We start from the raw sequence: 121,001 nt of genomic DNA, 5'->3' as shown, positions 1-121,001 counted from the left end.
TATCTCAGGGGGTGGGACCAAAGGAAGCAGAGGAAGCTACCGCAGGGGACAGGGCTAAACCAGCATCAGAACCTGGGACCACCTACAACCCAGAGGCCTATGGCGCCAGACACTTAAGGATCAGGAGTTAGATTTTTACCTCTCTGTCCTATGAAGCCTCTGAGAAAGTAAAACATTCAATCTGCACCACTTAAAAAAAAAAAAACAAAAAACGAATTAAATATGTCCATGCACTACAAACTTCAGGCAGCCACGAGGAGGGGAGGGGTGGAGAGGCAGACAAAGCTGTCAGTAAGTGTTCTTGGGGGTGCTCTGGCTTCCTCCCACTGACCACAAGGTCCTGCAGACCCTTCCTTAGAACGTGAGTCCAACTGCCTACACCAGCTTAGTGTCCCTGGTCACCATAGACCAGGCTCTTCCACAGTGTCACAGAAACATCAAACAATAGTTCAACTGGGAGGGAGAGGCAGGAAGGGTCCCAGGCAGCACGAGATCTGTCTGTCCACTCCTGGTCAGAGTGTAATGTCATTGTCCTGTAGGATCTGCTTAATTTTTTCACACAGCGATTCTCAGTGGAGATCCGTCTAGCCCTCCTGCTCTTCCTTTGTGGGATACTCCAGGGGCTGGACTAGCAGATCTCACTGCCCAGGTCTGCCTTCTCCCCAAGCCAGCCCTTCCAGCTTCCCCATGGGACATCTTCCTTTACACCTGGGCGTGTTTGCCAATTTGGCGGATGATAGGATGATAAGTGACCACTTGTGACTATTTAAATTTTCTTTCTTTCTTTAGGGGCCATTATGAAAAAATCTTTGACGATCTTTGCTTGTTTTCTGCTAAGTGCTCCTGTTTTCCTTACTGAGGAAGGATTCTCCAGAATATTTGTTTCTACTTAGTTCATTTTGAGATAGAGTCTGACTGTGGAGCCCTGAGTGGCCACAAACTCACAAACAGATCTGGCTGTCACTGCCTCCTGTGTGCTGGAATTAAAGGCATGCGCCCCCACCCATGTTTCTCGGTTTGCTTTGGTCTGCAGTTGGAAAGAAGCTAGGTGTGGCTTGAAAAAGGCTTCACATTCAAGCTGATTTTCGAGTGTCAAATGTATGTATGTGAGGGTGGACCCGTCATTCAGGCACACACAGAGCCCAGAGGTTAATGTGGGCTCTGTTCCTAAAGTGCTTTGCCATGTTTTTTTTTTTTTTTTTTTAATTTGGTATGTGTGTGCATGCATGTGTGTGCATGCATGTGCATTGTTTTGTTTCTTTCATCTATTTGGTACGTGTGCGTGCATGCATGTGTGTGTGCATGTGTATTTAGGTTAGAGAGTAACTTGCAGGAATCAGTTTCTCCTTCCAACATGCTAGTTCCAGGGATTGAACTCGGGCCATCAAGCTTGGTAGCAAGAGCCTTTTTCTCACCAGTGTTCTTTTTCTTTTTCTTTCTTTCTTTCTTTCTTTTTTTTTTTTTTTTCTGAAATGGGGTTTTTCTGTGTAACAGCCATGGGTGGCCTGGAGCTCTCTTTATAGAGATCTTGAACTGGTTTTGAACTCTCCATCCTGGCTCTCCATCTTACTTTTAAAGATTTATTTATTTATTATATGTGAATACACTGTAGCTGTCTTCAGACACACCAGAAGCGGGCATCGGATCCCATTACAGATGGTTGTGAGCCACCATGTGGTTGCTGGGATTTGAACTCAGGACCTTTGGAATAGCAGTCAGTCTCTCCTGCCAGTTTCCACACTTAGCCTTTATGTGGGTGCTGGGGATTTACTTAGTCCCTGTGCCTGCTGCCGGCACAGCAGGCCTTTACCCCACCAGTTCAGAGGCTGCAGTATTTTAATTGTTCTCATTTCACACTGTAGACGCTTTGAAACAATTCAGAGATGCTGTTTATGGCCAGGTGTGGTGGTGATTGCCCTTAATACTCCCCAACCCCCTCGTCCTCCTCATCCCCACCCTCACCCCCCACCCTGGCACTCCTGATACAGAGGCAGGCAGATTTCTGTGACTTATTGGCCAGCCTGGTCTACAAAGCAAAGTCTAGGACAACCAGGGCTACACGGAGAAACTCTGTCTCAAAAAACCAAAACAAATAAACAAAAAAACCCAACCAAACAAAAAATGATGTAGTTCATTAAAATGAGATTAAAAAACAAAACAAAACAAAACAGCTTTAGGCGTTTATCTATAGATCAGGCTGACCTCAGACTTGGGGTGATTTTCCTGTTTCAGCCTTTCAGCTTTTAGGTGCTGGGGTTATTGGGGTGTGCCCCCGGCAGTGAGCTCAGAACTAAATCCATAGTGAAGGTATGTCAGTTGGCTTCGTTGTCAGCTTGAGGTAGGCTAGGAAGACAGAAGACAGAAGTATGTGTAGAGGAACAGAGCCCCCTTTCACTAGTCTGTTGAAGTCTTTTGCTGAAAGTCAGGAATTCAGCATGAATCATGAAATACATTGCGAAGGTTGTCTTTGTAGAGACACTATCCCTTTTATACAGAGATAGCTCAAAAAAGAATAAACCAGGCTTGAGACCTAAAGTACATGACCTCTGAGTTTGGCCTCATTCCTTTCCCAGATATAAACCTGCAATTTTCTAGGAATCTCACAGGCAAGATTATAAACCCCATTATGGTAACAGACATGGCTTAACCTGTGTGTAACCTTCCCAACCCACGGTTTCACCACGTTAGATTTTCCTACCCAAACCATGTCAGGAATTGCTGGCTCTATGGTCTAATTTACTGAAGGCAGGAGGGTGTCGCTTCAAAACGCCTTGAGCAGTATAAACCTCAGGAGTCACAAAAAAAGTGCATATATGGTTACTGCTAGTCGCTCAAACCAGGAAACTCGAGAAAGGCCACGCTCACACCTGGATGTACAGGAGCCTTTCCCTGATCACCTTTAATACTTAAAGCTGTTAGCAATCTAATCTTAATAAACTGTCTCTGAATCCTGGCTTCATCTGAGTAGAACTGCTCTGAAGGAATGTCTCAAACTCCTCCAGGCACCAAGGTGGAGCTGTCTTTTGCTCCGATTACTGCAGACAGATGAACAGACTTCCCTTGCCCCAAGCCAGATAAGCCAGACCCAGATCCTAGCTGAGGGACCGGGTTATAAAGAAGTCATTTGTGTAGGGAGGAGCCAACACTGCAGTAGAGATTTCCCCACGGAAGGAGGGAGGGCAAGTGTCCCCAAGTGAACAGTCTTGGGTCTTGGAACCACTTGGAAGTCAGTGGAGCCAGACAGGTGCACAGCACAGGGATCGAGTCCCCACGTGCCCTCTTAGGGTTCTGAGTAAGAAGGGCTCCTGTGCAATGCAATGCAATGCGGCTAGGTGACATAGCGCAGGTCTGCAGAAAGCTCAGGGGCCTACAAAGCTTCATGGGCGAACCTGCCAGGCAAGGGTCCACAGGCCCCACCCACCCCATGATCCGCCAGCCTTTGTTTCCTCCCTCTATGGTTTGGGGCTCCGGATCCAACAAGCTGGTCCTTGGTGGGCAAGGTCCAGGTCAGGGAGGGCGTAACATGGCCGCTTGAAGCGCCACACCACATAAGGCAGGAAGGACAGCCAGGTGGTGAGGTTCTCTTTGGATCTGGGAGGATCCGGGTTTCCTGTTGTTCTCTGGCCTGGTGAACTCAAGTGCAACCTGCTTCCTTGTGACCTATATCCTCTCCTTCATCTGGGCGGCAGGAGTCCAGGGCGACGCGGGTGGTCAGCCCAGTTCCCTAGGCACTCCCGGGGCGGGGATGCTCGCCCAGGCTTCCCCGCACCAGAGAGCGCGGCCCCGGCGCTTTGTCCTAAGGAGAAACCGGCTCCCCAAGCCCAGAGTGGGGGGCGCCGGATCACGTGGGGACCGCAGGATCCAACAGTCTGTTCAGCTTAAGTCTCGAAACCCCCACCCCCACTCCCATCCCCCCCATCCCGGCTGCAGAGCCTAGCGCGCACGCGCTCGCGCACTGACCCCCGCCCACCGCATTCCAAGTAAGCGCTCGGATGCTGTGCATTGATTGGCTCGGGCTGCCGTTCTCTCAACCAATAGGCGCGCGGCTGCTGGCTATAGTTTAGCTGTGTGTGCATCTCTGCGTCTCTCGGCGAGGTGCTGCGGACAAGGGATGGGAAATTCTGGAATGCGAGCCGGTCTGGACGCACCCGCATCCTGGACCGCGGTCTGCAGGCGTGGACGCCCTGACCTTGGAAGGACTCTGATTCCTGGCCTTGTTTAGCCTTGGGTGTTCGTCGGCGTTGCCCTGATCCCTGTTGCCCCTCACCCGAACACCTCCACCATGAACCTCTCCAGCCCTAAAGGCAAGCCAGCCTATGCTTGATGACACACACCTATAATTCCAGCCCTAAGGAAGGCAGAGACTATTCTGGGTTACATGTCAGGGTTGGCTGAGGTTGTAGCCAAGAGTGTTTGCCTAAATGTACAAAGCCTCTTAATACTGGGTATGGTGGCTCACATCTGCAATCCCCACACTTGAGAGACGGAGACAGGAAAATTAGAAATGCAAGGCTATTTTGGGCTACATACGGAGTTCAAGGTTAGTCAGAACTCCATGAGACCGGGTCTCAAAAAAAAAAAAAAAAAAAAAACCTAAACAAACTCAGTAAGTCTCAATGAAAATTAGCAGTAATCAGCAGCCGGGCAGCGGTGGTGCACGCTTTTAATGCTAGCACTCGGGAGACAGAGGGAGGCAGACATCTGAGTTTGAGGCCAACCTGATGAGTTCCAGGACAGCCAGGGCTACATAGGGAAACTCTCTCTTAAAAAAGAAAGAAAGTAAGAAAAGAAAGAAAGAAAGAAAGAAAGAAAGAAAGAAAGAAAGAAGGAAAGAAAATAGGGCTGGAGAGATGGCTCATCGGTTAAGAGCATTGACTGCTCTTCCAGAGTTCAAAGGTCCCAGCAACCACAGGGTGGCTCTCAACCATCTGTAATGGGATCCAGTGCCCTCTCCTGGTGTGTCTGAAGACAGCTGTAGTGTATTCACAACAGTATACTCATATAAAACAAGTGAGTACATAACTAAATCTTAAAGAAAAGTTAACACTGTAGTATGTGTAGGCCTCAGAAACCTGTGGGTTTTATGTTATGTATAGATTGCGTTTCAATAAAACTATTACAAACTTCACTGCTTATCCTGGAAGCAGTGGGTTCCAGCCCTGCTCTCCAGCCAGGCGTGGCAGGATTTTGTTCCAGGAAGCAATGACTGTCTGTGGGTGAGCCAGAGTGCTCTTCCCTCCAAGAGGAAAGGCATGGATGCCCACTGGGCATGTGCTCCACAGCTGGGGCGAGCGTCGGGGCAGACTGCTCCCTTGGAAATTACCTATTTGAGGTCTTTGGGGAAGTCAGAGGTTGGTGAAAGCCTTACTTTTCTTAGAATACAGCCTCAGGCAATGATGATGAATGAGGCTGGGCTTCTGACTCTCGAGCTCCCTGAGGAGTGCTCCCAGGCTGTCTCTGGGTTCTACCCATGTGTTCCCACCATCTTCTAATGTGATGATTCTAGCTCCTTACTTGGCTGGTTCCATTCTGGTTAGGTGATCTCTGACCCCATCCCTTCAGGACCCTCGTCTAGGAAAGTCATTGTGTGCTTGTGTGAGGTGTATGCATACGAAAGTGTACGTGTGCTTGTGCCTGTGCACACATGGGGGCCAGAGCAGATGCCAGGCGTCTCCCCTACCTTGTTCTTGCTCTGACTCTGCCTTGAGGTAGAACCTCTCATGGGATCAGAAGCTTGTTGTCAGTGTCAGGCTGGTTGAAATGTGGGCTCTCAGGATTCACCTGTCTTCTGCCCCCCAGTGCTTTTACAAATGCGTGCTGGGGATTCAGACTCAGCCTTTCTGTTTGCAGGTCACTGCACTTAACCACGGAGCCATCTCCTTAGCCCTTTGGAGTGTGTGTGTGTGCACACGCACGTGTGCGCACACCTGGAGAAGTCAGAAGAAGGCATCAGATCCCTTGGAGCTAGAGTTGCATACAGTTGTGAGCTGCCTGACATGGGTGCTCAGAAACAAACTCAGGCTCTTTGGAAGAGCAGCAAGCACTTTTAACTGCTGAGCCACCCTTCCAACCCCTTTGATTTATTTTTTATGTAGCCTAGGCTGCTCTCAAACTCAAGATCCTCCTGCCTCAACCATCTGAGTCAGGGTCACAAGAGAGCATCAGCGCACCCAGCATAAGAGGCATCTTACTATTCCCTCTCTGATAAACAGTTCGTTTCTTTAGTCCCCTGCCTTCTCGTCCCCCGTCAGCTGCCATGCTGAATATGAGCGCTGGAGGGCGCTCCCGCACCGCTCCTACTGGCCAACTGGTTCCTATGGGAGGGCCCCTGTTGTGTGAATGCCAGATTTCCAGATTCATACTCGAATTGTAAACTGAAAGCCAGAGCGAAGCGAGAGACTGCAGAAGTGAGCTTAGACTAAAGTTCTCCAACCCACTTGGTGGCAACTTCTTAAACCAGGCTGTAAGGTCGATTCCCCAGGTCAGGGAGGCTGCTTAGGTGCCCTTTGTAAACGGGGCCATGTCGGACACAGATGGAATAATGCTGCCCGATGCTTACAGGCGGAATATGTGCAGACCCGCCAGTGTTGTCTGTCACCGGGCCTCCAACATCGAACACAAAGGCAGAGACGGGTTCCCCAGTGACGGTGACTTCCACTGTTACCCTGTCCCTTGCCCTTCCAGCGTCTATGTATTTACCTCCTTTGATGTGTCCTTCCTGTCGCTTGGTCTGGTGGCCAGGAGTCAGTTCACAGACACCCACAGCTGGATACCCACAGAGACCTACTCCAGGTGGCCCCATCTCAAGTTATTTCCTACACTCTTGACCGACTCCTGATCTCAAGTTGGCCAACGCTCTCTCAAAAGCCTGGGGCTCCTGCCTTCTTCAGATCCCTGCTAATTACTGGCCCCCCCCCTGGGGTTCTCAGGGAGCCCAGGATTTGTTGCCTGACTTCAGATTAATAGTGAAGACACCCTAGCACGGCCACGGAGGACAGGCAGTTTGGTAGGTGCTTAAGAGTGTTTGTGTGGGGGTTGGAGATTTAGCTCAGTGGTAGAGCGCTTGCCTAGCAAGCACAAGGCCCTGGGTTCGGTCCCCAGCTCCGGAAAAAAAAAAAAAAAAAGAAAAAAAAAAAAGAGTGTTTGTGTGGCCAGCAGTGACTGTAGGTGACCAATGGTTCTGCCCGACTCATAAAACGCACCCCTCCTCCATCAGCCCCAGTCCTGATCTTTGGAGAGAGGCATTTGAGGCTGTCTGAGAGCAGCCTGCACAGGAGGGATATGGGAACAGCTTAGTCAGGCTCCCAGGCAAGGTCTGTCCTGGCCATCTGGGTCTACTCCTGGTGGGAGACCCCACACCCTTCCTAATAAATACTTCTACAATGGGATTCCCCCTATACACCTGGGGAGTCTCATCTCTTGATGAATACTTCCAGTTGGGGAGGCTGGATTGACTTGGGAACTATAGAGCTCCAAAGGGCTAAATGCTGGAGGCAGAGGAGCCCAGATGCCTGGGAGCCTTGAGGGTTCAGGACCAGTACCAGACCCCACTTGATTTCTTCCCACCCCAACCAGTCCAGTAACTTTCACTCTCTCTTACCAGCACAGAGGCTTTTTGGCCTCAAAACAGCAGGGAGAGGAGTGTGTTTAAAACTTCATGGGATGGGGATGCCCCCACCCCCACATTCACCTTTTCTCAGCCACCCAGGGAAAGAGCCCACAGGTGTAGCCTCCAGCACACAGTCCTTAGGACAGACACCTGACAGAGGCCACTAGTGTCAGACTGTTAGAAGGTTGCAGGTGTCGATGTCCTGCTTGCTAGAAATGCACTTTAATTGTGATAGGGTCTTTTAGACTTCCAGTTCTAGGAGAGGACCTTGGAAATGCACCCCCACCCCAACTACTCTCTCTCTTCCACCAACCTGGGCTTGAGCAGGGACTTTTCCAAGTTCACTCATGTTATGGGGATACTGAGGGTTCCCTGATCCCGCCCCCCCCCCCCCCCCCCCGCACAGGCTGTGTGGAGACTGGGTGTCTGTGTCCACAGCCCGCAGCACTGTGGCCTCTCTGCGGCCACAGCTTTGCTGTGGAAAATGCTGAAGCAGTTTCTAGACGGAAGATGTTGGGACCAGAGGTCAGAAGAACCAGACCTGACCCCTGACACACACACACACCCAGTTCCGCCTGGAGAGCTCTCTCCTTTTGCTGGCTCTGGGCTTCTGAGGCACCACTTTCCACTCCCGACGGAGTCCACTACCACTGACTGACTGACTGAAGAAAGATTTAGGGAAGGTTAGCATAGATGGGCAGTCAGGGCGGCGGAAGTTCTGTCCCCCACCGTGCCTGTGTGAGACTTGGATAGGAAAAGAGCTCATTCTGCAAACAGGCTCAGGATGGGAAAGATTCTCTCTAAGCAGTTTCCCACGTGGCCTCACTCTTAAGAAGGATCCAGAGCCCTTCTATCACTGAATGTTAGGTTTTTAGAAACATTCGGAGCTTGCTGCCAGGTTGGTTCTGTTCTTCGCCACAATTCCTAGGAGACAAGGAGAAAACGAGGCTAAGAAACCCGGGAACGGAGAATAAAAGAGCTCGTCCAAGGTCAGACCCTAAGAGGGCTGCGTTGCAGGCGGCTGCTCTTAGTTCGCGTGTGCGAACAAGCGGGGGGTTCCGGGAGGCGCGCAGGGCCGGAGTGGGCGCGCAGGTGGCGGGACCGGAGCGGGCGAGCGGCGCGGGCGCAAAGAACAAAAGGGCGCCCCACTCCCGTCCCACCCGCCTTCTCTTGGCCAATCGGCGTAGCCTGAACAGCAGAGGCCCTCTAATTGGTTACACATCGACCAATCACAAGCCAAGACTGAGAGCCCCAGCGGCCCCACGTGGGGTGATGTTCCTTGCTAGAGAAGGGCGGGGCACAGAGCTGGGCCGCGATTCGCGCGCCTCGGGGACCTGACGGCGACCCGTTCAGCCCTGGGGGATCCCCTGCGGTCGCCAGTGGACCTCGTAGCCTCTGGTCCCCATGGGGGCGTCGTCAGGCTCCTGCAGCGCCTTGGGAGTGCAGAGCCTCCGGGATGGGAGGTGGTAGGGCAAACATTGGGCTGTCCCCCGCTCCCACGGGAGGTGATGGGGGAGGCAGAAGAGCGCCACCTGGGTTTGGCTCGGAGGATGGAGCTGGTGGGGTGGAGGAAAGGAAGACATGGTCCTGCTGTTTAGTGGCGGAGGCATCAATTCATTCTTGGATGGAGTCCGGTTTTGACACTTCCTCTCATGCCCTGGGGACACAAAGAGAGGTGGCCTCTGTGGAAGCTTGGGGGCTAGTCCCCCCCTGGCCGTTTCCATTAGTTTCCCCTCCAAACTACTCCAAGTGGAACATACTAGAATGTTTTTTTGATACGGGCAATTGACACGGTCTTACATTTTTATGGCACCCTCAGACGGGACATTTGAGGAGAGTTGAGTAAATGGAAAATACATGACTTAGAGGAGAGATGTCTAGTACCCAAGCCAGCAACGAAGGGGAGCTGCCGCCGCCACCCCAGACCTGGAGGGCAGTTACAGTGGAGAAAGAGGCTCCGTTCAGGAGCTGTGACCTTGGAAAGGAGACTCGGTGACCTGGCAGGGAGGTGCTGGGTGGTGTATACTTTCCTCAGACTTGCCCGTGCTTCCCGCTGGCTGAATAGAGGCCCAAGTTGGAGCAAAGGAATCGAGTGAGGCCAACACTGCCTACAGTCAGTTACTGCTCTGGGTAGGAAGGTGGGGTAATGGTGGTCATAGCTATGGCCGTGTGTCAGGGTGCATTGGCCCAGCAAGAGGATTGTGTCCTGCACTTGCACTCAAGTGTGAATAGAGGTGTCTTAAAACACTGGGTTTTGGGGCTGGGGATTTAGCTCAGTGGTAGAGCGCTTACCTAGGAAGCGCAAGGCCCTGGGTTCGGTCCCCAGCTCCGAAAAAAAAGAACCAAAAAAAAAAAAAAAAAAAAAAACCACTGGGTTTTGTTTGCGAGCAGTAGGCGGATGTCACATAGGTGAGGCCCGGTAGCTGTCCGCCTGTGCAGCCTTGGGATGGATGGGTGGCGCTGGGTCGAACCTCTGTCCCCACAGAAGACATCCTGCAAGTCGCAAAGTGGAAGACGCTGTTTGGGTCCCTCAGCTGCCCTGCTGGATGTGCTTTTTCTTTAGGTGCTTGCGCGGCTCCGCAAGCCGCAGGTCTCAGGGCATAGCAGGGACCTAAGCTCCGTCTCTGGGACTTGGATCCAATTTACTGGTGTCCTTTCAAGGGCCTGCTTCGTCATTCGGCACACACTGGAGTTTGCCCGGATGACTGAGGCAGGAAGCATTTAGTCATTCAACAAGTCTGTGAGACTTCTGTAAGGATGGGCTCAGCCCTGGAGGTGCCTGAGGGGGACGGGGGTGGGGGTAGGGGGAAAGCGCGGTTCAGGCTTGGAAAAGTTTATGGTTCACTTTGTGGCCACACTCAAGTCCAGGTGAAGCTCGGGAACCACAAGAAGTCTAGAAAGGCTCCTCACAAAAATGGAGACCAAGGAAAGCTTGAGGCAGCTTTTAAAGGCAGGTAGGAATTGGGTGGTGGACAAAGCAGAGAAAGGGCAAGGGACAAGGAGGCGATACCAGGTGTTCTGAGAATGTGGCATCTGGCAGGTGTGGTTGTGGGCAGCAGGGACACTGACAACACCCCCGTCTCATCATAAGGTGATAACAACAGGATGACTTGGGTAACTGCAAGGAGGATGTGCTGTGTGCAGTCCAGTGTCTTTTTTTTTTTTTTTTTTTAAGATTTATTTACTTATGTATTTGAGTAGCTGTCTTCAGACACACCAGAGGAGGGCATCAGATCCCATTACAGATGGTTGTGAGTCACCATGTGGTTGCTGGGAATTGAACTCAGGCCCTCTGGAAGAGCAGTCAGTGCTCTTAACTGCTGAGTCATCTCTCCAACCCAAGTCTAGTGTCTTGCAATTGGCAATTATAGGCTCAGCGCATGCACACACACACACACACACACACACACACACACACACACACACACACACACGCACAGGCTCTGGTTGTGGTCAAGGAGAAGTGGGCTGCGGGCTTGTGAGCTGAGTTGCCTGTGTGGGGACCGTGGGTGATTTCAAGTAAGGACAGCTCTCCTGTTCTGTCTGAAGTTGCTGTCCTGTAGTTCACAGGTCTGGCCCCAGCGTCCTCAGCCTCTTGCCTGCTCCAGGCAGCCTTCTGGTGAGCAGAGGCAGCAGATAAAGTGGGGCTGTGCGTGCCAAGCCCAATTCTGCTGTTAAAACTGGTGTTTATGGGCCTGGGAACAGTAGTGTTAAGTCCAGATCCAGCTGCTTTGAGCCCTAGAGAATGGCACTTTGGAGGGAGTCAGGCAGTGTCCTCAGAGAAGTCCTGGCTATGGTGCTGGGGTATGGGTGCCCTGGGGAGTTGGAGCAGACATCATCTCCTGATGAGACCCTACAGAAGATGGCCAGAAATCAATAGCTCAACCTGGGCATGGTGGTATAGAGTTCCCGAGTCTCCAGAGGAAGCCAAATGCTCTGAACAGGGACGGAAACAGAAAACACAGAGACTGGCCTGATGGTTATAGTGGCAATTCCTTCAGATACACATGTGGCAATGTGACATCAGACAGATCCATGGTATGTATGCATGCATGCATGCATGCATGTGTGTATGTATGCATGTATATATGTGTATATATGTGTGTATGCATGCATGTGTGTATATATGTATGTGTATCTGTATGCATGCATATATGTATGTATATGTGTCTATGTATGCATTTATGTATGTGTATATGTATATTATATGTGTATATGCTTGCATGCATGTATGTCTGTGTATATATGTATGTATGTATGTATCTGTATGCATGCATATATGTATGTGTATACATATATGTGTTTATGTATGTATATATGTATATATATGTGTGCTTGTATGTGTGTGTATCTGCATGCATGCACATATATGCATGCATGTGTATATATGTATGTGTGTATATGTGTATATGTGTATATATATGTATGCATGCATATGTGTATATATGTATGTTTGAATGTGTATCATGCATGCATATATATGTGGGTGTATATGTGTGTATATGTATGCATGTATGTATGCATGTGTACATATGTCTTTATGTCTGTCTGTATGCATGCATGCATACATTTTGTAGTGCTGGGAATTCAATGGCCTCGTATCTTCTCGGAAATGGAAATGTCTCTACTACTGAACTACGCTGTAGCTCTGCCTCTTTTTACCTTAAACATTTGGGATAAATGCACTACTCCTAAAATGCAGGAGGCAGAACTTCTGCCCTGCAGGGGTTCTTGGTGCCCTTCCCCCTCCAACCCCAAGGCAGAAGTTGCTTTTCTCCCTCCCTGCTGACTGGCTTTGCCTGGCTAAGCTGGGGATGGTTGTGCTGTCGGTCGGTTGTTACTGTAGCTCCCCGGGGCTTTCTCCACAGTGCCGAGCTCATGTTCTCCATGTTGTGGGGCCACGGGGTGTTCACTGACTTCTCTGCACATCCACTGTCACTCAGAGCAGGGCAATAGCTCTTCAGGAGGAGGTTCTAGTGGCCCCATAGCTTTTCAAGCATTTTGTATTTCCATCTCTTTCTGTCAGTCGTGAGGGAAATCTAAGGGCACGCATGCCACTCCTTAATCTCTCAAAGCTCAAAGGAACCTCAGCCACACAGTCAGAGTTCAGAAGACCAGACTGTCTGGGCTTGAGTCTGCTGCAGGAAGGCATTGGTATCAGCAAGAACAGGCCAGAGAAGAGGAGGGCTGGGGTTGGGGTGGGGTGGGCAGAACTCTGGGTCTGGGAAGCGGGTGTGGCCTGGGAGCTGAGGACAAAATGGGGATGCCTTCTCGTGCACAGACCCCCGGGTGCTGAGGACACTGTGGTAAACACGGAGGCAGGAGCCTTGCCATCATGCTAATGACAGACCAGGGAAGGCAGCAGTCAAATAAACCCACAATAAATACATGATTGCAGACGGTGATGAGTGTTCCGTGCTGTTAGAAGGCCTGACCTGGCAGTGACATCAAACTACAGAAGACTGTGCCCTCAGGGACGAGAGTGCTGGAGGGACTCTTAAAGGGTGTCCTAGCCAAATGCAAGTGGGGGCTTGCTCAGTGCACAGTGCAAGCCATGGATGAGGAAATTGGGGGTGGGGATCTAGTAACCGAAAGTCATGAGATGGTGTGGTGTGGTGTGGTGTGTGTGTGTGTGTGTGTGTGCATGTGTCTGTGTGTTCATGTGTGTTCATGTGTCTGTGTGTATGTGTTCATGTGTGTGCATGTGTGTATGCGTGTGTATATATGTGTGCATGTGTATATGCATGTGTATGTGTGTGTATGTATGTGTGCATGTGTGTATGTGTGTATATGTGTATGTCTGAATATGTGTGTGCTCGCATGTGTGACGTGTGTGTGTGTGTGTGTGTGTGTGTGTGTGTGTTTCCATCATCAGAAGCACAAGTTCCTGTCTTGTCCCTCAACCGTTTCCAAATGTGGTTTCCTTCTCATAATAAAGAGGATAGTTAATGCTCCAACTATCTAGTCTACATTCCAACCAGTCAGAAGAGAAAAAAGGCACAGCGCTGTGTTGAGGGACTCTTCCTATTACATGTTCAGCTGCACATAGCTGCAAGGGAAGCTGGGAGATGATGCAATTTTTCACTCTGAAGGAAATGGGAAGGGTTGGTGTTAGAGATCTTCTTAGTAGCTTTTTTTTTTTCTTTTTTTCCGGAGCTGAGGACCGAACCCAGGGCCTTGCGCTTGCTAAGCAAGCGCTCTTCCACTGAGCTAAATCCCCAAACCCCTCCTGATAGCTTTAAAGGAAAAGAAAGCTAATGCTGAGAGTGGGAGACTCTCTGTAGCCACATGCAGGACTCAGCCAATCTTTATTGAAGCCGCAGGCCAATGCCTGCTTTATCACCCGTTCACACACAGAGGAACCAACTCCCAGGGAGCTGATTAGTCTGCCCAATCCAGTTGGAGACAGCCTAAGAAGAGGCAGGTTAGGAAGCTCCAGAACTTTGACTCATGAGGTGTTCTCTTTTCTCTCTCCTTCCTTTCCCCTGTTTGTCTATCTGTTTGACTGTCAGACTGTCACTCTCTCTTACTCTAAATTTTGAAAGCCTCGTGAATTTGTGTGTCACCCCTGTACAGGGGCCATGCTAAACGCCATATCATCCCAGACTTAACCTAAGCGCACAAGCTTTTCTTTTTCCTCACAGTCTCCTCTTTGGGTTCCTTGGGAATGAGACAGTCACCATGTAGACCAGGTTCTCCTATGTAATGCTGATTGGCCTGGGGAACTCACTCTGTAGACCAGGCTGGCCTCAGGTCACAGAGATCCTCCTGCCTCTTTTCCTCCTAAATGCTGGGACTAAAGGCGTGTGCCACCACCGCCCGGCTAAAGTAGACATTTTGACGGCTGTTTTCATTTTAGTGGTACTGGGGATTGAACCCAGGGCCTTGGACATGATAGGCAGCACTCTGCCCCTGAGCTATTCTCAGCCCTGGGTCATGTGTTGTCATCTTTTTATGTGAGCCCTGAAGGGCTTGCACACTGGCAGTTCTTGCTTTAGGTTTTTTTGTTTGTTTGTTTGTTTTGTTCTGTTTTGTTTGTTTTCCTCTTTCTTCTTTCCCCTCTCCATCCTCCTTTAGTTTTCATAGACAGGGACTTACCTTGGCCTGGAATTTGCTTTATAAATCAGGCTGGTATAACTTATGGAGATCCTCTGAAGTGCTGAGGTTGAAGGTGCATACCACCATGCCCGGCCTGAGCCTTAATCTTTGCCATGGTTATGACAGTTGACACTGCCAGGCCCTGGTCCAAAGCAAGGAGGGCTCTGCTCCCTCCTGGTACTGAGATCTCACAGGGAGGAAGCCAGGCCTTCCTGAGGGCTGGGGAATAAAGTGCAGGTTACTTTGTTTAACTGGAAGCTGGTTCAGGACATGAGAGAAAGAAAATATGCATGGCTCCAGAAAAGGCGCCCTCCTCTCTGTTGTTCCTGAGCAGAGGTGCAGATGGGAAGACCGCTCCCTGGTTGGGCAGATCAATACTTATCCTCGGGGTCAGCCCTTGCATCCCTGCCCAGTCAGAGTTGCAAAGGTCCTTCTTCGTTAGTTATCTCATCAGCACACCGCAGAGGATGTTTCTGAGGTTCCCTGTCCACACACAGGCAAGCCCAGTCAGCCCACATCCCATCTCCCATTTCCCCAGGGCTGTGCTTGAGGATCCTTGTCCATGAGTCACCTGGTGTCTTATTGTAGGTTCCATACCACAGATGGCAAGGCTCTGACACAAGATGGGAGGCTAAACCCTGGTCACCGGTATGGCCAGAAAACCCCAACTTGTCCTCTGCTCTTGGTTCTGGCCAGAACTTGCCCCAGTCCAGGTAGGGGTGAGGGTCAGCTGCTGCTGCTGCTGCTGCTGCTGCTGCTGCTGCTGCTGCTGCTGCTGCTGCTGCTGCTCCTGCTCCTGCTCCTGCTCCTGCTCCTGCTCCTCCTCCTCCTCCTCCTCCTCCTCCTCCTCCTCCTCCTCCTCCTCCTCCTCTTCTTCATTCTCCTTTTCTAAAAGGAGGTATTTATTTATTTCATGTATGTGAGTACATGGTTTCTGTCCTCAGACACACCAGAAGAGGGCATCAGATCCCATTACAGATGGTTGTGAGCCACCACGTTGTTGCTGGGAATTGAACTCAGGACCTCTGGAAAGCAGTCAGTGCTCTTTTTTTTTTTTTTTTTTTGGTTCTTTTTTTCGGAGCTGGGGACTGAACCCAGAGCCTTGCGCTTCCTAGGCAAGCGCTCTACCACTGAGCTAAATCCCCAACCCTGCAGTCAGTGCTCTTAACCGCTGAACCATCTCTCCAGCCCCAGCTCCAAGCTTTTTAAAAGTTAACCCTTGGAGTGGTTTTTCATCTTTTTTTTTGTTTTGTTTTGTTCTGTTTTCTGCAGGGAAGTGCTGTAAAGTCTCGCTCATCTACTTGAGGCTGGGCGGGCACCCTCATGGGAGCTGTTTGGGAAGCTGGGCTGCCATACTTTTGGCTAGCCGGCACTTCTCAGGGCCATGAACTTGGCGTGAGGGAGGGCCAGAACAATTTCTCTAGTGTACTCCTTTCTAAGCCACGAAGGACAGCTGGGTGCACCTGTTTATGGCCAAGGGGGCTGGACAGCTGGATTTCACACTTGCTAGACTTAGCCAGTAAAATACAAAATGTTAGGTTAAATTCAAACTTCAGATAAAGGAGTCATTTTTAGTGTAACTATGTCCCAAACATTTCATGCAACCTTTATATTTTACAACTATTTTCTCCTTCTCTGAATTCAAATTAAATCCTATGTTCCGAAATTTATCAGAGTCTGGTTCCTGCCGGCATCCTGGTACCAAGCATGCTGGAGGAAACCACAAAGAGGACAGTGTATCCCTCGTGACCATGCCCAGGAAGGACTACTACGCCTGTCGTTCTCCCAGGAGAAAGCTCTGACTGATTGGCTCATCCTGGGTCAGGTGCCCACCTCACTACCAATTGCCATGGCTAGGGGGAAGTATAAGTGCTGTGATTGGCCTACCCTGAGTCATGTGATTAGAGGAGCACATGGGAGTCTATAGACCCAAATGAGGACTTTGCAGGAGGAGGTAGACGCGGAATAGGCTCCTCACTGTAGTAGCCTGGGCACCGAGGTTGTGGTCTTTTGATGGCTTCTTGGTACTTAACTTCTTTAAAATTCTGTGGGCTAGCTAGAAGCTTGAAGTGTCGTTGCAGAAGCCTCAAATTGCGCATTCTGCCTCCAAGAGTGTATGGGCCTAACCTAGGGCTCCTGGTACCCTTGGACCCCTGTGAGGGTCTTTCCATACTCATCTCCAGCCCTCCACGTTGCTCCTCTTGCTTGGAGGCACACCAAAACGGGAGACATGTTAGGGGCCTCGGGGTACCCTAGACCTGATTGCTTCACGTTGGGCCAGAGAGGGCAGCTGAGGACCTGGAGGGGAAAGTTTAATTATCCAGCAGTGCGCATCTCCTCACTTGCCTGCTCACCGCAGCCCCGAGCCTGTTTCTCCTAAGTGGAAACAGATTTCCTGAAGAGGGGCAAGATCATAAACTTCTTTGGAGCCTTGCAAATAAAAATTGGCTGTTTTAACTTTCCCTCCTCAGCAAACTCAACTGTGAGCAGGCCTCTAGACCGTTCCACAGCTGTTGGGAGGGCTGCTTTTCTAAGGTGAGACCTCAGGTGAGTTCCAGATTAGCCTAGGGAGGACAGGAAGACAGACAGCTCAGAAGGAAATAGGCTGTGCTATGCAGGTCTAGGTCACAGCCCATGGGCAGAAGATCCATGTGCTTAGAGCCCTTCTCTGATGATCTAGGATATCATCACAGGCCTCTTCCCAAAGTATGGCTAGTCCTGAAATCTTGGACCAGGCTAGAGGCATAAGCCACTTCTGGCTACCATCGGGGTTGTGGGTCTGCTGCTGAGGGAAATAGGAGAGCAGAAGGTGGTGGCCTGGTGGCCTAGGCCTGTTTTGTTGGTCTCTCACATTTACCTTCTGAGGATGGCTGCTACCTGCCTTGGGTGCCCCAGTGAGCAGCCAGGGGCACACTGCAGAGGGGGACTGCAGACTCTGAGATGGCACATGTGGAATACCCCTGTACACCTGTAGGAGGCCAGAGACACAGTGGAAGCGCATGGAACTCACAGAGCTGCTTACCCTGCAGCCATCCTCTGAACTCAGCAGCCGCTTTCTGTGCTACTGGGGTCTGCAGCTCCTCTGGCTTCAGGAAGGCCCTTCCCCCGGGGCCCTCAGGACTCCAGTGGGTTGTATGGAGGTCAAACGTGTCTAGACTGCAGAAGTTAAACAAGCACCCAGAGAACTCTCCTTTAATATTGCTCCAAACTGGTAGGGATGGGGTCCATTCCTCTGTCTGCATGGACTTGGGGTGATTCTCAGGATTCCTTTGGGTGGGGGTGGGGCTGGGGGGCCAGAGACTCCACAGAGGGAGTGAGTGAAGTCTGCAGAAAGCCTTCTGAGCAGCTACCAGGCAGAGCCCCTCCTCCACAGCCGTGTCTATAGCAGGGATGGCTTTTAGCACCTGCATCACCGCTCTCCTAGGGCCAGGCTCTATCTGGGTCCCAATCTGGCTTTTGTTGCCACCAGAGTTGGTCCGGGTTCCTGGTAAAGAGAGTGTATGTGGGATCCTCAGAGCTGTCCCTGGGGCCATAGCAACCCTCCATTCCTTCAGAGGTATGATGTTCAGGTAAGTCTGACAGACCCTCTTTCTGAGATTAGGCTTGTGGGGCAAAGGAGACTTGCAGGTTGAATGACCCGCTTGGGGTCCTCCTCACTCCTGGGAGCCTCTCCCTGCAAACAGCCCTCTTGTACTGCATGCCTCTGTATTTCTTTGCCTCAGCCTGCCCAGTTTTGGGGCTCTCCATGCTCCTGCCAAGTTTTTCTATGGGGTCCCCCACAAATGTGGAGAAAGGGTTCCATCTCTGATCTATCAGATGGGCATGGCAGGTAGACAGCAAGTTCACATTTAGTGCAGATCGCTGCACAGGGAATGGGCAAATGCAGGCCCCAACCGTGTGCCCCATAGAAACGGGTGTCTCAGGAAGAACCCAGTCAATATAGGGCCACACTCCAAGGGAACCTGTTGCCACCGGGTCCCCAAGGAGCTGCTGCAGAGAGAGAAGCTGGGACCCCCTGCCTCCTGACAGCAAGTGGAAACCTACGTTCCCTGTGTCCAGTTGTCTAACTGAGGTCTTGTTATATGCACCATGTTCGAATCCCACCAGGAGGTGTTGAAACAGTAAACCTGGGGAGCTGAGTCCTTACAATGGGACCCCTGGTAGGGACTGGGTTAGCCCTGCCTGTGTGCTGGTTCTCAGGCTGGTTACCAGAACCCTCACTCTAGTCTCACAACAGGTTGGGGCCAAAGACTGATGTAAGAGTGAAATCAGAGAGCAGATACTGCAGGGCCTGGGCTTCCCATGTCACTTGCCAGACTTTGCCCTGTCTACCTGTCCCCAGAGTAGGCTGGAGGGCTGGGTTGTATAAGACTCATGGTTCCCTGTCAGCTACAGTCTGGTGCCTGGGGGGACAGAGAGAGGGCTGGATGTGTCACCAAGGGAGAGGCTTCTCACTGCTTGTGGCCTGTGGAGATGCCAGAGTGTGCGGTGCACAGGAGTGGCTCAAAAAGCAGGAGGCTGGATCTCTGGTTGTTGGGGTAGGAAAGTGGGGGGCTCCACAGGGCCTGTGTGAGTAGCAGGTGGGGGTGGGGTGGGCTGAGAGGGACAGGATTGGCCTCAGGATGGCAGAGGTGAGGGTAGGGAACCACAGGCTCATTCTCCTGGCCTGGCTGGCTACTCCAGGAGATTTCTTAGGCTACCTGTGAGCTGAGGCAGCCCCTCTTTACCTGCTTCTGCACCTGGATGCTTCAGACAGGATGCTCATGGAGGGCTGTGACCCTGAGTCTCTGAGCACCTCTCAGAGTTGGTCACCAGTGAGGGCTCCCCTACGCCTGGCCTAAGTAGTTTCAATGCACCACCAGCCCCTGGCAACCTTGCCAGGGCTGGGGCCCAGCAATTAAAGCCCCCTCGTCTCCGATTCGTTTGTAGTATTAAAAACGAATTGCGATCAGCCGGGTTGTCATTTCTACCTGATAAAACATCACTTTTATTGATCTCGGCTCACCCAGTGCCGTCATTTATCTTGCTCCAGCGTTTCACATAATGGCTCGTTTGTCTTGATCAAAGTGGAGTCTTGCATGTTTAACCCTCGGGGCACCACAACCCGTGTCCTCTCCATGTCCCCCTGCCCTTGGACCAGCCCCTGTTCTGAGGGTAGCAGTGGGTGCTGGAAAGCCAGGACCACAATGTCTGAGGGAACCTGGAGACAGAGTCAGATTGGGAGTCTGCTCCAGGTGAACTGTGTCCTGCCTGTGTCCCTTGGAGCTCCTATCGGGAGGTCCTGAACTTGGGGACTGACTCAAGTACAGCATATTTGTAGCCTGCCTTGACATGTTCCTAGGCCCGTGAGCAGCACCCTCCTGGTCTTGCCTAGTACTCTTCCATACCAGTGTCTTTTTATGAGGAAATCTCTCCTGAGGTCTGGACCAGCCTGGCCCCTTTAACTCTGACCCAAGGTCGTCAAGGGAGCCATCTGTCTGTGGACTCTCAGTGTTTAGTGGCAATCTGCCTGCCAGCAAGTAGTCAAGGGGCTTACCCCTCCCCACTTCTAGCCACCATCTTCCTCTTCTCTCTACTTGCTCCTTCCTACTGGGGATTCCTTTCTCCAGGAAACTGCCTGGATCAACTCAGGGACAATCAGGGCTGCTTGCTTCACCGACCATAATTGTCACCATTAGTCTGAGAACCCGGCGAAAGTCTTTTTTTTTTTTTTTTTTTCCGGAGCTGGGGACCGAACCCAGGGCCTTGCGCTTGCTAGGCAAGCGCTCTACCACTGAGCTAAATAGTGGTGTTCTGGGCTGGAAACGGCAGGACGCACCTCCTGGTGCTGTGAGGTGTTATCTTGGCTACCTGGCCCCAGTGTAGTGTAGCTGACCTCTCCTGCCTCTCCTGCCTGCCTGTCTGTCTGGGATCCTGAAGCCATAGTGCCTTGGAGGCTGTTCAGCTGTTCCCTGCCATGTCTACTGCTCAGCTCGGAGACTTGGTAGGATAGAGGAGGAGAGAAGCTCACGGTCTGCTGGAAGCCTTGCCAGGCTTCAAGGCAGATGTCACCAACACCCTCCAGGCCCTGGCCCTGCCCACTTCCTTTCATCAGAACCTCCTTTTGTATGACCCCCAGCTAGCTTTTGTGTCTCGTCTGCGTCCCCCTCCCTGCCGTGTGTGTGTGTGTGTGTGTGTGTGTGTGTGTGTGTGTGTGTGTGTGTGTCTGTGCCTATGCGTGCGCATGTGTGTATGTGTGTGTGTGTGTGTGTCTGTGCCTATGTGTGTGCGCATGTGTGTGTGTGTGTGTGTGTCTGTGTATCTGTGTGTGTGTGTCTGTGTATCTGTGTGTGTGTGTCTGTGTATCTGTGTGTGTGTGTCTGTGTGTGTGTGTGTCTGTGTGTGTGTGTGTCTGTGTGTGTGTGTGTGTCTGTGTGTCTGTATATCTGTGTGTGTGTGTGTGTGTTGTGTGTTACTGGGATAAAACCTGGAACCTTGCATAGCCTAGGTGCACACTCTTCTATCAAGTTACAGTCCTGGCAAAACAGGCAGGAGTGGCAGAGGACACTCGACGCTTCTGTCTCAGGGGCTCAGGAGCCGTGCAGAGACTCAGACTCCCTCTGTGCCCAGCTGAGAACTCAAATTCCTGAAGTTGGATGTGTCAGGTGCACAGAGGGACCCTGGGCCAGAATCCCTGTGCAGTGCACGAGACAGTAGCCACTGGGCAGCTAGGAATGGCAGGACGCCTCTCCCAAAGGTCACGGTCTCAGATAATGCCAGGACTGAGTGTTCAGTCCCCCCATAGCTGACTCCTTTGCCAGCATCCTGCACACCTGGCCTTACGTCCCTTACCTATCAGCTTTTGGTAGGACTTGGAATGGGGTGAAGGAAGAATTTGGTGGCAGTGTATGTCGCAGATACCTGCTGGGCCACATAAGCACTCAGAGCTTTTCCTGCTTCCATGAGAGGAGCATCTCTTACCAAAGTAGTTCAGGGAAGGGCAGGAAGGTAACACTGGAGGGAAAGACATACCAGCCAGTCAGGGCTGGGGTAAGTGTCTATGCAGCACGGTCCTTACACATGAAGGTAGAAAGCTAAGACCCCACCCTGCTCCCAGAGCCAACCTTCCGGTTGCATATGCCCTGCTGGGGTTTCATCTCGGAGTATCACTAGTAAATTACAAGTCCTGGTTGTCTTGCCTGGTCAGTGTTGGGCTTTCTTTGGGTCTGCAGCCTTCTGACCAGGCCACATATGGTCCAGGTCCCTCCCTCTGAGTCTTCTTGGTCGCTTGACTTGCTGTCAATCCTCTGCTTACCCAAAAGAGATATAGTCTCACCGTGTAATCCTTGGCCGGTTTGGAACTTGCTACAAGGACCAAGCCAGCTTTCAACTCAAGGGGGCTCATCTGCCTCTGCGTCCTGAGCGCTGAGGTCATGGGTGTACGGTGCCGTGTCTATCAGAACTGTTTCTTATTATTCTTGGCAAAGCTGTCTGGCACAAGTTTTTTGTTGAACAAATCCATTCAGCCCTCGCCAAGGGAGTGTTCACAGTATGGAGCAGTAGTGTTTGGGGCTCTTCCCCTTTCCCTGTTTTGTGGACTTTACCTTGGCTGTATGAACTGGTTCAGCCTGGACAGGGGACTAACATTCATACCCGACTAACAAGTCCAGCCCTAGGATCAAAAAAGTACTATGACTGGGGGTGGGGTTGGGTGTTATCTCTAAGCCTAAGGCCACCCAAACCCATTCTAGCCAGTCTTCCCTCAGCCCACACAGGAATGACCATGTGACACACACACACACACACACACACAAGGCAGGTACAGTCACGAGCACCTGTACAATAGTCATATATTTATTCTTAAGCAAGTTATCAATAAAAAATTTAATAGTAAAATGCCTTTACATAGAGTTTGCTGTTCATAAAACCTTTGTTTTTTTTTTTTTTGTCTTGTTTTGTATTTAGTGTTTACATTGGAAAAAAAAAAATCCAACCAGCCTCTTAGTTTACACATTTACAAGAATCGTGCTTTTTTTTTTTTTTTTTTTTTTTTTTTACCACGTTAGCCACAGTTGGGGAGGAAGGGTCACGCTATTCGAATGTACACACAGAAAGGAAGGAACAGGGTGGGGGTGGGCTAAAGATGAAGACAGACACAGAGGACAGCTCAGCAGAGGGGACACGGAGAAGGCGGCACACAGAACAAAGAGCATTTCTACTTGCTCCGGGGCTCCTGGTACTGGGGATCCGAGCAGCCTTTCTAGTGCCAGCCCTGGCTCTGGATTCTTAAGTCACCGCCTTCCTGATTGGTTCCCTAGCTGTGAGCAGGACCGTGGTGGTCATCTCTTCCAACGACCACCAGGAATGAAATATTGCACTCATGTGGAGAACAGAAACCCTCAGGGTGGCGGGACAGCCAGGAACGGGCACCCTTGGTTATCCTGTGGGTCACCAAGAGTGACCCTCTGAGCAACTAGTGAGAAAGATAGAGCCCCTGGGTTCGGGACAGACTCCTGGTGGGCCTGAGCAAAAGAAGAGAGGCTGAGGGTTCCCAGTTATGGCTGGGCACCCATCAACACTCCTTACTTCCTGGGAAGCCTTGGCCCAGTGGGACAATGGGGACCATGTGTGCCACAAGGCGTTTTTGATTTTGAGGACAAAGGCTTTTGGTCCATGGGTCTAGCCTGCTCTTTCCCTCATGGGAGAAGTGAGGAGCGCTGGGCTCTCCTGGTGCTTGGGGCCAGGATGTGTGTACAAGAGGCCAGAAGGGACCCTTGTTGTATACTCCGTGCATGAACCTGCCATGCCGTCTGCCCTGCTGAGTGGCTATAAAAAAGGTCCAGAAACTGTCTGGGTGTGGGGTGGGCAGAGGGGCCCCAGGATCAGGGTCTGGGTTGAGAAAAGGGAACCAGATGGGCCTTTCCCCCTTGGGTGAGCAGCACCTGCCTTTCTACTGTTCTGACTCCAGAACCTCTGGTTCAGTCTCATCACTAACCACACTCGATGTTATCCAGAGGTGGTGGGGCCCCAGGGAAAGTGTCTGGTGGGGAAAGGGGGGGTGCGTTGTAGTGGTGAGAAGTTACTCATGCAGAACTGTGGACCAGCCCCAGGCGGGCCCCAAATTCTGGCCCAGGCAGGGACCTGGACTAGCTGCACCATTGTGGAAGCCCTGCAGCTCTTGGGGGGAAAATAAGGAAGGGGCTGAGAGCTGGTGGGGACGGAGGGGGGCTGGGGGCTGGCTACACCCTGCTTGAGTGAGACCAGGCTTCTCTCCCTGCATCAAACTGGCCATGGGGACGGAAACCAGAAACGACTTGGAATACTCAGGAACGAAAAAGTCTAAAACATCCATTTCTCTTATTGATACTTCAAAATATTTGTTCACTTGTTTTGTTTTAAACGGAGGTAAGAGATACGTGGCCGCCGCCACACTCCTGGGCTGCAGAGTGGGGCAGGCCGGTGTCGGCCTGCAGGCTGATCCTGGTTTTCATCTTGTGGTTGGAACCCCTGTCCTTCCAAGGGGACCGCCATCACTGCCCCCACCCCAATACTTTCATGGATGGGACGTATTGAAAGGAAATAAACCGGAGTGTAATTTCCTTCACACAGTTGGCCCCCAAAAGACTGGAGGGTATGACTGGGTCTCATGTGACCATCCCATGGCCTTTGGCCTCGCCCCCATTCCAGCAGCCTTTGCAGTCACAGATGCCCCTGTTGGAATTCAACTAGGCTGAGAACAGTGCATTTCCAAAGAAAACCCCAGGACAAAACCCCTACGCACTCACACACGCACTCACGCAGACGCACGCACAGACGCACACCCTTGTCACGCATCCACCCTTGTTGCAAAGATGGGGAAAATCCTTTTCCACTTTTTCCCCCATAAACTTCCCCACAGAAATACAATATTTACATAGAGAAATAAATTAGACAACACACCTGATTTCTGCTTTCCCTGGTGGGAGACAGTCGGAGGTACTAGGGAAATATGGCTTGGATTCTAATCTCTCGAGAACTGCGGTACAGTGGCAGAGCAGCCTGTCCCGTGGGACGGGCCTGGCTCTCCCCCTGGAGCAGCTAGGATGGGACTCGGGGGTCCATCCTAGGAGCTCTCGCCAGAGAACTTCAAGGAGAAGCCTGATCCCGCCTTGGGGGATGTGGGGGGTTGCATATTTGCTCAGACCAGCTCCTGGCTGGCTGACCTCTTGGCTGTAGCCATGGACGAGGGTGGGCAAGGCAGAGGCAGCTCAGCACAGGACGGGCACGCCGTCGGCTGTCACCAGGCGCCCAGTAGTAGGATCATAGGTGCCTGCCAAGTAGTAGAGGTCCTGCTGGTCCTGGTACTTGCGGCCCCGCATCATCTGTTCATACTGCTCCCGGCCCACCACTTGGCACTTGTGCGAGATGGTCTGCACATCATTCTCATCTTCGTGACAGGACTGGTATAGTGCATTCTGCCGGTTGAGGGAACAGTGTTGGGACCCGCCTCGGCCGGAACACCCCACACCCGGGAAGAGTCTGGTGCTTGGGAAGGGTTTCTAGGACAAAGTGATGCTGGCTGCTAAGACAGTGCCCACTCTCCCACAGCCCCGGCCCACACCTCACCTTCCCGTCACTCTGCCGTTTCCCCAGCTTGGTCTCCTCAGGGTGGTAGAACCATTTGACCTTCACCACCATGTTGCTGCCCCATGACTCCCACAAGCTCTCGATGCGGCCGATGTAGGGCAGGTTGGGCCGTCCGGCCGAAAGGAAGACTGCGCAGTCCCCAATGCGCAGCGTCTCCTTGCCTCGGACGATGGCCTTGTAGAACAGCTTCCTGGCTTTCCCCTTCATGCCTCGTCTCTGCAGGGCAGACCAGCAGATACCGAAGGGTGAGGAGGGACCCAGGAAGTTTAAGAAAAGGTAGTGGCCAGGGAGACTGAGAGCACGCAGAGGGGACAGGTGGTGCGTCTCCGCATGTGTTGGGGGGGGGCAGAAAATGGGCATAAGTGTCACCCCTGCCAGATTCCCTGAGGTGGGCTCCGCTCAGATTCTCTCTGCGCACTGGCCACGACAGAAGTACTGCAGCAGAGTCCAAAAGCAGAGAGACCCATATGAGATGCTCACTGCAGTTTGGTTTACAAGAGAGAGAGAGAGAGAGAGAGAGAGAGAGAGAGAGAGAGAGAGAGAGAGAGTGTGTGTGTGTGTGTGTGTGTGTGTGTGTATAACAAAAACCATAACCCAGAATCCCAGCATTCAGAAGATAGAAGCAGGTGGATCTCTGTGAGTTCGAGGCCAGCTTGGTCTACACAGCAAGACCCTGTCACAACCAAACACCGAGAAGCCATCACAAACGAACCGCAAGCCCCATCAATAAGCATGGGTCCCCTGCAGGTCGGGCAGCAGTAAAGTTTCCTCTGGCAGCCTAGCCAAGGGACTGAGCAGCATGAAAATCTAGCACAATACACACTCTCTCAGTGTGCGGGTCCCCCGTGTGACCGCACAGGCAGGACAACGCTCTTAACTTGTCATTCACAGTACTGGCTACTAGGTTACTGGTGGGTTTCTGTTGTTGCTTGTAGGGGTTTCCAAACGGTTTGAGAGTAAGAAAATAAAAATCAAAAATCAAAACTCAACCAAACAAACGAAGAAAAAACAGCATTCAGGAGACAGACAGAGGAAGATGGATCTGAGTTCGAGGCTAGCCTGGTCTACAGAGCAAATTCCAGGACAGCTGGGGCTATGTAGAGAAACCCTATGGGGAGTGGGGGTGGGGCGCACTTAACCAACAGAAACCAAACCAACGACAAAAACTATGTGTATGTGCAAGTCCTCCCCGCCCCCGCCCCCGGTTGCTAGAGTTAGGGCAACTGTCCCTATGTGGGTGCTGGGAGACAGGCCACCTACCTGTGTGGGGTTTCCCGACCACTTCCAGAGCTGCCGGGCGGGCAGGAAGGCTGAGATCTTTGGCCGGTTTTCTACGGAGGGCAGCCGTTGCCTCCGAGAAAGCTCTTTGGCTTTGGAGAAGCTCAGGGCCTCCTTACGCTTGAACTTGGATTTGCTAACACCGGGGCCGGCACCTGCACCTGCACCAGTCACCCCAGCCCTGGACAGGAAGCAGCGCTGGGCGTGGGCGTGGGCGTGGGGGCTGCTACCCTTAGAGCGCAGGGCTTCGGGTGGGGCCAGGAGAGCGGGTACGGGACGGGTGAGACAGGTCTGCAGCAGCAAGGTGGGGTCCTCGTCATCTGAGCTGTAAGATGAGTCCTCATTGTCTGAGGAACAGAGGCTGGAAGTGGACACGGAGCCTGAGGAAGAGGACGTGGACGAGCCGGAGGACGACGACGACATGGATAGGCGGGTGAGGAATCGGGAGGGAACACCGGTGGCTAGCCCCGGCCCATCCTCATCCTCATCGGAGTAGGAGCTGGGACAGTCACTATCACAGGGCAGTGGGTACTTTCGCAGAGCCAGTCCCATATGTAGCGGATGCACAGGTGCCCGCCCCTTCTTGTCCTTGCCAATGAGGGCTGGGTGTGTGTAACTGGGGCTGGCCAGAGGTCGCCCCAGCTTGGGTCCAAAGTCCTTGTCGCTCATGAGCAGGGCCTTGCAGTTTTTGTTCTTGGGAGAGGTCACACCCTCATGGTCCAGCTTAACCAGAAACTCGCTGCCTGCCCGCCGCCTCCCGGCCTTTTCTACTTCAGCCCGCTCAGCCTTCTTGGCCCGAAGCAGCTTGTGGGCTCCTCCGGGAAGGCCTGCCCCAGCCCCTCCAAGGAAGGGTGTGTAGGAACTGGCCAGGCTGCTGAAGGAGTCAGCTCGGAAGCTGTTCCCAAACACAGGGGCAGCCATGCTATGCATGGGAAACAGGGTGTCCCGGGCCCGCAGCTTCTTGGTGCTTCCGTTGAGCTGGAAGAGGTTCTGCAGTACCCCTGGCCCTTTGCCACCTGCTGCTGCCGCAGCCACGGCTTTCCGCTTGGTCTGAGCCACTGCTGACCAGCTCAGCAGGGGGCTGCCTCTGCGGCCTAGGAAGTGGTCTGAGGCCCCCGTGGGGGACTTGGCACCTGAGGTTAGGAGGTCGACTTTGCCTGGGGGGGAAGCCAGGTAGGGTCAGCTGTACCTGCTGGGCCCACCCAGCTGTCTCCACTTACCCCTCCCTGACCCCAGCAGGCCCCATGCGCCTCCCGGTGACCACACCCCCAGGGGCCCTCCCTTCCCAACGCTCAACAGCTCTGCAAATACCGGCTTTGTCTTTGCAGCCAGATTTCTTCCCAGGGGTCTTAGAAGTTTCAGGGCCATCCTGCACTTTAGGGGACAGGCTGGGAGTAGGGGCTTCGCTGGGTGGGTGGCTCTCACTGGCTGCTTTTTTGGTCCTCCGGCAGCTGCTGGACACCAACAGGGCTGGCGAGGGCTCTGTACCTGTGGAGTGGACAGAAGGGGGCTCACTACGGGCCGGGCCGTTGGTAAGCGGCTACCACCCTTTTTTTTTTTCTCTTTTTTTTTTTTTCCGGAGCTGAACCCAGGGCCTTGCGCTCGCTAGGCAAGTGCTCTACCGCTGAGCTAAATCCCCAACCCCGGCTACCACCCTTTGTGGAATACTGGGAACATCTCCAGATTTGGCAAGGCCCAAGTCGGAGGGGCTTCTGGGAGCTGTTACAGGCAGGGGGAGCCCCAACTCTTAGGTTAGCTATCTCTGGGGTGCTCACACTGGATCTTGAAGTCCGGAGGCAGCAGCCTGATGTTAGAGACAGCTATGTGGCCCGTGTCTCCGTCATCGAACTCCACCACCACAGAGTCCAGGTCTTCTTCATCGCTAGAAGCACCTGCAATGGGGCATATCCTACGTATGTGGCCAGCACAGCTCACCAGAAGGCAGGGGAGGGCAGGAAGGCAACAGGGGTGCTGAGCAGGGTGCCCCTGCAACCTTACTATGCTGGCAGCCCTGACAAACCAACACTGCTCCCCTTGGCTACCTGGTATCACAGCCACGGGTCCCACATACAAGCAGATACATGCCCTAGCCTCCCTACACACATACACTGGGGCAAAGAATCCTGTACAATTCCTCCAAGGAGTGTCTGATAGACTATTGCCCATCCGCCCCATTCATCTGCAGACCTATAGTTTTCCCACCCCGAGGGCCCTACATGTCCCGTTTTGTCTAGGTGTACACTGGGATTCTAGGTCCTTTTCTTGCTGGGCCTGCTGTGATTAGCTGGACATTACCCTCCCCCTCCCCTCTTCCCCCTCTGAGTCCCTCTTGGCTGTTGGTGTTTCCCTCCCCCCTCCCCCTTCTTCCTCACCCCCTTATCCCCCCTCTCTGACTTCCTCATGGCTGCTGGTGAACTGGTCTCACTTAGAGGAGACCCAAATGTGTCTTCCTCCAACCTCCAGGAGCAGCTGGATCATGTGGGTGAGAACTCTAAAGGTCACAGAGGGTCCTCGCCCCCAGTCCTGGCCTTGGTCATGCTTACCTCGAACCACATTGCCTGGGTATAGGCACCGAGACTTCTGACTCCAGTAGGCACAGACCCGGGTGCCAGGTGGGAGGTACCGACTGGACTGTGGCCGGACATCAAGAACCTGCAGGGAGCCGCAGAGCGATAGCCTATGAACAGTTGGGTCTGGCCACTGGGTTCAGTGTAGGGCTAGGCCAAGGTGCTCCCGGTGGTGGGGAAACCCACTAGGCTTGCTTACCCAGGCATGGGTCATGCTTACCGCCTCCTGCAGCAGCTGCTCCAGTGAGTAGATACGCTGCCGGTTGCCTCTCTCTCCCTCAATGACGATGCTGTAGCTGAGGGCATTGTAGGGGTGGGTGAGGCTCCCTGCCCAACACGTCACAGCCAGCATGCATCCCTCCCTCCCACCTGGGCCGGGGCCTCACATATCGGGGGGTTGCAGAGTCCTGACACTGCCTGCATACAGCAGACTGTCCTCCTTTGGAATCAACACAGGCAGTCCATCCTGTAGGTCTTCCTTGTGGATGGTGCAGGATCGCGCTGCAAGAGAGGACATCAGTGCTGGGCCCTGGACCCACCCACTCACCATTCCCTCCCCGGGCAGCTGCTGTCTCTTCCTTACCCAGGGCAGCACTCTGCTCTTCGCTGAGCTGGACACCGGCTTCCTCCTCTTCCTCTTCCTCATCTGAGAAGCTGCTGTCGTCGTCGTCGTCAAACTCAAAGTCATCTTCCACAGCAAAGCTCTCCAGCAGCCGGCTCACCGCTCGGCCCTGGCCCTGGGTGGATCACAGGGGTCAGGGGAGGAGGCTGGGAGGGGCTGGGCCCCCCACTAGGCCCTGGCCTGGGGGTACTGCTACCTGCTTGCTGACAGCCTCTCTGTTCACCTTCGTCAGCTTCCTGCTCTTTCCCAGAATGGCCTTGGCATTGCGGGCTGACAGGGCGATGGATAAGGCCCCGTTCTTCCGCTGGGAAGACAGAGAACAGCAGTGAGGACCGGAATGGCTTCCCCTGCCAGTGTGCGCTGCGACTCAGGGTTCAGAGTTAGGGTTAGGTGTGGGGAAGGAGTGGAGGATGCCTCACTCTCCTTGGGCTACCCACTCTAAGGTCTACCTGACCGGTAGCCTACCCTCAGGACTGGCTGCAACATGGCGCTCTTGCGCGTGGCTCTCTTGAGGCGCTCACTGGCAAGTTTGCTGCCCTCCTCTCGGCAGGCAAAGGTCCGGGTGGGGTTAAAAAGGGAATCCCTGCTTGTGGCGTTCCCAGGCTCCGCACGGAGGCCGGTTTTTGCCTTGCCCTTGGCTTTCTTCTTGCCCGGTGCACCTGGGGGCCTCCGCCCCGGCGCCCGCTCCAGCTTGGGGCCCACCTTGGTCTTCACCGTCCGTCTCTTGATCTTAACCTCGCCTTCGGGGCTGGACAGGCGGCAGGCCCCTGTGGAAGGGAGGGGAGCGGTCATTGGGACCCTGGTTATATAGACCCTTGTTCCCACTCTGCTCTGGTCTCTCAGTTACCTAGCAAGCCCTGCCTCTCCTTTTTCTTCTTGGCCTTCTGGTTGGCTTCCATCTTGACCACGGAGGAAGGTGAAGGTCCCAGCACTGCCCCTGGGTGCAAAACCAGCCCGGGCTCCCTGGGAGCGGCCTCTGTCTCCAGGAGTGCCTGGCAGTCCTCACTGTCATAGCCGCTGCCTGGGGGACAGCAGAGAGGACTTGGTGACCGGTGTTGGACCTGGCTAGAGTATGGCCAATGAAGACACTGTCATCTTCTGGGCTGCTCAGAGGTGAGGTACTAAGCTGTACCCTAAAAGTGTTTGGCAGCGGGTGGGGTACCAGGGTTTTCTCTCTTGCAGCCCCACCTTCTGGAACTGAGCTTCTCCCTGGGGAGTCTCTCCCTCTTTCTGTATCCTCTGGCCCAGCTGGCCCCTTGCTTCCTACCCCAAAGCAGTATTTCCTCTCTTCCTCTCTCAGCCTCAGGCCTTGGGGGAGGGGCAGGGAGGGAGGAAGTATCTATTTTTCCAGGCTGTCTCTGGGCTTGTTTGCTGGGGAAGGAAGAGATACCCCACCAACCTGCCGGATGCTGCAGGCCAGAGGTGGGGAGAGCTATTTTTAACATACTTTCCAGGGTTTGTCCAGGGTTTCTTTCTGCCCTGAGAAGGGAGGGACTGAGTTCTGGCCTGGGGACAAAGGTTCCTTCCCAATCTTTCACAAAACCTTGTCCCTGGATCTGTCCGTTTCAGACTTCACTTGGATCTGGTGGTTGTGACCCCTGTGCACCCACCCGTCCTTCAGCCCCCCGGTGACCAAGGCCCAGGCTCCAGTCACACCACCAACTTGCCTGCCTCGTGGGCCACAGCCACTGCTGGTTGGGTTTGGAATTTGGGCATCTCCCTGCCACTGTCCCCATTGGGGTGTGGATGCCGTGCCGCCCCTGACACCTTGACACTCTTGGCTCTAGAGAGCTTCTTCCGGATGCGCCCACCTGGGGCGGCCTCTTTGCGCTGGAAGGCACTGAGGCTGGCTGGCAGCCCCTTGCTCTTGACCTTTGGCTTCAACTGGGCCACCTTGTGGGCCATTGAGGATGACAACTCGGCTGGGCCACAGCTCTTCTTGCACCGCACCTTCTCCTGTGAATGGAAGTGTCAACCACAGATGCGGTCCCCTCCTCAGCCTCGGCCCCCTGCCTCAGCCCAGGGCCTGTAGGTTTCCCCTGTCATGGTGGGACCCAGAAAACAGCACCGCTGGGGACATCTGGCCTTGGCTGCTTACTGGAGGAAACACCGAACCTGTCTACTTAGCACCCCCTCCACCCACATATAAACTTTATATGATAGAATGGGTGGGGGCCCAGGAGCCAGAAGGTTCTGTTTATCACGGGTACATTTGCTGTTTGCTTTTGTGAAATGGAAAGGCTAAAAAGAAGAGTTCCCTAGGCAGAATGACTTGCTGGTGCCTACGGCGCACAGAGATGGGAGGAGGGTCGCAAGTTCAAGGACAGCCTGATCCACAGAGCAAGTTCTAGACAGTCAGGGAGCATGGAGGCTGAAACCACCACCAACAAACCATGCCAAAAAAATCAAGCGAGCAAAAATAAAACCAGCCTTCTGATGTGGGAGGGGACAGACTAGGTAACAACAGGTACTGGAGAGAGAGAGAGAGAGAGAGAGAGAGAGAGAGAGAGTGAGTGTGTGTGTGTGTGTGTGTGTGTGTGTGTGTGTGTGTGTGTGGTGTGATGCACGCATCAGAGAATTAGCCACACTGGGAAATCTATGTCCTTTGTGCCAGAGGCAACAGCCCCTGGTCACTACACCCGCAAATCTGTGGCATCATTTCCTTTAACCAAGGTACCCAAAGCTCACCAAACCCTCGCTAGTTCACCGGGGTTTAATACCCGGTACCATCCCCAACATCTCATGTACGGTGCCCACCTGAGGTGAGGGCGGAGGCCTGGAGACTCACCGAGGAAGCTGTCTGTAGGCCAGTGTAAGGACTCTTTTCCAGTTTGCTTCGCTTCCGTGGGGGCTCATCCCCTCGTAGCTCGGCACACAGCAGACTTAGGCTGGCACGAACAGCCCTAGGGGAAGGCAGTAGTTGATATGGCAGCAGGGCCTGGGCTCAGGACCCCTCGCAGCCACTATGGTGTGTCCTGAGGGGCAGACCTCATGCAGGACACGGCCTCCTGCCTCACCTAAGAGCAGACCCTGGGGGTGTCAGATCAAGACTGACCCAGTCAGTCCCTTCTGCCTGCTGACTACCAGCCCTGGTGGCCCCTGGGGCCCTCGAATTCTGACTTATCCGGCTTCAACATTCCCATGTTCTATAGTGAGCTAGCTCATCTAGGCTGGTAACCGGGTCAGAGGTCATTATGGTCAAGCAGCTAGTGGGGAAACAGCACGAGGGATCCTGCCTGATCCCCCCACCTCTACTCTCAGGCCCTGTGAACAGACGTGTCTCCTGAGCACCCCAGTGTATTCAATGTGTGATTTCATTTCCTTCCTAGAATTCCCTCCCGCACTGCCTGTTTGCCCATGGCTAGCCAGGGGCTGGGGTTTGGCCTCCCACCTGTGAACCCTTCAGCCCTCAGAGAGAGAGAAGGAAACGGGGCTGCTCGTGAAAAGGAGTGGCAGGCGGGGACCAAGGGCCTGGCCCTGCCCTGAACTCATACAGCCAGACACTCTCCACCTTCCTGTCCAACAAGGAGGCTGGATCTCTGAAGTCAGGGAAGGCCAGGCAGGAAGCCCCTGCAGCTCTGGGGGGGCCTCCTTGACCCCAGCTTCCTGCCACCTTTCCTGGCCTCCCACTTCCTGCATGGAAGAGACCCAGCCCTCAGGCCCAAGGCCTACTGCCCTCACTGGATTCTGGGACTTAGCTTAAAAATTGGACAGGAGCTGGAGCTGAGGAGGTCAGGAGACCCACTCTTTGGAAAGAAGAGGGCTGTGGCCGTGGATCCTTCCCTACCCTAAGACTTCTGGGTTCTCTGGGTCATAGTTGACTTGGCTACAGGGCTGGGCTTACTTGCTGGGTTCTAGGATAGAGTCCAGCATGGGCAACGTGGTCGGAGCCGGCCAGGGCCAGACAGCGAGGTTTGGGGAGTCTATCACTGCCATCCAGCAGGTTTTCCAATGCCCTCTGCCGGACCCCAACTTCCAACAGCACCATCCTGCTCAGCAGCCCAAGGGCTTCAGACAGGTTCTCAAAGGACCCCCTAGGCTCCCTGCTGGGTGACACCTGGGTAGGGCAACAGGCCATCTTGGCGAGGCCCCCAGCCATATGGTGAACCTTCTCCGTTGCCTGTAGCCCACACAAACTCCCCCCACCCCATAACCTTCTCTGCGTTTGCTAATGTTTTGTGACATAAAGCCCTGAGATTAATTTTTTGCCTCTGTCTTAATTGAAGGAACCGTTTAGTGCCGATTTAACTATTATTACCAAATCATCAGGATTGATGCTGTGCACATGCACGCGCGCCAATCCTGTTTGGAGGAGGTCGGAGGATTTATGCAAATGGGCCTGCCGGGAGAGGCAATTTGTAGCCGAGAAGGACAATTATACCCGGCCCGGGAGTGTGCCAACGACTGCGCCGGGCGGGTAATGGATAATAACATCGCGCGGCAGCCGTGAGCAGCAGCGCAGCGTGACCAACGACTTTATACAGTGCAGATAAAGAGCCTTTTACGCAACGCCGCCCCGCACTCGAGGGGCCAGGGCTGGCCGGTGGCTCCGGTGGGATGATGCCACAACCTTAGCCACGGCCAGGTTCCCAGAGTTGATGTGGCCAAGCCTAGGCTGTGGCTTCCCAGGAGGGGGCGCTGATAATGGTGGCCTGCACGCAGTAGGATGTCTGGATTGGGTCATGCCAGTCCCCAACAGGGAGGTCTCTTTCTGCTGGACATTTGTCACAGCCTCAGGTTTTGGTAGGGGACACACTAGGCCTTGGGACATGGTGTGCATTTCCTAAAGCCAGAGAGGAACCGTGGCCCTCCATGGTGCCCAGGCCCTGACCCACAGATCTGTCTCCAGACTCCAGACTCACTTGGCTTTCTTGCTATCACTTCTGGCAAGCTGGCCCCCGGGACGCAGAGCGGGCAGCGAGCTTGAGTGTTTGCGCTTTCTTGGCCGGCCAGGTCCACGTCTCGCAGGGCTCCGAGAGCTCTCCTCCCTCCTGGGGGCCGCAGAAAGGATGTTAAGAAACCCCGAATCCTCCACCCCCAATGCCTATTGGAGGGCATCGCCCTGCAGAGGAATGTTGGGGGCAGTAGTGCTCTCAGAGTGTAATGGACGTCAGGTGGAAGTCAGGCTCAACTAGGCTCCTGCTGCCCAAAATCTGTAGCTCTAAGTAGGAGGCACTGTTTCCTGCTCTACCCAGGGATCTTAACTGCCTTGTGCACATTGGTCGGGAAGCCATGGTCCCTCATGCAACTGGGCAGGTTTCTCCTGCTCCTGCAGCAGGTCCGGCTATCCCCTGGGTTCCTAGTCCTGCTCAGTCACACTCATAGCTGCTTTACTCACCACCGCCCTTGCCCTGCCACCTTGTGCTGCCCTCTGCTGAATGACCACATCTTCCACCCAACTCAGGCTTCACCCCTCTCCTTGGCTGCAAGATCCAGTGAAGATCCCAGACTCCAGGCTCCTCCAGCACATTTCCCGCCCACAAGGTGGCACAGGGCCCAGTCACTGCCCCACAGTGCCTCCCCATAAGGCTGAGCTGGTAGGGACCGAGGATGCTACCCCTGCCCAAGCGTCATACTCATGGTCGTGCCTGCGCTGCAGGCGAGCCAGCTCCCGCTGCTTCTCCTTGTAGCGCCTCTGCAGTTCTGCCAGCTGCATACGCATCTCCACTTCCTGTGTGTCCAGCCGATCGATGGCAGCCTTCAGGGGACATACCTGTGTGCAAGAGTCCCGTAAGCCTCAGCGTGGCGTGGCGGGGACGCAGCCCAGGCATGCAGAGGTCTTCTCATCTGTAAGCGGCCGGGTGGTGTTCTCACTTACAGGCTTGGTTTTAGGGGCCCAGGTGTCCTTGCGCTGTAGGATCTGCATCCTAGGGGTGAGCCTGGGGCCTCTGTCTGGGTCAGCAGCCGGGGCCTGCAGTGAAGCGACTGAGTTGTCCAGGCTAGCAGCCTCCACTAGGGACCAGGCTGTGGCCAGTGTGGCCAGGTGCTGCAGGTTGAAGGCCAGCACATCCTCATCCTCTGCTGGAGGGAGAGGTACGGTCATTCGCTGCCCCCTCCCAAGAGGCTTTGAAGTCAGTCCCCTTACCAGCACCAGCACAGACCCAGCTTCAGGCTGTGAGAACCAAGGGAGGAGTCAAGCCAAAGGGAATGGCCTGCCTGCCAGGATACAGCTGGGGACATCCACCCTGGGCCACAGCGCAGGGCAAGTGCGTCATGCAGGCCTGTCACAGTTTCTAGAAGCCTGCAAGTGTGCGCCCGCTCTTTCGGACACTGGGGATTGAGCGGACGAAGGATGCTGAGGCCATGAACCAAGTACAAAATTAGGCAGGCCAATGCTTCCCAAATCCTAGGACCATGCACTGAGGTGTGCTTTAGAAACCAATTTACAGTTACAAGCAGCTGCCCACGACCCTACAGTCCGTCCACCCTCCCACCAGCATGGGTAATATCTAGGAATCAGGGTTAGAGAACCACAGAAGGAAAACCTGGATGGGGCAGCAAGGGTTGGCTCAACACTGGGCCAAAGCTCAGGCCAGCCGAGGGCAGTAGCATGGATTCAGGGAAGAGGCATGAAAGACAGTGGACAGCTGCGTCGATCCCGCAAAGGCATCTAAGAAGGATCAGTGGAGCCCAGTGGGGTCTGAGCGGAAGTTGTGGTATCCTCTTAGAAACCCTGGAGCAGCAGTACCCCACCCTCCAACCCTGTGGCAATGGGGCATTCTATCACTCTGGTCACAGACTGACACCATTCTCCACTGGAAGGAAACGGGGCTCCTCAAAGACAACTGGAGCCAAGGACTGCACGAGGACTCTGGAAAGCGGCTCCAGAAGTGACAGGGACATATGGAAAGTAGGTCCCCAGGGATGGCTCAAGAGTTTCACTATCAAAACCCAAGCAATTCGGTCATCTGAGTAGTGACAGCAGTGGACCACTGTAGCTGGAAAGACTCCGAACGTAGGAAGGGCAACAAGGTCAGGATAACAACGCAGGGTGGGGTATGCAGCTCTGCAGTGCTTCTGCACCCACGTTTCGAACTACCGAGGGGCAGGCAAGAGGGGCTGTGAACCATCCACACCAGGGAGCACAGGTGACCGATGACAGCTGATAGGTGCCTTGGAGGACCTACCAAAAACGCACTGCCTGAATCTCGACAGGAGGAAAAAGCAGTGAAGCCCAGCTCTAGGTACCTCAGAGTAAATGGTGTTTACCTGTGTCAGGTACATGAAGTAATGGGGGTTCCCAACACAGGGCAAAGCCTAAGGAACAGTCTCCCCAAAGGTTGCTTCTGAGATGCCCAGAGGGACAGCTGGCAAATGCTCAAACTTCTGGGCACATTTTTTTTTCTCAACAAGATCTCTACCCAGGAGACCTTCCAACCTAGAGACAGGTTTGGGCCCCAAGCAATGGGAGGGCAGAAGTCTGGCTTTCTCCTTAGTAAGAAGGCAGACTTTTTACCATCGGGGAGGGCCCGCTGTGAACCTAGGTCAGATGTGAGCCCTTCCTTTTGCTGCTGGTGCCCTTGAGGCCTGCACTTGGCACCGACGGCTCTGCCAGGCTTGGGCCGCCCAAGGGTCTCCCTTTCATTCTGGTGCTGGCAGTTGGCTCTGTACTGTGCCCATTTGTCTCTTCTCGGATGGTTTGGTGGAAGAACTGATCTGGCTGATTTCAGCCACAGCAGCTAGTAAGGCGACTACTGTTCCAGCAGTGGCTTAGATCAGCCACTGTGGGGCTGGGAAGAGGGTAGGGTACGGTAAGCAAGGCGTGGGCTGTCAGCTACAACACCCACACTAGGTTATACAATGCCCTCCCCGACCCCCAACACACACACTCGATGAATGGGCTCCGGTCTTGCCAACATTCCCAGGCACTGTGGCTTGTGCGCACATAGTGCCCGGCACCCGACTGGTGGCCCGTGAGTCCCCTTCATGCTAGTGCATGACCTTTATACAGGAGGTCTGGCCACTTGGCCTTGATCACGAGGCCTCAGCAGGGATCCAGCCAGGGTTCCTGGGTCTCTCCCCCTCTACAGAGCCCAGCAGAAGATCCTCCACAGTCTGTACTTTCTGACACTGCCTATCTGCTTCCCTCATCACTCTTGCTCAAGAGCGATGCTAGGCTACCCTGAAGCCCCCAGCTGAGGACGAGGGGCCTGGGAGCTTTGTGCATCTAGGCTGAGCCTGAAGACTTTAGTTTCTTCTGTAAATACTCTCTGCTGCACAATGGCTGGCTGAGGTGCTCAACGAGGGGCTTCCTCTGCAGCCACAAGGGATGGGGCTGTTTGTCTGGACAGTGAGGAGGGGGCCTTCGAGTGCAGGGGCATCTGGGGAGCCGTGTGGGGTCTTCCTGATGAGTAGAGACTGCTTGGGTTTCAGGTCTCAACCTATTACACTTATCTTAGGGTCTTTAGGTGGTTGGCTGGGTGAGCTCAGGAACTCTTGTTCCCGAAGCTAGCCTAAAGCAGACCTGCAGTTGCAGCCACGGCCTGCTGGGGGCTCTGAGAAGCCTCCGGAGGCTGGTGTGTGTGTGTGTGTGTGTGTGTGTGTGTGTGTGTGTGTGTGTGTGTGTGTGTGTGGTGTGTGAGAGTGTGTGTGTGTGTGTGTGTGTGTGGTATGGTGTGTGTGTGGGTATGTGGTGTGTGTGGTATGGTGTGTGTGTGTGTGGTACAGTGTGTGTGGTGTGTGGTATGGTGTGTGTGTGTGGGTATGTGGTGTGTGTGGTATGGTGTGTGTGGTACGGTGTGTGTGTGTGTGTGTGTGTGTAAGTGGTGTGCATGTGTGGTGTGTGTATATGTGGTGTGTGTGTGGTGTGTGAATGTGTGTGTGATCCCAGTCTGGTGTCTCTGCCCAGACACAGCAGTAGAATGGAGATCCCTGGCCTGTCTCTTGCTACCAGGCCCTCATCTAAGCCTCTGCCTTAGGCCTTAGGTCCTCTGCGAAGTGGAGACCGTCCAGAGGGATGCCCCATGGCTTGAATCTGCCACAGAGGAGTGATCCCGGCCCCAAAGGTCCTGTCCAGGATCAGGTGGCTCCTCCAGGCTGGAGCGAATCACTGATTCCATAAAGGAAGTCCTGTTGGGGCTTCCCTGGGGATCTTTTTGTTTCTTTAGGGACAGCTGCTCCAGGCCAGAGGTCACCATCTGTCTGACCCTGAGGGTCCAACTCTCAGGGTACCAGGGAAGGATACTGTAGCTGGGGCTCACCTTGCAGGGCCAGCTCACTCTTCTGCTGCTGGATCTCCAGGTCAGCCAGCTCACTGAGCAGGGCAATCCCATGAATCCCTGAGGTATGGGGCTGAGGGGCCGTGCCAAGGGGCACAGAGGCTGCTGGGGTCTGAGCATCCGGCAGGCTAATGTCAGGCAGGTCCCCTAGGTCCACAGTGGCGGCCACCAAGGCATCCAAGCCTGGCAGTGCTTTGGGTGGGTGGCTATGGTTGGGAGTCCCCCAGTCCACCTCCGAGTCCCCCCCATTCTCCTCCAGCTGGGTCTCCTCCTCCTGTAGCTGGGCCACATCAGGGGCCTTCTGTGGACCTTCATCCTTGTCCAGGGCAACTGGGCTCCCTGCTACCTGTTCCAGTGCTTGAGGGGTAGCCCCCAAAGAGGGCTGTGGTACCCCCTGATCCACAGTCCTCTCATTTTGCGTCCCTCCCTGAGTAGAATTAGTCTGGCCAGTAGCCTCAGTTCCCCCTCCCTCAAGGAGGTCTCCAAATTTCAGTGCTTGTAACCCCTCGAGTGGGCTGGGGTCTTCTGCCTTCCCTGGTGGGAGTCCTCCCTCAACAGGAGGGGGTAGGATGGCAAGGTCCTGGGTGGCATCCCTGGTCCTTGAGAGTAGTCCAGGTTCTTCTAAGTTCCTGGGGCTACAGGGGGGTGGCTCCCCAGGTAGGAACGTCCTTGTGGGCTCAGGCCGAGTCCCTGGGGTAGTGGTTTGCATAGTTTTGGGGTCTGGGAGGTCAGAAGAGTGCACGTCTGAAGGGAGGGAGAAGTCCACGCCAGTTGAGGGGTTCAATCTTGGAGGCAGGTCTGTAAAAGAAGGGGTACGCACCGCACGTGAGCAGCCAGCTGCCAGCAGCAGAGCAAGTGTGGCCGGCCCCGTTACAGGAGGGAGGAGGGAGGCTTCCTGGACTAAAGGACAGGAGACATGAGGATGAGGGCCAATAAAGAGACAGGTTTCAGAACCAGCACCGCTCCCGACCAGGAACCTGCAGAGATCCTCGGGTGGCTGGGGGGTACGGGAGGGACATCTGGTATGGCTGTCTGGAAAAGAGGGATTTTCAAAACCATGGCACTTGAATTGGGGTTTTTCTTGAACGAGAACAAGCTAGTAGCATGTGAGAGGCACTGGGCCCCATGATAGATAGATAGATAGGTAGGTAGGTAGGTAGGTAGGTAGGTAGACAGACAGACAGACTGACTGACTGACTGACTGACTGACTGACTGAAACACAAAGCCTCTGCTCCCTGATTCAGAAAACCACAGGGCTGGAGAGGTGGCTCAGCCGGTAAGAGCACTGAGTGCTCTTCCAGAGGTCCTGAGTTCAAATCTCAGCAAGCACATGGTGGCTCACAACCATCCATAATGGGATCAGATGCCCTCTTCTGGTGTGTCTGAGGACAGAAACTGTGCACCCACGTATATAATAAGATAAATAAAAATCTTAAAGAAGAAAACCCAGAGTGGCAGGCACAAGACCCCAATACAGCCGTCTCTCCTCTCCTCGGGCAGGTCAGATTATTCCTTTAGCCCCAGCTGGTGATGTCGTCCCTTCTCTCGTTAAAATCTGGGCTTACTAGCTGGGGACAGGTCCCAAGTCTGATGCCACCATCTGCGGCAGTTCAAGCACGCCACCACTTACACTGCCTGCTGGGTCGTGGAGGCGTGGGTCTGGTTATTTTGCTTCATCTACCCAGGGTAAAGGGGCCCATGGCTGTGTCATTACACTGACTTGTGGGTTAGGGTTAGGGACTGCCAAGAGGGAAGAGAAAGATCTTCATGACCCAGGGACGGGAATGCCTGGGTAGATGACGGACAGCCCTACGCACCCAGTAGGGGTAGGACTTGCTAGGCCAAAGAGACTCATTCCCTCACCTGGTTCCAGCGCGGTAAGGTCGGTTCCAGCCCGCTGGCCCTCCTCACTCTTGTCCTTGGTACTAGGCAACTTGGAGCCAGGCCCTGGGCTGCCAGTGGGGCAGATGGGTAAAGTGCAGGGGGCGCTGGGCCGAGGTGGTGGTGTGGGGCAACTAGCAGGGGTCTTTAGAGTGGGTGACTGGCAGCAGGGTGACAGCTTGACTAGGCCTGCGGTGGTGGATGAGGGGGTGCCCTTGGCCATGGGGGTTAAGGCAACTGGCTTGTGGGTGGACTTTGGGGCCTTCTCCCGGGCAGCTTCCTCCAGTTCCATGTGTCGATCCTCAGGCTTGCGCTGTTGGGGGTGTGGGGAAAGAGGCTCAGAAGGCCACACCTTGGTATCCCTGTGGCCCACTGCTTGGTGAGAGACATGCAGGGGTGTCCTGGGGCCATCTGCATGGGACCTTGGAGGAGCGGAATTGTCTTGGATCTCAGGTTGGTGTGGTTGATGGGGACATGGTACCTGGAACTGGGCAGCTCGCTGTAGCTCCAGGGCCTGTGTGGCCCGATGTTGCTGCTGCTGTTGCTGCTGCTGCTGTTGCTGCTGCTGCTGTTGCTGCTGCTGCTGCTGCTGTTGTTGTTGCTGTTGTTGCTGCTGCTGCTGTTGCTGCTGTTGGTGCTGCAGTGCATACAGTTCTTGCTGCCGAAGCAGCTGGGACCGAGAGTACACGGGGAGCTGGCCAGGGTGCTGCATGTGTGAGGCAGGGCCCCGGGCCCCATACATGGGAGGCCACAGTGAGGCCTGGTCCATAACTTCAGCTGCAGACAGGGCCAAAGAACTATCAGTTCCAGTGAGAGATGATGGGCCCACCTGGGTCAGTTCCCCTCTTACCCACCAGCCCACCAGCTCCATCTCCCTCCAGCCCTTCTCAGCCCATACCTACCCTTGTCCCCGGGAAAATAAGCTACAGTTCTCTCCTGGGTCCTGGTTAGTCCTATTTCTGCCTCCCCCAACCCCCATGCCAAGACTGCTGCTGCCCTCCTCAAATCCACTGTTAACGGCCCCACAGGCAGAGAGCCAGACTGGAGAGGGGTCCTTACCGAGTGTGTGAGGGGTGGTGTGGGGTGTGGGTTCGGAGGGCAAGATGACCAGCTGTGTGGCTGCGTCTTGGGGGAGGGGGAACACTGAGGGCATAGAGCCGGGCACAGAAGCTGGGAAGCCGGGGGGTAGGTTCTGGTGCAGGGCAGGGTGTCCGAGGCCTGAGGAACAGAAGTGTAGTGTTCAGGCCAGAGAGCCACTCTGGCTTTCCCACTCTATGGTGGCTCAGCCAGGACAGGGATAACCTCCAACCCCAAGCCAGCCTCCCAGACTGCTCTTGGGAACACTGACCATAGGAATGCCCCCCCATCCACAAGGAGGGACTTCGGGTGCGGGGCAGCCAGTGGGGGTGGGCGGGATGGGGGTGGGGGGCTGGGTCCCCGCCCAGCTGGCCGCCTTGCATCATGAGGTGGGGGGGCAGGTCTCCAGGGCAGCTGCTTGAAGGGTGGATCCGGGCAAATTCCACGAGGTCTTTGTTGTCTCTGTAAGATTATTAAGAGCCAGCTTGGCTCCTTCCCTTGCCCCGACCAACCCCAGCCCAACAGACTGTCAACCTGCAAGGGGAAACAGAGGTGGAAGGTTGCTAGGAGACCCCGGGCTCTGAGCCTCAGTTTCCAGCAGTAGTGCTGCTGGCAGAGGACCCTTTAGGAACGTTGGAATGCCGTACACACAACGGGCCGCTGCCTGATGTCATGGTCGTGACACTTCCCTTCCTCCCTCGAAGGCTCTGAGAGGGCAGACCCACCAGGACCCCCACTTGGCTCTTACTGTAACAGCAGCTCACGGCCAGGCAGCCCCAGGCGGTCCTCGCACGCCCGTGACCTTTCCTCTTCACTCTCCAGGTCCAGCGTGTGGGTGGCACGCGGTCCTCCAGCAGCTGACCAAGTAAAGATGACAGAGAAACCGGGCTGTGGTACAGTCAGAGAACCACTGACTCAAGCGTGCCGTGTGTTGGAGCTGAGGGACTAAGGCAGGGTCCCCTGGCCCTGGGGGCTATGGAGGATCTTCCAGGGAGGCCATGGGGTTCGCAGGAAGAATGGCTATGGACACCATCTCCCTTGCTTCCCCGACCAGGTCATACCTTTGAAGGTGGGGGCGGCCCTGCCCTGCCGCCCACTGTTGGTATTGTAGGCTGCATCCGGCCGGCTGACTGTGTCCTTCTGCCGGGCCAAGGCCACTGCGATGCCCACAGGTGGCTGCCGCACCTCCCCGTCTCCGTGTGTGGGGGCCTCGTGCTCCCTGCTTCGAGCGCAGTCGGGTCTTTCCACAGGGCCTGGGCCCTTAGTGGCTGGAAACTTGGCTTCCTGCTGGACACAGCTGGCTTTGAGGCCACCCAGGCCCACAAAGGGAGCCTTCTGGCCCACAACCAGGGCTTGGTTGCTGTACTTGAGCAGATTCTTCATGGCCGAGACCTCATCTTGTGGGGTGGGCAGCTCCTGGGACAGGAGGGCTGCCTGCTGGAGGCCACTCCCAAAAGGGTCAAGGTAGGCACTGCCCTTTCGTTCCTCGATGATGGCCATGGAGGTGTCGTGGCCTGTCTGAACGCCCCACGGAGGCATATGGTGCCCGCTGTAACCCAGAGAAGCCAGCTCCACGGACTTGCGCTTAGACTCAGCCCCGCTGCCTCCTGATTCTACTTCAGGAGCCACCAAGTGCTGCTGATGACGGATCCTGGCTACCTTCTGGCCCCCCGGAGGGCCAGCAGGGGCCTCTTTGTTGGCCACTTTGTCTAAAGTGCAGCAAGCCTGGGTGGTCTTTCCACCCAGTGGGTCTTGGTGATTGGACCGGGCACAGTCCTGTGACGTGGGTAACTCAAAGTAGCCACCTTTGTCCAGATTGCCTTTGGGAAGGCCAGGGAAGGGGGCCTCAGGGCCTGAACTGAGATACTCCAGGCCTTTCAGCCGGGGGTGGAGGGCCGCCTCAAAGCCCCCAGGTCGCCGTTCACCCTTGCTCTCGGCCTTTAGGTGGGCATAGGAGACTCCATAGGGTGCATGGTCAGGGGCCATGGCCGCGTCTAGGTGCCGGTCCTTGCCATCACCTGCCACGGCACAGGCCTCTGTTACTTGGAAAGAGTGGCTCTTGTCAGCCAGGTGTCCCACAGAAGGCACAAAGGTGGGCCCGCTGGCCTTTAGGTCCCGGGAGACTTTGTCCTGCAGGGGGCAGAGCCCATCTGGACCTGCATGGAGCTGCAGACAGGGGAAAGAGCCTGCTGGGCCCGTGCTGAGGGGCGGGGGTGGCCCGGTAGGCAGGCCGGAGGGCACTGTGTAGGACACAGCGTGATGTAGCATCTGCCGCCGCTCCAGGCACTCGCTGAAGGCTGGCCCAGGCTCCACGGGGCCTGACACCTCCTTGGCACAGCGTCCAGGTGCTGCCACGCCTGTTCCGGGCCTTCCCAGCATACCCCCTGCACAACTGGCCATCGAGGCCTTGCCCATGTCTCCATTGAGTACCTTGGTGTTGAGTAGGCAGGAAGTGAGGTGTTTGGGGCGGCCCTCACAGGACCCCCGGGGTGCGGGTCCCGTCTCCTTGCAGGGCCCCTCAGCAGGCATGGGTGGCACCAGCTTCTGTCGATCTTTACTGCTTTCTTCCTCCACCACTGGCCGCTCCCTGCCCTCTGCTACCTTACTAGCTTTCTCTTTGCCCAGCTCTTTCCCCATGAGGAAGCGGTCAAACTCCTTAGGACCCTTCTGCAGTGAGGCAGCCTCAATACGGTCCCGGCTGCAGGAGCCGATGGGGTGGGTGGGGGTGGCTCGGGGCACTCCGTGGAAGTTGTGGTTGGCAGGTAGGATTGCAGGCTGTGGGGGCAGGTTGCGCAGGTAGAAGTTATCTGTGAACCAGAAGTGCCAAGGTCAACAGGAAGCATGGGGCAGGGATGAGTCTCGACTAGTATCCCCAACCCAGGATTTTTGTCTTGTTTTTCAAATCAAAGAGGGGGCTGGAGAGATGGCTTAGTGGTTAAGAGCACCGTTCCAGGTTTGGCTCCTAGCAACCACACGGTGACTCACGACCATCTATAACTCTAGCTTCAGGAGAGCTGACGCCTTCTTCTGACCCCTGTGGGCTCCAGACACACACCTGGTGCATGTGTACACACGCAGGCAAAGCACTCGTGCACAGAACGTGAAATTTTAGAAATCTAAAAAGTATTTTAAAAAAAAATCACACACACATATATACAACGTAAATCAACCATCTTCGAGTGCTCAGTTAAGGGCACTGAGCGCATGAACTGTGTGGTCCCAGCGCCACCACCATCCACAGCTCTATAAAGTTCTGGCTGGAGAGATGGCTCAGTGGTTAAGAGCACCGACTGCTCTTCCAGAGGTCCTGAGTTCAAATCCCAGCAACCACGTAGTGGCTCACGACCATCTATAATGAGATCTGATGCCTTCTTCTGGTGTGTCTGAGGACAACTACAGTTTACAGTTTAGCCGTGTGCAGCCCAGAACAAAGGCTGGAGGTTAGCCAGGTGCATAGTGGCGGGGTGGACAGTGATCCCCATATCCTGTCTTTCTCCCACACCAGATGCTATGACTGTTGGGGTAAGAGTGAACCCAGGGTGTGTGAAGATGGGTGGTGTGGAAAAGCCATCTCTGGGACACTCTGAGGAGCACCCACAATGCAACGTCTTATCTGACATTTTAGGCTGATAGGGTTGGGGGAGTGGGGAGGGAGGACAATGCTCTCCGCTAGGAAACAACTGCACCCACTTGACAACTCCAACCCTGGCAGCTGAGGGACACCCAGCTTGGGGAGCTGGCTCCTGAGGATGGGGCTGTACAGCTGGGGCCCTGGATCTGGGGCAAACCCTTTATACCCAGGTAGGGACAGCACCAGGCTGTCATCAGTAAGTTCTAGGGACATCTACGCTTTGCCAGTTAGACCGGAGCCACTTCAAACCTCTGGCAGACTCTGGGAGCAGCCCTGACTCCCCCTAGTTGGGTGGGTGGGCAGCAGTGAGGCCCTAGCTAAGGAGGGCACTAGGTGGGGGCAGGCGGTGGGGGGGACAAAAGAAAACATTTGCAACTTGTAAAACTGTCCTCAGTCATGTAAATTCCTTGTCAATTTCTTCTAATTAGAAACAAGGGGGAAGGGGAGTAGGAAAGGGGTAGCCCAGGAGAAACCCAATTAGCTTAATTTCCCAAACCAAATAATGTTCTTGGACGAAGCTCCACCACAGTATTGTGAAAGCTGAGAGGCCTGGCCAGCAGCCGCCAAGACACCAGTCAGCCCCACCGCCCAGAGGGAGTCCTGGGCCTGGTTCACTAGTCTGGTTCCTAGGCCTCAGACCAGCCACCTGCCCACCCTTGACAGATGCTGTCAAAACAGCTGCAGGCTTGGGGGATGGACGGGAGACTGTGTGAGTACGGAATGGCTTGGTGGACCCAGCCCACAAGTGTTCCAAGTCTGGTTCCTGGGAGGATGTGGCAGGGCCATCTAGGATGACATCAGGCCCCTGGGTGGGGCTGGGGTAGACTTCCTGGCCACACCCCAAGCAGGCCAGCCTGCACCAACCATAGCTAGCCCAGTCTGAGCAAGGCCGAGGCTATTCCGAGCTTCGGGGCTTCAAGACTCTTCTGTGCCCAAATGTGCAGAACCATTTCAAAGACCCAGACATGACAGACACCCTCAGGTCCTTAATTCGAGGAGCCACCCAAAGGCACCTTGTACTCTGCCCATATTTCAATTCCTAATGGCTCCTGGCAAGGAGAGTATTGTCATCTACCCCAACTGGGGCTCCCTCGGGATTTATTGAAACCAGCCTTACCTGCTCTCCACCTGCAGCACACCTATCTGTCCAGTACCCCAGAAGGCCCCTAGGCCTCCATCTCTGAGCTGGGTTTACCTAAAACCGGTGGTCCCTCCCACAGCCTGGGCTTATTAAGAAACTGGAATTATTAGGAGTACATCCTTCTGCCCTGGTATACACTCCCTGACATCACTAACTCTGGCTTTACGGGACTCTGTCTGGGTTCATGTCTTATCTCGACATGGGGTCACCAGAAATGGAAACATGGTCCCTGATCCAGTGCTGGCCTCGAGCCACACCACAGGAGGACATCCCCAAATTTGAACAGACCCTCAAAAGCAAAACACCTCCACCTAGTGACAGACCCTGAGATCTCTGCTCTTTCCCCCAGCCTCCTCTAGTCAGGTCTCTTGCAGATGCCCAGCTGGGAGCTGAATCACTTGCTCTTGCAATACCTAAGTGAGGAACTGTCTCAAGGGGTAGGGCTGGGGCTGGGGCAGGGGCTCCTGGCAGTCTAGAACCAGCTCAGCCCTCCCCCGAGAACACTTCCTGTCCCGAGTCCAAGAGCAGATATGGGTCAGGGTGGCTGTTTCAGAGTGTCCTCAATGAGCAGTGTGCCTGCACCCTGCACTTGTACCTGTACCTGCACCCTGTACCTGCATCCTGCACCTGTACCCAGCACCTGCACCCTGCACCTGCACCCTGCACCTGTACCCAGCACCTGCACCCTGCACCTGTACCCAGCACCTGCACCCTGCACCCTGCACCTGCACCCTGCACCCTGCACCCTGCACCTGGCGGTGGTGCCACGACATCCTCCTCTGGGTCCCACCTCGCCTGGGGAGGAGGGCTCACCTAGCCTGCTGCCTTTACTGGTACCCCTTCAGCTCACCTTCAGGATGCCTATACCCCATACCAAGCCCCACAGCACTTGCCTTTTTGGGTTCCATAGAAACGATGTTGCCCATAGAGAACATTGCTGTTTCCATGGTGATCCAAGTGGCTCACGGGTAGGAAGGTAGATGCCAGACTCCCCGAAAATCTGGGGTACGCAGGAGCTAGGGAAGCAAAGCACTGGTTGTAGAGACAATTCTTGGCTCCCCGGCCCTTACCATCCTGACCTCAAGGAGGCAAGAAGCATGCAGGCAGCCCGGGAGCAACACCCCGCAGAGCCGCTCACAGCCCACCAGTGGGAAATCAACCCATCAATACATCATATTAACTCTGACTCGACTAATACCATCCCTCCGGTGCAGCACAAATTGAATTGCTGACGGGCTAGGGGCTGGGGGGGGGGGGAGGCTGCCTTTGATGCTCTCCCAGTAGCACTTGGTGTGGTAGAAGCTTCCAGGTCAGGCAACAAAGGGGCTCAGAGAGGTGGCCCGAAAGGAAGGGTGCAGTATGGACTCTGAGTTCTCAGCTTAGAGAGAGGCAAACAAGACAGGGCCTCCAGCGGGCACCCAGAAAAACAGATGGTATGGTAGAGTTGTGCTGTACCACAGCTGGCCTGGGTGACTCACGCTCTAGCTAGGTGGGGCTAGGATGTGGCCAGTCCCCACTCACTGGAAGCCACAAGTCTCTCCCCTCAACTGAGCTCTCTATGGAAGGGTAGCATCTGCTCCTGTCTACAAGGCTCTAGGCATGGCACCAACTGCTACCTGACAACTTTAAATAGTACAAAGAGGCCCCTCTCAGACTGCAGTCTGTCCCTCAGAGGCAGCCAGAGTCCTGAAGGGCTGTGCCTCCGTGGCACAGGAATGCTAACCACAGCCTAGAGCCAATCCTACCTCGTTGACCTCGGGCCTATAGTGAGTGGCTCTTGTCCTCTGGAACAATGTCTCTTTTCCCCTGCCCCAGGAGATCCTGGCTTGCTAGAACAATGACTGAGACCCAGCAGTGAGCCCTGGGTGAGGGGTTCAAAAGCTGTGGCACTGGGAGTAGGAGAGATGACACAGTGGTTAAGAACATTGGCTGTAGCTGGGCTCCTTGGGAGGCAGAGGCAGGCTGATCTCTGAGTTCCAGGTCAGCCTGGTCTGAGTGAGTTCCAAGGCAGCCAGGGCTACAGAGAAACACTCTGTCTTGGAGAAGGGTGGGGGTGGGGACAGAGAGAGAGAAAGAGAGACAGAGAGACAGAGACAGAGGGAGACACACAGAGAGAAAAAGAGAGACAGAGAGACAAGAGATAGAGAGAGATACAGAGAGACAGACAGAAAGAGACAGAGACAGACAGAAAGAGAGAGACAGAGACAGAGGGAGACAGAGAAAGAGAGACAGAGAGACAGAGACAGAAAGACACAGAGACAGACAGAAAGAAACAGAGAAAGAAAGAGACACAGAGAGAGACAGAGACAGAGACACAGAGAGAGAATACACACACTGGCTGTTCACTCGAAGAGGATCTGGGTTCAATCCCAGCACCCAGAGTAGCTCACAAGCACCCATAACTCATCTCCAGGGAACCCAACATCCTCTGATCTTAGTGGGTACCAGGCACACATGCAGTGCAGACACGCATGCAAGCAAAAGCACTCACACACATAAAACAAAACCAGTCCATCTAAAATACTTTTAAAACAGGAAAATAAGCTGCAGCTCTGTAGAGGCTCCCCTTGGGAGGCTTCAGAATGGAGGACCAGAGGACCACCGCCTCTAGGATGATGGCTTCCTCGCTGGTACCTTCCATCAGGCCCGACAAGAGCAGAGGGACCTGACGTCCATCCAACCCATCTGGGAGTCTTGGCTGCTGGTAGCTTCTGCCCCTACCCACTGTCACCAAGACAGCGGCTAAGATATGGGGAGGGGAACTTAAGTCTCCTGCAGGCAGCTCACTGGCTCAGGCAGCTGGCTTTCTCTATTAAATGGGGTGAGGGGTCTTTAAGGAGACCGGGTCCACATGTCCTCAATGCCCAGGTCTTAAGTCAGTTCGGTAGGAATCTAAAGGCTAGTGGGGTGTGTGGGGGGTTGGAGCACTCTGAGGCCTGCCGTGAGCTGGGAAACCTGCTGGGAGGCAGGCATTTCCCCACACTACAGACTAGAAGAAAGAGAAGCAGGCAGACTGGCCTGGAGTTGGGCTCTGCATGGATGTGGTTCTGGTGTCCCCATGGAGGTCAGACCCTAGAAGAGCTTCTCTCTGGGGACACCACTGCTGTCCTAAGAGTTTCCCAACAGTCTCACTTCTCAGGCAGTGTTGGACTAAGACAAGGGAATCCTTTAGCCTCCTCGACTACGGAGGAGCAGAGAGGAGGAGGCTGCCATAGTCCCCGGGGAGGAACCCAGGGCAAGAAGTGCTGTCACTTGATAAAGGGCACTTGAGGAGCAGGCACAGGACTCTCTCAGTGTCACAGTGGAATCCCTGACAGTCTCGCAGCCCAGATTCACTTAGGCCGGCTTTACTTGGTTTCCCCCATTCTTTTACCACAGAACGCCTGTCTGTTCCTTGTTTCCAAAGGCTGATCTGCCTGGAAGCTGAGGTAGAGGAGCCTCTGTGGCATGGGGCCGGGCACTTCCGGAGCATCTGAGGTTCCCAGCTCAGGGAAAGCACTCAGAGCTGGTAAACAGTTCACAACAAGAGCACTTAAGTAGCAGAGACCACCTAGAACCCTCAGATCCCAGTGCTATGGGTCAGACCCCTGACAAACAACACCACCAGACAGTCCCTACTTCAGTGGCTCTCTGGCACCGTGCTGGGAGGAGACCTTTCCATCTGCATCACAAGGAAGGGGCCTTGTGAAGACTCAGAGATTTCCGTGACACAGAGACCTGCCTGCATGGTGTGACACCGTTGCCCAGACCAGAGCACACCCTCCGACCACACGGGAGGACTTGGGGACAGTGCCCACTGCCGGGCCTGTCCCCCTGTTGCTGAAGAGCAAGCTGAGACTGAAAGAGCTACCCCGTTGGTCTGGTGCATGTGCACACATCTGCAGCAGATGTTAGCCAGATTAAACTCAGCTCCTGGAAGACTTGACAAAAGCCAAGAGGCTTGGGTGGGAGCAGCTGGGCAGGGGGTTGGGGCCTGGGGGTGGGTAGGTAAGGCACTGCAGCTGTCCCCCGTAATTGGCTGCTGTTAAATGTTTTACGGGCCTCGTTTTTTTTGGTAAACAGAAGTCTGTAAATTCCTCCTTCCCAGACTTTTCCAGGCACAGACACCACCCCCCCCTTAGACCCCTTGATGAGGTCTGGGCATCTCCCTGCTCTCTGGGGACAGTGGACACTTGGGTAACTGAATAAGGGTGCTCTGGATGCCGTGGAAGTTTGGTGGCTGCCACTCTAGCGAGTGGGGCTGAAATCTACCGGCCGTTGCAAAGCATGGAGGAGGTTCTTTGTGTCCCAGGCCTCAGATGGGGAACTGCCTGGACATGGAAGGGCAAGAGTAAGAGAGGCAAGGAGCCCCGGAGAACACAGTGAGGAGGGGGGTCCTCTTAGCCCAGCAAGAGAAAGGCCCTTTTCTTTCCCCCAAGACTACTCCCTGAACTGAAGAAAATGGAAACTGACTTTCGAATCAGAGCAGCTGCTCTGAGACCGGAAGCCAAGGCAGGGAGATCCAGTGCCCTGAGAGGACCGAGAAGACCAAGCCTGGGTCAGGAGGGTCTAGGGAGGATCCTGGTAGGGGTGGCCTGAGCATCAGGGAGAAGACACTGGGGCAGAGAGAGCCTCACAACTCACACCTCTGACCACCAGGTCTGCTTAGCCCCTTCCCCTGCTGCGAAGTCCAGACCCCAGGACCTCGCTTTCTCTACAGCCTCTGTGCCCGACTGCTCCAATGATCACGTGACAGATCGGAGGCCACCTGCTACCCTGGAACTCCTGACGGACTTGGGGAAGCAGACCTGGGTAGGTGTGGAAGTTGGGTTTAGGATGCTCCATCCTGCTCTACTTAGGCTGCCACAACTACCAAAGCCCTTGGTGATGGTGAACATGAGGATTCCTGATCAACAGGCAGAACACTGAAAGACAAGGCAACAGGGCAGGCAGGTAAACGGGTACCTGGCTAGGGAAGCCATGAATAAGGTAGGAGCCCTCTCTGCCCACCCAGAAGGAGCAGATATCTAGAAGGTTCTCAGATGGGCTACAAACCTCCGCTTTCCTGGGGCATGAGGGATGGTTCCTGCTCAAGTGCCCCGGCTCCTGTTTTCCGTTACTTAGGATGCTGCCACACAGAGGACAGCACAGCGACTTGGTGCTAGCCCTCTCCCAGACCCCTGCCTTTCGCTTACAGCCAGTGATTTCCACTGCAGTTAATTCACCAATGGACCACGAGTGCTGGGCTAAGAATCCCAAAGCTAGATTCTCATGCTGCTTAATTGACTAGTAATGTCTGCCCTGGGAACAGGCAGGATGTGGCCGCCAGTTCGCAGGATACTTGCCATCTCTGCTACAGTGACTGAAGGGGGTAACCTAGCAACAACCCAAGATCTCCCGGCCAAGGGCCCCTCCTTCAGGGTCTCCTCACTCCATTTGGTTGGATTCCTAGTCATCCAGGCCAGGATTTCAAACTGCGGCTCCCAGGATTGACCACCCAAGTGGCTGGAGATTAGAATGGCACCCTTCAGGGTATGTCTCCTCCCTCAGGCTTGCAGAGTGCTGACCCACAACTGCTCAGGGAACAGGGCCCTGCAGTCTCCATATCCCAAGGCTGAGAGGAATAACTAAGTGCCCAAGGGGCCAGGCTCCCATGGGCAGGCTGCCCTGGATCCAGAGGGACAGCCCTCCACATCACAGAGAGGCGCCTGGCCAGTAGGCGGGATGAGGGGGCTGGGAAACTCAACTGACGACGAGCAAACTATGGAACAGGAGTATCTTGGATGTGGCCCCAACCTGCTGGCATCTAGGACAACAGTCCTGCCACACACAGCTTCAGCAGCCATCCTTGGTGGTCCACTGTGCCGGGTCTCCACTCACGGGCGGTGAACAGGTGCATCTGGCTGGCAACTGTTTTTGCCCAGGTTAGACTCAAGGGTCCAGGAAGAATTTTGCCTAGTGACCATGGCCATTTCATGCCCTTCTACCCCCAAATGTACATCTGAGGAAGGGCGCAAAGTGAAAGAGCTGTCTGTACAACACTAGTCCTGTCACAGTCTGTGTCCGGGCAGCTCTGATAACCCGTGTGCCTCACAGGTGAGGACACAGCTTCAAAGCCTCTGAGCACGGGGAGGCTAACGTGGTGCCTGAGGTTGGGACAACCCGAGTGAAGCTCTGACACCCTGTAGCTGCTTCCTGACGGCTTCAGCGAGGCTGGAGGAGTTCTAACCAGTGGGACACCCCGATTCCCAGGGCAGAGTCCAAGAGTTCACTCCATGGTGTCCTCCACATTTTGGAACAGGTTTTCCTAATTTGTCCAGTGGGTCCTTGTGGATAAGGGTGCAGACGGAATGGGGTTCTGAAAGGGGACATTTCACTCAGAGACCGCAGGTGCAGGGACAGCTCAGCAGTTAAGTGCGTGCCGCTCCTGCAGGGGACTCAAGTTCTGTTCCCAGCACCCACATCTGATGGCTCACAACTACTTAGCTTCGGGAGACCCGATGCCCTCTTCTGGATTCTACAAGCACCTGCACTCACATCCACACATACCCGTACAAACTCACGTAGAGAAACCCATTCATACACGTAATTAAAAATTAAAAATACATCTTAAGAAGCAAAAAAAGGGAGAGACTGAAAAGCGCAAAGGCTCCTTCCCACAGCGGCAACGAGGGGACAGAGACCAAGGGATCGTTGCAATTTAGAGACCAGACTGGTCTTCATAGCAAGTTCCACACCAGCCAGAGTTACACGGTGAGTCCGTTTTAAGAAAACTAAATGAGGGCTGGAGAGATGGCTCAGCGGTTAAGAGCACTGACTGCTCTTCCAGAGGTCCTGAGTTCAATTCCCAGCAACCACATGGTGGCTCACAACCATCTGTAATGGGATCTGACGCCCTCTTCTGGTGTGTCTGAAGACAGCGACAGTGTACTCACATACATAAGATAAATAAATCCGAAAGAAAGAAAGAAAGAAAGAAAGAAAGAAAGAAAGAAAGAGAAAACTAAATGAGATAGAAGCATCCAGGGTCTGAAGAAATAGTGTTAGGGCAGGCGCAGCCACTAGGGGGCAGTTCCAGGGGATGGAGTCTGATGGGCCACAGAAGCCTTTGGCCCACCCATGAGGGTGGATGTTGGATAGGACCTGTCTCCTGGATGGACAAGTTCCAGCCCCTGCTTACCCCTGTGGTAAGTCTTGGGGCCTCATAAGGTATTGAGGGAGACAGAGGCCACTGGAGAAACGAGTGAGTGTGTGGGGTCTGGAGGAGCAGGGTACACTTGGTGGTGGCTCTTGTGTGTGGCTCCTGTCTCACTGGAACCCAGCCAGACACCGATGGAGAAGTGGCCACCAGGGTGGGTGTGGCTTTCACAGAAGCTGGCTAGGCAGGCAGCCAGTGCTGGCACGTGTACCCATGGCTCCCCCTCCAGGTGGCATAAGAGACCAGGACTAGCAGGGCTGAGTCAGCTCCAAGCTCCTGTATCCATCCCCAACCCCCTAGCAACAGCATCCTCTTTCATTGCCCTGTGGGTGGTCCCGAGCAGGCAGGGGGTGTGGGGGAGCTCACTGACAATAGGACCAGCTGTGCTGCACCACACCCCAGCACCATCCACTCAGGCCAGGTTGGCAACTAGCCACTCACCTCTGCCCCAGGCTAGTTCTGCTGTCCACCCTACCCTGAAGCCCTGCCGTCCACTTCTGGCAAGACCTATCATCTTGGGTGAGCCAAGGGGCCAGAAGGCCTGGGGCTCAACAAGCAGGTCCTGCTCAGGGCCAGATGTTACAGGGCGGCTCCTCCAACACCAGGGTGCATCCCTTGAACCCCCCCAGCTGTTCCAGGGACACAGGAAGCCTGAGCCCCCGCTCCACAGCTGCCTTACAGATGGTGAAGAGAGGGTGTTCTGGCTGTCTGAGAGTCCCTGTCAAGAGTAGGAGGGCACCTATGGTTAACTCCCATGTGAAGCTAGCCACATGAAGCTAGATAGTCAGTCCTATCTGCCCGGCCTACCTGCCCTACACAAGAAGGCTCAGGGCAGGAAGGAAGCAGTGAGCAAGCTAGGGAGAGTCCCCACATCTCTCCATTCTAGGGTGGTTTAAGGAAGCAGGACAAGGGTAAGGCTGGGCCTCCTGGCCTATTGCCCAGGAAGCCCCCATGCTGATGGCCCCCATTCTTTGGCCCTGTCGCGTGCCCCCTGCCTGCCTTGCCCCCCGCCCTCCTGTACACACATGGCCGAGAAACAGGCCCCAGCACGTGGAGCCAGCTGGCACCCCGTCAGACTAGCAGCCAGGCACTCTGCCAGGGCAGCCAGCCAGACTGCCACTCGCTCCTACCCCGCCCGCCCTGGCCTCTACCGCACAGAGCAGGCTGCACCATGTGGCCTGTCAGGGAGTAAGACTGCAGACGCAGACGTAGAAGACAGGGGAACCCCTGCGGGGAAGGGGGGGGAACACCCTAGGGTGGGGAGGAGCCGACAGTGAGAGGGGGTAACCTGAGGCTGCGGCCAGAAAGGTATGCATTGTCACATGACTCCAGACGGATGTGCCGCCACTCTCGTGACTCTCGTGGGACTCGGGAAGGTTGCAAGTGTGCAACTTCCCACTCCAGGACGGCTGCTTCTCCACACACCTGTCTCCAGCCACCCCCAGTGGGCCCTGTACTCTGCCGTGTGGAGCCCCGAACATCCTGCTTCTTGTATGGCATGCACCTGTGCTGGCCCTCCCCTACCTGACTCTGGGAACTTTGTCTTGCACCTGCCACCGTGGGTGCCCAGCAGCGGGCAAAGAGACCCCTGCTGCCCTTGGAGCTGGTCTCAGAGACAAAAGCCCTCTCCTTGTGACACAGCCAGGCCTCTATTACAGACTCGAATGCAGGGTGGGGGACAGAGCTGAGAGCTCTCCACAGCGTACTGTCTGGATACTACTGGCTTTCACCAGCCAAGTGGGCATCCTTGGGGCTCGGCCTTGGAAACAGGACCTGCAGAGGCTGGGCCTCATGTGGGGTCTGAGGTTTGAGGCTACTCAGGGTGGGTCATAAGCAACTCTACCAGACGACCGTTGATACAAGGGGAAGTAAATGGTTGTGGGTGTTGCCAGCAAGCCTCCGCTCACCCTTCGGAGTGAGTGGCCCAATAGGGAACAGGACTGGGCTCTAGGGCAGGTGGTGCCACCCACAAACTGCCCTTCTTGCTGGGGGTGTCTCCTGGGGTAGGATGGAGAGGAAGCAGGCTTATGTGTCTCTACCGAGTAGGAGGTGAGCCAACATTCCTGGCCGACATTGATAACAAGGACGGATACCAGGTCGGGTGGCCCAGGGGCCACCTATGGTCAGTCCAGGGATGCAGCTCTCTGGAGTAGCCTCCACAGCCTGTCCCTCCTGCTTGACCACCCTCATCCCTTCCTGCAAACATCCCTGAGAGCCAGATGCTGTGGCCAGCTGGGAGATGCCCAGCAGACACAAAAGGCTGGTCGGAGAATAGGGAGCGAGTGTTTCCTGCAGGGCTTGGGGGCCACCCACAGCTGGCCAGGGAGTCTCTTACTAGGGCTCAGTCCTGCCAACCCCAGTCTCCACCCAAGACTCTGTTGGGAAGGCAGGAAAAGAAAGCATCCCAGGTGGGATACCGATTTGGTTCTCGAGACCTGGTTGGCCTACCCTCTACCCAGGAGAGAGCTGCTTCTTATCACTTGTCCAACATGTATGCTCCGAGCAGAGCCCAAAGACCAGATTACTCTAACAACTGTCCCTCACTTGTCACCTGTCCTGTTTGGAAAACAGCCCCTTCTTGTTGCACAAAGAGAGGTCTCTCAGGCTTCCAGCAGTGCCGGGGCGCTAATCTCTCAGCCTAGAACACGGGACGGGCTGTGCGCCGTGTGTGGGTCCACTGCGCTCTGTAAACAGGCGCCTGAGTGCGGCAGTCATTGAGTTACGGCAGTGCCTGGTGCCAGGAGCGAGAGCTCTGTGTGCCCGCTGCCAACTGCAATTACCTCCCTCGTGCCAGCCAGGGAGGGGGGGTTAACCCTTCCTGCACCAAGGGGGATACACAGTCGAGGGAAAACAGGCAATGACCAAGCCCAGGGACGTTGAGGACCCGGGGCCACCTTCCAAGTTATAAAACCAAAGTGCAAAGCAGACCTCAGACATCTGGACAAGGTTGCGTTCGAGTCTGAGAAAAGCCCGGGAGAGGACTGGAGGTCCCAACGGGGCTCTAGAGACCGTTCTGTTTCGTGGTGTCTGAGAGCAACAGGTACCTCTGGGGCGCCAGACTACACCAAGTGCAAGCAAGGCTGGAGGCCGAGGAGGAGGAGGCTTACCATAGGCAGGGCTGGAGAGGGGGTGGGAGAAACAGCAGTCTCTGCCTGCTGACAGCTCTCCTCTCCCTGTCTCTCCTTCCCAGCTGACACATCTGGAACCCATGCCTGCTTGAGTCTGGGGAGGTGGGGGCAGGCCATGGTGGAGGGCACAGCCCAGTCCGGCTGGCCCAGCTGCATTCCACATTTCTTCAGTTCCCTGGAGCCCTCCCTGCCCAACATCTGGAGCACACATCTGGCCAGGACCAGTGCCTACTGGGGCCATCCCATTTCCAACCAATTACCACCTCCCCTGAGAGCCTTCCTCAGCAGGGAGGCAGCCCCCGCCCCCCTGCCCTAGCACACTTGACAGGGCCTGCCAGCAGGGCTTCTCCAGTCGGTCTCTCCTGCAATAGAGTCAGGAGCCGGGGACCTGACTTACCTTCGTGGGAGTGGGAGAACCAGATCTGAGAGGTGGCAGGGTGGGATCCTCGGTAGGCCGGCTCAGAAGGAGAGGATGTGGGGCCGTTGGGGTGTGCAGACGCAGCTGAGCCCAGGCTGCTGGTGAGGAAGCTGCCCATGAAAGAGGAGGCTGGGGGGTTTCCCATCAGACGGCTGCTGGCTGTGGACACAGGACAGGGGTGAGTGTGTGGACACTCCATGGCACAGCATTAGAAGCACAAAGCCATTCCTCAAAGCCCTCCTTCAGGGTGTCCCTCAGGTACCCTCGCTCCCACGGAGCCTTTGCCCATATCATCCCTCATCAACACCATCAAAACCTACACCACTGCCACCAACCATATCACCACCACGGCTACCTACATCACCCCCATAGAGCACTGCCATAGCCAGCCATATCACCATCGTCACTATCCACATAATTTGGCCACCATCATGTCCTTACCACCACTACCATCCAGATCACCACCAACCAGATCACCAACAACAACCACCACCAACAACCAGATCACTACTACCAGATCACCCCATCACCATCACCACCCACATCATCACTGCTACCCAGATCACCAACAACCAGATCACCAACAACCAGATCACTACTACCAGATCACCCCATCACCATCACCACCCACATCACCATCATCACCCACATCACCACTACTACCCAGATCACTACCACCCAGATTACCACCACCAACCAGATCACCACCACCACCAACAACAACAACCAGATCACTACTACCATCCAGATTACCACCACCAACCAAATCACCACTACTACCCAGATCACGCCCCCATCACCACCACCACTCACATCATCACTACTACCCACATCACCACTACCACCCAAATCACCACTAACAGCAATTACCAGATCACTACTACTACCCAGATCACCCCCATCACCACTACCACCCACACCACCACTACCACCCATATCACCACCACTACCCACATCACTAACAACAATCAGATCACCACCAACAACAACCAGATCACTACCACAACCCACATCACCACCACCATCACCATCACTATCTACTCCCACGCTTCCATTCCTATCACCACTACCACCCACACCACCACTACCAATAACAATAGATGTACCATCACCACCGCCGCTGCCACACCAATCACATTCACCATGACCAACAACTCTATCAGTATCCCCATCAGTAACCGAGTCACCTAGCTGTCACTGTAAGCCCACGCGTCACCTCCACCGTAATAAACCTATCACCACCAACTAGGTGCTTGGTGTGGTGTCAAAACCACGTTTAGGACCCATGGTGGACAGTCTCTCTGTGGGTGGGCCTTCTCCTTAGCGTGGCTCTTCGGCCTCGACATTGGCACCCAAAGACTTCTCTGATGCCAGTGGGCTTGCCAGCAAGTTTTGCCTCACTGAGAGGGCCCAGGTGAGGTTCTAGAACCAGCAAGATCCCAACTGGAGGGTGTGGGCCGGTGCTGTAGGGAAGGAGGTCCCTGCCCTGCCCTGCCCTGCCCTGCCCTGCCCTGCCCTGCCCTGGACAGCATGGGAGAAACGTCTTTACTTTTCCAAGTACCGCTTAACTGGTTAGTTAGACAAGGGGCCCCAGTCCCGGGTGAATAAGGGGAGACTGGACTGGAAGATAGACTAGTCAGGAGAAGAGTCCAGGACCAGCCTCCGATGGAGTTGACATTGAGCAGAAGATGGTCAGTTATCTGATAGAGCCCCGGGCTTCTCGGGCTGGGCCAGCCTTTTTCTCCATGGCCTGGGAATGCAGCAGATGGTGAGCCTCCCCTGACCCTAGGTCAGCCTCCACAACCTGCTCACCCTCCTCTCCTGCTCACCAGCCAGCTGCAACCTCCACTGGAGGCTGGCATGGTCTATGCCCCGTCTCTGCCAGAGTCCAGCAGTCAGGGCCAGGCCAAGTAAGTCTCCCTGGTTGTCATGGCTACCAGCTCTAGTCCACACATCACATACGTGCACAGAAAGCCTCTGCACACAGGGCCGTTCGGTGGGTGGTCTGAGCCGGGCTGCCGTGCTGGTCTTTTAACCCAGCATGTTGCCCTGGTACCTTGCCACTTCTCTCCCTGGGCAGGGAGCCTAGTCCATGGCCATCCTGGGGTGGAGGGCAGGCAGCGTAGGGTGGAGCCTGGCCAGCCCAAGGTGAGTCATGGCAGTAGCTTCCCGCCCAGGAGGCAGGGGAATTGGTATATTGGTGATGCCTCACCTCGCCTGGCTTGGCTCTGGGAACTTCCCAAACAGAGGGTGACTCAGTAGGGAAGCAGTCAGTAGGGGAGGGGACTGCCCCGTGGGACCCTGGCATCTATACTGAGTTCCACTAGCTTCCAGCCTAGTGGTTGGAAAGTGGTTTCTTCCGCTCCTGATCTGCGGGGATGGATGGGGTGCACAGTGGAGGAGACCTTAGTCATGCCCAGAGGTGGGGTATGGGAATGCTGACCCGGGCAGAGCTAAAAGGGGTCCTCTGCTTTGTGCAGAGGACCACGAAGAACATAATGAAGGTACCCAAGAGCCAGGGACTTCCCGGACAAGACCACATGGCTGGGATTGCCAAGGGACCCAGTCCAGACCACAGGCGTGTCCACGCCAGGGGAGGAGACTCCAGGCTGGGAAGGGAAGTGTTGGCCTCCCTGCCCTGCTCCAGGGACTGTGGGGGGCCATGCTTGTGGGCTGAGTGTGGCCGCTCCAGCTGCAGACTTTCTGCCCGCCCCTGCCTAGCTGGCCCAGAATCTCCCAGGCCTCCTACTCCTGCTATCCCACCCCACCCCACCCCGCCCCCGCACCCTTTTAGAGAAGCACCGCCCATGGGAAGCAATAGAGTCCAAAAGTTGGGTCTGCAAAACCGATTTTCTCCAGGCTCTCAGCCTGGGAGTGGAGCACCTGGAGTTCTCTCACATCACAGTGGACACGGTGGCTGCTGGACCCACGGACCCACGAAACTGACGCAAGGCTACAGCTCCTCCATTGTCCCCTGACAAGGAAGGGGACCAGCAGGAGAACTCACTGGCCAAAATCCTACAGCTCACCAAAGAACCAGCCACTGGGTCTGGGCAGTTAGCAGGGAGTCCGAGTAACTAGGCCCTCAAGTCAGAGCCCAGGGTGCCTTAGGCCATCACGTTCCAACCTAGGAGATCCATCTTGACCCCGAAAGGGAATACAGTTGACCCTTTGCTCCGACATGGTCTCAGAAGAGGGTCCTTCTGATCGGAGGCCTGAGGAACAATACAAAAGCCTCTGCTCAGCTGAATAAGGACAAGGGCTGCTCCAGTGAGAGGCTGGTAGACCTGAGCCAAGGTTTTCCAGCCTGGGGGCCCTCGTCACGCCATTATCGGCCTGTATTCTAACCTGGGGGTCTCTCAGGGAGTTTCCCTATACAGATGCTACCACCAAGCCCGTTAAAGCAGGGGCTGCTGCCCGTGGAGCCTGTGAAATTAAAGGGGGTGGGGGCAGGCCACAGCTCTCCCCCTCTAGCAGGTTTCCGTGCCTTTCCTCCTCCACCCTCATGTTGAATAGTGAAGAGGGGAACACAATGTCCCCACCCAGATGCCACATCTGTCCAAGCAGGAAAAGTGGGGGGAATCCCCAGCCTGCCCAGAGGTCACTGCCACGAGTGTTTCAAGGGACCCCCTTCTGGGCACTGCTGACCTTGGCACAGTTCTCTTACAGCATATAGCCAACTTCCTGGGACACTGCTCCAGGGGACTTCATTCCCTGCAGCAGTTTGGGGTGCCTCAGGCAGGCCCAGCGTAGCCCACATGTGATCTTGACTCTCTGCCTTTGGAGGAGTGGGGCTCTCCCCACTGTCCACGTCCTGGTGGGAAAACTCCAAGAGCTCCCGTAGGCCTTGCCAGGTGGACTGCCTCATGGTAGGTAGCAACTGTTGTGGGGTAAGAGACACTGCTGGCTCCTTGAGGTTTTCCTCAGCCTACCCAGTCTCTAAGCAACCCGAGGGGTGGGGGGAAGCCACCAAGACCAGGGATCAGAGTTCCTATTGTCACCTACACCTTTGAGGACCTCCGTGATGGCAGTGTGCCAGGCAAGCAGAGCCCCAGGGCAGACCTGGCAGCCACCTTCTAAACTCTGCCTGCTGACCAGGAGCCAATCCCAGACAGGGCTGGTGCAGTGGCTGCCTGGGATCCCAGTTCAGCTTGGGCCCTCAGCCAGGGCCACTGCCTCAGGCCAAGTCCGGCCAGGATCTAGGCTGAAGTCTCTTTCCTCTTGGCAAAGTCCCTCGTCTACGAGCGCCGCCGGTTACCAGACTAGGAAGGACACTGGGGAGCCTGGTACAGGGGAGAGACCCGGAAGGACTCCTGACAGTGAGTCAGGGGTCTCCTCACATCTGACTCTCAAATCTTTTACACCAACCACACTGGTCCCAGGTCCTAAGAACAGCACACATTTCTACCCTGCAGTGTAGGCCCAGCCCACAGCCCCAAGGACCAAACTGAATAGGTCTGCAGAATGATCCCACTGACCAGCCAGTCACCCCTCTGCCAACGAGATGAACCCACTGCCTTCCCAGGAAAGATCTGGGAGGTACCAGGTGACAACAGCCTCCGGGACAGGCGGCTCTGTGCTGAATGCATGTCAGACCCCACCAGCTGCTCTACTGGACTGCGGCTCTGGGGCTCTGGTGTCAGCCCCAGGCCCACCTCAGCTCTGCACAGGACACCATGAAGGCCTGGCTTGAATGGCTGGCTGGCTGGCTGAGAAAAACCATTCTGGAAGTCAGCATGCCAGAGGGCCTACTTGACACACCTCAGGCAATGAACACAGAAAGCACAGCCCCATTCGTGGGAGGCTACTCTGTCCCCATGCCAAGGCCAGTGACCCGCACGGGGCCATGGGCCACACCTGGATCATGGCTGCTCAGGGGCTGCCAGAAGCAGGAGGGCTGGGGAAACTGCCAGACAGAGCGGAGAATGGCCTGCTCCGAGGCCGGCAGGTACCACACAGCTCTCACATCCCTCTCTGGGAAGTTGCTATGCCACTGTGAAGAGAGAGATTGAGTCACGGTGTTTGCTAGGCTCCTTGAGGGGAGGGCTAACCATCAGCAGGAGCACATGGGGAGAACGGACCCCCTCAACTTCACTTTCCCGGGACAGATACCCTGGTCAGCCTTACCCGTCAACCTGACACAGCCTAGAGTCAACTGAGAGAAGCCTCTGCTAAGGAACTGCCTACCTCAGGTTGACTGTGGGCGTGACTGTGAAGAACTACCTTGATTATTAAATTGATATAAGAGGGCCCAGGCTGGCCACCTCATACCTTGGGCACATGATTCTGTGTGTGTGTGTGTGTGTGTGTGTGTGTGTGTGTGTGTGTGTGTGTGTGTGTGTGAAGTCTAGCTGCTGACCATGAACCAGCATCCACCCGTGGTTTCTCCATCGAGTTTCCAGCTTGAGTTCCTAGTTTGACTTTCCTCGAAGACAGAACATGGCCTGGAGTTTAAGTCAAATAGTTGTTTGGGGCCAGACTCTTCAGTCACAGCAGGAGAATGAAACCAGAAAACCCGGGAGATCTCAGTGACCACCCACCGACCGAGGCCACTATCTGCAATGATCTCCAGTGCCCGGGAGGCAAATGTAGCCCACGTGGCTAGACATCACCAACTCAGGAGCAGAGGAGGGAAGAGAGACAGCCCTTTTTTCCCTCTCGCTCATGTGTGCGCTGGGCCCACTTGGCCACTGTGGCCAAGACAAGTCAGTCCACAGACATGATATCATCAGACGACCTTAGGGTGCCCATGGGCCTGGATGTTAAGAGCTCTGGAGAACAAAGTCTGGGGGGGGGGGCGGTCTGACAGCCTAATGCTATGCCAAGGATGCCCTCAGGGACCCGGCACATCAGAACCCAGTCCTCGGTGGCTGGGTGGCTAGGTGCTAGCTAGCCATGCCTGTGTACCGGCTCTCTGGCCAGGCCTTCTTGGCATCCTGACACTAATGCTAAGCCAGTGGGATAGGCAGAAGCAGAGTTACAGGGGGCAGGCATTTGTTTTGAGTTAAGCTAGCCTCTGAGACAGTGTCCTCCTCTCTTCTGGAAACTGTGAAACGGGCTGTAAAGAAAATAAATAAATAAATAAATATAAAAAAAAAAAAATAAAGCCACAGCTCCCTGAGATGGCGGCGGCTCCAGAGAAACAAGTCTCTTCCCAGGCTCTTTGGGCTCCTGTTGCTTCCGGAAGCCCAGCTGACTGGCTGCTGGCATGGGCCTTCTTGGTTCTGTGTCTGGCGGCTGTACCTACTGCCTGTGCCAGCTCCCACCCTCCTGCTCACACCCATTCAGACTCCCCTCTTTCTTAGGCACCGGCTTCCTGCTCTGCCTCCCTAGGTTCCCTGTAGGGCTAACCCGGCAAATGATGACATCTAGCTAGCCAACTACCCTGGAGACACCAGACTGGGGAGAGGAGCATCCTCAGGCAGTTAAAGGGGAAGAAAAAGAGCAAAGCTCTTCTCTTGACCAAGCCTATCCCACAGGGAGCAGAGGAGGAAGGAGAGGGAGCCCTTCTGCCCCACCCCACATTCCTCTCATTCCAGGAACCCTAGGGAGAACAGAACTTCAATATGGGGCTCTCTGCAAGTGCAGAATCAGAAGAAAAGGCTCCAGTCTAGCCTGCTTGGAAGCTGGGTGATGCCTATCTAACCCTCCTGCTTGGCAGAAGAGGAGGAGGGGTTAAAAGTGGGGAGGCCAGGCCCTGTAAGAGAAGCAATTCTGAGACTCTTCCCCAAGCCAGCTGACTGGAAAGAGGCTGCCCCTGGTGTGCACTGGTCTGTGGGCATGCAGAGACCTCTGGCATTCCCATCTGCTGGAGCCAACCAGCTGCCCCCGGCACCTGATGGCACGGGGGAACGTGGGCTGCACACACGGCAGAGGTGGGAACGGGTCTTACGCAAGCACTCGGAGGGTGTGTCTCCTGGTGTGCGTGCACGCTTCTCTCTTAATGTCTGTCACTGACAACATGTGTGTGGCTGTGACTATGCACCCGTGGCTGCCTATATACGCATTTACAAACTCCATTCCTGAGCACGAGGGCACACAGACCATGCATGTTCTCCAGAAAGCTATTTCCCAAGGGTCTTTACCAGACACACACTGACTGGCCTGGGTGGTCTGACTGCCACCTCCCCTGGTGTAGAGAAACATCCAGGCTAGCGTTGGGAAGAAGGGAACCAACCATAGGCTCAAGTCAGCTCTAGACAGCAGCTTTAAGACCTCAGTCTGACTGGGCACAACCTCCCGGCTGCCTCTCTTGTGGCAGGAAAGACCCAGACCTGACAATGACTGAAGAATTAGGAACACTCTAGATGGTGGGCCACACAGTCAAGGCTGTCTCTCCACCTGGAGAAGCAAGGTCCAGTTTTCCTCAGACCCCTCTTCGCCCACAGGCTTGCTAGCAGGGCCCATCTTAAACTGGGGCAAAAATCCCCTAAAGCTTCAAGCCCACTGCCAGCAGGTGTCAGCCTGCAGCTCAGCCCTCAGAGCTCTGATAGGACACCAAGACTCACAGGGCCCCACACCACAAAAGCCACGGGCCAGCTCCATGAAGGTGACTGGAGAAGAAGAGGCCAAGACAGGCCTAGAGAGAGGAATAGAAGAGAGGCAAGATGGAAGGCCCTACAACCACTGCCTGGGGCGGGGGTTGAAGGAGAGGCCAAGAATGCTGAGCAGTGGGCGTTGGGCTTGGCCCATCCTTGGGACATGGGGGTGGCCTGGGAATGATCACCTCACCCGGGAAGCCCCTTGGCCAGTCCAAGAGAACCTTCCGGAAGTCCCAAAGGAAGTCACTCTCAGGCCATAATAGGAAAAGCTCTGTGGTTGCTGAGCCACTCAACTGGGCAACCATGGAAAAGGCCGGGAGGCAGTGATGACAAGGGACAGGCTTAACCGACAGCCCAGAACTAATAAAAGAAAAGGAAAATCGGATATAAGTCTGGTTCTTATTAAAAGAGTAAATTTAGCCCCTTGGCTAGGACAGGAGGCGGGGTGGCCAAGGCTCCCCACTGGGGGGGTGGGTGGGCTGGACTTCTTCCCAGAGTGATTCAGTGTCCCAGGACAGGCAGGCGGGGGCTGGGGTTGCAGGAGGGGCAAGGGCACATCCCCTCTCTGGTCTTTCACACCTTCCCTCCTGTGCCTCCCTCTCAGGGCAGCTGGAAACCCAAGACCTCTCCCTGCTGCCAGGGATGCTCCTCAGGGTGGTGGTCGGGCAGCAATAGTGTGAGAAGGTAAGCAGGGCTGCTCAACACCACTCTTGGGAGCCACACCCCCCAGCCTGGATAGCTTCCACTACTAAACAGACACTTCCCTTCCCACTGCCTTGAAATAAGTCAGCCGCATAAAGGAAGGCCACCCTAGTGTTTATCAGGGCTTCCCACCCATACATGCTTGCGTGTAAGGCTACATATCACATGTTCACATACACACAAACACGTTCAGGGACCTACAAATGCACTCACGTGCCTGGGTCTCGTCTCAGAGAAGCAGCGGCCCTGTAGTTGGGTCTGGAAACTGACCCAGCTGTGGACATCTGCCCTGTTCTCTTGCATCTAGCCTCTCAACCCATGACTGTAACCCTCAAGGATAACCCTAAACATGGCCCATCTCAACTATTCAGGGAGAGAATAGAGGATACCTGAACAGGGAGAGACACAGACCCTCACCTGGTCATGCTATCTGCAGGATGAATTTCCATGAAATTATATCCATAGACAACTTTCACTCTTCCTAGTTGAGTGTCTGTGGGTAATGACATCACCAGCATGGCTGGATTTCCCCTTCTGCCAGGCGGACGAGAGTCTATGATGGTGCATGTAACCCCTTGTCCCATCTAGAACCCACAGTGGGGACAGGAGCTGCATAGATACCCCAGGGACAGGGTATCCTGAGAGATTGAGGATATAAGGGGGTTAAGGACATGGGGGAGGGGGAGGTTAAGGCTATGGGGGAGGGGGAGGTTAAGGACATGGGGGAAGGAGGTTAAGGACATGGGGGAGGGGAGGTTAAGGATATGGGGGAGGAGGAGGTTAAGGATATGGGGGGAGGTTAAGGACATGGGGGAGGGGGGTTAAGTACATGGGGGAGGGGGAGGTTAAGGATATGGGGGGAGGTTAAGGATATGGGGGAGGGGAGGTTAAGGATATGGGGGAGGGGAGGTTAAGGATATGGGGGAGGGGAGGTTAAGGACATGGGGGGAGGTTAAGGACATGGGGGTGGGGGAGGTTAATGATATGGGGGAGGTTAAGGACATGGGGGAGGGGGAGATTAAGGACATGGGGGGGAGGTTAAGGATATGGGGGAGGGGAGGTTAAGGATATGGGGGAGGGGAGGTTAAGGACATGGGGGAGGGGAGGTTAAGGACATGGGGAAGGGGAGGTTAAGGACATGGGGGAGGGGAGGTTAAGGACATGGGGGAGGGGAGGTTAAGGATATGGTGGAGGGAGGTTAAGGATATGGGGCAGGGGCAGCATCCATCCTCCCATGTGACTCCACTCTCCTAGCTCCATTCATGTTCACACATTTCCTGGCCTGGTTGCTGGGGAGTTGTGAGCCCCCAGTCCTTGTGGCCAGGGCCTCTCTGGCTCACAGCCAGAGTTTGATGGGTCTATGGAAAGCCACCGCCCAGACCCTCAGCGATGCAGGAACAAAGGGCCACTGAAGGAACACAAGTCCTTGATGCTGGTGCCAGTATTCTTCCCAGCACCTCTTCTGCTTCCCTTCTCCAGCACCCAGAGGCTAGCTACCTCCATTAGATCGGCACCCAGGCCTGGCTCCAGAGGACGGGTATTCACACCGTGGCTCTCCTTATGTGGCCCTCCTTGCTGCATAGGACACTTAAGAACCGGACAGACTGACTTCTTGCTGGAGCTCAGACTTCTAAGCCCTCTTGATACATAAGGCATAGGATTCCTTGCCCGGCGGACACTGACCATCTGAGAAGTGGGAAGTACCCCATCTGCTAGGGGTGAGGGAGGGCCGGCCATGTCTCCCAAACACCTTCCTATGGTTTCCTGGAGCAAGCCATACGCCTGAAAGCATGGTCTGGCTGTACTTCCTGGAGGACTGAGGACCCATCCTAACACCTAGCAAGACTCAAGTCCATGAAGCACCTCTGGTAACGCACACCTAGGCAGGGCAGACACTGGCCTGTGTCACAGAGCAGGGACAGCACAGGGTGGCCTCTGGCCCTGGGTCAACCTCCACACTGGACTGGGAGAATTCCAGATGACCACAGGAACCATCTGTCCCGAAAACTGGGGAGGAAGGCACCCAGGGCCTGGATTCCAACATGACTTGGCATAGCTGTAGTCCTCTGGGGACCCAAGGGACACCATATTCCACAGGGATGCTGCAGGGCCATGGGCATTCTGGATCTGTTCTGCCAGCGTCAGATCCTGTCATTTCCCAGACAACTGCCTCAGGTATGGCTGTCTCCAGTCGCTGAGACCCATTCTGTGTTCTCGTTTGGAGGGAACTGATGGCAGCCCTCCCAAACTCCTCTTCTCAGGGTTTTCCCTGAAGTGCTCTGGCTGACCTCTTCCCAGTGAAGGCTCCACCCTGGATTCCTCACCACCGCAGGACCCTCCACTCAGCCTTCTGCCGCATGTCTGAGAGGCCGAGCGGGCATTTGTGTCTTGTGGCACTTGGCCTGGTACCAGACATCGTATCTAGGCTAACCCAGGACACAAGGATCTTGCAGTAAGAAAGGAAGAAGAACGTCCTGGGAAGGAAGCATGCAACACAGCTGCCTTCTGCTCCAGAAAGCAGGACACGGGGCAAGGAGAAGCAGAAAGCAACTGCCCGATTCTGGTACGCTCTCCCAGGGACAGGTCCCGGTTCTCAGACCTCCCAGGCTGAGGTGCGAAGAGAAAGGACTGAGAGGCCAGAAGCATAGAGGCACGTGCAAAAGAGAGGCTGGGGTGTGCCCTAAGTGCTGAAAGGCCTTGTGAGACTCCACCGACAGAGTGGGACAGAGGCCTGGGGATCCGATTAGCGTGAAACCGTGGTCATTTCTCAGCACCGCTGCATCACTTTGCCAGGCTGCTGAGCAGAGGTGGGGACCGCTCAGCCCGTGAGGACCAGGATGCTGACATGCCTACGGGTCCACACCCTCCCTTCAGAGGCACAGGGCACCAGCAGTCGCTTCCAGTGGAGACACGGAGATCAGACAAGGCAGCACAGTGGAGCTAAGGAACACAGGACTCAGGCTGTGTGTGCCGGAGCACCCTTCCCACCTCAGGAGAAGGCCGTACCCACCGGGTGTGTTGCTCTCCGGTGCGGGATGCTTTCAGAGAGCCATGCCTCTGTGGCAGGCTGTCTGCCCTTGCTCCCTTCAGCGTGGAAATGAAACAAGGCCTTCGTCTCTAAGGACAGTGTGAGTGAAAAGGCAACTTCAACTCCAGGGTAGAAATATGGTGATTGCTCAGGAATCTGAGTGAGGGAGCGAGGGAGTTTCTAAGGCTAGAAAAGTCACACCCACGGCATCAAGCGCCTCAGGACGGACAACTGGAGCTGGCCATCTGAGAGGCCAGCCTGAAGGGGCCTCTAAGAAGGACCCAGCAAGAGACTTGATAGAAACTGACAGTGCGCGCGCACGCGCGCGCACACACACACACACACACACACACACACACACACACAGGCTGGACCACAGGTTACAGGTTATGGAGTCAGGGGTCACAACAGGAAGAACTCCCTCCTTGGTGCATATGCAGTGGGAAAGCAAGAGAATGACCTCCCTGAGCCCCTGCTATGCTAGGCAGGTCCTGCTCTCAAGGAAGGGTTGGTAAGGCACCAACTGATTCTTACCCTGTCTACTTAAGAGTTTGAAGGTACAGGTGAACCTCGACTGGGTCTGGGGGCTCAGTGCTGGGGCTGAACCAGTAGAATACAGTCCTTAGAAGCATCCCCCAGCGGCTTTGGAGGAGGAGCTTGACCATGATTGACACCTAGATGTATGGTGGTGTTCAGATTAGCTTTTTCTAGCATCAGGCTCAGGGCCAGCTGCCTATTACAGGGAAGTGGGAGCAAGGGTAAGGTTGGGGGTCTCCTTAGGGCCTTCCGGGGAGCCTGGATGAGCTCTGACCCCACTTGGGTGGGCAGCTGGCAAAGGGAAGACTTGAGGAAATTCTGCCTGGATCAGAGGACACGAATGGTGGCCATCCAGGCCACAGAATGAGAGACCTGTGCATCATCCAGAGGAGGCTCTACCCCAGCTCAGTCTGAGTTTCTGAGAGCCTGTGTGGCTCCAAGCTCACACCCCACTCCCTACCCCTGCCTGCAATCTGGGGAAGCCACGTGCTGCCCTGCACTCTGTAGCCTGGCTCTCTGTCTCACACAAACCACACAAACCCCTAGGTAGTGGTGCAGCTAGGAAATGGCTTCTGTCAGGGCTCAGGCTGCTGGGTCTGTGGCAGACAGTATTCTGACTGGGAGAAGGGACAAGTTTACACACTTCAGGCGTCCCCAGAGTCCTGAGGAGTGGGGACAGCTCACAACGGAGTCTACAGCAATGCTGGAGGGATCCAGAAGAAAAGCTGGGACAGAGAAGTGGGGTGAGGGGTGCGTGGAGTCAGCTTTGAGATACCTAGAGGTCGGAACAAGGCTGAAAGGCAGGAAGGCCTTAGTGAGAAGAGAGGCTTCCACTTGAAGGAATAAACCCTAAGAAGAGGTCTCTGCGAGCCAGCATCCCGAGACCAGGGTGTGAGGGGAGCAGGGGCCTGGTATGGTCATGGGAATGCTAGGATAGTCTCCCATGTTTCTGGCATCTACCCTATTTGTACCCCAACACACACACACACACACACATACACACACACACACACACATACACACAAAGTATGGGTGGGACTTCAGGTTGACTGCGTGACTAGAATGCCATGAAAGTCAGGGGCCATCGCCTCCAGGGGAGCTTGTAGAAACTGTGGGTTGTGTCCTCCAACTTGCCCTCTTCTCTGGTTTTCTCTGAGTAAAAATGCTGCCCCCTCAGAAGGATGCCTGACGGCCCCAGGGGCAAGAACTAGTAATATATCTGCGGTTCAACCCACCCTGTGCCCCAGATTCCTGACCCACAGAATCTGAAATAATAAACATTTGCTGCTTTAAACTCCCGATGATGAGGAGGATATTTGTTAACCGTCCTGCAAGAGCTAATGAATATGTATCGAGAGGAGACAGAACCATAGGGTGGTGTAGCCTTCCCACAGAGCCCAGAGCACACAGGGGAACCCCCAGGAGGGCAAAGGGAGGTACTGGAGGGCAGCCAGCAACACTGGGGACAGACCTGCTTCTGCAGAAGACAGAAGTGCAGATTCAGGTAGGAAGCATCCAGTATCCTGGCCAACAGGAGGGTCCTGTGGACCCCAGCACCCTTGTGGGCCCCACCTTCCTAGCCTATGTCTGAAGACGTGTCCCCTGCTCACCTATGGAAGGCCCTTCTGCACTTGATCATTCTGGGTTTTTTTTTTTTTTTTATTTACTATAAATCGGCAGAGTTCTAAAAGACAAATAGGATGACTCTGTGTGCAATTTTTTGTTGTTGTTGTTTTCTTCTTAACTTTATGTTCTGAAAATGATAAGGCCTCGTTCGGGGTTAGCCTAAGATGTATTGTAATTTAATTTCGTTTCAATTTCCGCATTACCTTAAGGAAAATTAAAAGTTTATTTTTAGGATACCCAAAGGGTTGTGAAACGTCTCAAAATGGGGGTTGGTTTCCAGGCAAGTTTCCCACAAGGTGACCCGATGACCTGGGGGTGATATGGTGCATAGAAATGCTGGCCGGGGGTTGGGGATTTAGCTCAGTGGTAGAGCGCTTGCCTAGGAAGCGCAAGGCCCTGGGTTCGGTCCCCAGCTCCGAAAAAAAGAACCAAAAAAAAAAAAAAAAAAAAGAAATGCTGGCCGGGTCAGAGAGGCTACTTTGGTACACGGAACTGGCAGAGCCTGAGGGGGCCTGGCACAGGGCAAGAAGGGGCCAGGACTCTAGAGGCCAGGTCATTAGCTAGGGACAGATGGGCCTTGCATAGAGAGGAGTGAAGCAGGGGGCTGAGTCAGGGCAGGCTGAGTGTGAGTCCTTCTGTAACAGGCACAGGGACCTCGAACGGAGACAGTGAGAGCTAGCAAGGACGAGCAGAGGAACCGGAGTGTGGAAAGTCAAGAGAATCGAGAAGAGCTTTGGGGAAGGACTTTGCTGAGTTGTTTATGTTTGTGGTGAAGTAGACATAGCATCTGAGAGGGAGACAGCAGAGCTAAGCCCGGGCAGCATCTCTAGGTTCGGTGGCCAAGCATGAAGTAGGCAGAGGGTTAAGGTGGGGACTGACCAGCAACCCGGCAAGGAGGAATAGGCTCACTCCTCCTGCTCATGGTCAGCTCAACATGGGGACATCTTTGTGAAAAGGAGTTCAGAAAAGGGCAGGGCCAACTTCATGGGGTGCCCGGAGAAGCTGAGGGGGCTCACGACACTAGCGACACTAGCAGACATCTAGGGGAGGCCTTGGGTGGTGTCACAGAGGGTCACAGGGCCTGCAGTTCTGCTCCATCAGTAGGTGGCAGAGATCAAAGGCTGGAGCGGGTGATCCAGGAAGCCCTAGAGGAAAAGGACTCACTGTCACTGGATGACAATGGCTCTGGCCACGGCCACTGGGATGTGAACCCCAAAGGGTTGAGAACAGTGAGCAGGTGTGAACTGTCACATGTATGCTTGGTGTGTGTGTGTGTGTGTGTGTGTCAGTCACCTGGCAGCTGCTGGCTGGGAAGCTATATCCAGGTGTGTAGTTTGGGCTTCGAAAAGGGGAGAAAACCTGCCAGGCCTACAAGGGAACCCACCCTAAAGGGAATCCCCTTCTCCACAGTGTCCTGGGTGCTCACCTCAGGCTCCTACATCCTCCTCAATGCAGTCCTCACCCTGTCCTGTCCCACTCCCAGGTTGCTGGCCCTGAGGAGTCCAGTCCCATCCTGAACCCTCCGTGGATCCTCCTCTGGAGCCTTTGCAAAAGGCAGGGAAAGCAAGCCCCCCTGTTCTACCACAAAAGGACGGACAGGTGAGGGAAAGAGAGCCCAGCTCTCGCACGAGGACTATATCTGGCGGGTTCTTTTCTTACTAGTCAGGCTGATTCTGCTCTTTGGGCAGGACACCCCAGAATCACCCTGTTCTTTGCCTTGCACACCCCCCATGTGTAGTTCAGAAGCACAATCATCCTTCACTCCAGTCTTCCCCTGGGGGAATAAAAAAATCGCATCCCTGCTCCGAGGTAGGATCCCACTCTTTGCTTTGCTTGCCTTTTCTTCCCAGCGGCAGGCACGCAGTGGATACTCTACCAATAACGGAGTGAGCAGTGTCTCCAGCCAGCCGAAAAGCCTTCCCATTCAGACACTGGACTCTTTGTTGGGGCTGGGGGTGGGGGGAAAGGGACAGGAGCCAACCCACCTGTTCGCTCCCCCAGGTCATAATGAAAGAGATGTTTCCTGGCCCACAGAATCTGGAATCTAATCATGTAGACAGCTGCAGCTGCAGCCTACAAGCAGCGGCTTGATGTGTCTAAGCTTGGACACTGGACACCTCTCCACCAGGCGTGAGGTCCACTGTGAACCCAGAGCTGGTCCTGAAACGGGGCAAGGGTGTCCCCTTCTTCGGCACCCACTAACACCTCCCCTGAGCCCACGCCCCACGCCTACGGTGGCAGCTGCTCGCAGGGCCACAGGAGGCAGTGGTATTATATATTACGACAAACAGGGGCAGCCCACTGACAAATAGGCCTGCGTGATCTAAACGGTATATTATCCCATAAAAACGTCAGCGGGCAGAGCGTCGGAGCCAAAGCGGAGTGCCGTCCCATGCCGGAGGCCCTTCGAGGCCCTGCTCCTTACCGGCAGGGTGGGGCTGCGAGGTGATTTTCTAGGCCTTGCACAGTGGTTGTGATTCTGTTTTTTTTTTTTTGCTTGTTACACCATGTCTATTGGGGAGGAGAATGAGGTCCCAGAGGTTAATGGGGACCAGGAACCCCAGGGGAGACGTTCCCTGGCAGGCAAAGGGGTTGGACATGGGACAGAGTAAGTCACCTAATTTGCCAAAGAGACAAGGCACGTGCTTTGAATCCTGAAGCTAGCTCACCGGTTGTCTGAAACCAAGGAGATACACACACCCAATCTGGAGGCCTCCTGGGCAGGCCACCTCCCTCCCCTGCAGGATCAGGGACTTCAGAACCTCTGGATAAAGGAGTTTCAGGGACCTGCCTGCCAAAGGGTCGGAGGCAGCAGCTGCGTCCTGGGATTCTTTGGGAGATCTCTAGAGTCATATTGGTCAATATTGCAAGAAGGCATTTCCTCAAGGGCTCCCCAGGCAGAGACCTCCCCTGCTGTGCCAGGCTGAGGACAGGGCCCCTAGGCCCCTCCAACGTGATTCCGAAGCAGGCTGAGCTGGGGCAGCAGGGGTGAGGAGGTAGGTTAGAACTCTCTCGGGACTTTGGCCTCCACAATCAATCTGCACAGGATCCAGGGGATAGGGCAGCCTATACCACTGTGGGGACTTAAGAGTCAGATGTTTGTGGTAAAGAGGATACAGGCAGGACTCCTGGGGCCTCAGAGGAAGAAGGGCAAAGAGGCACTGGGGTGACCACCATGGCTCCCTTCCGCTGCCCGGAAAGCCCTGATTCCCAGTGGTAGTGTTTGAACTTTATCATCTGTGCTTGGGAATTCCCAGTTCAGAGTCTGGAGCTGGACCAAGGCATTCTGGGAAATGTAGTCCTTGGGGGAGTTGCAGGGGTCAGTAGAATGGGGAGTTAGGGGGTGTTTGGTTAGGGAAGAACGAGAGAGCCAAGGATGCCACCCTGACACTCACACCAGAGTGGAAGTTTAAAATGTCAGGGAACTGGATTCACTTAAAAATCCACTGCCTAAGTCCACACGGTTTTTTCTGAACAAGAAGTCCTGGCTGGTTCCTTTTATTTTGGCGGGAGAGAGACCTCCTCAGAGAGGATGGTCCCAACCCAGTCTCACAAACAGAAAGAAGCATTCATTCCCACATCCCTTCACTCCTCCGCCTAGGACCTCCAGACACAGACAGAGAATGGGTGGGGGTAGGGGGTGAGAGGTTGGGGTGCGACCTGCTGCCTCCCCTCTGAGAGCCCGTGAGCCTCCTGAAGCTCCCGAGTTATTTATGTTCACAGCCTGCTCTGATGACATATGTAAGTTGACAGCGAACATCCTATCAACTTGCTGGAGTGTATCTTGATTGTTAAAACACACTCTTAAAGGTGTACAATCATTTATCAAATTAAAATAGCCAAGCTTTGCTTGTTCCTCCTCTGTCTTCCTGGATAGAACCCCAAGCAGCCTCCTGCCTCCTCTGGCCTTCTGTATTAGCACCGAATTCTGCTCCCCAGAGACCCTTCTCCGATGCCTGGGACCCTGGCCTCAGCACCCCACCCCCACCACACACACACACACCCTGCCCCAGGCCAGGGCAAGCCCACTAATCGCCAAGAAGTGACAAACGCCAGAAGCCCCACCAATTAAATTTAAACTCATGCAAAGCTCAGTGGCTAGTAAATTATTATTTTTATTAGCTTGAACCAAGTTCCCGTAAGAGAGAAAGTCAACTTGCTCCCATGAATGGCTCTTGTATAATTTATTTAACTCTGTGCTTTTTGCCAAAGCCTGGAATATTTTTAGCTCGTTCTGTTGTTGGATTTGGCTTTTTTATGTGTGTTTCTGAGGGGTATTTTTAGCCACATCCATGTTATCCTAACTGCCTCCTATGCGTTTCTGCCCTGTCTGTGCGGGCTGCTGAACTCTGTCTCACAGGGAACCGAGGGAGATTTCTAAGAATAACCGAGTAGTGTTTGGGGGTGCCGTATTTTCCGGGGAGATGTGCTATTTGCACCGTGTCACTCTCGCCCCGGCCACCAATTCGCCCTATTGCTCACATGCCTTGGATATTCCACTGGAGAACTCGATGTTTCCCCTATAGGAATAATCAGACATGGTGGCAGCGTAGGCCCCACTGAGAAAAAACCCACATTCCAAAAACAGCTTTGGTGGAGCGGGCGCGGCTGACGCAGCCGGCCCAGTCTATGCAGCCGCCAGATTCCCGGATCCCCGCGGCTCCGTTGGGTACAGCGGTAGCTTTGATGTCTAGCTCTGTCACTTGCGGAGCAGAATGGATAGAAGCTCGGAAAGTAACTCTTTTCACACCTACTTAATGTTGGTAACTGCTGCAGAGACACTCTATCGTGCGGCGGAGTTAATGAGGTATTTACGAAAATGTATTTTTTTTCTTTACAAAAAAAAAAAAAACACCCTCATGATGAGAGGGACACCTTTGATGGGGTCTTTTTTTTATTTTTTTTACACAGGAAATTGTCTTTTTATTTATTTATATTTTAAATCTGTGAGGCTAGGCAGAGTTTGGGTGGTTGATTGTTTTATTTTACTTCGGAGACCTGGTCATCCAAAGCGCCTTTAACAGGAAATAGGTTGGCAGTCTCCCTCCAGAAAGAGCCTGCCCGAATCTCCCCCCCGCCCCCCCAAAGCTGTAGCCAAGACACATGGCTGCACAGGCCAATGGCTGCACAGGCCAAGCTGGATCACACCCCAAAGCCAAAGGGGATGGACGAGTCCAAAAAGAGGATTCACACCAAGAAGTGAACCAGCCCCTTGGTGGAGCCCCAGCCCCGGGGGCGGGAGGGGGGTGTGACTCTAGGAGGATAGGACAGGAGCTGACCCAGCCGGAAAGGGGGAGGGGTGTTCGAGCACACAGCTCCCGAGTTTCTCCCGAAGCCAGCTGCCTCCCGATTAAACCCGTTCCCGGGGAGAGAAGAGATCCCCCCAAGTAACTCCAGGCAGTAGCACGGAGGAGAAAACCTAGATTAGTTCGTGTCGATTTTTTCCTTTGTGTGTATGTGTGTGTGTGTGTGTGTGTGTGTGTGTGTGTGTGTGTGTTCCCCCCCATCCCTAGATTTCACAGCTTTGCCTCCGGACCATCTGTATTAAAGACAAAAAAGAAAAAAAAAATCTAACACTGAACTAAAAATACTGGTTCCAAACATTTTAATTGCACCTCTCGGTGACAAGGTTAAGGGAGCAGTGCTTTACCATAAACCTACAGCTCGGATGTAAAGCTACTGCACTTTCAGTTCAGGGAAAACAATGGAAGACGCCCTGGAGCCCATCACCCCCACCCCCCACCCCAAACATCGACCCTTAGGGTCCTGCAAGCTGACACCATCAAAGTACCAGGTGGAATGAAGCAGGACAGGAAGTGGAGAGACCCCTTAGCCCAGCCTGACTAGGCAGGTGGGAAGAGCATGCCATACAAGGAGGCCCTTCCTGGGGGGGGGGGGGTGTCTGCATCCTATGCAGACTCAGGGAAGATTCTTCCCCAGCAGTTTTGCTCTCGGCTCAGCAGTTGGGGCAGGGAGGGGCAGGCTGAACTACTGCAGCCTTGGCCTGTGGGCCAAGGCCATCCACAGGGAGAGGGAGAATAGAAGAAGGTGGCCATTTGGAAATCCGCACATGGAATCCACACTCAAGATCTAAAGGCAAATCCCTTAACTTTTTTTTTTCTTTCTAAATGAGGACCCACACAGACGCAGGCTAAAGTACAGGGGAATTGAGTATAACTCCCGTTTTTAAAAATACGTGTAGCAAGATTCTAAAAACGAACGCGGGATTCTGGCTATCCTGGCTCTTAACAGTCGCAAAAGGCTTCCAGACCCATACAGCACGGCTGGGCTTCCCATGGCGACCCAGTCCAGCATCTCCAAACACAATGGGTTCCTCTGGTGCCCAAGGGGATGACAACTGAGCCTTGGGAAGCAGGAGACACATGGCCCCTCCAGCACTGAAAGAGGGAGCCCTCTAGGGCCCCCAGGAACCAGGAAGAGTGTGGGGTCACAGACTAAGACCTGGTACAGTTTCTCACAGCTCTCTGTGGCCTGTAGTCCAAGAACCACGTGGTCCAAGTTAGCATGAGCAAGACAAAGGTCCAGGCCACTTCGCCACATTCCTACCTGACTGGGCATTACCCAGATCTGGAAACACGGGGGGAAAAAAAGAAGAAATGGCTGCTGCCCAAGAGCTGACTGGGCTAAGGGCCGGTCGGTGAGTTGGGGGCAGGAGGCAGCAGTGACCCAAACTGATAGGGAGCTGGGTTTGGCCTAGCTGCCCCCCAAGGGGCAGAGCCCCAGCCAGCCTGGGTACTGCTGTGGAAACTTGCTCTCTGCAGCACTATGACCTACCAGGCTGGAGGGCACTGCACACTGGAGGAAGAGGGCAGAGGCATCCCTCAGACCCTCAACCCTGCAGACTGTCACTAGAAGCTGAGGCTGGTGGGGAAGCTGGGCACTGACCCTGCTGCCGCCACCATCGCGTCAAAGTCTTCCCTCCCCTCCCCAATGGGCCAGAGCTGAGTGGGCAGCATCTCGGTGCATCGGTAAGAATAGACAATAACCTCAAGGATATAGGGGAAAGATATTTTAAATTCATCAATTGATCAGTCGAGTACTTTCCTTTCTCTTTCCAGCCATAAATCTAGAAGGGGTAAAAATGGAGAGAAAGGAGAGGAAAAGAAAAAGAAGGGGGCCACAGAGATGAAGGCAAAGCCTCGCTGAGGATCCAGCTGGAAAGGCAAGCGGGCTCACCGCGAGCAGGAGGCTGGCCACTCTAGCCCAGGGCTGCATACTCAGACTAACCTCGTGCCAGAAAAACTGAAGGCCCTTTAGTAATTAAGCAATTTCAAGGATTTTTTTAAAAAAGAAAATGTGGTATTTTTTTCCTTTTTGACTGCCTTTCCTACCAATATTTTCCCTTCTAGCCCTGTCGTTGCCATCCGTTTTAATCCACACACTAATTGTAATCCCATTAAAGCAGATATAATTTTATTACTATTCACGGTTCATCAAGCTAATAATAATAACCGTTACTGCCAAACTGAAAAATAAAGCAGCAAATAATATTTCTGATGTTTAGAATAAACTGTAAACAAAAGCAAGCCGACCTGCGAGGGTGACCCGGCAGGTCCACGCGCAGTCCCTTAGGCTCCCCCAGCTCCGCCCACGCTGGTCAGTGACTTCCCCGCCAGCTGCGGCTTCGCTCCAGAGATTGGGTCAGCGCTACCAAGGACAGACCCCTGGGGAAGGGGACATCAGTGGGCCGCAACACGGGGGCGTGTCGGGAATGATCAGAACAGCACAGGGTCTCTGGTCTTGAAGCTAAAGAGCCCGGACTCGCCTGCACCGAAATCCCGAGCAGAGCGCCGCTCTGAGTTCCCGCGGTGCGGGATGTGCGGTCCGTACTCGGGCCACGCTTAGCCCCTGCGTTAGCAGGATACCAGAGGCACTTGTTAAAGCGCATGCATCCCCTGCAAACCCATTCTCGCCCTGACACTTCAAGGCTTTATATAGAAACAGGATTTTCTCGTCTTACACTAGCAGTTCCCATTAGCGCTCCCCGGGCGCACACGGCTCTCTAATCCGCGGGCCGGACGCGCCCTGGCCCCCTCCCCCAGCCACACAGTCGTTCGGTCCCTGCAGAAAGCGCCACGGTGTCTCAGACGCTGAACGTCTTAACGAGGTGAATGCAAAATGCAGAAAAGAGGCTTCCGCAGAATTTACTTCTGCAGAAAGTGGTGGGGGAGGTTGGCTAGGAGTTGAAGGCTTGGTTTGATGACTGCTCTCGGGCTTCCCTGCGTGACCTGGGGTAGCCCGGGAAAGACTGCTGGAAGCGGCGTGGGCAAGCCCGTGAGCGCGGCCCGCTCGGCGTTGCGCAGGGAAATGAAACCGAAGCTCCGAAAAGCGGAGGAGCCGGCGCTCTTGGCACTGGGCACTGTTGCCGGCTGCGGCAGGGCATCCCGTACCGCACCCGCCCCGGCCGGACACTGACCTGTGTGCGAAGCCATCGGCAGCGGCGACGGGAAGTACTTTCCGGGCTGGAAATGCGCGGCCGGTTGCGCGGCGGGGCCGGCGGGGGCGAGGCGCGCGGCGGCGGCGGCGCTGCGGTGGCCCAGGCTCCCGCGCTCCGATAGCAAATGAGGCGGCGGCGGCGCAAAGTCTCGGCCATCCATGCCGGGCCCCGGCCCCGGCCCGCCGCCGCCTCCAGCAAGCAGCGTGGCCGGGGCCTGGGAACGGCTGGGAGTGCAGGCGGCGCGCGGGCGGCGCGCAGGAGGCGGTGTCCGGGGTCACCGGAGGCACAGACAGCCGAGCCGGTCAGCACACCGGCGGACTGGGCTTCTCCGCGGGCGGCCGCGCTCCGAGCCGGCGACCGCCGTGCAGGTCCATGGTCTGCAGAGGCAAGCAGAAGAGACTCGGTGACTAGGGGGTTCTTCTCGCCCGGGGTACCCGCCCCTCCTGCTACGGTCCCCCTCCTCGCGCGCCAACCAGTGTGGCATCCAGACCGGACAGCGAGGCTGGGAGCGCTCGGAGGACTCCCTACTGCACACGCTTACGCGCCGGGTCATTGGAGCCGCCCTGCACGCGGGTCCGCGAGCACACACGCACCGTCCGAGCCACGCTTGGCCTGCAAGAGCCAGAGGCAACCCAACCGCGCTGCGCGCAGCTTCCCTTTCTGGTCCCTGAGAGTCCCTGCGGCGAAGGCGCCGTTGCGAAGAGGCTGCTGGCTCCGCTGGGTGATAAAAACCCAAATCTGCGAAGCCATCACGCACACTCGCACGCGCGCGCACACACACACACACACACACTCACACACACACGCACACCCTCTCCCCTCCCCCGCTGCCCAAAGGTGTCTCGGAGGAAAAAGCCCGGGGTCCACGCTTCGCCCCCCCCATCCCCGCCTGTCTTTCTGAGGTCCAGCTTTTACTACATTCCGCTTAACCGAATAACCATGCTAATTAAGCGAGTAATTTTATTGATTGTAACTCAAGAGTTCTTTTTTAAATAACCTTCCTTTTCTCCTCTCTCCCATCCCCCCCATGCGTCTTTCAGTCCATTCTTTTGAATGTCGTCCCCCACTCAGCACCAGTGGGACCGCCCCCCCACCCCAGCATTGTGCCACAACCCCAGACTGGCGTCCCCTGGGCTCCGGGCACCCCTCGACCGCCGCCGGCATCACCTGGGCCGCTACGCCGCAGTGCCTGGCCTGCTGTCCCCGAGCCCGGAGCTTCCCGGTGAGGCTGGAACAATCACCCCGCCCCCCAATCAAATTCGCCCAGGATCTTCCTCTGCGGATTGGGGGTTTGGGGGGGAGGGGGCTCAGAGAGTCAGAAATTGTTTTCTCTGGGCCTCCCAAATCGGCCACAATGTTTCTCCATCCAGCGCCTGCTCGGGATCACCTAACCAAGGCTGTTCTCCCCGCGTGGCACCTAGGTCGACCCTGCAGGGAAGGAGCACAGACCAAGCACAGCTCAGCCTTCTCCTGCGTCGGGGTCCCAGCAGACCTCGGTCCTCGGGTCTTCCATTCCCATCTCTGGCAGGGCTGGCTTAAAATGACCCTCCTCTCCCTTTTCTTCTACCCCTCCCACCGCGGAAGTCTGCTCCCGGGCGAAATCGGAGACAATTTCAAACTCCGAGAGGAGCAACCGAGCAAGCGAAATAAACTGTACAACCACCATGCACGTGCGACCAAAGTCTCTCGACCCTCCTCCATTTCGAATACTTCTCTCCTTATTTCCGAAATATGCATTGTTTTAACACTTCGTCTCGGTTCCAACAGAACGGAGATACTCTTAACTGTGAACTTTGCAGACAATCAAAACCTTTTTAAAAGCCATCCCACCGTGACAACAAAGCGATTAAGATGTTTTCTATTTCGTAAATACCATTTAAAATTGCTATATTTTATGCTCTGAGTTCTACAGTGTCTTATTTGCACACTATTTTGTGTCTGATTTAATCTATAACCGAAAACATAATGTATTAAGTGAATACATATTTGCTCAGCTGATAAGCTTTTTTAATATTTATTCGGAGAATTTTGCATTGTAAATAAACGGGACTACACAAAGACTTCTCTTTGTGCTCAAACTGCATACAAAGGGGTTTGGTGCTCTCTTCCCTCTGGGGAGCTTCACTCTCCCCGGGTACAACAAATAATTCGCGCTGGGCCTACTCGGCGATAGCCAAGGCGATGAAGGCTCGAGCAGGGCCGAGGCGCAGAAGGCGCCGGGGTTAGGGGAGGGGCTGCCCAGGGCTGGAGAGGGACTTGCGTGCCCCTACCCAGGCCGGCGCCTCTCGAACCCCGGAGGGCGCCGGGCAGGACAAAGGGAAAGGAGGAAGGGGAGGGAGGTCAGGAACCTGCGGCTTCAAAGGCGCCGAGGGCCGAAGTTGGGTCGGAGGCTGCGCGCGCGATACAAGGCTTCGCGACGGTCTCCGGGGGTGTCGTGTGCGCTGGGCTTTTGTTCTGGGCCCCCACCCCCAGTAAGACATTTCAAAGTAGGAGCGAAAGTGGGGGCTGCCCGCGATTCTCGGGACGCGGGCTCTGAGCTCACGCAGCAGCCTTCCTCTCCACCCCCTGCGGGCCGATCGCCGGCTTGTCCGTGCCTTTCTCACAAGCCTGCTAGACTTTCTACGCAAACAAGGGGTGGGTTATGCCTCCGGTACCCGCCGCTGTGCTTCTGGCCAAACTGGAGGGGACTTTTCTTTGTGTTCCGTCCTGCCCGAGAGCTACTGCGCCGCCCCGGTCTGCTCGCGCCCTGGGCCTGGGAGACCCGGCTCCAAACGGAGCCAGGAAGGGCAGAAGCTGAGGCCAGAGTCCGAGAACCGCGGCCGGAAGCTGAGGGGCAGCAGTTCGCCGAGTCCGGAGACTCCGAGGCCTCCCAGAGCCCAACCCCGGGTCAGGACACCGCAATGGACCCCGGGCAGGATTGGAACAGTGGCAGCGGGCAGAGAGCCGCGCGCGGCCGGAGAGTAGCCGACAAGAGCACCTCTAAAGAACCCGAACCCCAGAAATCCTCCCCCGGGTGGCTGGGCGTGACCCCCAGAACTGCGGTCCCTCCCGAGGCTAGGCCAGCACTCGTACCCCCAGCTCAAGGTTTGCTTTGTTTTCAAATTTCGCATCTAAACGCCGGGTCTGAGACGCCTTTGTCCTCCGGTGGAGGCCAAGCTCTGGGGTCCGTGGGCTCCCTCCTGCCGAGTTTCCCTCGCGGGTGGGCGCAATGGGGCCTGCAAGGCCAGGCCGTAGCCAAGAGCGCGCCGGGAGCGAAGGGCTCCAGCGTCGCTACACAACCCGCTCCCTGCGAAACGCCCTCCCCCCCATCAGCCCAGATAGGAACGGGGGACTGGGTGTTGCAAGACCCCCGCTCTGGGGGATGAACCGGTCCCCGGACCACGCCACGCGGGTCGTGGCCTGAGCCCGCGTGCTGCCCACAAGGCACCGCATGAAGACGCCCCACTGCTCAGCCCCCCTCCTCCACCCCAACTCTTCCAGAAGGGGGGGGGGAAGGAAATGTTCTGAAAAGAATTAAGTCTGTGGGGAGCGGAACCTGAAAACCTGCCAGTACCCCTCTAATCTCCTGTCCCCTCACGGAGGCCCGGAAAGCAACGACCGTGGCCACGGAGAGCCGACCGTTCCCTGCGCCACAGAACGACCGGGCGGATCCCATTCAAGATTGCTGGGGGAGGGGAGTAAGATGGGGGAGCAAATAATTGGGGTTCGCCCGCGGTTCCTCCAGAGCTGAGCTATCACTATTTGCCCATTCGGGGCTACCCGCGAGGCTCTTGCTGAACGAAGCTTGGCGGTCTCTGTCCTGTCTCGATAATTTATTTTTAATGCAGGGTGTCGATCGAGACAACAAGCGCTCAGAGCAAAGCAAGGACGCATTACAGGGGGAATTTTAAACCGATCGATAAAATTTTTCAGAGGAAAAATAATATCGTACTCATATATACAGTCCATCTTTTTTTTTTTAAAAAAAGCCTTTCAACAGCATAACGGATTTTAAAAGGGAAGCTCTATTATTTCTTAACATCACAATCCTGAATTTCTTCTGCTTAAAAAATGTAAACCCCCAAAAACCAAAATAATAAAATAATAAAAATACAAAAAAAATTTAAAATGAAAGCAATTTGAGTTACTTACTGGAGGCTGTTTCCTGGATACAATTGAATGCAATACAATTAAATCAGTAAATGTGACTTTGGTTTGTATTCCTATTGGTATTTTCAATGTGCTGACTGTTGCACTGTGAATGCACGGCTTCCACAACAACGACTCTAGCGAGCCCATCCAGAGCGGCTCTCAAACCTGCAGCCCGGCGCGGCGAGCCACGGGCCCTGCATACTAATAAGCTCGTGCCACTCAGCCCGGAGCAGCCGGAGCGCTGATTGGCCGCTCGGCCCTCCACGGCCCTGAGCTCGTGCCACTCATTCGGCGTAAACAGGCCTCCCAATAGGCTGGCGCCGGGCCAGGGAGCTGCCAATCAGGGAGCAGCAGGGCTACTACCAAGCCTGATGGCGCCTAATTCAAGCCCAGCGACTGCGCAGCTCCTTTGCGCAGATCATTGCTGCTGAATGGGAATGTGGTGGCGCAGGGCGGGAGAGGAGCACCCGGGAGTGAGAGCGCGTGTCCGTGTCCAGGGGAGATTTTGGGGTTTTATTTTTCTATAATTTGTCAGGTGTAACGTTTGGGTTTTTTTGTTTGTTTGTTTGCACAGAATAGAAAGGAAGAAATAGAAGAAATAGCCTCATGCTGTAAACCAGATGCCCTGTCCATACCGAGGGTCTGTCTGGCAGGTGGCGGAACCTCCTACACGTAGGCCCAACTTCCAAGCGCGGATTTCCGAATTGCCCCGCTGTACCTCCACTCCCAGGCGCCCCCCGCCCAAAGTAGGAATACGCTTCGGCCTGAGGCACGCCCACAAGGCTCCATAAATGCCCTTCCTCCTCCTGCCTAAGAGGCAGATGTACCTTTCTTCTTCAGCCATCTCTCTGTCCGCTCAATTATTATCTCCCTCCGACACACTTTGCGGAGCAGCAACCATCGAAGTGAAAAACCGAGGCTCCATTTCCGAGATAAGGATTTGCTTTTTCTATCGACCCCTACATTTTAAAAATATCTTCACTTGGTAATTTTAGGGGTGGTTGTCATGGTGTGAAAAACCATGCTTAGCATTTCTCAGTGCCTGTCCCTGCACATTCGCAAAATTCTCTCTACAATGGGAAGCAGCCTCTAAACAATTCTCTTTTATCATAATCAGAATCAAACCGCTTTTTAAAATATTCTGCAAGCAAATATTTCGGTTAGGATTTGGTTGCCTACCCAAATGTTATTTATTCTCAAGAAGTAGAGGTGATGTCTTAGTGGCGATGAATACATAATTTCTGCTTCTCTTTTTCTGTGTGTGCTTGGGGGTGGGGGGGTATATTTAAGTAGATGCCAAACGACACAGCGATATTCCTTTGGATTTTTCCAGTCTCTCCCCTGCGTGGACACAAAGGAGTTAAACCTGAGACCTGTGGTCTCCTCTCTTTCCCCGCCTCCCTCGCTTCTGCGAAACGGTCATGATTGGTTGGCACTCTGCCAGCCGGCTGTCCATCACTAAGTGTAAACAAGGCGCTGATTGGCTGTTATCCAGTCCGCACCGGGCCCCCTGAAAAAAGCAATTACTGGCTCCGCGGTTTCAAGGCTGCCCAAGGCCGCTTGATGAAAGGAGATAAACCGGGGACGGTTTCCAGGATCCCCGCGGGCCGACCCAGGCAGCTCCCGAGCCGAGGTGCGGCGGAGAGCCCGGGGATCAAAGGCATCTGAAGAGAAAGGGGAAGCGGGCGCACTGCCGGGCTGGCCTGGCCCCCTGCGGGCCGCGCTGACCTGGGAGGATGGGGGTGGCGGGCGGGAACTCCGGGATTTCCCCCTTGCTAGGGATCCGGCTTCGGCCGGCGCCCGTCCCAGGTAAGCCCGGGTCTCCGCAGCTCTCCGGACTAGATAGACGAGCCTGACTGCGGGGTGGAGACCCGAGGTCAGCCCGCGATTGAGTCCTCGTCTGCGCGGTGGCCGCTAGGCGCCGGGGCGCAGGAGCTGCGGGGAGGCGCATCTCCTGGAGATCCGATCAGCGCTCCTCTATCCAGTACGCGTTTGAATCCCGCCGCCCTGTGCAGGATGGGCGCAGACTCCGGCTCGGTGGGGACCCGGCGGCGAATTCGGGCCGGGCTTCGCCTGAGGTGAGCCCCGTTATTCCGGTCCCTCCGGCGGCGGGCAGCTGTGTCCCGCTTCGTACGCACACAGAGGAGCTTCCCGGCTCGGGAGAAACCGCTGCTGGCAACCGGAGGCCCCCGGACGCGAGCGCCCCTGTTCTCGGTTGGTGTAAGCATCCCTTGCAAGCCGCGGATTTTCTGAGTGCTTGAAATTCGAGTTCCTCGTTATTTTCTTTCACTGATTTTGTTTATTGATCCGGGGATCTTAATATCGATCTCCCCATTTAACGCATCCCCTCCATCCCATCCGTCCCCTCAAAAAAAAAAAACAAAAAAAAAAAGAAAAGAAAAAGAGAAGAGAGGAAAAGAATTGGATCCTACGAGGACAACGGCGTGGCGATCCTCCGAGGGGACCCGGAAGGCCGGTGTGGGGGAGGGGCGCGCCTAGACAGCTCCGCACCCACCCTTCCATTTTGCGTAACCCGGGTCCCTTAGGCCGGGCCGGAAAGAACCCAGAGCTTGAGATCTAGCCCTACTGGGCAGTTGGAGGCAGTCGGAAGGGCCCACCGGTAATCCATCCGCACCCAGGCCTGCTGCTAGACTGGAGAACGCGAGGTTTCTTTCCCTCCTCAAGCCGGTTTAGAATCTTGGGGATCGGCACCTCCGGATCCCTAAAAGTTGGCCGTGAGGATTTGTCTCCAACCCCCGCCATGTGCTGTGTCCACACACCCCAGCCCCGGTTCTGTGTGGTCTCACATCCCTGAGAGCTTCACCCCCCCCCCCGGGGTGTGAAAGGCCTGGGCTCCTCGCTGTCTCTCTCCCACCTCTGCGTCCTCTGTAACCTCAGCATTCACTAAAGTCTAGTGGCCTTTTTCCTCCTTCGCTCAATACTGTTTCAAAATAGTTGTTACAGCGAATAGCTGCCGACGCGCCTCTGGATGCCGCCAGAGGCTGGCAGCTGCCCAGCGCGGGCGCACAGCCCCCGGCAGTTCCACAAGACCAAAATAAGCTCCCGTGTTCCTCTCACAAGGCTCGGCCTCCCGGGCGGGCCCGGGCATGTCTGGCTGGGCTCGCTATCTGCTCGGAGCAAACCATCCTGGTTTCCTCCTTGACTTCCTGCTATCCAAAACTAACAAATGTTTTTCATTTTAGAAGAACAAGGCGTGAGGATCGGGGTCCTCCTAGAGCAGTGGTTCTCACCCTTCCGAGTGCTGCGACCCTTTAATACAGTTCCTCGTGTTGTAGTGACCCTCAACCATAAAGTTATTTTCGTTGCTACTTCATAACTGCGATTTTGCTACTGTTATATGAATCTTCAGTGTAACTATTTTTGGAGATAGAGGTTTGCCAAAGGGGTCATAACCCTTAGTTGGGGAGCTGCTGGGTCTAGAGGGAAAGGAGCAGGGAGGGTTAGAAAGAGGAGAGGAGACACGGCTATAAGCCATAGGTCAGCTTTTGCACTGGCGTCTCAGTATGTCACCCAAAGTTTTAAAAAATTGTACCTTATTAATGCTGCAGCCACAGACGCCCAGTTGCTAGCCCAGGGCACAATGGCTTCTGGATGCACCAGCCACCTCCTTAGCCTGTCGGATTCCCTTCGTGGTTTCCTCTAGGCTGGGGATACCCTACGTAGGCAGATGTGCTGCTCACACATCAGACTTCATCAAGCAATAGCGTGTGTGTGTGTGTGTGTGTGTGTGTGTGTGTGTGTGTGTGTGTGTGTGCACGTGCGCGCGCGCCCCCGTGAACACTTGTGCAGTTTTGGACATGTGTTCTGTCTACATGCGCATTCTGTGGGCTCACACATCATGTGTATGTATACCGCAAAATGTTTGGAGCCTCGAATCACGCCAAACACCTGAGTTAGATCCCGGGACCTCCTGGTTACTCCCGTGGTAGGAGGAGTGAACTGACTCTTGGAACAGGCAGGCCAGGCAGCACAGCATGCAGGCCCACATAAAAATAAATAAATGTAATTTAAAAAGACAGTTTAAATCTCACAACACACTGACACACGTCACACATGTACAAGCACCCTCAATTACGACTGACTAACCCGGTAGCGGGGCAGCCCATTACCCACAAACCCCGGTACCTCCCCCAGCATTCCCCCACTGCCCTTAGAAGGCAGGAGGCTGGAAGCAGGCCTAGGCCTCCCAGCTCCCAAATGACAGAGAGCCTACTGTGTGAACTCATTGAATAAATAATCACTTTTTAATACAAGGGGGTGGGGGTGTATCTCAAGTTACATAAAATTGTAAATGCCTGCTTGGGCCAGAGAACAGCGGCAACTGCTCTGCGGGGTAATTGTGTGTTGGGTGTCTCTCCATTGTTCCCTGGGCCATTAGTCAGAGGGCAAATTAGAAACAATTTCTTGACGACAAAAAAATTGACTCTTAATTCTTCCCACCAGAAGTGAAAGGGCCAAGTCCAGAGGCCAGGACCCAAGGCTGGAGCCTGAGAGCTACACTACGGTTCTGGATCTAGAGGGGCAGGGGACCTGGAGGGAGAGGGTTTGTACGTGAGCAGTACAATTGCATGCAGGTTGGATCCAAGCTGGAGAAAGTCGGGGAACAGGAGGGCCTGGGTAGGGCCTGATATTCCTCCCTCAGGGAGATGATAGCCAAATTGTAATCTCAGTCTAGAATCAGGATTTGAAGGGATAGTTGGGGCATTAAGATACCATATATATATATATGTGTGTGTGTGTGTGTGTGTGTGTGTGTGTGTACACATATACATATATACATACACACACACACCCTTCTTCTCAAAGGGTTACAATTCCAAAGCCTCCCCTTGGTACCGGTTGGAAGAGGAGGTCTCAGATCCTTACTCCTTCCCTGAGCCTTCTCAGTCATCCCAGGGTCTTCCTAGAAGCACTACTGAGGTCAGGGAAGGAATACTGTGGAGAAGGGTCTGAGTGTGGCCAAGCCCTCAGTTCTGTCCCCATACGTGTGTTCTGCTTGGTGTTCCATGCCTGAGAATGAGAGAAGAGAGTGGGGGTGCCTGTCGAAAGGTAAATGGGCTTCTCCCCACCCCCACCCCCACCCGCCTCGAGAACAGAACTTTCAAACAGAGCCCATCTATTTAGCTGGCCACAGAGGTGAGGGAACAGGAGGTGTTGAACTGATCTGTGGGCTCCTGCCCCCTTCCAACTGGAGTCTGGGCTGAGGCCCAGGTAAGGGGCAAAACACAGAAGCAGAAAGGGAAGAACTGCAGGATCCTGGTGAGTCCTCTCTTCTCCACACACCTCTGGAGGCCAGGTGTGCCCGTAGCCAACATCCTCCCCAAGGCATTTCCCTGACACAGCTCCAAACCAAGCCTGGAGCTTTGCTAAATTGAAGCTGGCTCAGGCCGGAGGGACCCCTGTGGGAGGCACAGGTTTTCCCTTCAAGGACGCAGACAGAGCTTCAGACCTGCTTCTAAGTTTTAAAAAGCAAGGAGAGAAGCCCCAGACCACTTTGAAGTCAGATAAACGGCTTCCCTTCCTCCCAGGGAGGTTTAAATTCTGTTGTTGCCCGATTTCCTCCAACCAGGTCAGGAGGCTGCTCAGCCCCCTCCATGCCCAGGAAAGGTGCTTGTTAAACACAGTCGTAATTTGTGGCTAAATATAACCTGGTGTGTTCACACGGAAAGCATAATTCAGAGGGCTTGTTGCGTGAGGTTATCAGTGAGGAGACCCATCTGGGGTAAATTAAAGTGATTTTCATAAAGGGCAGAAGCATCTATCACCAGGCCTCTCCAGGCCCTTTTACTAGTGATAGTGTGATGTCAGTACTAAAGGGGATCAGGGGAGGTGGAAGATACCCCATACCCCAGAGCTCAACAACTCCAGCCTCCTAGGTCTCTTCACCGAAGGCTTCTCCTAAGCCTGGGAAGGTTCTGGAGGAACAAACAGGGTTGGCTTTGGAGGCATGTTAGGACAGCTTTGGGGGTCCGCCTAAATAAGGAGTGATTTGTTTTCCTGTGAGGCTGATCCAGATAGCCCTCAGTCTACTTGGCAGGGCAGAAGTACCCTCTGTACTCTCCCACCCTCACCTCCCATGACTATGGGAGCCCAGGAGGGAAAGCCTGGGTGATCAGAGAGACTCTCAAGGATGGGTCAGGGTGGCTGAGTGGCTGAAAAAGTGACCCTGCTTAGAAACAAGTGCCTGGTCAGTCCACGTGTGGTGGTGGTGGTGGTGGTGGTGGTGGTGGTGGTGGTGGTGGTGGTGGTGGTGGTGGTGGTGTGTGTGTGTGTGTGTGTGTGTGTTTCCAGGTACGTCCCCAATGTAGAGATGGCTTCAAGCCCACAAGAACACCTGCTTCCACTGCTAGCTGTAGCCTGGCTTTGAGGGAAGGATAGTGACTGTAGGGTTACAGATCTCAACTGTGCAGATGTTGTTCACACGGGTCAAACGGCAGGGTTTGTCTGGACTGAGTCTCCGGAGCCAGATTTCTGTTGCATGATTTCACAGTTGCAGGTAAACCTGAGGATGCTCCAGCTTCTTCTAGTCCTGAAGGAAGAGGTGCAGGCTGGGTGTCAGGGATTCCTTTGATCTAGCTTTGCTGACCTCCAGGCCCAGGGTTTGCAGGATCCAGTCACTCTGTTTCTTCCAAGCCCTCATACTGGGAAAAGCCAGCTTTGGCCTGACTTCCTCACCACCATTTCTGCCCCACAGAAGGTCCCTAGTTAGGAAAACCCACAACCACAGGACTCACCTGTCTTGCTTTGGGGCTCTCTGCCTTTTCCACACCCAGCAGAAGACCCCCCCATCCTGGGAGGGAACCAGTAAGGTGAGACAGACACTTTGCACCTTCTCCCTAATTTCTGGGCATAATTGAGCCCTTGGCCTGGTTACTTGTAATGCTTATAAATAAAATAAAATGTCCCTCAAAGCTCCCACAGAGTGGCAGGGCCTGTGGCAAAGCCCTGTCTCCTCAAACCTGGAGGCAGCTGGGCCTCCTGAGTGCTGGCTTCCGGCTGGAGTGTGGTGTGTCCACTTCCTCTTCTGTTAGCAGGACAGTTGATCCATTAAATTAAAAATCAGTCGATTGATCCATTTTTTATCCCCCTGACCTCTACGAAAACATATTCATTCCACCCTGGTTCTCAGGCATCAATATCAGCTGAGGTGCTAACTCCCCAACCAAGGGAGGTTTCCACAAGTGGTTCCAAAAGGAAACTCTCGGGATGATTTCACCAGAAGCCAGGATGGCGAGAGAGACCTGCCCTGCGACCAGCCCTGAACCCCAGGTTCCCCCACTCACTTTCTGGCATGCTCCACTCGGGCAGGCACAAATGCGCTTACAAAGCTCTGTGCCTTACCCTGCATATCCCTGAATCAGTCCCCGCGCCCACTGGGAATCCAGCAGGAGGACACTGGCTGCTTCCCTTCCTGCCAGAAGTGCAGACACAACTGGGGGGACAGGGTAGCTGTCTTCTTACCAGGTTTTTAAGTAGCAGGATTTTCAGATGCAAACAAGAAAAGCCTCCTGAGGTGGGCGTAAAAAACAAAACAAAACAAAAACCAAAGCCTCTATGTCGGAGTCAGAAACAAAAGCTGTTCGGAAGTGCCACGGCCCCGGAGCCATCGCGGATCTTGTGAAGCTAGCCGCCCCGGGACCCGCATCCGGAGAAGGATCAGGCGGGCGCGGGTATCCCCACTTGCTCGCAGACATCCCCTGTCCCGGAGAGGAGAAAAGCGGCCGGAGGCACTATAACCACAAATTTATAGCCTGGGTGACGTGCTCCCTCTCCCACAATGAGGCCTGGTGACATTAAACAGAAAATTGATGAGAGGGGAGCGAAATCTAATCTCTTTCTCTTCCACGCCCGCTCTTGGCGCTTTCGAGGAGGGGGTTGGAACCGGAGGAAGGCCGCGGTTGCCTGAGGTCTAGAGCTCTGGGTCAGAGGCTTCTTTCCACCTGGCTTCTCAATACGGGTAGGCTAGAGGACCACGACACTTTAGCGGCCTGCCCTCTCGCAGCCGCATTTCTGGTGGGATTTCAGAGCCAGGCGCCTGAGTGGAATGCCCGAGCGAGCGGAGGCTCCAGAACATCTCTTGTGCTCTCCCAAGCCCAGGCTCCCAGGAACACCCCATCCAGAGGAGAGCGCCTGTCCCCACCGTGGCCATGTGCACCCACACCTCTCCATTTATTGCTGCATGGCCCCCAAGGTGCAAGGATCGCCTCCAGCACAAGACACAAAACTGTCCTTAAAGGAGCCGCCTTTCTTCTAGCCTTTGTCAGTGTCTAGAAGGAGGTCATTCCAAGAAGATGCTAGGACAATGCCCTAGGGACCCAGAGGAGAAACCTAGGCCCAGCCACCTTGGGCCACACATTACTTAGATGCTTCAGGATAGGTGCCACCACCTAGGTTGTGTTGGCATGGCTGGCTAAGGTCTGAGCTTTCAGTGGGAGCGGCCCTGAACTCCAGGGGATGAAGCTTGAGCCAACTCACACATGCTCCCTTCTCTGACCTATGAGAACCTCTACATTTGTGAGGACTCATCCAGCAAGAGGATGAAGATGATGTCCATTTTACAGTCACCAAATAAGTTGACCTCACCCAGGACCTGGATATATAGATCCTGGGTTCTTCCACAAAACAGGAGGGCAAGGATTAGCTGGTCTTCAGGTCCTGACACTCATGGAATGCCGCCTTTTGCCTTGAGAGCCAGGACCAGAAATGCGGCGGGCCTTGAGACCAGCATTAGGTGTTTTGGGCCACCACACCCAGGAAGAATGTACCAGAAGTCCATTCTCCTGGGTTAGCCCCTCAGAAGGCACCCTGTCCAGTCACTGGGATAAAGCCCGGCAGGGCAGCTCTCCCTGTCTGAATCTGGAGGCATAGCTAATGCACAATGTGATTCTGGAAGCCAGATTCCAAAGGGTCAGATTGGCTTGAAACCAACAAGGTTACATTTAATAGGCTGGAAAGGAACCTCAACTCTTAGGTTCAAAAATCGGTTGTAAAAATGCAGGCGGCTTCCTGCTGTGGACAGAGGAGCCTACCGCAGCTGCTGCACTGTTCATGCAGGATACACTCCCATGCGTGCGCACACACACACACACACACACACACACACACCTACACACACACACACACCTACACACACACACACACCTACACACACACACACACACCTACACACACACACACACACACACACACACACACACACGCCTATTCCCAGCCAGCTCCCTTGTGAATTTCCCTGAGTGCCTGCAGCTGAGCCCGGCCCCAAGGGTGGGGGCTCCCAGGATGTCTGGCCCAGAGCTTCTGATGTCAGGCCCGCTGGGGGAGGGGACACAGCTGGGGACAGTAGAGAATGGGGTCCTTGTGCCACTGTCATCAGGCCCAGGGCTTCGATGAACACGGCTTTGTCCGAACCCACACCCCGTGGTGACCACGGGACCAGAGGATCAGTGGGCCTCAGAACAAGAACTGCCGGCTTTTTTGGCTTTTTGGCTTTGGTTTACTCTTAAACAGATATTGGTTGTACAGTCTCCCTAGCCGTGTGCCTGGGGCAGGCAGGAGAGTTGAAAATCCAGCTTGAAGTCCAAGGTCTGAAACAATGTTGCTGAAGTCGTATTTTCTGTTAAAGTGACTGTAGCCAGCCTTAAGGAGTGAAGGATCTGCCTAAGGCACCCAGGAGCTACTTAGCTTCCCTTCAGGTTTCTGTGCTGGCAACAGAAACGTAGTCTGGTCTGACTAGCCATGCCTCCTGAGAATTCTTGGTCATCTAGAGAAAAAGGCCCCATTCCCGGCATTGAGCAGACAGGCAGAGCCTCGTTCTTGATAAAGGAAGGACCCACCTACAGAGGGCCTTGTGGGTTGTGGATCAGTCCTAGAGGACTTCCTGGAGGAAGAGGGGTGGGGAAGGCTTAATGGAGGCTGGATGATAAATGGCAGTTGTGAACCTGGTTTAGGAAGTGTCATTGTTCTTCCTGCATTGTTAGTGAAGGATTAGAGTCCCATTGACACTGGGACCCTGGGAACTCAGACTGTAATAGTTCACTTCTGAATCAATAGTTCCAAGGACCCTAGGAACTATACCATCTAACTATCCTATACACAAGGTGGGTGGATTTTGTTTATAAATCTTTTTTTAAAAAAATATATTTCTCAAGTTTCTCTTGAAGTGTATTTATTTTGTAATCAGAAGCACTCAGTCAACGCTACCCCAGAAAATGTGCAGGCCAGGAAGTCAATGGCTTGCTAAGGATGGATCCAGTGCCTTAGCCCTACCGGGAAGCTATGTGGTTCCTGTTTGTGCAGCCTCGTTTGGCCCCCCAAAGCCCCTTAAGTGCCCAGATTTGCTTCCAGCACCAAGAAGGCTTATAGAGGAGTTGCAAACAAGCCCTTTTCCTACTCTCCCATGCTGTGGCTATCGACCGTTGTTTCCTGAGCACACGAGGGGAGAGGTACCCCAGCAAGGCTAAGGTGCCTGACCATGAGAATTCCAGGGTCCCTGAGGAGGACAAACCTACAGTAACATACAAATATGCACGTTGAGACCAAAAAGGTACTATGGACCTACTTATTGTACTGGGGACTTTCGGCTCCTAGTCTTTCAGGTTAGGGCTGGCCTCCACCAGCGATTCAGAGATGAGGCACAGTGATTCATTGAAGATGGGACTGGCCAGCCAGCCCACAGAAGCAGGGTAGCAGCTGCCAGACGGTATGGGCCTTAGCAAGGTTGGAGTCCCTTCCACAGGCCCCGACACTCTTGTGCCTCTACACATGTTCTGCCCCCCGATGCCCCATCTCACACCTGCCTCAGCAAGCCTGCCTGTGACTGGGGATAGTTTGGCCCAACCATTGGGGGTGGGGGACTGTAGAATTTTTGACAGGAGGTGGTTGGGAGGTGAGCTCCAGGGGTCACTCACCCAGACCCACAGGGCCTGGGTATGGCTTTAAGTGTAATCAGACTCTTTAAAACTCCAGAAAGAATGGGAAGTTTGGGATCTAAGGAGACAGCAAGCCCCAACCCTCTTAGTTAAGGCTTCTCTTCTCCTGGGACCACCGGGGCCCAGCATACAAATGAGAGGGAGCCAAGGTTCAATCCCACAAAGCCACTTAGGGAGGATGCAGGAGTCCTGGACATATATGAACCAAGGCCATATATTGCCAGCCTGTGAGCCCTGAGCAGTGAGACTTGGGCTGTACCTATGGATCCCTAGAAGGGCCTAGTGACCACTAGCTCTCATAGGAATTCAGGGAGCCCTATATAGCCCAGAGGAGAGCACTGGGGAGTGTCTTGAGCAGAGCCCAACCCTAGTGTGCTTCTTTATGCCACAAAGCAGACCCCAAAATGCAAGCAGGGACCTGTACGGTCACCCGCTGTTCACCACCTTCCTCATTTGTGGCAGGCTAAGTGGGGTACTGAGCAGAGCCAAGCTCTAGGGAAACAATGAGAGTTGGGTGGGGTGTCCCATGGGAGAGGGGGGAAGATAAGTCCTGCCCTGATGATTCAGGCTTTCCCTCCTATCAGGGGGGTAATTCACATTATCAGTTAACCTCAGGTTCAAAGTTCAAAGGTTGGGGTGTGAAACTGGAAACAGAAAAGTGAGTGTCTCTTGTAGTGAAGCAGGTGCCCTGTCCCCACATGGGTGGAGTGGCAGCGAGACCCATGTGTGAGCGGAGAGCCGGTCGGTCCCACCATGAGCATGAGTACCACACAGCTGTCACCTTGTCCCTCTCCTCCTCAGACATCCTCCCAAGGCCAGATCAGACTTTCACAGATTTACTGGGCCACCTTGGCTCCAGAAGCAGGAGTTCTACAGAGGATACTCCCCTCTTCCCTCCTATGTGGCAGTCTCTCCCATCTCGCAAGCCCCTCTGTGATCTGTCCTGCCCTTTACTGTCTTTGGTCACAGAGGGTGACTGTGCTATGACTTGGGTTGTGCACACAGTAGACAGAGATGCAAAGCCCAGGTCTGCAAGGAATGGTCTGGGAGAACAGTCTCTCACCTCATCCTCCCTGCCCGGGCCATCCACAGGGGTTAACAGAACATGCTAGGTGGGCAACCTTCACTAATGTTGGGAAGCCCTACTGCCTGACCAGATGCTCTTTCTGTTGGTAAGAGCAACCATCCTGCCTGGCATAGTGACATGTGCCTTTAATCCCAGCAGAGGCAGGCAGATCTCTTGTGAGTTCAAGGCCAGGCTGGTCTATAAAGCAAGTACCAGGACAGCCAGGGCTACATAGAGAGACCCTGTCTCAAAACAAACAAACAAACAAAAAAAACAAAAAACAAAAAACAAAAACAAAAACAAAAACAAAAAAACCCATCCCGTTTCATTCTGGGGCACACTCCCCTCTCTGGCCAGGCCCTTGTCTTCTGTCCTGCTTCCCAACCCCTGTCCAGACTTGTCCCTCTGACTGCCAGGGACTTGGCAACAGCTCTCGGACTCACCTCTTCGTTATGGCCCTGTAGCCACAGACAGCACTAGAAAAACTTCTAATGTCTGCACTCCGTTTTAGCTGGGGTCAGGGATTCACATATCATGGACTCCTGCCCAGCAGCAAGACAAAGGTGGTGATTATTAGTATTGGTGTTGAGACAGAGTCTCACACTACAACTCAGTCCAGCCTTGAATCTAAGCAGTTCTGTCTCTGCTAAATGCCTAGGATGCTCGCCCAGTGGTAGATTATATTTATGGCGGTTGGTCAGGATCGGCTGGCCTTCTCAAGTTGGAAGGGTTTCAAGTAGTTTGGGAAGCCCTGGGAGTGGGGCAAGAACTGATGTACAAAATTATGAGTCTGGGGGCAGGGGGCGTCCACATGCTGGAATCACAGATAGGCATGTGCTTTGGAGGTCCCACTGTAGTGAATTAAATGGTGCTCCTCCCCTACTTAAAAAAAAGGAGGAAAGAAAGAAAAACACAAGTTAAAGTCCACTGGAGCCTGTACCTGACTCTAACTGTAAAAGGGTCTTTCCATACATTGAGAGAAACAAGGATCCAGAGATGAAGTCATTGTGTATTTGGAAAGATGTGAGGGAGAACCAGGGAGATTAGAAACCTTGAAGATCCTCTGTGGGGGTTGGGAGAGATAATAGAGGCAGAACGGAGCGAAGCAGTTACAGGCTAAGGACTCTGGGACGCCAGCAACTGGAAGCAGCAGAAAAGATTCTCTGCAGAAGGGTCATCCTGAAGGAGGCAAGGCTGGATGGTGGTGTTCATGCGACTCATCCACTTAGGATTCGGCCCTCCACCCAGGACTGAGAGAGCAGAAACCTTGGGTTAAGCTGCCTAGGTTATAACTCTTTGTTATACACCAGGACATGAGGTAATTTGCCTGTCCTTGCAGAAAAAGTGTGGACGTGTTTCCCTGAAGAGAACCAGAGGGGCAGGACTGTAATCAGGATGTGGGGTTCACCCCACGCAGGGCACATCCTCTAGCTAGCTAGGGAAGCATGGAGGTCTTGAGACCTGCTCTAACAGGTAGGGAGGGCGGGATTTGGTCCGGGCCAAAGGCTGGAAAATGTGTAGGTTTCTAAATTGGAATGTGAGCAATTCAAATGGACACAGAAAAGGTGGCAGAAGCTAGATGCCAGGAGGCTACAGGGGACTGCCTCCTTCTTCAGTGTCTACAAGTCAGCCTTTGCCTCCTTGGGGAAGAATGCTTCCTTTTATGTGGAAATGGTGTGCCCTGGGTATTGTTTTCTGGGCTAAGGAGATGGCGGTGAGGGTCAGCTTTAGAAGGCAGAGGGGACTGGCCAGATTTGACTTGGCCTGTTCATGTGTGGCCCCTGCTCTTGAATTACCACCTCTCAGACCGTCATGGTGGTATACATCCTAGAATCCCAGCACCTGGGAGGCTCAGATGAGAGAGCCAAGCAGACTCAAAGCCAGCCTGACTTCTGGAACAAGTTGCAGGCCAGCCTGGGCTGTGAGGCTCTGTCTCTAACAAAGCAAAGTCCCCACGGTTCCCTTACCTGGCTGCCTCCCTGGTGAAACAAGACACGGGCTAAGGCTTTGCTTTTCCTTCTGGATGCAGTCTAGAGACCTGGAGTGCTTCCAGAGGCTGGAGATCAGAGCAACCTTCCAAGGTCCTCACTGGCTGGGAAGGCCTGAAGCAGGAGAAAGTCCTGTTCAGTGATCTGACTGTGCCTGCAAGGTGTAGAGGGACCGTGTCGTTCTCTGTGAACATTTGGGGGACGACGGGGTCCAAAGAGGAAGAGTCGCTTGTTCCCAGTCGCACAGCCTATGAGGGTCTATCTCTTGGTTTCGTCTCTTTCGTCTAGCCATAGCTGTCCCTTGGGCTGGAGGCCCGGCCACTGGTGCATCGTCTGGCCTCAAGCCCCAGCCTTGAAAACTTGGAAGACTCTGGGACAAGGCTACTGCTGCGTTTATTTAATTAATTGGTATTTGCTCATTTAAATTTGTATTGATTAATTTTGCTCTTTGACAATTTGATGTGCACACGTACCCAGGCAGGTACATACAGGTTCTCTCTCTCTCTCTCTCTCTCTCTCTCTATCTCTCTCTCTCTCTCTCTCTCTCTCTCACACACACACACACACACACACACACACACACACACACACCACACACTCTTTAGCTCACAGAGATCCTCCTGCCTCTGCCTGAGTGCTGAGGTTAAAGGCAGGCACCACCATACCTGCCCTGAAGACAGTTTTCATGTACTCCAGACTGGACTTGAACTGGCTATATAATTGAGGATGACATTGAACTCCTGACCCTCCTGCTTTCCCCTTCCAAGCATCAAGATTCCAGGGCTACACCACACTGTTTATATGGTGCTTGGAGCAGAACCCTGGATTCAAGCACATGTGCACAATCACTCTGCCGTTTCATCGGCTCCTGTAAATAATTTAAATGAACTTTTTACTTTTTTTAAAGATATATTTATTTATTTTATGTATATGAGTACACTGTAAATTCAGACACACCAGAAAAGGGCATCTGATCCCATTACAGATGGTTGTGAGCCACCATGTGGTTGCTGGGATTTGAACTCAGGACCTCTGGAAGAGCAGTCAATGCTCTTAACCACTGAGCCATCTCTCCAGCCTCTTTTTTTTTTTTAACTTTTTTATGTTTTGGGTCTCCCTGAATAGCCCAGGCTGGTCTAGAACTTGCTGCAATCCTCCTGCCTCAGTCTCCCATATGTTGAGATCGCAGCCGTGAGCCCCTGTGTTCAGCCGCTGGCGCTGCACGCTGTGGCCAGTACTGCTGTTGTCTCTGTGGCCAGCATCTGGCGGAAGCACAGCTCCCCACCACACGTTTTCTAGTCTCTGGAGGAAGCTTTAGGGGTTCTCAGCCTCTGAAAGAGGAAGGAAAAGTGCTGTGGTCGGAGAAACGGGGCCTGGAGGCCTGAGAAAGCCAACACGTGAGGAGAGATAGCCCTGCTCGGTGGAGGGAAGGTTGAAGGGAGGAAGAAAAGCCCCTGGGTACAAGGTTGGGAGTGGCCAAGGTAAGCAAAGATCCCATAGCCTCCAGAAACTTGGAGACTGTGGAAGAATGTCCCCGGGGCTTCCAGAAGGACCCTCCCCTTCCCACTAATGGACTTGGGACCTCAGCGTCCAGAACGCTGAGGCACTGGACGTGTCCTGTGGGGCTGGAGCTGAGACGTCGTACACTCCCATTTGGTCATAAGCTCTTGTTTGACTTATGGATTATCTGGGCAGACACGGCTAACATGAGCCATGCTGACACCTATGTTGATGCTCACATAAAGAAGCTTGTTAACAGGACTTGTCTCGTGTGATTATGGGGTTGATAAGTTCCGCAGCACGGGGCAGCAGATGGTGCCATGTGTTCCGGCTTAGTCAGACTGGAAAAAAGTCCCTCTTACTCTCCGAAGGATCAGCATTTTTTTTTTTTTTTTTGGTTGTGGTTGTCCCATTTGGTTCTTTCTTCAAATGATTGGATGAGGCCCAGCCCCGTGAGGAAGGGCAGACTTCTGTGTTCAGTCCACATGCACCATGCATCTTATCTAGATGTACCCTCGAAGACACACCCAGAGTCTATGTGTGGACACCTCCCGGCCCAGTCGAGTTGACATAGGAAGTGAACCATGGCCTGCTAACTGCAGCTGGGAGTGGGACAGCTGGGTCGCCACCAGGCATTGGAATGTGTAGGAGTAACCCAAAGACTCTTGGCCTCGGTCATCCTGCTGAGCACTGTTGCTGTTTCCCAGCCTCGAAGACTCAGAATTGTCTTCCTTAGCTTAGCTATGCATGGGGGTCTGAAGTTCCCTAGTGATTGAAGGGGTCATTTGTTCACCTGGATGGGAAGCATTTGGATGCCTTTGAGGCTCACAAAATGGCTGTTCTGTTGTTTCTTCTCACTGAGTTGTAGGAGGTCCTGATATGGCATGGATGCAAAATCTTGACCAAACATCTCTCTGTCCACCTATCAACGTACTCAGAGGTGGCAAGGGGCATGTGGCTCCCCCTTTCACTCTCCCAAAGGCACCTCCAAGTTCTTATGTCTTCCCTGCCCTATGGTGTAAGGGATCAAGCCTAGGACTCTGTGCGTTGTTGGGCGAACGTTATACTATGCAGCTATCCTGCTAGCATTTAAAAGAAAATTGTTGCAGAGCCTGGAGAGCTAGCTCTTGGTTAAGAGCACTGGCTACTCTTCCAGGGGACCTGGGTTCGATTCCCAGCAACCACATGGTGGCTCACAAACTGTCAGTAACTCTAGTTCCAAGGGATCTGACACCCTCATACAAACATGTATACAGGCAAAAACTAATGCATATAAAATTAAAATAGGGCTGGAGAGGTGGCTCAGCAGTTAAGAGCACTGACTACTCTTCCAGAGGTCCCGAGTTCAAATCCCAGAAACCACATGGTGGCTCACAACCATCTGTAGTGGGGTCCGATGCCCTCTCCTGCTGTGTCGGAAGACAGCTACAGTGTACTCATATAAATAAATAAATCTTTAAAAATAAAAACGAATTATTAAAAATTTGTTACATTTATTTTTATTTGTTGTGTCAGTACGTGTGTGAGTGCCAAATGCATGCACGGAGGCCAGAGGACAACTTGCAGGAGCCGGTTCTCTTCTACCATGTACATCCAGGATCCAGCTCAGGTCATCTGGCTTGGTGGCAGGCACGTTTTCCAGCAGACCCACGGCTTTCAAGTTCGTGTTTCATGAGGTTCACGAGGTCTGGTTTTCATGGTTACTGCCACTGGTGTCCCAAGGTAGAAACCTCTGCTGAACAATGTCTGGGAAAGCTCCTACATTTTATTCAAAGTTGGGGGGGGTTACTTTTTACCTCTGGTACATGATCCACTTCTAATTATTCTTAAACATCTATATAATACGATGCTGGACTGGGGGGGGCAGTTTTCCCCTGTCACTGTCCAGCTGACGTGGCAGCCTGGAATGATGGCTGTGCTGCCTGCTAGCCGCAGTGGTCTTTGTTATAAATCAGCAGGTGGGGGAGGGGTGGCTTCCTAGACCCGCCCTCCTGTCCACTGGTCTATTTGACTGTTCTTGTGCCAATCATTTGGGCCTTTGCTGGCTACTCAAAGCCCACCCACAGGCTTAAGCAGAGGGGCCTCAGGACGAGGCTGCAGGCAGGCTACAAAGCTGATCAGTGTACTGGCCCTGTGTGACTACTCACCCCCCTCCCTGTAGAGTGGCTGCATTCTGTCCTCCCTGTGATCCTCGGGCAATGAACTGAGCTGCCCGGCTGGGCAGCTGAAGACCTGACCAAGACCCTGTTGCAGCTCCCAGGGAGAGCCTCTTCCACTTACCTGACCCAGGCAGGACCCCTAGCCCACCCTATTCCAACAATGTCCCAAGCAGGGTCTCCTGAGGTCTATCCTGAGGAGACAGCCGTAGGCAAGGGGCATGTCTTCCTGTCACCGCTGCACATCCAGCCAGCTCTACGGTTCATGCACCTAGGGCCTGTGGGCCTGACATGCGGACAGGAAAGAGAAATCCCACAGGAGCCAGACTCTGGGACTTATGAGGAAGCCAGGCGAGGGCCAGATTGTGAACAAAGCACACACGTGGGGCTGCCATTTTAAGTCAGGTCATGCTGACATCTGAGGACAGCTGCAGGAGGAAGGGAGCAGGTCCTACAGGAATGAGGAGAGCTCCAGGAGTAGCAAAGAGCCTAAGGCTTCCAGAAGGGAAAGGAAGTCAGGGGTCTTCCCATGGGATAGGGAGGGGAGGTGGAGGAATGATCACCTAGAGGATCTGGGCAGACAGAGTAGCTGGATTCCAGAGGTCCTTGAAGTCCACCAAAGCCTCTAGCTCTAGGACTAAGACGTGGAGCCAGGGCAGGAACCCGGATTCAAAAGGACAGCAATGGCTGCCTTTGGAACTAGATGGGAGGGGTCATGGTAAGCAACCAGACAACAGAGAGGACACCTGATAGTCAGGGAGAGGAAAGGGGCTAGAACTGGGAAGGACCAGGGTCAGGACTGACTTTAGCATGGTGTCTGGGGACTCAGGAGTGAAGGGGTTAGAGGGTGATGTCACTCATGCTTGCAGCCCTAGGGCTGATTGTCTGAGGGGGTTCTTCAATAAGCTGTGGGTCAAGGGTTGGAGAGCCTCTAAGAGACCTGGACCCTGGGGCCCTATGTGGCCGTTCACCAGACTGACGTCAGGAGCTGGTGTACGAAGTGTGCCCCCTCGCCGGGGACACGAATTTAGGACCATAACAGGGACTGGAAAGCAGCAATTCGGATCGGGTCATGGCAAGGGCGGGAAGGGACAGGACTGAGCCCCAGGGAGGAGGTCAGCGAGGGGACACCATGAGGCAGGTCAGGGTAGAGTCAGAAAGCCTGCAGAGGAAGGCTTCTCTGGGAGGGAGTCACCCCGGGACCCCCAAAGGAGGCCTGAGCAGTGGCCCTCAGATCTGCTGTGGTGGCAGTTGGTTCCTTGTATCCATGCCTCAAGCTAAGCCCCAGCACGTGGGGCTGACAGCTGTGTGGTCACGGAGCACCAGGCTGAATGAAGCCCTCGAGTCCCTTCCCTGCCTCGACTTTCTGACTTGTGGATACGTATAGGTGAGATACTCATACACGTTAAACCAACAAACAATAAATAAGAACTATCTGATGGACACAGCCTGAGTCAACAAGACGTCATCTCCTCACAGCTGGGGAAGCTGCAAGCCCGGAACCGAGGTGTGGGCAGGATGGTGGCTCTGGTGCTGAGGGCTGGGTCCATGTGTCAGGCTGATGGACACTCTCCAGCTCCTCCAGCGAGCCTGTGAGGTGTAAGCCTTGCTCTAACTTTTCTCCATATTCATGCAGTTCCTTGGTCTCAGATGCCCCTCTGCCTCACCAGGGTTTTCCCGTATATATTTAAAAACAACATTCTTTGGGTGCACATGGTTGCTATGGGGTTTTTGTTTGTTTATTTATTTATTTTTTGTTGTTTTAGAATTATTTATTTATTTTATGTATGCGAGCACACTGTCGCTCTCTTCAGAGACACCAGAGGAGGGCATCAGATCCCATTACAGGTGGTTGCCACGTAGTTGCTAGGAATTGAACTCAGGACCTCTGGAAGAACAGCCAGTGCTCTTACCTGCTGAGTCATCTCTCTGCATTTTAAATTTTTACTTTCTTTCTTTCTTTTTTTTTTTTTTTGGTTCTTTTTTTTGGAGCTGGGGACCGAACCCAGGGCCTTGCGCTTCCTAGGCAAGCACTCTACCACTGAGCTAAATCCCCAACCCCTACTTTCTTTTAAAAAAAAAAGATTTATTTATGGGCTGGAGAGATGGCTCAGAGGTTAAGAGCACTGTCTGCTCTTCCAGAGGTCCTGAGTTCAATTCCCAGCAACCACATGGTGGTTCACAAACATCTATAATCAGGTCTGGTGCCCTCTTCTGGCCTGCAGGCATACATGCAGGCAGAAAGCTGTATGATGTATGCATACTAAATAAATAAATAAATAAATAAATAAATAAATAAACAAACAAATAAATAAATAAATTTTTTTAAAAAAAGATTTATTTGTTATGTATAAGTATACTGTAGCTGTCTTAAGTCACAGCGGAAGAGGGCATCGGATCCCATTACAGATGGTTGTGAGCCACCATGTGGTTGCTGGGATTTGAACTCAGGACCTCTGGAAGAGCAGTCAGTGCTCTTAACCGCTGAGCCATCTCTCCAGCCCAAATTTTTACTTTCTGATGTGTATGGGTGTCTTGTCTGTATGCATGTCTGTGCACCACATGTGTTCTTGGTGCCTGCAGAAGCCAAAAGGAGGCTGTCAGATCCCCTGGACCTGGAGTTATAGAAGGATGTGAGCCAACATGTGGGTTCCGGGAATCAAACTGTGTCCTCTGGAAAAGCAGTGCTCTTGCCTGTTGAGCCATGCCTCCAGCCTGCCGCTCCAGATTCTTCCTAAAAATTTATGTTGCCGGATGAGGAAACCAAATTAAGTAATGAAGTGACTTTCCTAGTTGCAGACGCCCGTATTGGAATTCCAATCAATTTGACTTTATCTGCGTAAACACTGTGCTATCAAACTGTGTTTACCTCTATACCAGCACAAACCTGTTCTTCAATAGTGTGTGTAAGTTCGTTGATAAATGTTGGGGTATTGTACACCCCAAGGGAAAGATTTTTTTTCTGCATATATATTATTCCTAGAACAATATCGTGCTGGCTAGGTTTATGTCAACTTGACACAAACTAGAACCATTTGAAAGGAGGGAACCTGGATTGAGGAAATGCCTCCCTCCATAAGATCCAGCTGGAGGCTGGAGAGATGGTTCTTCCACACGCAGGTCCTGAATGGTGTCTGGTTGGCTGGATCTGAAGAATTGGCTATGATTGACAAGAATCACTAAAATAAAACCATTTCTTTGCTTGGACCATGGATGTTAGTCAGCTTGGACTGAAGAATCAGCTTTGATTAAGAGGAGAACACCAGCAGGACAGAGGTGGCACACACCATTTCCTGCACTCAGGAGGCAGGGGCAGGGGAATCCCTGAGTCTGAGGCCAGCCTGGTCTCAGGCAGCCAGAGCTACATGGAGAAATCCCATCTCAAAAAACCAAACAAACAGGGACTGGAGAGATGGCTCAGTGGGTAAGGGCACTGACTGCTCTTCTAGAGGTCCTGAGTTCAATTCCCAGCAACCACATGGTGGCTCATAACCATCTGCAATGGGATCTGGTGCCCTCTTCTGGTGTGTCTGAGGACAGCTACAGTGTGCTCACATATATAAAATAAATGTGTTTAAAACAAACAAAAACCAGGAAGCGCAAGGCCCTGGGTTTGGTCCCCAGCTCCGAAAAAAAGACCCCCCCCCCAAAAAAAAAACCAAGAGGAGGAGGAACAGGAGGAACAGGAGGAACAGGAGGAGGAGACCAGTATTACTCATAATATCCATCTGGGATGGCTTCCTGAGAGTCAGCACACAGAAACTGTGTTCCAGAGGTGATCACCCAGGTGTTATTGGCTTGAAGGCAGGAAGGGGTTATGGAGAGGAGCTAAGACTTGGCACTGTGCGACAGGGTTGGCATCCCTGTATAGATCCCAGCAGAGGCTAATGGTGAAAGTGTAGCCCAGTTGTAGCTGGAGATTGCAGCACCATGGGACAACCACCAAGGACAGGAGCAGAACCAGCCTGAACCCAGAAAACATGGGCGCTGCAGAGGTCAGAGCTAGAGAAGTGACCCGGGCCCCTTGGAGGAGCCCAGAAGACCATGAGTGGATCCCAGATAATTGGACATTGAGTTATTTACACTTTTGTAGTTTGGTTTTGCTTTGTTTGGGTGGTGACTGTGTCCTGATTCTTCTCTCTTGAGATATAGCATTAACTTCTTTTTTTTTCTTTTTTTTTTTTTTCCGGAGCTGGGGACCAAACCCAGGGCCTTGCGCTTGCTAGGCAAGCGCTCTACCACTGAGCTAAATCCCCAACCCCGCATTAACTTATTTTTATTTTATCCTACAGTTGAGAGACTTCAAACTTTTTTTTAAGATTTATTTCATGTATATGAGTACACTGTTCCTCTCTTCAGACACACCAGAAGAGAGCATCAGATCCTATTACAGATGGTTGTGAGCCACCATGTGGTTGCTGGGGATTGAACTCAGGACCTCTAGAAGAGCAGTCAGTGCTCTTATCTGCTGAGCCATCTCTCCAGTCCCTGTTTGTTTGGTTTTTGAGAGACTTTAAAGTGACATTGGATTTTTTTTTTCTTTTTTTTTTTTTTTTCCGGAGCTGGGGACCGAACCCAGGGCCTTGCGCTTCCTAGGCAAGCGCTCTACCACTGAGCTAAATCCCCAACCCCGGATTTTTTTTTTTTAAAAAGACTTGGAATTTTATTTTTTTAAAAGATTTATTTATTTAATGTATATGAATATACTGTAGCTGTCTTCAGACACACCAGAAGAGGGCGTCAGATCTCTTTACAGGTGGTTGTGAGCCACCATGTGGTTGCTGGGAATTGAACTCAGGACCTCAGGAAGAGCAGACAGTGCTCTTAACCACTGAGCCATCTCTCCAGCCTGACTTGGAATTTTAAAAGAGACTGAATATTTTAAAGAAACTGAATTTTTTAGACTGGGGCTTTTATATTTTGGAATGTTTATATTGTAATGTTGATACTCATGGGTGATGTTGGGTATGAACAAGAAAGGAAAGGTCATGGCTTAACAGTGATATGTCTGTGTGTCGAGTTGACAAGAGGTCAGTTGTGCTGGCTAGGTTTATGCCAATTTGACATAATCTAGAGTCATTAAAAGGAGGGAACTGGGGGCTGGAGAGATGGCTCAGAGGTTAAGAGCACTGACTGCTCTTCCAGAGGTCCTGAGTTCAATTCCCAGCAACCACATGGTGGTTCACAACCATCTGTAATGGGATCTGATGCCCTCTCTGATGGATCTGAAGACAGCTCAGTGTACTCACATATAATTAATAAATAAATCTACCAAAAAAAAAGGAGAGGTATTGTTTAAAACAAAATGTGGCTAGAAAGCTGGATGGTGGTGGTGCAAACCTTTAATCCCAGTCAGCATTCGGGACTCAGATCTCTGAGTTGTAGGCCACCCGGGTCTACAGAGCAAGTTCCAGGACAGCCAGGGCTATGCAGAGAAACCCTGTCTTGAAAAACCTAAACAAAGTTGTGGGTAGGGCAGGTGAGACCGTGCAGAAGATAGAGGTGTGAGCTGGCAAGACCGTTGCAGAAGCGCTCAAGACAGACAACCTGAATGGGAGCACAGAGTTGGAGAACAAACCCCAGCGAGCTGTTCTCTGATTTCCACATGCTCTACACACCCCCATAAATGAATGGAAGAAAAACTGTGACTTTATGTACATATGTAAATAAATTCATATAATTCACATTTTCACCATCTTAAGAGGCATGTGGGTTTGTGTGTGTGTGTGTGTCTGTTTGTTTTGGCAAGAGCAGGGGTAGAGAGATGGCTCAACAGTTAGGAGCCCTTGTTCTCTTGCAGAGGACCCAGGTTCGATTTGAAGCACTCACAGGGTGGTTCACAACCATCCACAACTCCAGTTCTAGGGGTTTCAGCGTCCTCTTGTGGCCTCCCAAGCACTGCATGCATGCTATGCACAGCCGTACATGCTCACAAAACACCCCACGAAATATAAAAAAAAGAAAAATTTCAAATCTACCTAATGCTTTTCTTTTCTTCTTTTTTTTTCTTTTTTTTTTTTTTTTTTTTTTTTTTTTTTTTGGAGCTGGGGACCGAACCCAGGGCCTTGCGCTTGTTAGGCAAGCACTCTACCACTGAGCTAAATCCCCAACCCCCTACCTAATGCTTTTATTTTATATGTGTAGGTGTTTTCCCTGAATGCACAGTGTCTGCATATGTCAGAAGAAGGCTTCAGGTCCCCTGGCATTAGAATTACAGGTGATTATGAGATGCCCTGTGGGTGCTGGAAACTTGCCTTCTGCAAGAGTGCTCTTAACCACTGAGCCATCTCTCCAGCCCGGTCCCATTTTTCTTTGAGGCCAGTACCTGTAACCATGTAGGAGCTGAGGCCCAGCTTCTTGGGTGTCCAGAGTAAGAAGCAAGAGGTTGCTTTCCGGGACACCCTTTGATACTTTGGCACCCTGAGAGAGGGCTATCATATATTTCTCTTGCCTTCTTCTCCTTGCAGAGGGATCTCTTGTGGGGGCACTAGCTGCCACCAGTCAGCTTGCTCAGAGGCATTCCATTCCCAGGACCCATTCCATACCCGACAAGGTAGCTTATGGCCCCTAGGACTCAAGTATCCATCTGCTCTAAAGAGGGCTAGCAGTTTGTGGGATCCAAGCTTTATGACCCTACACCCTTCTCAGAGAAGACGTGGCTGGCAGAAGAACCCAGCAGCCACCGGTCCTGTGACCCAACTCCAACAGCCTCAGGATACCACACTCTGCCTAAGCTTGCCCTACATCGGTCTGGTAGAGGTGAGGCACCTCAGTGGCTTCTAAATCACCAAATCGTGCTTGGCTCCTCTTGTCCAGTGCTGTGGACAAGACCCTGCCTTTACTGTGGAGGAACACTGGCAATCCTGCTCTACATGGGATCCTTAACTGTCCTTTCCCCAAGCCACAGAAGTCTGCCATCTATGTGGACAGGGACCAACACAGACCCGGAAACCTCCAGAGTAGCCTCTTGTGGGCAGAACAGACGTGCAGGACAGACAGCCTACTACGACTCCCAGGCCAGGCCAAAACGGAGTCAGTGAAGATACATGAGAAGACATGAGGCTTGTCTGTTGAAATGTGGGCCTGTGGATCATCCTACGTTTCCTTCTTGTCACCCCTAACCAGCTCTTGTTACCCCTCTGCTCTGTATCGATGAGATACCAAGCCATTTGCCTATGGCTCCAGGACAGCCCTTTATTCCTTGGCTCTGTTGGGTCTTTTTGTTTGGTTGGTTTTTATTTGTTTGTTTATGACAAGACTTCTCTGTGTAGCCCTGGCTGTCCTGGAACTCACTCTGTAGACCAGGCTGGCTTCAAACTCACAGAGATCTGCCTGCCTTGGCCTCCTGAGTGCTGGGATCAAAGGTGTACAGCCCTCTCTTCTCTTTCTAAAATTTTTTTCTTTCCTTCGTTAAATGTTGTATGTATGACTGTTCACCACTTGGTGCCTGATGCCAGGGGGCTAGAAGAGTACAGTTAGATCTCTTGTAACTGGAGATTGTGGGAATCAAACCCAGGTCCTCTGGAAGAGCAGCCAATGTTCTTAGCTGCTGAGCCACCTTTCCAGTGCCTCCTTCCACCATCTTGCTGTTGTTTTGAGACAGGATTTCATATTATCCAGGCTGCCCTCACGCCTGCTGCGTAACCAAGGATAGCTTTGTACAGGTGCACTTTTTTTTTCTTTTTTTCTTTTTTCTTTTTTTCGGAGCTGGGGACCGAACCCAGGGCCTTGCGCTTGCTAGGCAAGCGCTCTACTGCTGAGCTAAATCCCCAACCCCCAGGTGCACTTTTAATGTATTTATTCTTAGTGTGTTTTGATTACATATATGTACGTGCATCCCGTGTGTGTGGCTGGTGCCCACAGGAGTCAGAAGAGGGCATCTGATCCCCTAGAACTACAGTTACAGACCGTTGTGAGCAACTGAATAGGTGCTGGGAGTTGAGCTCAGAACCTTAGTTAGAGCAGCAAGTGGTTTTAACTGCTGAGCCATCTCCCCAGCCCTAGCTAAGGGTAACTTGGGATTCCCCTGCCTCCACCTTCCAAGTGCTGGGATGCCAGGTATGCATCACCATGCCCGGGTGCTTCTGAGGTACACTTAGCTGCTCTTGTTGTGCCTTCTGGTGTCATTCTTGGCACACCCTCTGTTCCCTTTTGCTGTGCCCCCGCAGCTCACCAAGCCTCTAGGTATCCATACACCCAAGACCTCAGGCATCCAGGTACCTGGCACTAACCTGAGCAGTCAGCCCTGCTGATAGGACAAGGGCTGCGCCACAGGTCTACAGGCACCAGGGTCCCAGGGATCCACCCAGAATGTCAGGTTTGCAAAGCAAACACTTTTACCTGGTGAGCCCTCTGACCAGGCTCCCCCTTTTAACCTTCCTTCCTTCCTTCCTTCCTTCCTTCCTTCCTTCCTTTCCTGTATCGCCCCCCTCCGCCCCGCAACCCCCCAGTGCTGAAGATGAAATGGAATCAAAGTTATGACCTCATTATTCACAGTAAGTAAGCTTCCTACCCCTAAGGCTTATCCCATCTCTACAATTTTTTTTGTTTTATTTTGTTTTTATCAAAAAGTTGAGGGGTTGGGGATTTGGCTCAGTGGTAGAGTGCTTGCCTAGCAAATGCAAGGCCCTGGGTTCGGTCCCCAGCTCAGAAAAGAAAAAAATGGAAGGACAGGTTGGAGAGATGGCTCAGCGATTAAGAGCACCGACTTCTTTCCCAGAAGCCCGGAGTTCAGTTCCCAGCAACCACATGGCAGCTCATGATCTGATGCCCTCTTCTGGTGTCCGGACACACACACACACACACACACACACACACACACACACACACACACACACACACACACACACAGACAAGACGCTTGTGTGCGCTAAATACATAAATAACTCCTTTTCTTTAAAAAAAAACAAATTTGAAGGACATAAAGGATTCTCAAGGACGAGAGCCATCCAGGTGTGCGCCCCCCCCCCCCCCCCCCCCGGGAACACCTGTCAGCGAATCAGCACAGGCAGCCCACGGGGCTGTGCCAGTGAGGGCTCGCAGCCCACGTGGCTCAGCATTTTGAAGATATTTTTCCCTTGCTTCCTTGTTTCCCATGTCCCACATGATTCCCCTGCTGCCTCCTTCAATCCCCCTCACCGCAGGCTCTGTGCTGGATTCCAGGACGGCGGTGGTGGCCTGGGCCCTGCCTGTCTTCCTTTATACCTTCTTGTATGGGTTGAGACTGACAGAATGAGCCGTGGTGGAGCTGCTGGGTGGGGACGCGCCATCTCTGGCGTGAATGTTACCGGACAGAGTCCCTGAGAAGTCTTGCCAGCTTGTCACATACCCACATCGGAGGACTGAGAATGATACAAGGATGTGCAGGCCGCGGTTCATGGCTCCCGGGACAGCACTCTTACAGCCTTGGCTTGCCTCTTGCAGGCAGAAGCCCACACCCAGTCTTACCCATGGAGAAGTAGCGATCAGGGTGCCTAGGCTTTAGGAATGCATGCCTATGGTGGTGGGAAGGCCCCGTGGACTCCCTGAGCTTGACGGACATGCAATTAACCCGCCTGTGGTCATGTCGGCAACTGAACTGGAACGGGAAGTTAGTGTAGAAACTGGGGCCTTTCAAGTTATGACAAATTCATCAAACACATGAACCCCTGAGCAGGGGGAATGGCGTGGCCTCTGTCAGGGAGCTGAGTCTGCTTCGGCCTAGGGGACAAAGCCCTTTCTAGCCTTTCTCTGAGGACAGGGCCCAAACAGACCCATTCTCTGTAGGGGCAGTTCTGGTTTAGTGCAGACTCTGGCAGGTAGAGTCTGGTGTGGGTCACTTGCAGATCTTGGTGTTTCTTTTAGTGTCTGTGTCTTCCTGAGACGCCTCTGAGATCTGCTCAACATTGTTTGACGTCCTTCTCGGACTCCAGATGCCACCATAGTCTTGAAGCTGCTAAAAAATCCCATCAGGAACCTGGCTAGTCCCCGACAAGACAGTAAGTTCTGGAACCACCAAGCTCTCTAGGCACGGAAATACTTAGGCACTCCTGCTTGCATGGGGAAAATGGGCCTGAAGTGGTTATGAGGGCCTATGCTCACTGGGCTGGGGTTGTCTTAGGTTGTATGGGAAGGAAGGTTTTTATGATCATCTGAGAGCTAGGTGTCGAGATAGCAGGAGAATCTCAAATTTAGGTCCAGCCTGGGCTACACAGTAAGGCAGTATCTCAGAGTAAACAAATAACAAAATGGGCTGATAGCTGATGAAGTTGGAACCACAGCCTCCCAATAGGGAGATACGATACATACAGGAGATGGCTTGAGGAAGGGCCTCTGCTTAGACCCTTCTCTCGAAGGTAGGAACCTAAGCCTAAAAGGTCCTCCTCTTGCTTGAGTCGCTGACCTTTCCTGGTCAAGCACAGCTTTGGAGGGAGGCTTCAGCTGACCCCTGAGGGATCTACATGAGTAGGAGAAGGTTGTTCTAACTCCAGTGCTCTCCAGCCAACTGAAGCTGGACCCCGCCCCCCACACACACAGAAGGACAGCTCTCCAAAAGGACTGGAAAAGAAATGTGATACACAGAACCTGCTGCTGTCATGGAGAAGCAGACGAGTCTCCAAAGAGGGCTCCTACCTCTATAGCTGGAGTTGGCCCGAGTCTTACCTCTAAAAGGCCCTGCTACAGCTGCTCCCACTGCTCTTTAGGTAATGGCCTGGCTCTAGATTGAACCTGGATCCAGTCCTGGATGTCCTGAGAGACAGTTGCAGGCCCTGGGGGCTCATCATAGACATAGGTCCTGACTACTTTAAATTGTGTCTCCCCGTACTAGTAAGTTCTAGAACAAGTTTGGTGAGACATGTACGCGTATGTGTGTGTGCGCGCACACACATACACACATGCACACACATTCACACACACATGCACACGTATGCACACACACATACATGCAAACACAGGCACACACAGGCATACTTATGCACACACACATACATGCACACACACATGCACACACATACACACATACATATACAAGCACACATATGCACACACATACATGCACACACAGGCACACTTATGCACACACACATGCACACACATACATACAGACACACATACACACATACACACAGAAAGGAGAGTCAGACAGAGACACACAGAGACAGATGGACAGAGACAGACACAAACAAAGACAGAGATGAAAGAGACAGAGAGAGACAGAGATGAGACAGACAGAGAGATAGAGAAACAGCCAGAGGTTGATTTTGGGACTGACGTGGTACTCCCAGTACCTATCTTTGGGAACAGGGTCCTCAGGTTATAACCCAAGGTTAAGGTAGAACCATTGACCATTGAACTGAGCCACATGGTTGATGTCAGAGCCATGGTCCAGATTCAGTGACTAACATCTCCATAAGGTGACAGTACTTTGCAGGAAGAGATGAGTGTCTTCAGGAAAACTGCATGCACGCATGTACTCCAAGGGCACCAAGGATCACCACTAGCACCCCAAAGCTGGACAGAGCACAGGATGAGTCTTGGCTCTTCCCTAAGAAGCCTTTCTTGTATATATCGCACTCTCAACTTTCTGGCTTCAAGACCCCTGTGAAAATAAATGACTTGTTTAGTCCCCGGCTTGTGGTCATTTGGGGCCTAAGAAGGTGACATCATCCTCCTTCTCTTCTATCCCCTTTCATGGAACCCAAGAACCAGGGAATGGGTGCTTGCTGACATGGACATGAGGAAACAGGAGGCCATGGAGACCTATGTGAACTGTGCCCTGTGCCCCTCAGAGAGGGAGTGTGGATCTTGAAAGGGGGACAGTGTTGGGCTGCAGCTGTGGCACTGGTGTGAACTCGGGTTTCTTATTATAGACAGATCTAGAAATAGACACGAAAGAGCGTACGTCTAGGTCTGGCCCAGAGGCAGCAAAGTCCCAGCAAGCAGTGAACAGACTCAGCTGGGGAAACGCCTCCTCAATCCTGAGCTAGCCGGAGTTGGGGGCTCTGGGAGGAGCCAAGGGCAGAATGGCCAGACAGACGCAGAATGTGCAGCATGAGAGCTTAAATGTTCCTTGTGTCAGAAAGCCAGGAAGTGCTCAAGGGACAATGGAGTCACAGGGAAAGGGCAGGAACTGGCCAGAAGGGCTTCCCTTTGGCCAGACCTGGGACAGTCTGAGCAACACAATATAGTAATGGACTGCTATCTTTATTTACTATGTAAATAATTCATGATAAAAATAAATGATTGAATACGTGAATGGGGAGAGAGGGAAAGCTGACTCCCAAACGCAGAGGGAGTAATGGGACTAGAGAGCTTCCATTTGGCAACTAGCATATTAATAATTGATTCAGGGAATCATCAGCGGATGCTCCAGCTCCTGGTGAAAGGTCGGAGGAAGCAGGCTATTTACTTAGCCTTGACGATCTGCTCTCAAAGCACTTGCTAATTATTACTTAGTAATTAGTAAGTTCAAAATACTAATTAATTAACCGCACCATGGAGGAACCTGGCAGACATCACCTTCAGCCAAGTGGCAAATATTAGCATCACCAGAGAGGGACGAACAGACACCCTGGGCCTGCAGACACGCTGTGGCAAAGGCATGCAACATCACTTTCCAGAGAGAAGCAGGACCTGATGCAACAAAGAGACAGACGGTCTGAACTCAGGGGTATTTTACATCATCGGCCCACACTCTTCGGAAACGAAAGACAGAAAAATTCGGAAGGAGATCTACCAATCCGGGCATGGCGGCACACGCCTGTAATTCCAGCACTCAGGAATTAAAACCTGGAGGGTCCGAAGTTTAGTCTCAGCTTCGTAATGAGTCTGAGGCTAGCTTGGCTACATGAGACCCTTCTTTAAAAGGGGAAGGCGGTTGCCCTGGGTTACAGGGTTACAGGACATGCTCTACCACTGAGCTATAGCCTCAGCCTGCGACTAACTCAGATTGTTTTAGGTGGGATGTTTTTTTTGTTTTTTTGGTTCTTTTTTTTTTTTTTTCCGGAGCTGGGGACCGAACCCAGGGCCTTGCGCTTCCTAGGCAAGCGCTCTACCACTGAGCTAAATCCCCAACCCCGTTTTAGGTGGGATGTTAAGAAGTGACCTAAGGGGTTGGGGATTTAGCTCAGTGGTAGAGCGCTTGCCTAGGAAGCGCAAGGCCCTGGGTTCGGTTCCCAGCTCCGAAAAAAAAAAAAAAGGAAAAAAAAAAAGGAAAAAAAAAAAAAAAAGAAGTGACCTAAGACACCTTGCCTGCCTCGTCAAAGGACAGGTAGCTCCAGGGTTCCAGCTGCAAGCCTTCATGATCCTACTGAAGAGAATGATAGCTGGAGGGCTTGTGGGCTGCTGTGAGGCCGGGGTGAGCTCCTGGCTTCTGGCCTTCTCTTACACATCTGCTGGACATTGTTTGCATGGCCCGTCTTCCTTCCTGAATTCCAAGCAGTTGATCCAACTCTCAGATCAAACCGTGGAACAAAATCTTCACAGGACCACGTCTTTCAGGAAGACTTGTTCTAAGATGAAAGACATCACATGGCAATCGTCTTGTACGGCCAGGCTGCGTTCTTATTTGTTTGTTTGATTGGTTGGTTTGGTATGTATGTATGTATGATGTATGTATGTATGTATGTATGTATGTATGTATGTTTTTTCTTTTGAGACAGGGTCTCTCTGCGTAACCCGGGCTTCTTAGACCACGCTGTAGACCAGGCTGGCTTCCAATTCAGAGATCTGCCTGCCTCTGCCTCCTGAGTTCTAAGATTAAGGGGATGTGCCACCACCATCTGGCTGGGCTGTGTTCTTGACCCACAAGAGTGTTAGTGGGTAACTGGTGAAGCAGAACCAGGAGCAGGAGCAGGTCCTGATGGTTCTCAGCTGCAGCACTGGTCTGGGTGGCTCTGCTGCCTTAGTGTGGGGCCGGCCAGGACAGGACGGGCACCTGTCTGTGTGCAGCAAACTCCCAAACGGTTCAAAAATAGAATAAGACGTGTGGAAAGCAGTTGACACTTTAGAAATCGAGGTGAATAGAACGTAGGTGGGTTTTTTGCACTAGTCTAACAACTCTTCTATAAGTTGGAAATTATTCAGAAGTAAAACTTAAAAAAAAAAAAGCAAAACCAAAAACAAGTGGAGTCTTGGAATCTGGGGCATAGACCTGTAATCCCAATTACTCCATGAGGCTGAGGTAGGAGCATTAGGCATGTCAGGCTGTGTTGACTTCTTAGTGAGACCCTGTCTTAGGCCAAAAAGTGAAAACAGGCCTAGAATCGTGATGGTTAGAGCCATCAGTGTTAAAGCTTCTAGAATCAGCACAAGGCAAGTCCCCAGGCTCCCCTGTGAGGGACGACTTGGCTGGGTTAACAGAGGCAGGAGAACCCACCCTAGAGAAGAAATGTCATTCCCTGGGCTTGGGCAGTGGGGTGTGTAGAAATGGGACGTTGATCCAGGCAGTGGTGACGCACGCCTTTGATCCCAGCACTTGGGAAGCAGGTACAGTCAGATTCCCCCTACACCACCCCCACCATGGTGGACTGCACTCTTGAAATGTGAGCCAAAGTTAACAACTCTTTCCCCTCGAGTTTCTCTGGCAGATGTTTTGTGCCAACAATGAGCAAGCAGGAAGAGCATGGGGATGGGACTCGGTGGTGAAATGCTTGGGAGTCTCCTCATTCACTACCCAGAGCTACAGAACCTATCTACCCACCTCCCTATCTACCCACCTCTCTACCCATCTGCCCACCTCACTATCTACCCACCTATCTATCTACCCACCTATCTACCCACCTATCTACCCATCTGCCCACCTCACTATCTACCCACCTATCTACCTACCTATCTATCCATCTACCTATCTACCCACCTACCTATCTATCTTCCCACCTGCTTATCTACCTACCTATCTATCCATCTACCTATCTATCTACCCACCTACCTATCTATCTTCCCACCTGCCTATCTACCTACCTACCTATCTATCCATCTACCTATCTATCTACCCACCTACCTATCTAGCTACCTACCTACCTATCCATCTACTGATATATCTATCTATCTATCTATCTATCTATCTATCTATCTATCTACCTATTTATCTACCTATCTATCTACTGATCTATCCATCTACCTATCTATCTTTCTATTTATCTACCTACCTATTTATTCATCTACCTATTTATCTACCTATCACCTATCTATCTATCTACCTATCTATCATCTGTTCTCTGTCTATCATCTATCTATCAATCAATCTACCTATCATCTATCAACTAATCATTTATCTATCTACCATCTATCATCCATCTATCATCTATCTCTATATCATTTATCTATCATCTATCTATCTATCTATCTATCTATCTATCTATCTATCTATCCACAATTAAAGAACGGGGCTGGGAAGATGGCTCTGCAGTTAAGAGCACTTTTTGCTTTTCATGAAGATGAGGATTCAGTTCTCAACGCCATGTCTGGTGGCTCACAACTGGCTCTAACAACTCCAGGGGAATTTCTCCTCTCTTGGCATCTGTACACCTGCAGCGTACAATTAGACACATATAGATACACATAAATAAACTAAAAATAAATCTTAAAAAAATCAGCTTTTCAAAGTCAGAGAAGCTCTGTCTCGAAAAACCAAAACCAAAACTAAACAAACAAAAAAAAAACTCAATTTTTTTTTGAAAAAAAAAAGAAAGAAAATGGGTAAAAAGATATGAGTGGTGATTCCCTTAGAGGTGACACAGATGGCAGATGAGCACATGTAGAGACTTCAGCTCTTTCTTTGTCAGGGAAATGCAAATTAAAACCATCAGAAGACACCAGCACATCCCCATTAGAATAGCTAAAATAGAAAATGGTCACAAAAGCATATGCTGGTGAGGATGTGGAGAAACAGAGTTAGTCACTCATTGCTGTGAGAGCATATAAGGACCCAACTCTGGAAAGCAGTTTAGCGGTTTCCTCGGAAACAAACATACTACAAAATAACCACCAATTGCATTCGGGGGAATTTATCCCAGAGGCATAAAGACTCGTGCACACAAGCATCCTGGAGGGAAACCGGCACAGCAGGCAATGGAGAGGTGGCTGGGTGGTCAGAACCCTCCCTGCTCTTCCAGAGGACAGAGTCCCAGCACCCACTCCAGGCAGCTGTGCCAGCATGTACTACATTGTATTCATACATAAATTTTGCCATTTTGTTTCCTTTTGTGTTTTTCGAGAAACAGTATCTCCGTTATGTAGCCCTGGCTTTCCTGGAACTCTGTGTGTAGATCAGAGTGGCTGGAGCTCACAGAGCTCAGCCAGACTCTTCCTCCTGAGTGCTGGGATTAAAGACAGGAGCCCCCTGTCATGCTGATCATTTCTAAAATAGTAAATCTGCAAGGAGTAGTGGCAGACACCTTCAGTCCCAGCGCTTGGGAAGCTGAAGCAGGTAGAGTTCTGTGAGTTGGAGGCCATCATGCTGAGGCACTAGAGAGTTAGATCCAGGCAAATCAAGGCTACAGTTTGGGAGACCCTGGTCTCAAAAAATTAAATAGAAAGAAATAAATCGGGGCTGGAGAGATGGCTCAGTGGTTAAGAGCACCCGACTACTCTTCCAGAGGTCCTGAGTTCAATTCCCAGCAACCACATGGTGGCTCACAACCAACTGTAAAGAGATCCAATGCCCTCTTCTGGTGTGTCTGAGACAGCTACAGTGTACTTATATATAATAAATGAATAAATCTTTAAAAAAAAAAGAAAGAAAGAAAGAAATCTTTAAAAACATTTTTGCATAGCTGTTTTATTCCTTTAGTTACTTTTCTGTTGCTGTAAAAAAACAACACACACACACACACACACACACACACACACACATGCACACGCCGCACACATGATCAAGGTGGGCACCTTACAAAAGGGAGGGTTTATCTGGGCCTGCGGTTCCACAGGTATGAGTCTATCCCCACCACCTAAGCCCTGTGAACATGGATCTTTATGACTCTGGGATAAATTCTTAAATTCTCGGGGGTGAAATTGTGTGTTATTTCATCAGGATATGTTTTTTCCCAAGGAAACTGACAAACTGCTCTCCAAAGTCATACCGTTTTACGCCTTTAATCCCAGCACTCAGGAGGCAGAGGCAGGAGGATCTCTATGAGTTTGAGGTCAGCCTGGTCTATACAGCAAGCTCCAAGTCAGCCATGGGTACAGGAAGAAACCCTGACTTAAGGAGATGTTTCCCTGCTGTATTAAGCTGTTTATGTAACATCCTTGAAATGACAAGGTTACAAATGAGTAGAGAGGATCATGGTAGCTGGGGTTAACAAAGGAAGAGGCAGCTTGTGGCTCCAGAGAGCAACGAAGGCGGTCTTCGCACTGCTGAAACAGTCTGAGTCATGGCTATACTCACAATAATGCTATGCTGGAGGGCAAACCATGCCAAGGCCATCCAGATCTCTTGCTGTTGTTTCTGATAACATCCTGTGAATCTACAATTATTCCAAAGTAGACAGCTTACTAAAAAAAAAACCTAGCAAATTTGTCTATGTATGCACATATATCATGTGTGTGTGTGTGAGTGATTTTATACAACTAAATACACATCGTTTTATATATATATATATACATATATATATATATATACACACACATATACATATATATATAATTTTTTTTTTGGTTCTTTTTTTCGGAGCTGGGGACCGAACCCAGGGCCTTGCGCTTCCTAGGCAAGCGCTCTACCACTGAGCTAAATCCCCAACCCCCACATCGTTATATTTATTACATACATTGGCACTCACTTTAAAATTGTAAGCGATGGGGCCGGAGGGATGGCTCAGCGGTTAAGAGCCCCGACTGCTCTTCCAGAGGTCCTGATTTCAATTCCCGGCAACCACATGGTGGCTCACAATTGCCCGTGATGGGATCTGATGCCCTCTTCTGGTGTGTCTGAAGACAGCTACAGTGTACTCGCATCAATATAATAAATAAATCTAAAAAAAAAATGGTAAGTGATGAAAAAATACCAGCTCCTGTGGTCCCCCAGAGCTTCTCAGTGCGAACATTGGTGGCCGGGATGCCGAAGTCACCCCATGTCCAGGTTGACTCATAGCTGCATAACAGTCTGAGATCAGGAAAACCTCAGGGGTGTAGAACATGCTGACATGTCCTCAGATCGCAACTTCTACCAGACCATGGACCGCTATGGCCAAGATGGACCCTGGGCCAAAATAAACCTCCCAGCCAAGAATCTGAATGTTAAACCCGTCTGGAGGTAGTCCTACAGACTCTGTGGAAACAAGGCAGAGGGATGGGAGCCTGAAAAACACTTCCTGCCCCCCACCCCAGTAGTTAGAAAACAAGCCCCAGCTCTTCATTTTTGATGTTCCCACCCCAACCTCTTACCATGTATGTCCCTTCCCCTTGAATTAAATGGGTCTTGGTGGCCTGTGTGACTGGCCTGGGAAAGTTCTGCAGCTTTCGCCCAGCTGCTGGACTAAGAAGTCCTGAGTCAGAAGCCAGTGAAGACACCCTGCTCTGAGGGAGTCTATGCCTAGGTCCTCATGAGCACCAAAGGAAGAGGTTTTCAGATGGCTCCAGCCCTGTCACCTGCAGTGGGGGGAGTCTTTCCAACAGACAGAGTGAAATGGGCCACGCTCACAGGGCCCTACTCAACCTCTCTAGCCACTCGCCGTGAGCTTGAGATTGGCTGTTATTCAAAGCTATCTCACCTACTACAGAAGATATGAACCACAATGCAGCCCAAACAGGATGCCCCAGGCTCCTGACCTCAGGGGCCTGCCTGTTTCCTGTTCTTTGGGATACCTGCATGTGCTGCTTTTTCCTTTAACCTACAAGCCAGCCCAGATCCTTAACCCTAGGAGCACTGTGGATATCCAAGGGAAAGTGACCGAAGGACAGGGCAGGAGGGAAAGAGGCTGTGGTTGGAATCTGCAAGATCTCTGCATGTGGGTGAGGCTAAAAATCAAACCCAAAAGAGCAACCATCCAGAATCAGCAATGGGAGACTGAGCAGGATAGGACGGCACAGAAAACAATTTCAAAGACTGCATAGATGAAGCCGTTGCAAAGAGCACACACACACACACACACACACACACACACACACACACACACACACGGGGGGGGGTGTTGGAGGGAGAGAGGGAGAGGGAGAGGGAAAGGGAGAGAGGGAAAGCACATGCTAGCTGCTGTTGGACATGAACCCCAAACACATGTTGTACGTTTCATTCCCAAAGTCACTTGAAGAAGTCATAGGTCATTAGGGTTGGATGAGATCATGAAGGTGGGGGAGTCTCCACAGTGGCACAAGGAGACTAGAGAGACCCAAGATGGCATTCCTGTTCTCTCTTGCCATGAGATACCTTTGCCTCGCCGGGATGCCAGACTGTGTTCTCAGACTCCCCAGTTCCTGCACCAGGCACTAAGTACACTTTATAAACTTCTCAGCTTGACATGTTTTGTTACAGTGACAGAAATTAGACTGGTGGCTGACGGGGACAATATCAGCAAAGAAAATGTGTAGAAATCGACAAGGAGCTCAGAAGCCATAGGTCAACTTTGGGGACTTTTGTCAGAGCACATAGGGGTTGAGGCAGAATTCATCACATGGGGTGGGACTCAATTGCAGTTCAGTGAGAGGAGACTTGCCTAGCATGCTTGAAGCTGCGTCCCCGGCACACATGGGTAGCACAGAGCAGCTCTGGTGGCCCTGCGTGGCCTCAGACACACGCCCACCCAAGCTGCCGCTTCCTTGTCCCTGTCAAGATAAGTGCGGGAATTGAAAGCCAGCATTTAGCATTTTTATAGCAGTCTGACAGACGCGCTATGCTTGTTGGACCTAATAATAAAAAATTAGGGCCTGCATTTTGGATGTCTTTGGGGATTTTT

At 53.4% G+C, this 121,001-nt stretch overlaps 1 protein-coding gene and 1 long non-coding RNA gene across 6 annotated transcripts; one reads left to right on the top strand and one right to left on the bottom strand.

Annotated features, from left to right (window-relative positions):
* Window positions 1–22,519: 22,519 nt before the first annotated feature.
* On the bottom strand, window positions 22,520–83,684 carry Bahcc1 (BAH domain and coiled-coil containing 1). 5 transcript variants are annotated; one of them, XM_063270200.1, is made up of 28 exons: window positions 83,475–83,684; window positions 79,323–79,720; window positions 57,431–57,610; window positions 47,622–47,744; window positions 43,018–44,763; window positions 42,705–42,813; window positions 42,228–42,418; window positions 41,939–42,097; window positions 41,361–41,656; window positions 40,862–41,192; window positions 38,980–39,795; window positions 35,598–35,800; window positions 35,356–35,492; window positions 34,642–34,770; window positions 32,568–32,682; window positions 31,443–31,735; window positions 30,627–30,796; window positions 30,245–30,546; window positions 30,003–30,083; window positions 29,741–29,894; window positions 29,544–29,658; window positions 29,378–29,453; window positions 29,134–29,242; window positions 28,366–28,482; window positions 27,902–28,078; window positions 26,573–27,747; window positions 25,292–25,528; window positions 22,520–25,140 (listed from the first exon to the last, which is right to left on the bottom strand). In XM_063270200.1, the coding sequence occupies exons 2-28, from the start codon at window positions 79,501–79,503 to the stop codon at window positions 24,934–24,936; spliced, it is 7,929 nt and encodes a 2,642-aa protein (XP_063126270.1). In that variant the 5' UTR covers window positions 79,504–79,720; window positions 83,475–83,684; the 3' UTR covers window positions 22,520–24,933. The 5 variants fall into 5 exon arrangements, with proteins under 5 accessions (XP_063126270.1, XP_063126271.1, XP_063126269.1 ...); XM_063270201.1 differs by having other exon boundaries at window positions 29,976–30,083; window positions 30,482–30,546; window positions 83,475–83,683; XM_063270199.1 differs by having other exon boundaries at window positions 29,976–30,083; window positions 35,368–35,492; window positions 83,475–83,682.
* On the top strand, window positions 30,755–32,047 carry LOC120095309 (uncharacterized). The gene is made up of 2 exons (XR_005490802.1): window positions 30,755–30,892; window positions 31,349–32,047. It is a non-coding gene; the product is annotated as an uncharacterized LOC120095309 (long non-coding RNA).
* Window positions 83,685–121,001: the final 37,317 nt, after the last annotated feature.

This window comes from Rattus norvegicus, chromosome 10, assembly GCF_036323735.1.
Source record: "Rattus norvegicus strain BN/NHsdMcwi chromosome 10, GRCr8, whole genome shotgun sequence".
Classification (NCBI taxonomy): Eukaryota; Metazoa; Chordata; class Mammalia; order Rodentia; family Muridae; genus Rattus; species Rattus norvegicus.
The sequence above is the reverse complement of the archived record's forward strand: the minus strand, read 5'-3'. Positions and strand labels throughout refer to the sequence as shown.

Bases quoted from the DNA above. Each gene is read 5' to 3' on its own strand.
- Bahcc1 (XM_063270197.1), bottom strand. From the start codon at position 79,503: ATGGATGGCCGAGACTTTGCGCCGCCGCCGCCTCATTTGCTATCGGAG. The intron at 47,745-57,430 runs GTAAGTCAGGTC...TTGCTTCCCTAG, and splicing joins GTTCTCCCACTCCCACGAAG to CTCCTGCGTACCCCAGATTT. The intron at 31,736-32,567 runs GTGAGTCTCCAG...TTCCATTCACAG, and splicing joins GCCTACAGACAGCTTCCTCG to GAGAAGGTGCGGTGCAAGAA.